Source organism: Bacillus rossius, chromosome 3 (genome assembly GCF_032445375.1).
Source record: "Bacillus rossius redtenbacheri isolate Brsri chromosome 3, Brsri_v3, whole genome shotgun sequence".
Taxonomy (NCBI): Eukaryota; Metazoa; Arthropoda; class Insecta; order Phasmatodea; family Bacillidae; genus Bacillus; species Bacillus rossius.
Genome location: NC_086332.1, coordinates 114,700,539 through 114,844,717, shown reverse-complemented (window position 1 = coordinate 114,844,717; position 144,179 = coordinate 114,700,539). Strand labels below are relative to the sequence as shown.

At 39.3% G+C, this 144,179-nt stretch overlaps 2 protein-coding genes across 3 annotated transcripts; both read right to left on the bottom strand.

Moving 5' to 3' along the window:
- Window positions 1–2,384: 2,384 nt before the first annotated feature.
- Window positions 2,385–8,950, bottom strand: LOC134531170 (uncharacterized). The gene is made up of 2 exons (XM_063366794.1): window positions 8,758–8,950; window positions 2,385–4,698 (listed from the first exon to the last, which is right to left on the bottom strand). The coding sequence occupies exon 2, from the start codon at window positions 4,690–4,692 to the stop codon at window positions 2,575–2,577; it is 2,118 nt and encodes a 705-aa protein (XP_063222864.1). The 5' UTR covers window positions 4,693–4,698; window positions 8,758–8,950; the 3' UTR covers window positions 2,385–2,574.
- A 16,672-nt stretch (window positions 8,951–25,622) lies between these two features.
- Window positions 25,623–92,745, bottom strand: LOC134531172 (probable alpha-glucosidase). 2 transcript variants are annotated; one of them, XM_063366799.1, is made up of 9 exons: window positions 92,391–92,745; window positions 89,269–89,453; window positions 86,551–86,694; window positions 81,690–81,847; window positions 67,691–67,924; window positions 58,675–59,592; window positions 43,318–43,559; window positions 40,118–40,276; window positions 25,623–28,806 (listed from the first exon to the last, which is right to left on the bottom strand). In XM_063366799.1, the coding sequence occupies exons 2-9, from the start codon at window positions 89,432–89,434 to the stop codon at window positions 28,797–28,799; spliced, it is 2,031 nt and encodes a 676-aa protein (XP_063222869.1). In that variant the 5' UTR covers window positions 89,435–89,453; window positions 92,391–92,745; the 3' UTR covers window positions 25,623–28,796. The 2 variants fall into 2 exon arrangements, with proteins under 2 accessions (XP_063222869.1, XP_063222868.1); XM_063366798.1 differs by having other exon boundaries at window positions 25,623–40,276.
- Window positions 92,746–144,179: the final 51,434 nt, after the last annotated feature.

Sequence of the window (144,179 nt, the reverse complement as noted above, 5' to 3'; positions counted from 1 at the left end):
GTGTAAAATATACGAAACATAAATACAAAAATTTATTATCTTAAAATATCGGTAATTTGGTGTTGCTGAAGCTCGGGAAAGTGTTTCCTTGCTGACACTCGGTTTTTGGTAGGTGATACACTGGCATGCTTTGATTGCAAATTTAATTTTTTTTCTTGTTTATTAGTGTGAAAATTAGTTTTTATCTTGTGTAAGATATACGAAACATAAATACAAAAATTTATTATATTAAAATATCGGTAATTTGGTGTTGCTGAAGCTCGGGAAAGTGTTTCCTTGCTGACACTCGGTTTTTGGTAGGTGATACACAGGCATGCTTTGATTGCAAATTTAATTTTTTTTTTCTTGTTTATTAGTGTGAAAATGTAATTTTATCTTGTGTAAAATATACAAAACATAAATACAAAAATTTATTATCTTAAAAATATCAGTAGTTAGGTGTTGGTGACCTTCGGGAAAGTGTTTCCTTGCTGACACTCGGTTTTTGGTAGGTGATACACAGGAATGCTTTGAATCAAAATTTAATTTTTTTTTCTTGTTTATTAGTGTGAAAATTAATTTTTATCTTGTGTAAAATATACGAAACATAAATACAAAAATTTATTATCTTAAAATATCGGTAATTTGGTGTTGCTGAAGCTCGGGAAAGTGTTTCCTTGCTGACACTCGGTTTTTGGTAGGTGATACACAGGCATGCTTTAAATCCAAATTTAATTTTTTTTCTTGTTAATTAATGTGAAAATGTAATTTTATCTTGTGTAAAATATACAAAACATAAATACAAAAATTTATTATCTTAAAAATATCAGTAGTTAGGTGTTGGTGACCTTCGGGAAAGTGTTTCCTTGCTGACACTCGGTTTTTGGTAGGTGATACACAGGAATGCTTTGAATCAAAATTTAATTTTTTTTCTTGTTTATTAGTGTGAAAATTAATTTTTATCTTGTGTAAAACATACGAAACATAAATACAAAAATTTATTATCTTAAAATATCGGTAATTTGGTGTTGCTGAAGCTCGGGAAAGTGTTTCCTTGCTGACACTCGGTTTTTGGTAGGTGATACACAGGCATGCTTTAAATTCAAATTTAATTTTTTTTCTTGTTAATTAATGTGAAAATGTAATTTTATCTTGTGTAAAATATACAAAACATAAATACAAAAATTTATTATCTTAAAAATTTCAGTAGTTAGGTGTTGGTGATCCTCGGGAAAGTGTTTCCTTGCTGACACTCGGTTTTTGGTAGGTGATACACAGGCATGCTTTGATTGCAAATTTAATTTTTTTTCTTGTTTATTAGTGTGAAAATGTAATTTTATCGTGTGTAAAATATACAAAACATAAAAACAATAATTTATTATCATAAAAATATCAGTAGTTAGGTATTGGTGACCTTCGGGAAAGTGTTTCCTTGCTGACACTCGGTTTTTGGTAGGTGATACACAGGCATGCTTTAAATCCAAATTTAATTTTTTTTCTTGTTAATTAATGTGAAAATGTAATTTTATCTTGTGTAAAATATACAAAACATAAATACAAAAATTTTTTATCTTAAAAATTTCAGTAGTTAAGTGTTGGTGATCCTCGGGAAACTGTTTCCTTGCTGACACTCGGTTTTTGGTAGGTGATACACAGGCATGCTTTGATTAAAAATTTAATTTTTTTGCTGCTACTCCACTAATTTTTTTTTTTTTTTGCAAAAATGAGTCTGAATTCTAAATAACCAAGTAATACGATTAATGAGGTAGGTTCAATTAAATAAATAATTTTTGAAGGCTTGATTAATGTTACCTTTCGGGAAGCATGTTCCTTGCAGACACTCAGTGTTTGGTAGGTGATACACAAATTTGATTGCCAATTTAAATTTTTTTTTCATGTAGTGTGAAATCGTACCTTTTTCGTGTGTGTAAATATCCCATACATTATACAAAAATTTATTATCTTAAAAATATAAGTATTATGGAGCTGGATATCCTCAGGAAGGTGTTACCTTGCTGCCACCCCACTTTTGAGATTGTGTAAAAAAATATGCTTTATTGCTTAAAAAGTCTGTATTCTAAATAACTAAGTAGTTACGATTAATGGGGTAGGTTCAATTAAATAAATAACTTTTTGTAGGCAAGATTAACTACCTTTCAGGAAGCATTTTCCTTGCCGACACTTGTTTTGTGGTAATACATGATTTGATTCCAAATTAATTTCTTGTGTTTTAGTGTGAATTTTTTTTTGTGTTAAATATCACATACATAATTTATTTTCTTAAATTTAATTGCTTTAGATTTAATATGTATGTACAAAATATAAATGATTTGCATGTATCAATGACAAGAATAATTTTGGTCTATAAGTTCCTTCTACTTCTGGTAGTTGAATAAAACAATCACTCACTATTTAATGATCATTTTTATTATGCAAGAATATCATTAAATCACATATTTTTTTTTAACAAGCCATACTGGTCTGGGTGCTCTCACTGGTGCTCGCTGCAGGAATGTTGGCTTGGGTGGTGATAAGTCAACCGAGGCAACCAGGTCAGGGGAGGGACTCTGCGCCTAGGGTCCCCTAGTAGCTAACTTACACTCCATGATTGCTTTGGGGGAGCATTTTTGACACTATATTCATTTCTACCCTGTCTTTGTCCATTATCATTACTTTGCAATTTAACATGTTAGGATTCAGGTCCAAAACTTTGACAAAAGCTTTACTAAGAACTACTTCTGTTTCATTTCTGACAAACACATAACTAATAGGTTTTCCATGCCCTTTCCCATCCTCACACAAAACGCAATATAATGGATAACCTTCAGCATTAACCTTGTAAGTACCATCTATCATCAAAACATCACTGTATTTACTAGCTAAATTTTTCATAAAACTAGTTTGCATTACAAGAAAAAGTAATTCATTATTTTCATCAGTTTCTATATGAACTGAACAGCCAATTTCCTCTTGCAGTTTCGTTAGCTCATCTACCAACAAAGCTGCCTGACTGCGCCCATCAACAATATTCTCTTTTGCCCGCTGACGTAAATTGTGAACATCCTTACTCTGTAACATTTTCCCACTTTCATCCCCAATAAACTGTCTCAATTCTTTCGTGCCCATGTTATATTTGATTAAAGGGGCAATTGCCTCTTGTTCCCCCTTATCAAGTAATCTTTGATCAGGATAATGCATAATGACATCTGGACCAGTTTCATGATTATGGCAATCAATCATACTACGCACAACATAACATTTCAGCTTATTATTATAAATAATTTTTACATGTACAGGGCAACCTTTGGCATTATACTTTTGATTTGGCCGAACATCATTACCTCTAATCCTAGGCTTACCAAAATGTTTACACACATATTTTACCTGCACATAAGGAATATTATCACCACCACCAGGACTTCTTACAGAATGGTTCACTCTCATTGGATGATGTCCTTCTTCTAACCACTGTTCATAAACCTCTGTAAATTCCTTATAACTACTGAACGATACACCTTCTGATAATGAAGTGGCTCCCCCTCCAACCAGACGGCTCCGAACTTTCCTTGGATTTACACTATTCTTAAACCTACAATCTTTCATCTTTTTACTGCACTTTTTACCACCAAAACTACTTTCAAACATGCTGGCATCTTCGTTCTCTGTTACAGAATTCAAAACATTAAACTTGTTTTCATGGACAAATGATTCAATACATGGCAGAACTGGGCGAAAAAACCTTTTTGAAGCACTGTGCTGAAAATATGGCAGTGGTGAATGAGGTGCAGAAGATACGTTGTGTAGTGGCCCAGACACTTTAGCCTGAGATGATGACTGTCCAGAAGATGGGGTACACACAGGAACCTGAAAATTGCTTTTAAGAGACTCAACAGCTGATGGCACAACAGGATTTACTGGGGCAAAGGAATTCTGGACTACACAAGGTACACAAGAAATTGAAGTAAACTGGCTAGGCAAAACCTTCAAACGCTGAGACATTCTCTGAAAAGCAGGTAGTTTTTTGACTTTTGGAACCTGAGAGAGTACAAAACGCTTCTGTGTACAAGATTCTTCCAGGGAAGGAAAGTCTTCATTAGAAGGTAAAGATGCCGCGACCCCTTGCTGCTTACTAGAAATTGTAGTAATCCTGGAAACAACAGCAACATTTTGTTCTGTAGGAACAGACAATTTGATGGGCACCTTACTCTTGCAAAACTTCCCATAGGATCTGCACAGCAACTTGCAACCTTGAGCCGTGATGTGAAGTCCATCAAAAGAAATCATTCCAGGCTGCAAAAAGAAATCCCACAGTTCAATGAACATTACCTCCATGTTTGGCAAACACTGTCGCAGCATATCGTTTACGCAAGCTGACTTGGCATTCATCCCAGCAACACGCTGGCCAGATGTTTCACAGCGGTAGCCATTCATTTTCCTTGGTAGGATGCCTGACACCATCAGTGTAGCATACGAATTTACCCTCTTCAAGGTCTCTGCAAAATTCAAAATATGGTCGACGATGGTCTCTGCATCCTCGCTCAGCACATTGTTGGTTCCGCAATGGAGGACTACTTTATTGAAGTAAGGTCCAACCTCTTCAATAATCGGCACAAGATCCTGAACCTTGTACCCTGGTTTAGGAATGCAAGTAATTCCATCCCAAAGATACTGGTTCAGGTACTTGACCTGAGAATCCCCAATGATCAGCGCCATCTGAAACTGAAAAAGAAAATAGGTCAGTAAATATTCCTATACAACCTATGAACCATTTACTTTTTTAACTGGTTCAACTAGCTATATTTTGCTACAAATGAGGCAACTAAAATAAGACTAGTAATTAGCAGTTCAATTGAAAAAAAGGTAAAGTTCTTGTGCCGTGACTTTTCCGTAGTTAAATACGTAATAAAATAAATAAAAAAAATTTTTTTTTCGAGGTCTAAAGACATTTCTAAATTCAGTAGAAATTCCTGTTTACAGCATACAATACAATACCTGTCCAATGATACCGCCGCCACCATTTTTTGCTTCCACTACTAACCTAAACTAAATGATCAATCTCACAACAGAATGTTGTGAATCTTAGGTCTACGATCCTGTAGTTCTACATAAATTATAGTGTTTTATATATATAATTGTTAATTATCTCGACTAGTCCTCTTCCTTAAAAAAATATTAAAAATTTGGGAATACTTTTATATTATATTACAATATTTCCTCCATTTAACACAACTTGCGGAGATACGAAATTCCAACTCGTTTAGTAGATATTGCCGTTTATACATTAACATACCTGTACATTGGTGCGGCCGTCGCCATATTTTTTTCCCGCCATGTGGGTCCTTGTATGTTTGTTTTAAACTCAAAATAACTAATGGTCGATTAGGTTAGGTTAGCTACATTATAAATACTTTAAAACATTGAGGACGGATGATTAGGTAAGATTAGCGAAATTGAAAATACTCTCAAATCATTATAAATGGTTGATTACGAATTAACAATATAATATATAGGTATCCAGACCTAGCAAACCATTCACACAATTTCACATTATTTTAATGTAGCTCTAATAATCTAACAGTCTACAATGGTTTTAAGTATATTAAAGTAGGTACTGTAATTTCATATAAAGGTTTATTCTTACGATGTTGTTTGTAATATGAATTGTGATCATGACGTACAAAATGAATTGTACGTACTTTTACTTGCTTACTAAAAACGGTGTATGAATGCAATAGGTAATTTACCTTACAAGTGACAAAATAGCACAGTGTTGTCTAATCACCTTGGATGTAGCAGTCAATTGTTTTTTATAGAAAGGTTTCCATTGGATAATTCAAAATATGTACTATTTAGTCTCGTCTGAGGAAACGTTAAAGAGAATGCGCCGTTTAAACATTTCAATACCGGTACATTGTTGCGGCCGTTGCCATATTTTTTGTTTGCCGCACGGGTTCGTGTTTATTTTACAGTACTTTAAATGTAGCTATACTAACCAAATCAACCGTCCACAATGTTTTAAAGTATTTATAATGTAGCTAACTGTACCTAATCGACCATTAATCATGAGTTGTCCAAAATAAACATACAAGAACCCACGCAGCAAACAAAAAATATGGCGATTGCCGCAGCAAAGTACAGGTATGTTAATAAATAAACGGCGACTTCTCCTAAACGTGTTGGAATTTTGTATCTCCGCAAGTAGGGTTAAATAGAGGAAATTTTGTAGCACAAAATAAAAGTATTTCCAAATTTTTAATATTTTTTTAAAGAGGGACTAGTCGAGATAATTACCATATAATTATATTAACAGCTACGGCACTGTTTATGTATTGTAATTTAAGATATATACAGTGATTTCCAAGAAAAAAGTGAATACAAAGATGCTGTTTTCAGGGAAATACAATACATTTCTAGTACTCGAAAAAAGTATTTTCAGATATTTATTATTAAGTTCATTTCCAGAAAAGTCTTGATGTAAGAAAATTACAGAAATCAATTTTATTTTAAACAAGCACACTAAAAAAATTTATGTGTCACTGTATTCATTAGTTTAGAAAATGTAATTTTCTGTTTATTTAGGCCCGTTATACAATGACATGGAAACAGAGATGGTTCACACAATCAGATCTCACAGAATAGTAGCACGCAGATTGAAAATGACCCGCAAGGATTAACTCGGCAATCTGAGTTCTGTTTACGTTGCTCCACGCACCCAATAGAACATGAGTACTTGGCTGCTGTCATAAACATGTTAAAAAATTATCCGAAGTACAAGACTATCTAGTGTTCAATTAATAGTCATTTATTTTAAATATGTATGTAAACTTTGCCCATGCAATGGTTTGGAAGAATTTTTTTCAATTAAAATATTTGGTAAGGTTGAAGAGCAATCTTATAAGTTAAGTTTTCATAAATTGTGGAAGCAGAAGATGACAGTGAAAAGTTCTGAGACATCTGTCTCCATTTCAGCGCCATTGTAGAATGGGTCTAGGGCCTATATCTTATTTGATGTAATTTATTTATTCTATCTGTTCCATGAGTTGCAGAAATGATAGCTTTTAATACATTTATGCAGTTGATTAAATTGTTACATTAAAAGATGTCTCAGTATGTATGGTTGACATGCTAACAATGTTATGCACTGTTTTAAGCAAATGTGAGCTATTTCTTATTAAAATTTGTAACATACCCACCAACAATAATTGTAAGACTTAAATGTTGGACACAACAAGAAAGTACACGTTTATCACTGTAAATTTATGGATTCCTGCCACCATATGTACCGCAGCAGGCAGAACCACAGATGGCCAACACACAGGGCAAGAGTTCCGCACATCAGCATTGGCATATCTATGACTTATATAACGATAAATATTGCCATTGTGGTTATCTCCGAGGTTAGACAATAGAGTTTCAGGGTAAATTTTATATTCTAGGTTAGCTAAATCAATAAATATTACAGGTTAGTCTAAAAATGAATTATTGAGGTTAGTTGGATTAATATGATCATTTTAAAAATCACTAACCTTAAATGGTGGGCTTCATTTTAATTGGCCCTTTATTCTTTTTTAATATGTAACTTATAGGAACCACATAAATACATTATTACACAAGGAAATTTTTTTTTGTTTCCTTATTATGTTCAGTTACAAAACATTTATTGAAACTAGTTTGCAGATAGCTAACATTTACAGTTTTAAATATTATTTACATTAGGTTAGATAAGAAAAACTGTAAAATAGTTCTATCAGTTGAATAGGCTGGGTTAGCAAGATTCAAAATAGGTACTGAAAAATAGTCTGGGCAGTTTGCTAGGTTAGGTCAGCTACATGCACTACCTAAAATACTGTTGCACACCCAACGGTAATAATTTCGGTAATAAAATTGGGACGGCCGCATCAATGTACAGGTATCTTAATTAATAAACGGCAATAACGAGTTGGAATTTTGTATCTCTGCAAGTTGTGTTAAATAGAGGAATTTTGTATCATAAAATAAAAGTATTCCCGAAATTTTAATATTTTTTAAAGGAAGAGGGACTAGTCGCAATGAATATGATAGTACCTATTATCAGATCAAATAAAAATCCAAAAGTGATTGTTTACTTCCTAACATTATTTGTAATTTTTTTTTTCTGGATCTTTTGATGTTCCTACTAAATTAAAACAGCAGGCATCATGTACAACAGGATCATGCCATCAGGGTCAATGGATAAACTACCTACGTGATACGGAACAATTACCGAACTAATTTTTAATAAAACTGAACTAATACAATCCATCCTTGAAACTAGAAATTTAAAGTAAAATGATTTGAATATTCACGATGTTCCTATCCACAATGACCAAAAATATTCACGGAAATCGGTATATCCACTGTGATTATTGAATCCCGGTCATTGCCAGCCACGTGGATAACGAATGGACAACACACTATACGCAAATCAATATTTATAAGAATAAAACCTATATTAAGTACTTACGAACAAATACAAAAAAAAACTAAGCGTAATGCTCAATACCAGCTTAAACATTCAAAATACGACACACACACACCAAGCACAAAGATCGGAGCGAAATCAATATGGCGATGCAGTTATGGATTCGTTTCCATTGTTATTAAGTAATATTGAAATAATTACAATAAGTTAAAAGAACAGTATTTAAGAAATATGTTTATGAAAAATTACGATCGAGTCCAACCATGTGGATAACATATGGTCAACACACTGTACGCAAATCAATATTTAAAAGAATAAAACCTATATTAAGTACTTACGAACAAAAACAGCAAAACAAATTAACTCAGAGGTCAATATAAGTTAACAAATTCAAATACAGCAGCAACCACACGGCAAGCACAAAGCACAGAGCGAAATCAACCAAGCAGCAAGCACAAAGCACAGAGCGAAATCAATATGGCGATGTGATGTGGTTAGGAGATCTTCCAGTTGTGAAAAAATTGATTTCCGGTCACGTGTAAATCATTTCCGGAGTGGCAGCAGTGAAATCCGATACGGAATTGACTGCTGCCACTCGAGTGTCAGCAGACACTCCGTTTCATTATACAATCTGTCCCGTACGCAACGAATCGATACGTTTCGACTTGACTTTATATTTTATGGCCACCAGAGATTTTGTGGAGGCCATCATCCTTGAATGGCTCACAACTAAAATAGTGATGGGCAGAACGGTTCTTTTGACCGAACCGGTACTTTCGGATCAGTTCCGTGAAAGATTCGTTCAGAACGATTCGTTCATCTCGGTCATTTCGTTCTTTTCTGTGAATAGGATCTGGCTCTTTTATCAGGTGTCGTAACTCGTTCATCCTTTAGAGTATTGGCTACGTGTTTGCTTCCAGCCTCCCCTCGTTATCGCGTGACCCGATAACGAGAGGAGGCTGGATCGCGTGGGTGGTTATCTTTATCTACTCTGCATGGGTAAATGAAATTTCAAACGTCTAGTTGTATACTGACTGTTATAAAATTATTGACTGTTGATCGCTGCAAATGCTTCATGCAGTGATTCTATATAATACGGGAGCATTAAATCTAAGAATGTTAGGTACGAAAGTGATCTTTCTTAACTTTAATTTGTAATCGCACTATTATAGCTAGTACTTGAACATTGCTTTTCGTAGCCAGTGAATCACAGTTGCGTATATGAAACAAGATTATTTATATTGTATTACTTTTTAAGTTACAAATATTAATATACAGGCTATTTACACTCTAGAGAGAGTAAAGTGTTTACATGTAGACCAACACATTTAGAGAAAAAAAGACAAAAAATGAATACTACTACTGCGATTCAGTATGAAGAGAGAAAAATGAAGTAGGTACATTAATTAACACCTAAATGGTAAGTGTGAACATTTGTAGTTACTTTCCCTGTTATTTTTAATTCATGTTTTTTTCCCCCCCAAATTTGTGTATGTGAATGTGAAAACGCAATTTTAAACCACTACTTAACAGTTGACATTTTCAGGTATAGATACTTTTCATGTTACCCTAGGTATTTTATTTGATCAGTTATCGTTTGCTCTTATGAACATGCTCACGCTGTGATTACTAATTCTTCAGACTCCTGACGTCATGAATCATTTCACGAACGAATCAGACCGGGCGCGTGGCCGGTTCTCTCATCTCGTTCTCTCGTTCTCTCCGCGTTTTCGTTCTTCCGAATCTTTCAAGGTACCGGCTCTCAAAGAGCCGGTTGGTTCTCTCGTTCTCTCCGCATTTTCGTTCTACCGAATCTTTCAAGGTACCGGCTCTCAAAGAGCCGGTTCTTTACATCGCGAACGAATCGCAAGATTTCGTTCTCTCAAAGATTCGTTCTTTTTGAACGAATCGTTAACGAACGACCCATCACTAAACTAAAATGGTGACGACACGTGATGTGATCTCGTTTCATAACCGTCACTTTCTTCACAAAAAACAATGGACTTTTCTTAACTGCAAATAAAATTAATAAGTCTTTTTACAATTTATTTACGTCTAATACATGAGTGAGGAATAATGTTCTTCGATCGTGGAGTTTTAATTAGAGGTTAAACATGCCCGGTAACATTGTTTTTATTTATTTTTATTCGTATAAAATTAATATTTAATAATAATGAGGATTATTAGGAATTTAATGCGCATACGGCAGGTAAGATATATTAAAATAAGTAAGTAAAGTTCAGACGAAAATATATTACTACTGTATTTTCTTAACTTAACCGATTCCTAACCTACCTTGCCCTTTTTTAGTACCCAAATTTTTTAATAATCGGTGGTATCGAGGAATCGGAGAATCGAATCGACCCATCCCTACTTTTTTTTCAACCGTTATAATCCCCGAGTTCTGTTGCGTGATTGTGTATAAAAAAATATGCATAACTGAACATGTTTTTCCCCAGAATCGTTAGTTAACATTGTAAGATTGTAAGAGTATTGCATGTTGTAATGCTGCTATTGTAATTCTCTAAGTAGGCCCGTTATATTGCTAGGTGTGAATTTGTAATAGTTTTTGTATTTGTGTAGTTATATTTTTTTAAGAATTCATATACAATAATGTTTTAACCTAACCTGAAAATATTAATATGTACTTTTTTTTTAGCTTAGAGATGTCGAAGAAAACTACTTTTAAGGAGAATTGCCTAAAGAAGCCACAGTTACAGCATATCAAACCCTCTGCTAAAAATATAAATTCTGCGTACTGCATTTTGTGCTACAAAAGTATTCAACTCAGCAATATGGGTCGAAGAGCTCTCACCAGCCATGTCGAAGGAAAAAAAAACATTCGCAATTCTGCCGTCAAAATAACACAAAAAAACAACCTTATTTTACCTCATGTTGAAATTTTTATACTACATTTAATCATATGCACGTTAATATTTATGGTATGTACTTCAAAAGAAAGTCAGGGAATTTTCCTCTTAAATTTCTGGAAAACAGGGAAAATTCAGGGAATTCTAAGATTCTATTTCTGTAGCAACCATGTTGTCAAGGACTGATGACAATTCAATATTTTAAACAGTTAGACCCTTTATCCTTACTATGATGATCAGGATTAGCGATTTTTTGTTTTCCTAAACTGGTAGTGTCTTTGCGCCAAGACCAAGAAGGGAAACTACCAGGCGCGCCGATCACCTATTTCTCAGCAGGGTGGCCACTCACCGGGAAAACCGCGAAAACCGGGATTTATCAGGGAAATTACGTTGATCTGGAATAATCGGGGAAATGTCAGGGAATTTTTTGTGTCATGTATATTTCCGCATAGCTGCTAACCATTACGGATTTTCCGTAATTATTACGGATTTAACATGGAATTACGGAACATCACTGGTTCATTACGGAAACGAGGCTTTGTGCTGCTGGGTAACGGAAAAAAAATTCAGTTTCTGGTGTGTTTCGTGAACGCAGTTCGAATACATCACGTGGTTGCGCAGATAACGGAACTAATAAATGTGCGCATGTACTGTCAAAATAAGTAGATTAATTCTTGTGTTTTGTAATAGAAATGGTACGGTATTACGTCCGTTGTACGATACAACTAGTACATATTCTCGGAATTTTTGTTTGTTAGCTACTTACATCACGATAATTTTTGTACGGTACTTTGGCTAACCTGTGTTTTGTTAATTACTTTCTTGAAATCCATTTTTTTCATCAAAGTGTTTTTGTCGTGTCTACAGACGTGAAACCATTTTATGTTGTTCGATAATGTTGTGTTCTTCAGTGCCGGTTGTAGAAACGAAGCGTGTGACAGAACAATGTGTACCTATCTGGGGCAAAAAAAAAAAGAACGTTAATCTTCAGAACTTTCGACCAAACTAGTCAAAAGAATGGCCATGCTTGTCATCTTCAAATGTTTTGGAACGCCACGCGTTTTGTAATGTATGCACGTGTAACTTTTCAATTGCACATGGTGGAAGGGATGACTGTAGACGGCATATTGAATCAAAGAAACATGCAGAACATTTTAAAGCCGTGACGAGCAATAAATCTATATCGACGTTTTTCGCTACATCTGAAGAAACGAAAGTAACAAACGCAGAGTTATTGTTTACAAGTTTTTTGGTAGAATACAATTTACCGATAGCAGTAGCCGATCATTCGCGTAATTTGTATAGAGCTATGTTTCCGGACTCAAAAATTGCACAGAAATACAGCTGTGCGAGAACAAAACATCTGCCTTAGTGGAGTACCTATATGGCTGGTGAAACTAAATTGTAACTGTTGAATTTTTAGTAAGTGGACCATTTGCTTTAGCTACAGATGGGAGTACTGATTGTAATGCAGTGAAGATTTATCCATTAGTTGTTTCATTTTTAAATCAAATACAAGGTAAAATTTGCACGGTACTGTTATCCCTTGTTGAGAGTACTAAGACTAAGAATATTTCACAACTAGAAATGTTACACTTCAAAAATGAATGTAAGAACAGTTATCAAAAGTTGTGTGAAAAAATGTTTGAGCGCTCGCCGCTGAAATACCCCATTACTAGGGACAGGAAAAATTCGCGGGTTCAATGACCTGTAGGATGAACTCCATAGTTCTGCGTTCTCTCGGTCAAATGCCACCCACTCATTGGCTGCTGTCTTGTGAGACGTCCCAATGTAGCAGCCTGAGATTCGATAAAGCTTTGGTCGGGTGTTTCTCATTGGCCCAGAGTCATCCAGGTGAGTAGTGAGCCAATAGCAGAGGCAGCACTGAGGTATAACTATTTGTATTTTAGCCTATCGCGAAATGAATTCGCGAATTTTTCCGGTCTCTAGACATAAAACAAAACAGACTGCAGGTCATTGAAAGGAACGCTATAATGTAAAGTGACATATTTAAAATGTATTATGTTATTTAACGAACTTCCATATGTATATAATGAATAAAATACAGCAGGGTGCTAAAATGTGAGCAATCTTTTTCTATAATATTATATTATTTCATTAAGAGTATGTTTTTTTGTAATTGTAAATATCAGGGAAATCAGGGAATATTTTTGGTGACTGTGAGTGGCCACCATGCTCAGATAAGTTACCGACTTTGAATAAAATGAAATTTTCGGAGAGGGAACCTAAAAACCGGCTATCTTATTCAAGGGAGGCAGCAGGCGCCCAAATTGCTCATTTCTCGAATAAGTTACCAACTTTGAATAAACATCAATGACTTCCTGATTTGATTGAAAATCATTGTTATTTTTAGTAGGATATTAAAAATATTGTGTATTATAGTTCTTCAACATGCAATATCGAATATATATTTTAAAACCAGCCAATATCTAGTAAACTCACTTTAATTAATAGTAAATTGATGTAATAAAAAAAACCAACTAAAAAATGAAAAATAAATAATATTTTAAAAAACTATAAACACACTTTTATAGAAAATCCAACTAAAAATAGAAAATAAATTTTAATAAGTATAAATTAATAATAGTGTAAATAAGAAAAAATTTATTTTATTATAAAAAAAGTGTGGGGTGCTTTTTAAGATAATGTCAAAATTATAATCCGTCTACTCATGAAGGTCCATAAAATATTTATAACTATTGACACCATGCACCCCACGCTTTTTTTATAATAAAATACATTTTTTCTTATTTACACTATTATTAATTTATACTTATTAAAATTTATTTTCTATTTTTTAGTTGGATTTTCTATAAAAGCATGTTTTTAGTTTTTTAAACTATTATTTATTAGTTTTAAAAATGTAGTGCTATCCTTTGCGAGTTTTTCACTTTAGGTAAAAAACTTATGTGCTTTAATAATATATATATATATATATATATATATATATATATATATATTGCACTGTGTGGTTGAATATGTGTGCAGATAACTAACCTATGTTTGTTTTTAATAAATATAACTTCATGAGTAATTATAATAAGTTAATCAAAACATCTCGGTAGAAGTGTGAAGCTCCACAAGCAGTGTACGTATGCAATGCTGCACTGGCGAGGTGAGGAGGGGAAACTGTGTGAAACAAGAAGAGGGTGAATATCAGTGTGTAGAGCACAGACAATGCAATGAACATTGTTTTGCCTTACTTTCATTCAAGATCTTATTTCGGACATATGCCATTGCTGGTTAGACCAAGTCAAAAGAAACTTCAATATAGTTAAACCTGATTATAAAGTACCTCACTATAGAGGATTTTTCACTTAAAAAATTTATTTTCAATTCCCAACAAGATGTTTTACATTTAGTAACAGTTCAGTATAAAGTACTTTCTTTATTAAATATTGATATGGTGTTTCAGGTACGTTGTAATGAGATTTCATTATAATAAACAAACAAATGTGAATATAAAAAAAAGAACATGCAAACATAGAGAAAACAAGCAAAACATCAGCTAATATCAAAACATTAAAAACATAAGCAGCACAGAAATTTCCATGGAAGGAATTAGTCTGTTTGTACCTGAGAATGGAAACAGATTTCAGTTCCTGTTGTCTTAGGATGCCTTCTGTGTTCATCTCTGCTCTCGTCATGATGTCCAGAATATCTGTTTAGTATCATCTTTGGGTGTCGTCTGTTTGTCGCTGGGTTGTACAAGCTATTTTTTGTCTCTGTTTACTGTCCTTGCTACTTTCTTATCATTGTTAGCAAATTGTGTTCGTCTAACAGATTTTAGCTTATTTTCTGTGTGTTTGCATTTCATATTTTTTTTGTCTGTTATTGAGGTTCCTTATGACACACCAGTAATTGTGTTACGTTCAAAGTAACATCTGGAATCAATCTTACCCATTACAAGAATCACTCAAAGAACGTTATACTTTCAATGACACAATTGAAATCACATTTGGCTGACATGATTCCACATAATTGTCAAAACTACATGATAGTATGTTTGTGACCAATAATTTTGCAGTATAACTACTATTCTTAAAACATTTTATATGTACAAAGAAATTGAATTGGATGTAATTTTAAATGGAAACAATTTTTTACAACGGCTTTAGATTTTACTTGCAATAAGAAGAATGAATGCTAATATTAAGCATTTGCAGTGAAATTAAATAATTTACAAGTTTATCCTTGGCTGAATAATTTAACTGATGATATTTCTGTAATATTTATGAAATGCTTTCTATAATGTAATTTAAGTACCGTCAGTTGGGGTAACATTGGCCCTTTGAGGGTAACTTTGGCCCAAGACAAAAAAATGTTAAACCATGTTAAAACTCTTCAAAATATATATTAGATGTGATGATACATATGTAACATATGTATATATATATATATTAGATGTAATGATATATATACATATGTTACATATGTATTAGATGTGATCAGTGTTGTTAAGTAACGAATTACAAGTAATCGGATTACTTGTAACGATTACTTTTCAAGTAATTTATACTTGTAACGAATTACATTTAAAAAATGTAATTCGTACTTGTAATCGGAATACATAACATTAATTGTAATCGTTACATTAAGGTAATCGATACTTTATATTTACTTACCGTTACTTTTATTCTCGGAACGTATAATGAATACAGTTAAGAACAAGAACAACATACATTTTTGTATTAGTAAAGTTTATAATTTTACGCTTGTAGTGCTAGTGACTTGCAGTGTATCCAACATTACCCTATCCTAAAATCTGCATTTTTAAAATTTAACACATCACTACCGTCAAGTGCTCCCGTTGAGCGTCTTTTTACTGTTGGTAAAGATGTTTTTGCCATCAAGAGAGGGAATATATTTGATGAGAACTTTAAAATGCAATTGTTTTGTAAGGTCAATTCCAGAATTTAAAGAGTGTTACTTTTATTACAGGTAGCTACTTGTATGAAGTCTTTTGATGTTATTCAAGCATGTTTGTCCTCAAATATTATTCATTTAATTAAAGATAATATATTTAATCATTACATGAAATAATTTTTTTTAACAAAACATATATGTATGTTTATTAATTTAACAGTGTGTAAAAAAATTGAATCGTAAGTCAGTTTTAAAATGGTAGTGGAAAGTAATTGTAATTTTACTGATTACTTTTATGTAAAGTAATTTTTACTTGTAATTAGTTACATTGTCACCACAGTAATTGTAATTGAGCCCAATTACTTTTTCCGAGTACTTCTAACAACACTGGATGTGATGATACATATGTAACATATGTATCATCACATCTAATATATATTTTGAAGAGTTGTAACATGGTTTAACATTTTTTTTGTCTTGGGCCAAAGTTATCCTCAAAGGGCCAATGTTACCCCAACTGACGGTACCTACTTGTACCTTCCCTATAAATATTAATTTTTTAAAAATATGTAGATTTTTTTCTGAAACAAAGTTATACTTTATATTGTATTTAAAATAATTGATTTTATTTTTTACTTTAAACTTTATTAAAACTTATGTAAGATTTCTTAAGTTTTATTTATTTGTCAATTGTTACAATTTTTAAAATTAGTGACTAATGCACTTGTATACAGCTTGCTTTTGCGAGTGCTAAATTTTTCTGCTTAATTTAGTGAATTGTAATCAAAGTTTGGGGGGGGGGGGGGGGGGGGGGGAAGTAATATATTGCAAAAATATCCTGTGAAACGGTTGGGATCATGTTGGAGGTAGTTGGGCCAGTTGCATGAGGCAGGTGCTGTGTAATGACTCCCATTTGTAGAATATATTTGCAGTATGTCATCCCAGCTCGTGGCTGAACCGGTCAGGAACACGGAATGCATTGCAAGACACCTTCTGGTCAAGATGTGTTGAGACTTTGACATGTGCTTCTGTGACCATTGACAGAAAAAAATCTAAAAAATTTACTTGAATTTCTGGAAAAGTTGTGGAAATGCCCTAGTGTGGTATATTGTGCGCTGCCAGGTTGGCAACGCACGTCCGGACAGACAGTTCCGGCATGGAGGCTAGTGACACATGGCCAAACAAAGACTAGTGTTTAGTTTGTAAATTGTAATCCCAAGTTACTACAGTGGCGACGAGGATGGGATTGGTTTCTTTGCGTGCATTACGGCTCGTGTAATGTTCAGAAAGAATGTCGGGGTTTAAAGTTGAAAGTTTTACGCCCGGCGAGGACACGTGGGACTTGTATGTCGAAAGGCTGAAACAGCTTTTCATCGCAAACGGCGTGGGAGACAAGCCAGAGGATCAAGTTAAACGACGTGCAATCCTTATTTCGTCTGTAGGGAAACAAACGTATGAAGTGCTACGCAATCTGTGAGAGCCTAAGAAGCCATCGGAGCGCACCTACAGCAAGCTAGTCACTTTGTAGACGAGCCATTTTTCTCCACGGCCGTCTGTGATTGCCGAGCGTCACAACTTCCACAAGTGTGTCCAACAAGAACAGGACACAGTTTCAGATTTTGTGGTGAATTTACGGAAATTAACGCGCTCTTGCAATTTCGGTACCTTCTTAGACACCGCCTTGCGTGACCAGTTTGTGGTAGGGTTAAGGGACAGAAACATTACCCAGCGGTTTTACCTGAAAACCGATGACCTCACCTTCGAAAAGGCAGTAGGCATAGCAGTTCAGCATGAAGCGGCCATGGGAAACGCAGCCCTTCATGTAAATATGCCGAAAGTAGAAATTTCACACAGTTCGGCGGAACAGGCCGAGGGACCAGTAAATGTACACGTGGTGAAAACACGTTCGCGGGAAGATGGCGTCAAAAACCAGGGCGGGCACGGGTGTTTGTGCTGTGGAAATGTTAATCATTATGTGTGTGACTGCAAGTTCTGTAAGTACAAGTGTAATAATTGTACACGTTTAGGACATCTTAAACGAATGTGCCTGAACTTCAGGTCGACTAATACGAAGGACCAGACCCGTCATAATTATGTTGTGCGTGAAGACCCTGATCGCCAAAGTGTACACACGTCGGACGAGGATTTTGCGTCTGTGTTCCAGTTGTGTGGGTTGGCAGCCAGGTCACGACCTTGGGTTATGGAGGTGTCGGTGGGGGACGTGGTGCTGGATATGGAAATCAACAGTGGCGCGTCTATATCCGCTATTTCAGAAAGGCTGTATAGGACGCAGTTTTCAAAATACCCCTTGTCTCCGACACGGGTTAGTCTCAAGTCTTACACGAACGGTGTAATACACCCGTGCGGGACAATTACAGTACTGGTGCAAGTGAAGTCGAGCAAGCCCAAGGAGCTAGATTTGTTTGTAGTTCCAAATGGAGGCCCTCCACTTCTTGGCAGGGATTGGTACGATGCTTTAGAGCTGCCAAAACCGAGTCTCAACCATATCAGGGCCACTTCAGATGAGGACAGGTCAGTGCTGAGTGTCATTACCAAACAGTACCCTACCTTGTTCGATGACGGTTTGGGTACGTTCATTGGAAGTAAGGTGTCATTGCATGTACGTGAAGGGACAGCACCAGTCTTTTTACCTGCTAGGCCCCTGGCCTTTGCGCTTAAGAGTAAGGTTGATAAATAGCTAGACAGGCTTCCGGGGTTAGGTGTACTTCATCCGGTGTCATTTAGTGAGTGGGCCACCCCAATTGTTCCGGTTGCAAAACGTGATGGTACGTTCCGTATTTGTGCTGATTTTAAGATCACAGTCAACCCTAACCTCATTGTGGAACTTTATCCTTTACCGCGAGTTGATGAATTGTTTTTCAAGCTGCAGGGGGGGGGGGGGGGGGTAGAGTTTTCTCAAATTGATCTTTCCCAGGCATTCCAGCAGTTTTCTCAAATTGATCTTTCCCAGGCATTCCAGCAGTTGCAGGTCAATGAGAAGTCGCAGGAGCTGTGCACTATCAACACGCATAGGGGATTGTTTCAGTTTAGCAGACTTCCTTTTGGAATAGTGTCTTGCCCTGCTATTTTTCAACGCACAATGGAGCAAGTCCTACAGGGGTTAGAAGGTGTTGTGTGTTTTCAAGATGATATTTTGGTAACAGGCGCTACCAAGGAAATTCACTGGCAAAATCTTCATGGACTGTTACAACGTCTGCAGGACTCTGTCTTTTCTGGGGCATAGGGTAGATAAGGAGGGGTTGCATACGAGTGATGAAAAAGTCAAAGCGGTAGTGGATGCGCCGCCACCTTGTAGGGTCAGCCAGTTGATGGCGTGGCTAGGTCTGGTTAATTACTATGCCCGTTTTCTGCCTAACCTAGCCATGGTGTTGGCACCTTTACATGAGCTTTTGAAAAAGGGTCAAAAGTGGGTTTGGGCACAAAGCTGTGATTCTGCCTTCAAAAATTTAAAACAGCTGATTGTCTCTTCACGTGTTGTATACACTACAACCTGGATTTGCCAGTTCGTTTGGCATGCGATGCATCCCCATATGGTGTGGGAGCAGTCCTAAGCCACATCCTACCCAGCGGAGAAGAGAAGCCAGTTGCATTTGCTTCTCGCACCTTGTCGTCTGCAGAGAGAGGGTATTCTTAGCTAGATAGAGAAGCCTTAGCAATTATATTTGGAGTTAAAAAGTTCTTCCAGTACTTGTACGGCCGAAGCTTTACCCTGATTACCGATCATCAACCATTAACACACATTCTAGGTAGCCATTGTGGTATTCTGCAGCTCGCTGCCAATGGGCTGCAGCGTTGGGCAGTGCTTCTTCAGGGTTTCGACTACACAGTTCAGTACGCCAAAGGTGACGCTAATTCGAATGCTGATGGCCTCTCTAGGTTGCCACTTCCAAATGTTGAGCCTTCTTCAACCCAATTTTCATATTTGGATGTTGGAGTGTCAGAGTTTTTGCCAGTGACGCCTCAGGAAATCAGGCGAGAATCTGAAAGGGATGGAGTGTTAGGTAAAGTCATTAGGTGCCTTAGAGATGGTTGGGCCACGCAACTGTCTGACACGCTCAAACCGTTCTATGACAAAAGAAACGAACTTGCACTAGAAGGGGGCTGCGTTTTGTGGGGGCACCGGGTCGTCATTCCCCAAGTCTTGCAGGGTCGAGTGTTGCAGGAGTTGCACACCAGCCACTTTGGTACAGTAGAGCACCCTGTATCCGGAATGGTCGGGACTTAGACTATTCCGGATAGTAGAAAATTCCGGAAAGTAGAAATTCACTTTAAGGCCCCCTAATTGAAAAAAAAAAAATTGCTCCCGAAGTTTGTGAACATTCTGTAGCTGTAGATGAGGACGGCAAGAGGGGTGGGGGTAGGGTGATGACAGCTACATCCGGTGGTGTGACCTTGCCATGGGCACGCTTATCAGACCTTGCCTAGAAGCACGCTACAGCTACGTGACTGTACCATGATGTCCGCGCGAAGCAAGCAGACGTAGGCGAGACGTTTGACATTCAATGAATTGTGTTACAATTACGTAATTTACATACAGTTTGTACAGTGATTTGGTGTATCCACATGTTGCATAAATAAAATATAAAATAATAACACATGGTACAGTTAGGTACGGTACATTACAAATAAAAAAACACTTACCATGACTCACTGTAGGCTACACATGTCCCGCGAATAAAAAATAATGTCCTAGAACTTGGATAAACTGCATTGAAATAATCACTGTATACGGCCCCACTTGTCTGTGTGTAAGAAACATTGTTTAACAGTCGCATTAATGTAAATTTAAAAAGCTAAACAACAAATTACCTAAATCGTCACACATTGTGAAAGACAGGAGAAGTCACTGTCACTCTGAACGTAACTGTTTACGTTTGTGCCACTGGTGCCAGGTGTTGGATCGTCAATGTTCTCACTCGTAGTTGAAGCAGGTGTGGAAACAGGAGGTTTTTTGAACATGTCACTAATGCGCTGTTGCCGCACACGTCAGCTGTTTTTGAAGCATATACAAATGCATAATTTGCTGGTCGTTGATATAACTTCGTTGCTCTAGGCCAGCTATTAATCGTTCAATGTGGTGAAGGCACTCATCTTGCGAGATTTTCTCCTGTGGTTCATCTTCATCGCTACTGCTTTAATTGTTTCCGTCGTCTTTGTTACACTTAACAGAGTCTAATATCTCCATATCTGAAAAGTGATGCACAACGGGAACATTATCATCAACACAAAACCATTCCACAATGTTTTGTTCTTGCAATTGTAAGTCTTCTAGTTCTGGATTTGTTATGTTCTTGGCATACTCCAGCAGTTCGTTCATGTTTTTTTGTTCAAAACCTTTGAAGTCGGCTTCATTTCCCTTGTCATGAACCTCGTCACGATAAACCAAAGTCGGCCACAATTTAAACCATGCCTTGTGAAATGTTGACGCAGGCATACCTTCCCATGCACGAGCTAGTGACCATATGACATCCTTTATGGTGTATTCATTTTTAATTTCTGAGATAGTTTTGCCGCCATTCAGATCAGATAAAAAGTGCTTCATGAACTACGTGCGATAACGACATTTTAGGGAGCGTAATATTCCCTGATCTTGCGGTTGGATTAGTGCAGTGCAGTTAGGGGGCAGATACATGACAGAAACATTATCCCTGTCTAGTGTTTCAGCTGCAGGATGCGCGGAGCAGTTGTCTAGCACAAGGACAATCTTGCAGTGCGGGTCTAAGCCTATCTTGTTACAGTGTTGCCGGCTCTGGCGCACAAAACTGTCAAACCATTCTGTGGTTATTGCAGATGTTATCCACGCGGTTTTTGTAGCTCGGTATTCAACGAGTAACACTAACACCTTTTAGCGCCCTTGGGCGCAAGCTTTTGCCAATTACGAGTAGCTTCAGCTTGTGGGTACCGGCAGCATTTGAACAACCAAGCACGGTCAATCTGTCTTTAGAATCTTTCATCCCGCTGTGAGGATTATCTGCAGTGCACAGCGTGCTTCGAGGCATACAACGCCAGTACAAAGCAGTTTCGTCCGCATTGTAAACTTGGTCTGCTGTTAAGTTGTTGTCCAACACATATTCTGCGAACTCGTCCAACACATATTCTGCGAACTCAACAACAAACTTTTCCGCCGCCGCTGTATCTGCAGAAAGCTTTTCACCGCTAACTTTGAAAAAAGAAATTCCATGGCATTTTTTGAATTTATGAAGCCACCCTAATGAATAGTCACAATCGTATGTTAGATTCAGTTCGGCATGAAACATTTTTTGCCTGTTCTATCAGCATCTGTCCAGAAATGCTAACACCTTCACTTAGCCGCAAACGAAACCATTGATAAAGAGCATTATCAAGGTCGCTACATGTACTACCCTGCATTGTTTTTCTGTTTTCAATTTCTCTCTTCGTATCACTGCCCGAATAAAATTTACACAGTTCATTCTTTTGTTTCTTTATGTCGTAAATCGTCGAAATGCCGACATCATACGATTGGCTGAGATTTTTAACAGAAGTCCCAGCATCTAGTTTCTTGAGAATCTCAACCTTTTCTTTAATGGTAAGAACTTTTTTCCTTCGTTTACTACTCTTGTCCTCATCACCAGGAAGTTTATGTTTTGAAAACATCACGTGTCTGCAGGAACGTACATACTAGCGATCGCGCACCACAAGCAAGACTGACATTGAATGCACACAATACACCACTCCCCCTCCCCGACAACGCGTTATCACGGCGCGCTCACGTGTAGGCGCGCTCACGTGTAGGCGGGGCCGCTGCTGCCAATTCCTGATATGCGCTCGACGCCCGTGCACTGCAGTCGCGAGACCGGAAGCCTTGGCTTCCATCATAACTCGCTGAGTGTTTATAAAATCAAGTGCACCCTGACTGACTAGAGGGGGCGTGAACTGCGCAAACAATCAGTATTTACTTCCGCGGGAATAATATATATTAATATATATTATAATTCATTAAAAAATATATATATATTTTTAAATTTTGTAAATTTTTTTTTAACTCTCGGAAAACATCCGGATAGTAGAAATTCCGGTAAGTAGAATTACGGATACAGGATGCTTTACTGTATATTCAAAATGAAAGCCTTGGCACTTTCGTATGTACGGTGGCATCGGATAGAAGAGGATTTGGAGAGGGTAGTTTCTTCTTGTACCCCATGCTTCCAGAACAAGTCCTTGCCAGACAAGTCAATCCTGCTGCTGTGGGCGTGGCCCAGACGACCTTGGCAAAGAATTCATGTGGATATCGCCGGTCCATTCATGGGAAAGCATTTCCTAGTCCTTGTGGATAGCCATTCAAAATGGCCAGAAATCAGTGTGCTTCCCAGTATTACGTCGGATGCAGTCACAGTTGCGTTGGTGGTTCGCTGTATACGGGTTTCCAGAACAGCTAGTTTCAGATAATGGTGTCCAGTTCTCATCGGAAGAGTTGTCGTTTTTGTAAACACAATGCCATAAGGCATACGTTTTCACCTCCGTATCACCCTTCCTCAAACGGTCTGGCGGAAAACATGGTTAGAACCTTTAAAAACAAACTCAAGTCATTGGTTCCGCTCAACACAGCCTTACCCCGCTTCTTGTTGAGCTACAGAATCACCCCCCATACGGTCACGGGGGAGTCACCTAGCAGTTTAATGTTCGGTAGGGTTGTTCGTAACCGTTTGTCATTGCTAGCCCCGTCTGTAGCTAACACTGTTGCAACTCGCCAAATGGGTTCGGTGGTCTCACGTTCCGCCTTCAGGAACAGAGCTTTTGATGTGAATGACAGTGTTGGGTTTTCCGTTTATGCACGTGGAAAACAGAGTTGGGAGAAGGGGGTGGTCGTTGGCAAGTTGGGTCCACTCACGTACAGTGTGCAAGGGGCCAGCGGAGTCACCCATCGCCGCCACCTAGATCAGCTGCGCCCCCTTCCGCCGTTGTCGCGGGTCAGTGGTAGAGAAGCACAGCTGCCACCCTGCCACCAAACGTCCTCAACTGCGGAGCCTACAGGCGGCAGAGCAGCACTTACAGAAAAGGAGCCACAGGAAAACGTGATGGAAAGTGCAACTGGCAGTGTCCAAGATGAAGAAAGGAGTAGGTGTAGTGATGCGGAAAACTGGTTTAAGGGGTTTGTGCAAGGGAAAGACAGTGTATTCGTGAGTGGTTATGCCAGTAGTCAACGATACCCCAAAAGGAACAGGGTCCCCAAAAAAATGATGAACCTGTGATGTGTGCGAACATACATTTCTAGTAGTACTCCTCTTTGTCTGTGTGTCGTTGTTTGTTTGTTCGCTACTATGGGTAGGAGAGGAGTGTGGTATATTGTGCGCTGCCAGGTTGGCAAGGCACGTCTGGACAGACAGTTCCGGCATGGAGGCTTGTGATACATGGCCAAACAAAGACTAGTGTTTAGTTTGTAAATTGTAATCCCAAGTTACTACACCTAGTGATAGTAATTGGGGGGGAAATGTCATGCTCCAGTCGGCCATCATCCATATCATGAAAGCGTTTTTTTTAATGGTGTTTTATCAGAGTTATGCTCTCTACAAACTGGCATATGCAAGGTTCTGTTTCAGCTAGGCCAACTATGGGGATAGTGGAGACGGATTTTCTTTCAGTAAATTTTAAATCGTAAATTATTATATATATTTTTTTAAAAAATAAGTCTGGGAAAATTTGTAATTTTGGTCATTGAAAGTCATGGAAATTCTTCATAAAGATTTGTGTGTACCCTCTGCCAATGCTACGTGAATCTCTGTTTATTTTGTTTACTACGACACAATACCTAGCTGTCACCTTTGAAGGGCACGGTTGCTGAGGTAGTGCACATGCACAAACACCAGCTATCTTCATGGTCTGGTTGGTTTGGCAAGGAGACATGGACCTAGTAGGGGCTTGTGTGTAGGAAATCTGATTGAATTAGTTTCATGTCTCATTGACAGATTTGGTCGTCCAGTTACACAAAATTATGGAGCTCAAGGCAATGTCTGGAAACCACTATGACATGTTTGTTTACAGGGCTTTACGTATCACAGTTTCGCACAGAGCTAAAGCCGATGGGACGGTGAACTCTGAACCAGGGCCGTGGAGAGAAACTAAGGTAACATTATCATGGCCGTAACTGTAAATGTGATATGCACATAACACATTACTTGTAAGGTTTCCTACAAATTGTGTTAACAACAGACTTGTGACTTTTGTCCTATTGGGGTAAACCCAAGCATTCAAAATAATATTGAAAACTTAACCAGGCCTTGGGAATTTTGGCACCCCCTTCCGTTCCTCTCTTCGGCCCTGCTCTGGTACTGACTGTATGCTCATAAACTTGAGTCTGTCTGGGTGTTGGATGAATCCACAACTCACGTTCGTGAGTGACAGGCTCCTGGGGACCCATCGTGGCAGCGATCTGAGGTAGCGGGATTATTGCTTCATGTCTGACAGTATTTGCATTCACGTTCACATCACTGTGCTTTATTACAGATTTTCCTAGCACATTACAAGTTCATTCAGCTTCCAGTATCCATTACCAAAATACATATTTTTTTCCCCTTTGGAGCAACATTTCTCAAGGCTAAAAATGGAATTTTATGATAAATATATTCTTTTCAAGTCAAGCTACATTGGTTTTAGCATAAATTTGCTGAATATCCCAACGTAGAAAGGGTGCTGAACTTCAAAGAAAATCCTCATATTGCTAATTAATATTTTTTATCTAATCATTTATTAAGTGTTTACAACCCCTATTACGTTTGGCATAGTTATGGCATTCAACTCATCGGAAGACTTATGTTCCAGTGTTTTTTGTTCAGCAGACTTTACATTTGTATCGTAAAATATAATTCAGTTGATTATACACAAGTATATTTTGAATCCACATTTCAAAATGTCCATAATTCTCAACTTTCATGTTGTATTTCAAGTTTCATTATAAGCTTAATATAAATTGTCATGACCATGTTGGCAACTTTAGTTGTTACAAGATAAGGAAAGCTATATTTTAAACAAATTTATTTTAAAAATTTACTGTAACAAAAATAAATTTATTTTTAGCCTCATTATGAAGAAAAAGTTAAGGTTTATTTTTACAATTTTCTAGACAAGAAATATATGTGTCCTTGGCTTAACATGACATAGTTTTATAACAATTTTAGCATTTTGTAATTAAAATACTTAATGTTGAACTATTACTAAATATAAAGCATCTTACAGGAATCTGAGAATATATACTTGATTGTGAGAAATTCTTTAAAGTAAGGAGCTTTGTAAAGAGGTTCCATTAGTACTATCACAAGACAAGAATAATAAAAAAAATATTTCATACATCAGAATAACTTAAAGACTCTGTTAATGATGTTTCATTGTATGTGATCTATCCACTTTTCATAAATGAGATTAGTGTTCCAAAGCATTTTCCAGTCTCAAAACATTATAATTTTTACTTAAATACTGCAGTTGTTCTGAAAACGTTTTGGGTCAATTCCAAAAAAAAAATGGTCATTTAAATTACAGTTTTCATTCTCATAATTGGTATTTGATTTTGATTCAGATACTGTCCAATTCTATACTGGTCATACTAATCTGATTTGCATACTCAGAAACATAAACCTATTGTTATTTACATTTGTGATGAGTAATAAATAATATTTTTTGTTAACTTACTACTATTTCAATTAATGAACAACTGAAGAAGACTTGTCATTATAATTTCACATACATATATGTTCTGTATTTCTATACTGTGACAATATTGTAATTTATTGCAGAATTGAAAATAGGGTAAATACTTGTTAAAGTATCAACAGAATTGTGGTATTCTATCGTTAAGAGACTTGTAATGCAAAAAAAAAAATTATGTAATAACACTCGATACTACTAAATTTGGTCATATTTATGAAAAAAAAAAAAAATCATTGTTGCTCTGTTAACAACTAATATCCTATTGAATCAAAGAAGATTTGTAGTAAATCAGCTCGATACTTTCATCAATACTTGAAAACTATGATGAATCAAGAAACAAATGTAGAATCCTGATTAATGAAACTAGTCTGATTATTCACAAATTGCCTGTCAGAAAGACTATTCGTCAGAATAATTCATATTACCTGATTAATAAGGTATTCCCGATTAGTAGGGTATCTCCCAATTAGTAAGGTATTAGTGGGGTATCAGCCAATTAGAGGACTATCGGCTGATTAGTGTGGTATCGGCTGAGACATGCTGTATCATACAAATCAACCAATGTATGGTAAATTTCCTGATTAGTCAGACAAAAATCCTTATTTGAAGTATTATGAAATCAAGTTTGATGCCCATATCAAAGAAAACAACAAAATAAAATATTCAAATTTCCAGATGGTGCTATTGGGAAAGAATCGACCAGCTTCAATGACAAAATCATTGGACACTGAAACCTTCAATAGCATTGAAATTGGTGGAATGGGCTGTATCCAGAATCAACCAAACACTATTGTTAACAGTTTTACTAAGGCCCATTCCACAATGACATGACAATGTAAAATACAGACACAGTTCACACAAGTGCGAGGTATTTAAGCTTCTCTGTCTGCAGATTCTATAGTGCATTGAAATGTAACAAATGGCAACCAATGAAATTGGAAATTTTGTGACGAACACTACCAATATGAAGATACATACATGTGTTCAATCAAAGTTTATTTGCTAACACATTAATGTAATGAAAAGTTTAGAAATAAAAAAAACTGAAAGCAAAAATTAGTTAATCCAGTTAAAACTAAGTTTACTGTCACAGTTAATTACTTGGCATGAATACAACTGAAAAAGTTTTGAGACACAAGAAAATAACCCCATCTGGATTTACATATGTAACAAATATAAACCACAAAGTAATATAGAATATTGGTTTTGTTCAGATATTATTGTATATGAAACAATTAAAATATACATAAAATGTAAAAATCATGACCATCACCATGGCCAAATAATATGCATATGCATTCGCATACATGCAATTATAAATACACTATACTCTATACCATAATTTATGAATCTTCATGTAATTTCACCCCAGTTGTGTACATGTTAGAATGAAATCAAGATGTTGAGTCTGTATGTTTAGACAGGAAATAATGGCTCAGCAGTTAAACTTGCTCAAGAAGATTGTGCGACAGTTTCATTAGCTAATGATAATCTTGTTAATACAGATTGGCATAATGATTGTTGTAGGTTCTAAGTAAGCCAGCACAGTAATACTGATATTCAGTGCACCACGCTACAGTGACACATGCGTAGCCGTTCACTTGCAGGTCTCTAGCGCTTGGTTCTCAACGGTGCACGGGTATGTGGAGAAATGTGTGTCTAGATATAACAAAAAAGTGTGCGTGAATTCTATGCATGACAGAAGAGAAACTTCTTGTTTATTAGGTATAGATACCTGAACAAAATATAATAATTAAAAAAAAGTAAATATGTAGGTAGGATCTCAAATGAAAAAAAAATGCCTTTTTACGCACCCTGTACTCTCGTATCCATTCACTGGCACTTTTTGGCACCTCTTTTGGCCGTTTATTCAACTTGCGTTTGATAAAACGTCTTATCTGCTTCTGCCTTTTTATTATTTTTAGGAATGATGTTAATTATCATCTCCACCTGAATAAAATGAAAGAAGAAAAAAACACTCCAATTGAACATAAATTACACTTATAAAGTCTGTCGATAAGTCCTTTTGACAATTTAATTCACAGTGTTCGCATACCAAAAATAAATTACTCTTATAAAGCTAACCTCTTAAATCTATACATCTTTTTTTACATTTTCAATCACACTATTCACATAAAAATGAGTGATAGGGGAAGGTGCTCAACCTAGGGACACTGTGTACCTAGGGACAATAGCTAAAACATGTATAGAGATAGTTAATACATTTAATTTTCCTACTGTATATTGTTGGTTACAATGGGCCTACTGGTTACAGTCTAAATTTATTCAATATGGTGACGAATTGTGGCATAAGGAACAGCTGATTGTTTTACATGGTAATGCTGTGATAATTTATTTTATAAGGTGACAGTTAAATTGTAATTTGGGTTTGCTTTCAGCAAAAGTAGTTTTATTTTCAAAGCTACCCAAATTTTTTTTATTAATTTTTAGGTTAAGAGTTATGTACATATGTACCTAGGGACACTTAGTGCTGATGTACCTGGGGACGTCCCCTGGTTCATCATTTGTGTCCTTAGGTACATTATCCTTTCTTTTAATTGTTAATAATTTACAAATGTTATTTTTAACTGTTAAATATATGTATTAAATGTACTTTATTATATTTCAGGATAATGGCTCGCAGCAAGAGTGGTAAGAAGAGACCGACACCTTCAAAAGAAGTCATGGAGGCAGCTGTGAATGATGTCCTTGATAATAAATTGACCATCAGAAGATCTGCAGATAAGTACGGTGTTGCGAAGTCTGCAGTAGCTCGTTATATAGTTAAATGTAGGGAGCAAAACTATGAATCATTCAAATACAAACCTAGGTTTGATGTTCATAAAGTGTTTTCCTCTGAAGAAGAGAAAGAACTTGCCAGTTATTTGCTACTTTCTGCAAAGCTTCATTATGGCCTCACAACAGTAGAGACCAGGAAAGTGGCATATCAGTATGCTAAACATAATAACAATGTTGTGCCAGAGTGGCAAGAACATCAAATCGCAGGTGAGGGTTGGTTACGCATGTTTCGGAAGCGCAATACACAGTTATCTCTCCGCAAACCAGAATCAACAAGCTTGTTCCGCTCTATATCATTCAATAGGACCACAGTCTCGGAGTTCTTCAAGAACTACCAAGATGTTCTAGATAAACACAACTTTGAACCTCACCAGATATGGAATGTTGATGAGACAGGCCCAGAGCTGCCAACCTCAAATCACACCCATCAGTAATGGCAATTAGGTATATGAAAAAAGTACGCGTAAATCATGCACGATAAATTTTTCCTGGGGCATTATAACACACTCACAAGATAAAACAAGGACAATGATATGCAAAAGAAAAAATATGAATACAATGCAAATTAATGAATAAAAAAAATCTATTTGAACAATACAATCATCTGAATATGTAAGAAATAATAATTTTACTGGATATTTTGAATCATCAATTCAAAGTATTCAAAGTTAAAGTTTAAAACAACTGTCTTTTTATTTGCTTATTTTATCCTGGTTGGATAAGAAATGTCATGTAAACAAACAACAAGACAAACACAAGGACTTGTAAACAATAACTGCGTTCGTTACTTTCGTTTCTTCAGATGTAGCGAAAAAACAAAGGTATAGATTTATTGCTCGTCACGGCTTTAAAATGTTCTGCATGTTTCTTTGATTTAATATGCCGTCTACAGTCATCCCTTCCACCATGTGCAATCGAAAAGTCACACGTGCATACATTACAAAACCGTGGCGTTCCAAACATTTGAAAACGACAAGCATGGGCATTCTTTTGAATATTTAAGTCGAAAGTTCTGAAGACTTGCGTGTTTTTTTTTTCCCCAGATACACATTATTCTGTCACACGCTTCATTTCTACAACCGGCACTGAAGAACACAACACTATCAAAAAACATAAAAAAAAATTCACGTCTGTAGACACGACAAAAACACTATGATGAAAAAAATGGCTTTCAAGAAATAAATTAACACAACACAAGTTAGCCAAAGTACCGTACAAAAATTATCGTGATGTAAGTAGCCTTCAAACGATAAGTCCGAGAATATGTACTAGTTGTATCGTACAACGGACGTAATACCATCCCATTATTGTTTGAAAACACGAGAATTAATTTACTTATTTCGACAGTACATCGTACATGCGCACACTTACTAGTTCCGTTATTTGAGCAACCAAGCTATGTATTCAAACTGCGTTCACGAAACACGCACAGCAGAAACGGAATTTTCTCCGTTACCATGCAGCACAAAGCCTCGTTTCCGTAATAAACCAGCGATGTTCCGTAATTCCGTAATTCGGGGTTAAAATCCGTAATAATTACGGAAAATCCGTAATGGTTGGCAGCTCTGCAGGCCTAACGACTGTTCATGTACCTCCTAAAGTATTTGCTGAGAAAGGTTTAAAGCAAGTAGGAGGAATGACATCTGCTGAACGTGGCCAGAATATCACAATGATTTCGTGCATCAATGGTGTTGGAAATAGTATTCCACCATTTTTCATTTTTCCACGGGTAAACTTTAAACAGCATATGCTCAAAGGAGCACCAGTTGGATCAGTGGGAACTGTATTCATTAGCAAATGAATACGTTGACAATTCGGAGAGATTGTTTGCAATTAATTTATTCGACTACTGACTACAATATGCATACAATAACACGAGCGACTACTTGACTGTGTTTACATAGGCCGGCCATCTTGACATTACTGGTCTATATTCATGACATCCTCCCTTTTCCAACGAGTCTATTCCAGTGCTATCTTGACAGTCTGACAATTACTAATTCTACTTCTAAATACACAGTACCCTAGGCTGGTATTACTTTACATTACAGGTTCATTTTGGATGGAGGAATCACGTATCTTCCGCTGCGAGTCTGCTTAGGGATATGTGTATCCATGCTTGTGTTCCTTTGGCTAAACTGGTGTTCGTGGCAGGGTTCCTATGCTGGAGGTTTTCCTTGAACCCCAGCAAGTTCGGAGAAGTGCTCCTTGAGAGTGTCCTATCAGACGTGGGTGGTTGTGCTGCTTCGCCCGCTGGGTGTGGTGTCACTTCCTCTTCGTCCTTTCTATTTTCCCCTGGAATGTGCGGCATTCTCCGATGTACGTGGTTGCTGAGAGTCACGGAGGAGGGACCCGAGGGTTTGATAACCACGAGTTTCTCCTATATCTACCAGTGGGTGTGTCGATGATGTACGAGCGTGCCTCTGGTACTGGTTGAACAATTTTTGCAGGAACCCAATTCCTGTGTGCTTCCCGGTAAAGAACTTCGTCTTCTGGTAAAAGAGAAGTGGCTTTGATTTGTTTTTGTTGAACGTTTGTGTTTCCGCTTGTCGTAAAAATTTGAGGTTATTTGCAACACCTTTTACTAGTGCTGGTAGCAGCAACTTCTCACTGATTGGAAGCAGCATTTTTGTCCTGCGGCCCATGAGGCTTTGGGCTGGAGAGCCAAGCCTTCCTCGAGGGGTATTCCTGTGGTGCAAGAGGGCAAGCATTGTGTCTGTCTTGTCTATGCTGCATTTGCGCAATAAATTTTTAGCCGCTTGGACGTATCGCTCCGCTAACCCATTTGAGCGGGGAAAATGGGGGCTAGAGATGCGGTGTGAGAAGTTCCACTCTTTTTGGAATTTTCCAAATTCAAAGGAGGTGAACTGTGGGCCTCCATCTGTCCTAAGTTCGTCTGGAATCCCCTGTTGAGCAAACCATCGTTTCATTTCTTTGATAACTGCATCACTCGTAGTTGATCGCAACTGTATAAAATCAAAGTAGCCTGAATAACTATCTGCTATGACGAGGAAGTTGTCACCCTTTATCTGAAATTGATCCGATGCCATGTACATCCACGGACGAGATGGGATGAGTTCTGCACTGAGGCATTCATGAGGAGGGTCCCGTTGTGACCGGTTGCAGGTAGCACACTTTAGGACAAATTCTGTGATGTCCTGCGTCATTCCTGGCCAGAACACATGGTCCCGTGCGAGCTGTAAGGTACCTAGGATGCTCTTATGTGGACGATGTAAATGTGACAGCACCAGTGGTTTCATGCTACTTGGGATGAGGGTGCGCATCCCTTTGAAAATTATGTCCTTGTACACTGCTAAATCTTCTCGATAAGTCCAATATTTACGCAGGCATTCTGGTAGGAGTTCCTGTTTGGACGGCCATCCCTTCAGTATAGTTGCCCGTAAGGTGAATAGTTCGTCACAATTGTTAATGGCTTCTAGCAACTCCATAGTGCGCTCCTTTGACAATGGCATTAAGACGTGGATTTCAAAAGTGTTTTGACTGTCTGTTTCTGGAATGTTGTGGCAGTCTCTGCTTAATGCATCGGCTATGTACAATTGTGCTCCCCTTTTGTACGTTACTGTGGGGTGATATGGCAATACCTCGAACAGGATCCTTTGCAGTCTGGCAGGCGCGTCCAGGAGTGGCTTTTTGAAAATGGCCTCCAGAGGTTTATGGTCAGTCTCAATTAGTAGGTTTGTGTTTCCCCAAATATACTGGTGAAATTTTTTACATGCTGTTAATATGGCCAGGGCTTCCTTTTCCATTTGGCTATAATTTAGCTGAGCCTTTGTCAGTGCCTTTGATGCATAGGCAATGGGCTGATCTTCTTGCATCAGAACTGATGCTACTGAGTGGCTGCTTGCATCTACTGATAAGGTAACTGGTTTTTGGGGGATTCTTGAGGCAGATTTTTAGTGTGTCGAAGGCTTTATCCTGCTCTTGTCCCCAGTGCCAAGCGAAATTTTTCTCCAAGAGCTGTCGCAGGGGTGTCGATATTTCTGACACCTTTGGTATGAACTTGGACAAGTACCGTATTTACTCGCGTAAAGGCCCCCCTTTTTTCCCCAAATTTTGACTCCAAAAAAGGGGAGGGGGCCTATACGCGAATTTGGAGGAAAAAATTGATTTTTCTTTTCAAGTTGTGCGTCTTTGTTCGAATGAGGAAGGCGGGGGAGGCAGCGACGCGGCAGGAGGGAGAGAGAGAGGCAACGACTCCGCAGGGGGGAGAGGCAGAGGCAGCGCTGTGTCAGGAGGGGAGAGAGGCAGAGGCAGCGCTGTGTCAGGAGGGGAGAGAGGCAGAGGCGTGGCTTAACCTCCCTCCTGCCAGCTAGCCAGCCAACCAGACAAAGGAGTGTTAGAATCCTTGACCCACTTCCCTTCCTCCTTCACTTCCCCTCTTCTTCTCCGACAACACTGCACATCAACACAGCGCGCGAGTCCAGCTTTCTTTATCTTTATGTCGTTTGAGATAGGACTAACTGCTTACGTCTGGCATGCTTCACGACGGTCCTACTGAGAACGGACAAACTATAATACCAGTCTCTGTATCACTGCCGCTTACAAGATCACCTCCCGCCGGTCACAATACATGGCTTGTTGTTTGATGCATGCCAAGCTGCCCTGCCCTCAGATAAACCCAGAAAAACACGTTTTTAAATTTTTTCTCAAAAATGTTTACAAAACAAGGAGGGGGGCTTATACGCGGGCGGGGCCTTTACGCGAGTAAATACGGTAGTTCACCATGCCAAGAAATCTCTGTAACTCTTGCACTGTTGTGGGTTTCTTCATTTGCTCGATTGCTTCCACTTTTTCGGGGTCTGGCGAGAGTCCTTGGCTGCTTATGATGTCACCCAGGAATTTGACTTGCTCTCTATTGAAACAGCATTTACTGGCATTTAGCTTCAGCCCCGCGTCTTTAAGTTTGGCTATCACGGTCGTTGTAAGGGATTCCATGAATCAGGATATCATCCATCGAGCATTCTGCCTTCAATGTCTTGCAAGAGATGAGTCATTACTTGCTGAAATACCTCTGGAGCTGAGGCTAGGCCAAACGGCATGCGTTTGCAAGCATATCGGCCCCAGGGTGTTGCAAAGGTCAAGTATTTAGAGGTCCTTTCTGATGCTTTTTTTGCCAGAATCCTTTTCTACAATCTAATAGTGTAAAGTATTTGGATTTATTTAAGCGAGTCGCAATTTCCTCCAGCGTCTGAAGTGGGAAATGCCGTCTTTTTAGGTTTTTGTTTATGTCAGAGGGATCATTGCATATTCTAACTTGAACTTCCTTGCGTACAACAACCATGGGCGAGACTGCCGGGGTGGGTTCAGTAATGGGTGTGATAATGTTGCTATTTACCATACTGTCAAGCTCTTCTTTGACCTTGTCCCTTATAGGATAGGGTACTTTCCGAGGTGGGTGTACTTTGAGGTTAGGTTGGTCTACTAAGTCTATATCGTAAACAAAACCCTTCAAGTGCCCTATACCCTCAAATAATTCATCACATGTGTCCACAACTTCCATGCGTTTAACAAACTGTAAGCTTTCACATGTTTTCCTTCCAAGTACACATTGGTGTCCCTTCTCGACAACTGTGCGCCAGTGTCTAGCTTGAAGTTTACCTTGTATTTATTTTGTAGGGTCAATGTTTCCATCCAGTCAAACTCTGCTTCGGACCTGGCCAAACATGACACTAGAAACACTTCCTCCGAGTCTTCTAAGTGGCCGGTGTTTTGCTGCTTCTACTTGTGAATTCACACTTGTGAGTGTTGTAACTTGCCTGGACTTGCACATGTGTGCAAAGAGCCCTGGTTTCTCGCATTTTCTACAAGACTTCCCAAACGCCGGACATGATCTCCTTTGATGGGAAGTGCCGCACCTGGAACACTCAAACGGTGGTGACCGATTCCTTTCTGTTCCTCTTGATGAAGGCCTTCCTTTTCTATTTCTGTCCATGCGGATGGCTTCAACTGCTGGTGCATTATCCGTCTTCATCGTTAGTAATTGCTGTTTAGTTAGTTCTGCAGCTCTGCAAATTTTTACTGCCTGGTCAAAGGTTAGCTTTTCTTCAGCTAGCAGTCGTTCACGTACGGAATCCCTGTAAATGCCCACCACTATTTTATCCCTCAAAAGGCTATTTGTCAATTCCTGGAAGTCACATTTTTTCCCTTGATTTATGACAGAAGTCAGAAAATCGTCAAAGAGCTGGTTGTCCATTTGCACAATCTTGTTGAAGATATACCGTTCGTAGGTTATGTTCGATTTAGGAGAGAAACATGCATCAAATTTTGTTTTTATCTCTGTTAAATTTCTTTCTTCTGCCTGTGTGAGTGAGAAGGTATTATATATATTAGCTGCATCCGAGCCTATTATTGTCATGAAGGTGGCAACTTGTACTTCCGGACTTTTTTTCATGAGGTTAGTTGCGACAGAATACCATTCAAACTTTTGACTCCATAATTTCCACGCATTCGCCATACCTTGTTCTGTAATTACTAATGGTTTGGGTGGTTTTAAGCTTACCCCCGACTCCGTGGCCATGACGATTTCTTATTAACTGTCCACGTTAGTTGTATGTTCGTTTAACTCTTCATAACACAGTCCCGGGTTTCGGCACCATGTATTCATTAGCAAATGAATACGTTGACAATTCGGAGAGATTGTTTGCAATTAATTTATTCGACTACTGACTACAATATGCATACAATAACACTAGCGACTACTTGACTGTGTTTACATAGGCCGGCCATCTTGACATCACTGGTCTATATTCATGACAGGAACTGCAAATGTAAGTGGCTGGTCAAACGAAGATTTATTTTTGCAATATTTTGACCATTTCTTAGTTCATGCTAAGCCAAGCGTGTCTCTGAAACACCTACTAATACTTGATAACCACGAGTCTCACATTTCTGTAAGACTTATTGATAGGGCTAGGGAATGTGGAGTTGTTCTCCTTACCATACCACCTCACTCTAGTCACAAGTTGCAACCTCTTGACCGGACTGTTTTTGGGCCATTTAAGACACATTACAACACTGCTATGTATGATTGGATGAACTCTCCTGGAAATGTAGGAAAGCCAGTGAAAATATATGACATTGGTGAGCTCGCAGGAAAGGCTTACGAGTTAGCATTTACTCCTAAAAATGTTACCAGTGGGTTCAGGGTAACTGGGATCATCCCTCTGATTAATGCAATTTTTGATGATGAGGAATTTCTGTCCTCTAATGTCACTGACAGACCAGATAGCGCAATGTGTAACCTGAAGACTTCATTGCCTTCAAGTAGTGTCACTGAAGACTTCATTGCCTTCAAGTAGTGTCACTGAAGACTTCATTGCCTTCAAGTAGTGTCACTGAAGACTTCATTGCCTTCAAGTAGTGTCACTGAAGACCTCATTGCCTTCAAGTAGTGTCACTGAAGACTTCATTGCCTTCAAGTAGTGTCATTGAAGACTTCATTACCTTCAAGTAGTGTCACTGAAGACTTAATTGCCTTAAAGTAGTGTCACTGAAGACTTCATTGCCTTCAAGTAGTGTCACTGAAGACTTCATTGCCTTCAAGTAGTGTCACCATAGTGACACTCCATTCTTCAGCCACCCCAAGTACAAGTCTTCAAACAGCCGCTTCACCAACATCTAATTGAACAACAAACAATGCTGTGTTACGAGTAACGCCTGAAGCCATACGTCCTTTTCCAAAGGCCGGTCAACGAAAACAAGGTCTGCAGGGACGAAGAAAGGGGAAAACCAGAATTCTTACAGATACGCCTCAAAAATTAGAAATAGAAAAGAAACAAAAGAAAAAACAGAAACCTGAGAAGGTAGATAAAATTAGACCTAAAATTGCTTCATCAAAAAGGCTCTATGAATCAAGTAGTGAAGAGGACACAGAAGAGTTGAGACTTCCAGATACTGATGATGATTTTGATTCCGAAAGGGAAATCAGAGCAGCTGACTTACAAGAACAATTAGAATTGGATAGTGTCGAAGTAGGTGATTTTATTTTGGTCCTGTGCAAAGGCAAAAAGACAAAAATGCATTTTTGTGGGTAAGGTGTGCTCGGTAGATGACATTGCTAGCCTTAAACATTTTGAAGTGACATATCTGAAAAAAATGATGAAATCAGATAACTGTTTTATTTTCGATGAACGTGCTGACATTTATGAAATTCTTCCAGATGAAATTGCGTGTATACTACCTCCACCAAAAATAGAACTAGCAAAGTCAAAAAGAAAGAAGTCTCAGTTAAGATTTCCTGTCAATTTCAGCAGCTTTAATTTGGGTTGAAGTGAAATTACAAATTGATTGTATTCTGATATAGCTAGGCTAAGTATTTTCAACAAATTTTGAAAATGTTTAAGTGAATTATCTTCATATTGTTATGTAAAATGTTGTTAATGACTAAAGCTGGTGGTAAAATATAGCCTAATTATGTTATGTAAAAATACTGCAGTCAAGTTTAAATTTTAAAAAAATACTTATAGATTTTCCATTATTTGTGCACGGAGTAATATCTTATAGGAAGTCAAATTATGTATATTTACAATCCTATTCACTTTAAATTAAAAACATGTAGCATGTGCTCAATAATTGCAAAACTGTTCTTGTACTGTTGACATAAAACAGAATGTCCCTTGGTACATCCACCAATATCCCTAGGTACATCAGGGTGCTGTACCAAGGGACAGAAAACATTGTTTATAAAAACATGAAATTAATTTATAAGCTTTACTAATATCACATTCAATTTAACATCAAAACACAGCATAATGTGTAGTTATACTATTATATAGTTCTATCAAATTGAGTGTTTTTAAAAAGCAAAAAAATTAAATTAATAAAATTGTAAATAGTGTCCCTAGGTTGAGCACCTTCCCTACTTATAAGTTAATTGCATAAACAAATAACTCTTTTCTACATAAATAAATAAATAAATTGTACATACTTTAAATAAAATAAAAGAAATACCTATGTTAGCATCAATCGTCAGCCTTTACGAAAACTGAGTAAACAAGCACAAGCAGCATTACGAAGATTCCGTAGCATCGCTGCTGCGTCATTTGCACCTCTCCCCTGCCATCTCCCCTTCCGATCGTTACAACTAGCATATAGCATGTTACACTACGTACCTCACCCCCCTGCCTTGTTGTCTTCCCAATAGTGCATGCGTTGGAGTGGCGTCGCTGCTGACGCACTCTCCTCCTCTCTACCAGTTCTTTGCTGAGGGAGCTACCATTTTATAGCATTTTGAAAATTCCTATCACATGAGGAGAATAGTTACGTATGTGATGGGCAAATCTGTAGAGGAGGGGATGGCAGGGGAGGGGTATAAATCACTCTGCACACTTGTACACTGGTACACTTGTACACTTGCATATTTGCACACTAGCATACTTGCATATTTTTACACTTGCACACTTACTTGAATACTTGCATAGTTCACACTCTCATACTTGCGCAATAACATAAGTAATTTAACACTCACATACTTGCATATATTTTTTTGATCTGCACCCTCAGCCAAAGGGAGTTTCCAACACGTAATAATATAATAAGCAAGAAGTTTTACTTTTGCATGCACGGACTCCACAAACACATTTTTTTCTTATCCACAGGAAAAAACCTTGGCTATCCTGGAACTTTTCCCCAATTTTGAGATCCCACACAACCCTTCTTTCTACTTATTTTACACAAATCAGAAGGCCTTATACTATATTTCAAATATGTGCAGGTTGTCAACAACTGTTAACAAAATAATTTTAAAGCATAACCGAATCAGAGTAAAAAAAAAAACCAGTAATCAAAGCCAAGAGAGATCCATAATTGTGCAAATCTAAGTTATGAAAACAGTAGCAAACTGAGAGGGAAGTGTATTATCACAGTGGTTGGCCGACAGGTGCTGGCCGGTGCACAGACTGGTAGGAGGGAGGACAGGATCAGCAAGGTGGTCTTAAGTACAGTTCAGTGCTCGCCAAGAGAAATGCTGTGCAACACGTTCCAAACGAATGTTCTGCAGGCTTCCTTCCAATTTAGACTTTATTAACAAAACTTTTTCCTGGTTCCTAGAAAAGGGGTCATTACAGAGAGGTGGTCATAATAAAAGGGGTCATAACAACAGGGTTTTACTGTATGTGTTATTTGAATAACTCTACAGGTTTTGATATAACTGTGATTTAGTTCAGTACGGCTCTGTGGTCACTCTTTACTGTTTGTGAACAATCTGAATAACTTACGGTGTGTTTCAGTTTATTTTTTGTAATGTATAATTTTTTTCTGTAATAAAACTCTTAATTAATAACATATTTCCCAGAAAGTTGTATATGGTGCACCTACAATTATTAGTAGGACAAAAATGTTTGAGAACCACTGGGGCAGTAGTTGTGAGAGACACTCCTACTTGTCGAGCTTCACGACCACGGCCTCGCCCGGGAACAGCCGGAGCGACTTGAAAGTGACGTACCGGCCCACTCGGCCCTGCAGGTCTGCCACCACCTCCCCGCCGTAGTAGCGCGAGGACAGATCGCACTGCCGCACTGCAGGGCCCAGGTTGGCGACCACTACATAGCTGTTGCGGCGCGGGTACCAGCGCTCCAGCACCAACAGGTCGCGCCCCACGTTCCTGCATGCCACAGAGACAGCACTGTCGGTAATCCAGGTGTTACACAGAGTGTGTGCCAATTAAATTATTTTTCAAGCCTTTTCTGAAACAAAAGAGTTACCGTATTTACTCGCATATAGGTCGCCATCACAGATAGGTCGCACCCATAATTTGAGGTCTTGAATTTGGTATTTCAGATTCCCCCCATATAGGTCGCACCGGTAATTCATTACACATGCGCATTACACCACAGTAAAAAAAATTAAAAAAAGGGCCGCAAATTGATGGAAATTTACCGTCAATAGCGCGCCGTGCGCGGAGAAAGGTCATTGTACTCGATCAGCTGCTGTTACGGCGCGCCGGCTGGCTCTCTTTGTTCACTGAGCTGCGCATGCGCAGTATAACTCACTCAACGCTCCACCCACGTGACCTTGCATCAGCAGCTAGCCAATAGATGCGAGCTTAGCGGAAAAAAATATAAGCTCCACCTCCCGTGTACCAGTTTTGTCCAGTTCTAATACCAGTTTATTGGTATACGCACCAGTTTTCTCGCTGCCGTGACATGTTCAAGTTTACGTTCATCTTGATGTCTTGATACCAATAATTAATAATTTATTATTAATTACGATCCCCAGAAATAAATTGTGAGTTTAAAAAATATGCGTCAACTGTACAATACTTCCGAAATTATAAAATACGTATAAAACAGTTACCAAGAATCCGCTCATTTTATCTTGTGAAGTTTGTCTCATACCAGTATTTCGGCTAAGTTGTGACATAAATACAGTATCAGAACTTAACAATCGGCCACGTTTATACATTCGTGATTTTACGTTTTTCCCTTGTGCATTTTAGATTGTGTCCTGCTATAATTACCGGACTTTTACACGCCTAGGCTTAAATTATTACATGTTTAGAAATAAAAGCAACTTTTCATGTTATAAAATATGTATATTTTGCGATTTAAAATGTTCATTGCTGACTATAAACATTAAGTTTTTCACTATGTTTTTAGGCCTACTAGCTAATCTTATCTACTCTTAAAGTACCCACGGTATTTTCTGGTTGTTTATGGTTGTTACGTGACGTAAATAGCGGGATGGATTCGATTTTTGAGACATAATTTGCGTGAAAGTATTGTATTGGACTAAATGGAAATTAAACGGGACCTGAAGAATATAGTGCAAATAACGGGAAAACGTAAATAACGGTAACGTAAATAAGGGGTTTCGCTGTATGTGTAAATTGTAAATAAATTTGCCTATACCTATATAAACTTCTTTTTTGCATTTTAAAGCAAAATATTGCAAAAAAAAATTCTTCAAAAAGTTTTAAAATTTTTCTACACATATAGGTCGCACTTCATTTTCCCCCCATCAAATCTGTTAAAATTGCCTTGACCTATATGCGAGTAAATACAGTATACCTGTTATAGTGTTTGCAATTAAATAATTTTTTAAATTATTTTTATACAAGATAAATGTAGTAAAACTTGTTTTTACAAAAACTGTCCCTTCAATAATTAAGTATTTTGACCTAGTCATGGCAACCTTATCTCTTAAGGGTTTAAACTTTCATTTTAAGACTTTACATCTGGCATATAATCAAAAGAACTTAATCTCATCTCATTATAAGAAGTATGTCTTCCAGGGGCTGAGCATCTGTCTCTCTGCCCCCCAAATTCACAGTTCACACCTCCAGCCATCGACGTGTGTGTGAGCATGCCAGTGACATGTATTTGAACAGCACACCAGATGGTGCAGTATGCAGTAGAGTCAGTGTCTCAAACTCATTAAATGTAATTATTTAGTGTTAACTGTTTTATTTCTTTGTTCTTTTTGTATTAGCAACATTCAAAGAGAACTTCTAGTTAGTCATTTGTCTCTCTGCAGACTCTGACATTCAGAACACAACCCAGAGAAAGAAGACATTCTCATACTTTTATAATCTTAAATACAATCAATTCAATATTATGTCGTAATTTTTGTAAGTCTTCTGCATTCATTATCTGTGTCACAGGTTTTTAATGACCCAACAGTTTTTTATGTCTTGCTGTTCAGCGACCATTGCTCATCTTCGTTTACCATCATACTCTCATGAGACTTGACGTGCCCCCAACCCAAGGACTTCAGAGTAAACTGATTTGTGCAGTAGAACTTCTGATCCATTTTAGTCATCTATTCTTGTAATGTGTGTGCATTACTGTAAAGCGTTCAATAAAAGGTTGGAATTCACTTATGTATATATCTTCCACCATGTGGCCATGTGGGAGTGCGTGGAGGTCTAGAGATATGTGGGTCACCCTAAGAGCCTACTAAGTGTTGATATCTAGCATGTCCGATGCTGAGAGCAGACCAGGTTATTTGTACAAGGCACTACTAAAAGGGCCTGTCTCATTTTTCCCCACTTGGCCATGTCATGCCCTAAGCGGAGCATGCTAGCTGGGTCCATGTGCCCTTAAACATACAGTAGCACCTATTGTAATTGTTACGTCAACGCACTCTCTCCAATCAACACCTGGCCCCACATCAAAACCTTACCCTTGTCTGTGCAACTTGTAGAACTGAATCATGTTCTGATTTTACCCTGTTTTAAATTAGATACCCAATATCACTACCTGAGCAGTTGGTTTTTATTTTCCTGAAAATTTGGAATGTTTATTAACAATTGTCACACTTTCCTGCCTGAAACATGAAAATATATTACTTGAATTCACCTAAGTACCAAAATAAGGTAACACACAGTACAAAATATTCATGTTTCAAAAAAAATTAATAACATTACATAAAACTGAACCTCCAGGATCGCATTAGATTCAAACCCACTTGGGATAACAATTTTGGTACATCACAGTTTAAAACTTGAACAATTCTAAATAATTCTGTCAACCAGTTGGCAGTATAACTATTTTCCAAAGTTTCCTAACCCTGACAACATTACTACATTTATATTTAAATTTTTCAATTGCATAGTCCAGGTGTACCTTAATTTTTTTTAAAAATTTTTCTTATTACTATGCTGTAATTGGAGACACGGTGGGAGTGGTGCCTCGGATGGCGCACCTGAGCTCGTAGTTGGGAACACTGCGGTGCTCCTTCCACACGCCATCCATGAAGATGCAGGGAGTGGACTGGCGCAGCCGGGCCACGTCGCGCAGTGCGCTCTGCCGGCCCGCCCCGATGTAGGACCAGGACTCCGAGCGCGGCAGCCAGGGCAGGATGCCGTGCCGCGTGAAGCCCACGTCCGGCCCCGGCTGTGTCCAGTGCATGGGCGCGAGGTGGTACAGGTGGCCCATGTCACTCCGCTGCAAGCACACGCTCACAGCTCCACACTGCACACATCCACTCGCCACTCGCTCGTAGTGCGGTGAAACCACCAACTTTAGTTCATAACGATGGAATCGTGAAAATATAAAAGCAGAACTTGACAACCGAAGACAACTTAAAAAATACAGGAAAACCATTTAGGTTTGTTATGCTGTGTACATTTTAGTTGTTTAGAGAAAATACTTTCCATTAATTTTTTAATTAGTTTATGAACTAGTCAATTTGTACTTACTTATATTATTGGCCATACCCACTTTTGGCAGATCAGATTGAATGACTTGTGTAAATCCTTACATTTGCCAAATGCCATCAATGGATCATTAAGGATTAAACAATTGCCTTGTGCAACATGATATATCTCATAGGGTTCAGCCAGCATTTGGAATGTAAGCGCAAAAAAATGTGTTTATTTACGACATCACATTAGAAACCTCTAAAATTATCAGTGTTTCTCTACTATATTATGCATGTATTATACATATTAACCTTCCTCTTGAATCACTCTATCTATTGAAAAAAAAACCGCATCAAAATCTGTTGCGTAGTTTTAAAGATCTAAGCATACATAGGGACAGACAGACAGCAGGAAGCGACTTTGTTTTATACTATGTAGTGATTTCTTATTCCAAAACCTTAACTATGTTACATTCAACAACCTCTGAAATTTTCTAATTTATTTTTGTCTAAAGACTTAGTAAACATATCTGTAACATTTTCCTCACAATTAACGTTTACAATATCAACTTCACCCTTTACATAACTTTCATTAACAAAGTGAAAGTGAGTTTCTCTATACTTTGATTTCTTCATAAAATTACCAACTTCACTATATTGATTATACCAGAATTATCTTCATATATTTTTATAGGATTACAAACTGTTATGTCCCTCAACACATATTTAGGTTGCAGTCCTCACTCCCGTATACAATCACCATGAACAACGACCGACACGCTGGCCGCCATTATTACAACTGGCCTCTATTTACACTGCAGGCCTACCAACCTAACTACCCCACATTTCCTACATAACACTTCCCCCCTTAAGATTTCTACACATAGTCTTGCAGCTTCCCCGGTACCATCCTCGCCCTGGTGGATCTCCTGGGCGGTTGTGCGCGTATCAGCTCCATCTGCAGTCCCTCCCATGGCTCTGGCCCATGGTCACGATGATGTGCAAACCCTCTGAAAGGGCTGCTGCTGTGGTCCGGTGTTGATGCTCCCACTGGTGATGTCCCCGGCAGCTGTTGCTCCTTCCAATTCTCTGCCGGTTGCTCCTGTACGGTCAATGGTACCTGTGCCGGCTCCATCGGAATAGGGTGCCGCTGTATGGTCGCTGGGACCTGCGTTGGCTCTGTCAGAGCCATCCCGTCAGTCGGCATGAGCTGACGCCAGGCCCGGACTGGTCAGGTCGGCTAGTCGGCGATCGCCGAGGGCCCCCGGTCCAAGGGGGCCCCCAATGGGGCCCCGCAAATAATTTTTTTTTTCTACGAAATATTTAATAGATTTACAAAATTGCCTCTGTGTATTTTTCATTTTGGGTCACATATTTTACGTTTTACGTTGGTGGTACTTTACGTCATATACACCTAAAACCTCCCTAGCACATATTCAGCTAGCGACAGGTGAGGGACGTTGTAGAGTCTTATCAGTATGACTCATGTTGCTCTTCCCCCTCGCTGCGCGTGCATTTCGGTCCAGGAGGGGGGGGGGGGAGTGCTGGCGGTAGGGGAAGTAACAAGCTGAGTCAATACTGTATCAGCTCAGTTACTGCGTTGCATTGCATGTCGCAATTGCAGCACATTTATTCTGCATGTAATCGGCTAAATTGTGTTAAGTTTATGTTTACAATTAACAGCAACTAATGTGTGCGTGAAAAGTGGTTTGGATTCGAACAAACCCGCATCATTAAGCTCAAAACATATGAAACGTGTGTATCCAAGTGGCGCTAGTAAAATAAAAGGAATGAAAAATAAAATTTCAGAAAATGTTAAAAGCTCGCAAAGTTTGAACAGTTGGTTAGCTAGTTCTAATTCCAGTTCTCAGGTACTTAGTCATCATTCAGGACACAATGAAAATTCAAATACAGGTAAGTTGAATTAGTTATCAATCGTAGGGACCTGAAAAAATCACGATCGCCAAAAACTCGAAAAATAATGCGAATTGTGATGTTTGGATGTTAAAACGCGATTTTCTAATTCTTTCAGTCTTTTTCACGAATTTATACTTAAATAAAACTACTTTTAATGTTTTCACGTTTTTTCAGACACAAACGCCTTATCTTCACGTGCCAGGCGGAAGGATGGGATAGCTTAGTTGAAAAACATGCTCTGCCTCGAAACTGCGTCACTTATGCCTGTTTTAACAGCAGTTGTTTATTGCCTCTAGAATGTCATCTAGATTTGACAGAAGACACGTTGATAACACTACGGAATTTCCGTGGGAAGCGACAATGCAGCTGTCTCGTTCTCCATTCGTCATCTCTGTTTAAGTTGTGAACCCAGCCCCCCCCCCCCCCCCCCCCCCCCCCCGGCCGCCACCATTCGTTCACGGCACTTTTAATACCTCTTTCCGAAAGAATTTTTTGCTACAGCGACAAACTATTTATTTTTGTAACTGCCTGCTTTTGGTTTTAATATAAGTCGTGTTAATAACACTGTTATCAATTTTTCCGTTTCTTAAATGTTAATTGCTTCACAAAGGGAAATAATAAAAATTGTATTTACTGCAAGGCACCAAGCTGACATATTGAAGTGTACACTATGATGTCTTTTTATGACTAAATTAAACACTTACAGTAGAAGATTTAATAATTTCTAAAAAAACTAAACTGTTAACGTAATATTTTAGCTATAGTGCGACTAGGTATGTATTTGTTATCAGAGACTGAAGATCCAGTGTCACCTCCTTCATTTCAGCCTGCGTCTACTCCTAGTACTTCGTCTTGTAGTGTTAAGAAGGAAAAAACTACGCCTGCTTGCGATCATCCTGTTTTAGACAGTCCATCATTAACATCTTTTCATCTCGGCAGCGGTTCATCAAGAAATAGTTTGAGCTCCGACTCAGAAAACACCGATGAAGGAGATGACCAGGAGACACCTGATGCTGCTGTAGAACAACTTGGTTGTTTCATCTGCCCAAACGAAAATGACCCGATCGGAGTCAAAAAACCTTTTATGGAGAAGCACCCAATTCAAGCGAAAGAAGGAAAAGGAACTAAATTACCATTTGAGCCTTCAAAGATGTAAAATCGACTTCTGCCAAATGGTGATACTTAAAGTTCACAGAAAATTGTTATCATACTCAGTTCAGCTTAACAAAGTGTACTGCTCTTGTTGTATGGCGTTTGGAGGTAAAGGTCATAGAGATTCTACCTTTATTATTGGTCACAACGTTTCTCCCAAACATGTTTACAAAGCTATTGAGATTCATTAAGACTCTCATTACTATGAACTTGCGGTGACAGCAGCTTTCCAAAGCCAAAACGGTTTTGACATCTCAATTCTTTTAGCTACCAACCAAACAAAAAAGCGAGAAAAATAAGTTCAGACCAGGAGATTGGTTGTGCAACGTTTGATTGACATTGTTTTGTTTATTGGAAGGCAAGGAATCACCTATAGAGGTGATAAAGCAGAAGGAGCGTATACGCTTGGCTCTGTGGAAAACCATGGAAATTTTCTGGAACTTGTGATGTTGGTTCCAAATTATGATGTTATTTTGCAAAATCACATCACAATGTGTATTGAAGAAAGCAAAAAGCTTCGAAAGAAAATAATAAAGAAGAGAATAGCCAAAACTTTTAGATATGACAGTAGTAGATGATTCAAGTGGACTTGCTTTGTATGAACTTGTGAAATCTACTCTAGCAAAATGTGGCATAGCTACATCAAATATTATTGCTTGTTCTTTTGACGGAGCTAGTAACATGGAAGGATGCTACAAAGGCCTGCAAGCCAATCTCAAGAAGGACAACGGAGATCTTATGTATACCCATTGTATGGCACATGTGCTAAACTTAGTAGTTGCTGATACGCTGTTAAAATACTACAAGCAGAAAACATATTTGGTTTGGTTGAAGAGACGGCGGTTTTTCTAAATTTGTCGCACAAAAGAATGGCAGTGTGGGAAGAAGAAACAAAAAAAAACACACTGCACATGACAAGTTATATAGGTTACAAAAAATAGGAGCGACGCGATGGTGGAGCAAACACAAAGTTCTTTCATCAATTGTTGATGAAGAGTTTTTTGAATTGTGAAGAAAATTCAAACACTGCAAAATTGTTTAATCTTACGTCGGTTTTACAAAAAATATTAGATGGAAGTTTTGGCTGTAAATCAAAATTCACAGCAAGGAATTTGATAAGTCATTGGTCTTAATTTGAGAACCTATTCATGTATTTTGTATTGCTTGATTTATTTTTAGTTACTTCCCCTGTTACCAAGTACTTGCAAAGTAAAAATATTTACTACTCTATCGCTTGGGACCTGGTTCAAACACTACTCCAGCAAGTGAAAAATAAAAGAAATTATGTACACTTTGAGGCTTTGTACTTAAAAACAAAAACATATGCCAGTGCTCTCAATGAAAAGTTAGAACATAACGAAGTTGACATTGAAATTGAATTAGACTTTCATAATAAAAGAACGTCAAAGAAGAAGATGATGCCTAGGGAAAAATCTAAAGCTTCTGAACTGTCAACTACTCAAAGCTACAGTCTGATTTTTTTCACTGTTTTAGACTGTGCTAGGATAAGTATCGAAGAGAGATTTTGCCCGAACAAAGAAATTTTACAAGACTGTTCCTGGTTGCATCCAAAGAAATTTAATAATATTTTGAAGCTTGATTAATTTCCTGCAGAAGCCCTTTCAAGCGTCTCTAAACTGTGTAAAGTTGACAGAAGCAGGGTACTGATAGAGTTGAAACAGTTTGCAGCTCAGTACAGCAATTTCATATAGGAAAATCAAATTGAAGAAAAACAAATTGTGGGTGAAGAAAACATAGACAGTGAAGATCAAGATTACGATTTTGAGTCAGCATCAGAAAAAGAAAAAGCACCAGAAAAACCTATACGTGTCAACTTCTCCGAAAAGAAACGATGTTGTCGATGTTTGTCATGTGCTTTTTCTGTTCTTTTTGATCTCACATAATCTGGGATCTATATAAATCTGTATGTAGTTTATAAATTTGTGCAAACTATTCCTTGCACACAAGTTACATGTGAAAGAAAGAGTTTTTTCTAAACTTAAAATTGTTAAGAACCGACTAAGGTCAGCTTTAAGCCAAGAGCTCTTGTCAAGCTTACATTTTATATTAATGTTGAGAGAGACTTATTTTACGGATTAGATAAAGACTAAATTATAGATGGAGTAGCTGCAGCCAGTAAAGAACTTACGAAAAAGCTGTTGGGTTAGTTATAATAGTTATTTTAAAAAATTATTTTATTATTTTATTTGTGTTATTCTTAAAATAATTATTTATATTTATCTTTATAGATTGCTTTCTTATTGCAATTAAATAGCGTTTCATGGACAAATAGAGAAACTTAGTAATATTTTATTTTAATTTGAAAAATATTTTTGTTTGTTGAAATTTAAAAAATGCTCATTTTTAAAAATTGTTATTCAAAGTGTAACAAACGTAGCCTATTTATATTATTCTATTAATTTAGCTTGCATATAATACAGTATACAGTAGTAAAATACGGCTTGGTTTCCTTGTTGATAATTTTCTTATCATATTTTATTTTTATTTTTATAACTTATTGTGAGTTTTGCCAATTTATGTTTTATAAAGACATACTTTAAAAAATATTAAGTTTTGTTTTAATTAATCAGTGGAAACAATACAATTACTTAAAAATTTATTTTCTTCAAAAATTTTGATCTAAATTCATTTACTTTTAAAGCCTTAAAATAGAGTAAAATGCTGTTTCCGGGCGCATAATTTCTAAACATTTTCCGGAGGGAACGCCCCTGCTTCCCACCACCCCCCGCCACACTCCCCCCCCGCCCCGCCCCTGTTTGCTGGGTGGTATTCCATAACCCACAGACTTCCCGGTAGGGGCCCCCTTTCAGTTCCTGGCCGAGGGCCCCAGAAGGAGCCAGTCCGGGCCTGGCTGACGCAAGCTGGTACTGCCACGATTGGTCGCAGCACAGCCATCAGTACATGTAACTGACACCGCCTGGCTTGATGGATGTGCCACTTTGTTGCTCAGCAATTGGTCCACGTGACGTCTATACACGTTGCCGTTCTTATCTTGGGTTGTGTATGTCACGGGCCCTTGTTTGGATACAATGGTTCCTGGTATCCACTTACGAGTCCCTCTATAGTCACGAAGAAGCACCTGCTGCCCAACTAAAAAAAACCTGCCCCTGTGGTGGTTTGTGACCCCTTGGGTCTCCTCGCCTTGAAAACTTGGTTTGGGGCGTATCTGGTCCAGCACCGTTCTTAATGGTCTCCCCATTAGGAGTTCTGCCGGTGTCTTATGAGATTCTCCCAGTGGTGTTGTGCGCAACGCCAACAACATTCGAGCGACTCGTGTGTGCCAGTCTCCCGCTCCCATTTTCCGCAGTTTATACTTCACCGTCTGCACCATGCGCTCCGCTTGACCGTTTGTGGCTGGATGGAATGGTGGTGTGCGCATTAGTACAACCCCATTCTTCGTTAGGAATTCTTCCATCTCTCGGGACACGAAAGCTGTTCCGTTGTCTGAGACCAGGTACCGGGGAATACCATGGCAACTGAAGATCTCTCGTAGTGCCTGGATAACTGCACCTGATGACATGTTATGCATTGCCTTCACTTCTGGCCATTTTGAGTGCGCATCCACCACAATGAGGAAAACCTTCCCCTGGAAAGGAACCAGGAAATCCATGTGTAGCCTAACCCATGGCTCACTCTCCGGTGCCCATTTCACCTCCTTCACTTTGGGCGGGTTGGCTCGCTGCTGCTGGCAGATTGCGCACTGACCTACCATTTGCTCGATGTCCCTGTCCATTCCGGGCCACCACATATAGCTCCGGGCAACCATCTTAGACTTGACAATTCCGTCATGTGCGGCATGAAGGACCATCAACAGTTCCCTGCGACGCCCCTCTGGAATAACCACCCTATTGCCCCACAAGAGACAGCCCTTGTGAAGGGATAACGCCTCTCTCCTGTTCCAATATGGCCGCAACTCCTCAGAGTCTGCCTTCCTGCCCTGCCAACCTTGGCTTGAGTGCTGCTTTACTTGACGGAGGACAGGGTCCCTGTCGGTCAACTGTGCCAGTGTCTCAGCATCGATTGGTGGCTCTGGCATGGCTTCAAGCATGAGCACATCACCAACAGTTGGTACCTGTATGTTTCCAGTGGCCATGGGTAGCCGGCTGAGGGCATCGGCATTGGGTATCTTGGTTCCCGGCAAATACACTATCTGGAAGTCGAACATCGAGAGCCATAAGCTCCATCGTAAGAGGCGTGGTGACAGAATATCTGGTGTTTGCCGCTTGGGGTCCAGCAGTCATAACAGGGGTTTGTGATCTGTCACGATAGTAAAATGCAGGGCTGTCACATACTGTCGAAATTTGGTCACACCAAACATCACAGCCAGTGCCTCTTTATCGAGCTGGGAGTAGTTCCTCTCATGCCGGGTCAGAGTGCGCGATCCAAAGGCCAAGGGCACGTCTTTGCCATCATCGGTAACGTGCGCCAACACTGCACCTACTCCATAATCTGATGCATCACATGTCAGCGTTAAAGGCTTATTTAAGTCATAATGAGTGAGCACCTGATCAGACTGTAATAGGTTCTTCGCTTTGCAGAACGCCTCAGTATGCTCCGACCTCCATACCCACTTCGCTCCTTTGTCCAAGAGACGATGTAAAGGCTCCAGGACTGATGCCTTATTCGGCAGGAATCTTTCGTAAAAATTCAGAAAGCCTAAAAATGCCTGCAGTTCCTTCTTACATGTAGGTACTGGTGCCTCACGGATGGCTTCCACTTTCGCATCTGTAGGGCGCACTCCTACCCGATCGATTCTGTACCCCAAGAATATGACAGACTCTGCCGCAAATACACACTTTGCCTTCTTGAGTCGCAATCCTGCTTTGTCTATTCTCGCCAACACTCCCTGAACTCTGTCCCAGTGTTCCTCCATGTCCTTCCCAGTGACCAAAATGTCATCCAACATGACCACCACACCTGGAATACCTGATAGCAGGGTTTCCATAAGCCGCTGAAAGATCGCTGGGCACCCGCTTACTCCAAAAGGTAAGCGCCTAACCCGAAACAACCCTTTCATCGTATTAACTGTTAAAATTTCAGCTGTCGCGTCATCCACCGCCACCTGCAGGTATGCATCTGCTAAATCTAGCTTCGTAAAAACTGTCCCTCCCGCCAAACTTGCAAAAGCCTCATTAATGGTTGGTAATGGATAGACATTTGCTCTGCATACTTTATTCACTGTAATTTTATAGTCACCGCAAAGCCTGACCATCCCATTCGCCTTCCGAATGGGTACAATAGGCGTCGCCCAATCTGAAAATTCCACTGGCTCGTATACACCCTGATCAACCAGTCTGTCAATCTCTGCACTCACCATGTCCCGCAATGCGAATGGTACTCCCCGGCTCCTCCGGAAGATTGGCGTTGCTCCAGGTTCCAGCTCCATTGTCACTGGGGGCCCTACGTATTTGCCCAGCTCTACACTGTCGAACACCCGTGCATGGTGTTACACTGCAGGGGGTACTTCCTGATGTGATATTTGGTAAATGCCTGCTACTTGTATATCCAGTGGTTCTAACCAATTCCTGCCCACCAGACTAGGCCCCTTCCCTTCCGCCACCAACACTGGTAGTCTACATTCACTAGTCTTTGTCTGTACCAATACTTCAAGAGTCCCCCTAACCCCCAACTTTTCCTGCGACCACGTGTGTAGAACCAGGTTTGCATCTGTTAGGGCTGGTCGATCGGGCCACAGTTTCTTGTATGTCTCCAAACTGATGATCGAGAAACTTGCGCCAGTGTCAATTTCCATAGGAAGTCTCTGACCATTCAGCCACACATCTAAAACAATTGGTGGTTCACTCGTACAATTGCTCGCCGATGTCTGAAATACCTTGTAAACTGCTCCATCCTCTTCATCACTGTCTGGTTGGTTTGCAAGGTTGTAGGTGCCGGCAGTGTCACTCTTACTAGGCCTGCCCATCTCCTTTCGGTCTTGGGACCCCCCATTCACTCCTGTATTACCTTTCCTCCTCTTGGTGATACACGCCCTTTCCAGGTGCCCTCTTTTAGCACAAAAATTGCACACTGTCTGGATGTGTCGGCATTGGGTTGGGCTGTGGTCTCCATTGCACCTCCAACACGCGCGCCTGTCAGCTGCAAGTTGTTGGTCCACCTGGACTTGACTCCGCTTCTGGTCGTTCTTAACCACCTTTTTGTCGTACCTGATGCGTCCCACTTTCAGCACTGCCCCAGCGTCTGTGCCCTGCTGCACCTGTAGATCGTGGACATTGCGGCCTGTGGCTTTAGCCGCTGTGGCCAACTCAACCGCTTCCTTAAATGTTAAGTTGTCTTTTGTCAAAAGTGTATGTTGCACCTTTGTGTCCCGCGCACCACACACCACCCGATCCCGCAACATACGATCCAAATCCGCAAAATTGCAGTGTATGCTGAGCCGTCGCAAGTCCGCCACGAATTCCACCACCGATTCACCTTCGCGCTGGTTCCTATTATGGAATTTGAACGATTCCACGATCTCACTCGGTTTGGGTTCACAGTGTTGCATGAGGACTGCCAAAATATCCGGAAATGCCACCTCGGATGTTGACTTTGGGGCCACTAATGAGGTCACAAGGTTATAAAGCTCTGCCCCACAAATGGTGAAAAATATCGCCCGTTTTTCATCACTGTCTTTTATTTTGTTCGCCACAAAGTAGTATTCCAATCGTTCCGAATATGTGTGCCACGTGTCACGCCCTGGAACAAATTCACCGAACGCGGGAAACATCGCCATCGCGGTAGTTGTTTACGTTTCCCACACGCACGCCCGGGAAAGAATAATTTTTCTCGTCGCCACTGTTATGTCCCTCAACACATATTTAGGTTGCAGTCCTCACTCCCGTATACAATCACCATGAACAACGACCGACACGCTGGCCGCCATTATTACAACTGGCCTCTATTTACACTGCAGGCCTACCAACCTAACTACCCCACATTTCCTACATAACACAAACTTTTACATTATAGTCAAGTAAAATATCTTTTATAACTTTTATTTCACCCACACATTCAGACAACACTACATATTAAGCTGATGTGGAAGATTTTGTTATGCTATTCTGCTTTCTAGATTTCTAATAAATTACACTTTAGTAAATTTTAATAACATAACCAGTCTATTTTAGACGTGATAACGTCTTATAAATCAAAGAACTCCGGCTGCACGCACGAAAAAGCATGACTCATTGTCACGTTCCGCCTGAGCTGAGCGTGCAAGAACCGGCCAACCACCGTGCAAGAAAATCTTCTATAATATCAAACAGGTTAAGGCAGGCTTTTTAAAAGCAGCAATTTAAAAAATTTGATTTATTTGTCCAATTTCGTCATTTCAAATTAACAATTTATTGACATTGATTTGATTTCAGTTTATTTCTATAACTAATTGTTCGTGATTATATTTTAAAAAAATAATTTAAATTAAATTTGCAAAACTGTAAATAATATTTGAAAATTAAAAAGTATGCAATTTTTCATCAATGTTTTCTTATGACATTATCACGTAAAATTATCGTCCATAAATCGACTTTACAAACAACCCCCTTTTTTTATCATTAGTATCTCCATCCCAATCAGCATCCAAATAACAGTCTAAAATTTAAGAATTGAAATTTATATTAAAGCTTAACTTCAGATTTATTGTGAAAACAAATATTTTAAAACTCATAAAGCATACTTAAAATGTGTATCATTATAGAAATTTTGAAATCTACTTAAATAATTTACACTAAAACTTACATCTGGTCTTGTCCCTGAGCTTATATTTATATACAAAAAAGCTCATTTTCCCTTTGTCTTTCATCTGAAAACTTGCAAATAGTACATTTTTAACAAATTTTAACTTTGTTTTATCTTTACAACATATAATTAAATCAGATTAACATTGTTAATATTCTTCTTATCATTTAATTAATATAAGCAACAGTTTTTTTAACTCTTTTCAAAGCCTAATTATTTTAAATAAGTATAAAAACATTTATACCAAGCTCTCAGGCTTTCTCTTAATCCATACAACACTTTGGTACTTTATCAGTACCATCCTCATAACCTTGTGGCTGTTTTTCATGGACTTCAGATTTTACTTTTCCATTAAAAAGACTGTTTCTACATACATTTTTTCCAATAATTAAACTATTCTGACAACAATAAGATAATAAAAATTTTAACATTTGCATTCTCGCTACTGGACCTGACATCCAAGTTTCATTTTTATCTAAATAATACATTTCCTTATCCATTGCTTTTTTCCAATATTTCAGAATCGTTATAGTTAACCAGATCTTCATAAGAAATAGGATTTTCAGCTTCAACATAGTTTACATAAACAATATTAATGTAGAAAAAAAAAATTTAATCTAGCAGGTTTTTTTTTTTCTCTAAATGATTTTCTTATTTCTAAATACATAATTTAATCAATTAAATTTTAATTTTTTTTTTTTAAATGTTGATTATTTTCTCCTTTATTTAAAATACCATTTTGAACAGTAAACTTATTTCCACTCAAATGAATTCTTATCTGTTCACCTTTTGTTCCTAAACCAATGCACTCAGTACAGTCTTTAATAATATCAACATGTCTAGCTACTATTATTTTGTTATTTATTAAAACTCTATAACCATCATTTTCATAACCTAACAAAATACCTAAGTTGCTTTTCTATCCCATTTAGAATTTCTATTTTGTTCGGGGATTCTTAAACAAACTCTACTTATATAGTTTACACTAGGTTTTCCACCAAATATAATCTCATACAGTGTTTTATTTTCCTCTTAAGTATTCAGTATTAATTCTGTTTTATTTACTTTACTTTGCCCATAAACATAAATTTATGTATAAACTGTTACTACTTCAATTGCCTTTAAAGAATGACCATCATCGACTTTTACCTACATTAATCGGTTCTACAAATTAATCAAAATATTTAATGTTATTCACAACATAAACTGAGCAACCACTATCAAGCAACCATTCAATGTTACCCACACAACTATTAACTTTGACATGGTCCCAGGTTGCGACCTTCTGAGCCCGATGTGCCACCACCTCTCCCCTTACACGCTGCGAGCCCCTCCTCCTTCCACCACCACCCTCTACGACCGCCCGCCGAAGTGTGTGTGTGCGTGCGTGCATGTGTCGGCAGTGACGTCAGTGCTCCGCTCCCGAGAGTTGCAGAGCGAGGACGAACGGTCAGTGAGTCGCGAGCGCTGCGAGAGTAAGGAGCTTCATGCACTTGTCATCGTATTTCGGAGATTTTGAGTGACACAGGGGGAAACGGGCCTCGCCACACATGGGCTACGTCACGGCCCTGAGAACAGAGTAGCTGGGATCACATGCCCATTATACATGTGGTGACGCCCTAAACTTGGACGAACACTTCAACCCCCATTGCGGTAGCAACATGAACATGTGATTAATCTCAATCGGATCCAACCTCAATTTACATATTAAAATTAGTGTTTTTTCGCATAATCGTCACAATTTTATTCTAAAATCAAGTTTGAAAAGTAGGGGTACAACAATTATGCGCGAAAAAAAATTTTGTTAGGTAAAGTTATTCATAAAAACAAAACCCGTTCATGGAAAGTACGTTTATTTAAAAAAAGGTGGAGTATACAAGAGCACCCCAAACAATTTATATTAATAATTAATTATACAAAAACCTTTCTTCAACTTTAAATAGAAAAACCAAACTATGACGTGAACGCAAGCCACTTGAATCTGTGACGTGAACTAACGCGTAACTTGCCATGAAAGAGTGCGGGCCGTCAAATGTAGTTAACTCGGCACCAGACAGAGAGTGCGCGATGCATGCAATCGGCGAGATATCAATATTCAACTACGTGCGCGCGCTCTATACGGGAAACAACATAACGAAACACGAATGATGCCAACTAGAGCTGGCTACATGTTTACAAAGCGGTACACCGCGGCGACACAGACAATCAGAAAAAGGAAATAACTTTTAAAAACGTCATTAAAAGAAAATTTACATGTTAGACAACTTCGTATTTCCGTTAATTAAATAAGTAAGTGGTAATGTCCGAATAAATATTAGATTTCTACTTTAAAATACATTGTTTTATAAAGAAAAGATATATACACCGGTACACCGCGGCGAAGCAGACGATCAGATAAAGATAATAACGTTTAAAAAGTCTTTAAAAGAAAATTTACACGTCAGAGAACTTCGTATTTCCATTAATTAAATAAGTGGTAATTTCCGAATAAACATTAGATTTCGACTTTAAAATACATTGTTTTATACGGAACAGATACCTACACAAAGCGCTCGGCATCTAATAGCGGGACCAAAAACATCATTCGACGTTTGCGCGAGAAGTTATTTTTATACCAATTTTGACGGCCAAAAATATAGGTGCGACGATTATGCGAGTGCGACGATCACGCGATAAAAGAGGGTATTCACGTCTACATCTTCATTTCACTGGCAACCGCCTCCTCAGCGATGTTGCCTGGAACCTCTACCAGCTCCCGGCCACCGCCGCCACGCTGCTGCAAGCCACCTCCAGGCTTCCATGCGTCGTGCCATGTCCATACCCACTGCACTTGAAACACGCTCTGTCCTTCTTTCTTTCAGTACTGAATGCACTTTAATCATTTTTCCTTCCTTTTTTTTAATTTTACTTTTCACATATTCAACTGTTTGATCAGATTCTTTTAACACATAAATTAAATAACCAACATAACTTAGCATTTTAATCATGTAACTTAACTTTTCCTTTTCACTCACATTTGCACCTGCACTTTACAAATAATTAAATAATTTTTCAAACTCAGTAAAAAAAAAAAAGTACTTGACTTCTGAAAGTCCTTTAACCTTAACTTTTCCAACTTATTTCGTACACAAATTTGCAATGCAGTAGACTCCTTCAAATGCATCTCGTCGAACCTTTAGTTCATTATTTCATACGCTGTCTCTTTACCCTTAATAAACTGTAATTGATTCTTTAAAATTCCACTGTAAATCACATTTATTGCTATTAAAACATTTTTGATCCATTCCACTACTCTATCTTGTGGCTATGTCGCATTACTTCAAATGCAGAATCATCGTGATTCTCTTTTTCCAGCATTGTAATCTTTACAACTAAAAACAGGAATTTTTACTTCCTCCGCCATCTTGATCTTTTCTCTTCTTGATTCTTCTTTAACAGCAACCACCGGCTCTGCTACCATGTTAAATATAATGATTCATAGATCCAGTGTTGAATGATCTACTAAAATAAGTAACAAAATCCATTTATTAAGAAAATAGAACAATGATTATATCGTATTACAAAACTCTTCATCTTACACAGAGAGACCTGATGAGAGCGTACTCGCTTGGCAACAACCATAGTAAAAACTGAAGTCGCACACATAACAGTGCCTCTCCTATAAATATACACATAAGCATAATACACTCGTCCACCTTTACTAGAACATCTCTCACTAGTCATATCCCAATAATATACCTAAATTCACTCACATTCCAACACAACTAATGTGAAAATGTTAGATAGGTTTCGCCTATTTGCAAAAACAATTGATTATGAGGATTTTGTTTAAAAAGTGTGATTCTGTGCTACAAAGTAAAACGTGTGAATGCGACACAGGAGAATGTTACCAGGAAATTTTAACATTTTGAAATTCACTTCTGCCTGTCATTCCTGTCAACATTTTCTGAAAACTTACGCTTAAATATAACCTGTGATATACTTGTCACAAATGACATCAGTATGGGCCTTCGTGACTGGAAGAATAGAAAACAATAATTCAAAAGTATCGACTGGAATGCACTGTAACATGAATATTTCTAAGATACTCACATCTCCCTCAGGGTCAGAGCTGTCCATGAGGCCTATCTCGTCCCCGTAGAAGACAGACGGGGTTCCCGGGAGCAGCGAGAACAGCAGCAGGGCAGCCAGACTGCCGTTCGCGGTCGGCAGTCGGGACGACAGGCGCTGCACCCCCTCCCCACCGACTCGCCAATGCACCCACGGGTGCACGGGCTCAGAGTACAGTGGCCCGCTCATGACATCATTCACCTGTTGCTTCACGCCGCGCGCCGTGCCGTTGCCTGCCGCTAGCTCTATCAGCACGTCGACCAGATCGATGGTGCCGAGGACCGAGCGGAGGCCGACCGCATCACCGCTCTTCGCCAGGACGTCCACCACGTGAACACTGCACATGAGGATCTTCTCACGGCCAGAGCCGTCCAGGATCCTCCGCCACCTCCTCAGTTCCGCCGGGAAGTCCGGCTCTTCCGTGAAGTTCTCCAGGCCCTTGAGGTAGAAGCCATCCACGTCTCGCCTCAACCAGTACTCTAGGGTCTTCACGACCGACTCCTGCTCCTGGACCTGCACGAGGGGCGGGATCAGGAGTGACGAGGGTGAGCTCCCGGTGAAATTATCGTCGTCCGTGGCATTCTCGCTGGACGAGACGGCGATGCCCCGTTCTCCCTCGTCGTCTGCCCGGAGACGGTGGAAGTGTGGGTGTAGCGGCAGGTCCAGCACCACGGATATGTTGTGTCGGTGCAGCGTGCCCACGAGTGCTTCGAAGTCGCGCTCCGTCCCGAGAGCACGCTCGATGCCGGAGAGCGTGCGTGGGGTGTCGTAACCCTCGGGGTAGTGGTCGGCAGCAGGGAAGATCGAGTTGAGTCTCACAGCTCGCACCCCGAGAGACTTCAGGTACTGAACCCGACTTCTTATTCCTTGGAAATCACCTATTGTGTCAGCATTGGAATCCTAGAGCACATATAGCAATCACAATAATTAATGACACTGGGACATTTCTTGTAAGTGTGTGGAGGTTTGCAAAACCATTCCCTATGAATTTGAATGAATGGCAAATGAGGCATAAGGGGAATTTAGGAAATACTGGTATAAAGAGCCTTAAACTAGTGCAGTCAACTGACTATGGCCCAGATAAAAGGAATGAAGGTTTCATGACATTAAGGTGATAATAAGGGGTTTAACAGTAAAATGGAGCAGCAACAGAATGCATTGTTAAAAGAAACATAAGTACTGTACTCAGGTAAAGTCCATTGATTCACTGCAATGTTTGTCTCATTTTCCACAAGTTAAAAGTACAGGTAAGATTTGACCCCACCAGAAATATAACCTAAACGCCTTGGTTGGAGGTGAGTGATTTGATTCTCAACTACAAATAGAAAATCAAGCTATTATGTAAAATAAAATAACATAAAAAAAATTTAAAATTTATTTGAAATTCACATTATACCTACTGATTAAGATAGTTCTTAACTCACAGCAGGCTGAAAGCTTGATTCAAACATATTTTTCACGCAAAAATACCTGCCAAATACAATGTATAGCATGTACACCCAACAATGAAATCTTTTTTTTTTTAAGACCTGATATCTGCTTTGTATTCTTCCACGACATGGTAACAATGCTATTTACTTAATGCCATGCAGCAACTAAAAATTGAATAGAGTTTGAGCTGGTGGCAGGGGAGCTGGCTCAGCAACTCCAAACTGCATGCGCTGGCCCTGAAGACGTCTGCCGGAGGAGGGACTATTCTGTGGTCTGTACTGCCCACGAGTTGTGTGTTCCCCTACTTTCCCTTTGCGCACGGGCAGGCCATTTTCTCTCGTGTTACTGTTTCAGGAGACCTTCTTCACGGAATCTGGATGTACAAACATGTAGGGTTGTGTCGTTCTTTTATTTACAGTTTTTGCTTCAGTTTTACCACAGTGAGTACGACAGTACGAGGGTGTCGCATCATGACATCATTACCTCGAGCTTCCTTAATTAACTTGTTATTTTTAAATTGCTACATTTCTTTTTGGTATAACTTCTTGCTTGTGGGTGTAGCTTAAGTTTCTTCTATGTTGAGATTTTTGCATTTGTATTGAAGCTGCGTGGCTTTTGTAAAAAGTTTTCTTGCCCAGGCATTTTGCTGTTAGACTAGGTTAGCCCTTTAATGTATGTTTGGCCACTCGCTCGGTCGTGTTGCACTCTTTGAGAAGCGAGTTACTAATGTTTCATATTGACATGCACCGTAAGTTAGGGTACCTTAATGTATGTTAGTTGGTATGCCCATGCCCTTGTTGGTTTCGCCCTCAGGCATGCAATTATTGCTTTGGATTTGTAATTTGTTGTCTCTCCATGTTTGTGAGGACTTGTACTTAAAATTTATCTGCCTTAAACGGAGAGTTAATTGCTTTAGGGTGTTAAATAACTTTTCAGCATAGACCTCATTAAAATCTTTGTCAATGCCTTTAAATTTTTATTTAAAGATTTTTCGTGACTCCAGATCATGTACTTTTGTGACTCTTGAGGAAACTGTATTAAATTTTTTAATGACACAACTCTGAACTCTATAAAAGAAAAAAAATTAGAACATTAATTTCAAGAAATTAAAAACCATGGTATATATTTTAAGCTTGGTTTTTTATTTTTTATTTTAGTTGTTTCTGGGTGGTGTAAAATTAACTTGGTAAGGCTGATGACTTTGTGCAAAGGTTGGTAGAGCCTAGTGCTCCAAGATTCTTAGAAAAGATTCTTGTATTTTTTATTGTAATTTTTATACATAGTTTTTTAGTGTAGATAGTATTTTTAATAAGGTATTTAGTCTTTATACTTTACACATGGGTTATTAGGACATTAGATTTCACCTGTGGTGTTATTTTAAAACATATTTTTTTAAGTGTTTGCACATGAGTTGCACAGTGCCCCTCCAGAAGGAGAAGGGAGGTAGCAGCTGAAGGAAACAGCTGTTTGGCACGCAAGGGAAAGGGGTGTGACCGGCCGGACATGATGTCGAGTAGACGTGATTCATGGCACGTTGCGACACTTATAAGTCGAACAAGTGCTATAATTAAACGATGCCAGCAGGACTCATAATTTTGTGTTTGTGCGAGACTGGAACTTTGCCTGCAGTGCTAAGAGAATTTTTTTGCAGTGTTCCACGTGTGCATTCTGCGGCAAGAACTTCATGTTGACAGAGGTATGGTTAATGGTGTGTGCCTTGAGCTGGCATACATTGATCGTGGTGGACGGTTTTAAAAACCGGGACATTGCAAGTAAGTGCACATCAAAGCCCTGACTTTTTAATGAGTCTGCACAAGAAGACTTGTTTAGAAAACACTGTTTCAAACTATCGGTAGAGGTAGTGAAATTTTGTTAATGACAAAATCGTGAAATTAAAAAAATTCACTTGCAAATTATATATAATACAAATTACATTTCTTAGTAGCGATAATAATTTAATATACTGCATTTCGTTTTAACGAAATTTGCTGTGATGCACGAAATCTGTAATTTTTTACTAAATATCACGGAATCGCGATATTTGCATGAAATTAACTTTTTCTGCAAAGATATAGTTTTAATCATTCTGAAACATGCACAAAACGTGTTTACAATACAAAGTGTTATACGCAGGATGTCATCTTGACATTTTGATTTTCTGCAGCACACATAATCGCCACAAGAATGGCGATAATTGACGTCACTTCAGCCACTCTCGGACAAATTGCATATGGCGTTGATAATTATGAACTATCAAACATTAAATTAGTAGTACCGAAATGATCTATGAGTTTATTTAGACGAGTGTGTATCTGTCGACATTAAGATCTTTAACATTTCCAAGTGGATGTAATGTGTTTAGGTATCTTTGGCATTCTATGATCATTTTCCATTAACATTTTGAGGCGTTTTAAGAAGCATATAAAATGCTGAAAGTTGTGAGTGTACGATGAGAGTATGAAGACGAAGGATTTTACATGTTCAATACAGAAAAAGGCATTATGATGTGCAAGTTTTATAATGTGCTCATAGATTGGAAAAGAAAAGACACGTGTGAAAAACATTGTAAATTTTGAGTATCGCATAAGGTGAACAAAGACAGGTGTCAAGCATCGGGTTCTGGAACTAAGCGTCAAGTTACTTCAGAAGAAAACATCCTCTCTTTGCAAGAAAACTAAAAATGATAAAACTAACTATGTTCGCTTTTTTGTTAAAGCAAATATACCACTTCAAAAGAGAATGGCTGAATGAAATTGTGAAAGGTAAGTGAAACTAACATTTTAAAAAACACATAACATGTTTAGAGTAAATAGGGTTTTGAATTTTAGAACATGGTATTGTGACATTTTATTGCACATTACTCACTACTTACCTACAGTCTTTGAAAATAGTACTTATTTCATCTTGTTAAATTTTTTAAACAGCCAGATTTTGATGATGGTGATGCTACTACAGCGTACTTTAGAAAATTGAGAAATGATAGGTTTTCGTTTTGCAATGCGAGGCTTAATTTGTGGTACTTACAGTATTGCAAAAATACTGTTCTCGAAGGGTCATCATATACTTACGTCCACAAATTGTGTGCCAAACTGTCTGATTTAAAGACAGTGTTCAAGCTTGTCAATGACAGGAATTATTTTGCTGGAGGGAGAGCAAAAATGTTGAATTTTGCTACATGTCTAAAAGCTGCAACATAAGCGAAACTTGCTGTGACTGATCAGAAATCTTTTCTGAAACTATTATCTTTGATGGGAGGGGATCCTGGTAAATCATTTCAACAGGTCAAGAAATTGATGCAGTTAACTTACAGGAAGTCCAAGCTGTGCCTTTACTTTGAGATCTGACATCAATTTTTGATCTGACATTTTTGAAGGGCTACGTAGCAACAAAACAAGCAGTTTTTAAGTCTGACATTGGGAAAGTTGACATGCTATGAGGTTTTCAGTTGTTGAAGAATGACTTTTCAGAATTCTCCAACAGTGCAGTCAAGTGTGTCTTGCTGCCAGTGTCCAACGTTGACAGTGAACGTGCCTTCTGTTCTGAACATACAGCAATACAATGAGTGACAAACGCACATCTTTGGGGGCGGAAATCATGGAGATAATGTTAGCAAAGTGTTTTGACTGGGGAGGGGGGGGTGGGGGGGGGGGGGGGGTGGCTAGTTTGCAGCAGGTAAATATAAAGTGATTTTCCGAGATATTGGTCAAAATTAACTTGAGTTACTAATCTTCACCTAAATAAGCATGTGTGTCAGCTCAGTTTATGACTTGTTTTAGAAATGTATATAATGTTGAGAATTTTAATACCTATGTAGCAACACAAACTCTGTATGCCAAATTTAACTGTACGGTGTCATAGTTGAACTATAAACCATTTTTACTGATAAATTCTGACCTAAAAAAAAAAAAAAAAAAAAAAAAAAAAAAAATTGTCATAAAATAAATATATAAGTGTAAAATTATAAGGTAAAATTTTTACATTTTTTAAATGAAACAATTTTTTTTTTCGCAGAAATTTTGCACCCGATCAACTCATTTTAATCACCAAAATTGACCATTTTTAATTACCATTTTAAATTGGCACTAACTATCTGAGGTGTCAGTAATTTGCACAGGTGCTGATTTTAAGACACTTTGTCATAAGTTCATACTGTTTAGAGATTCCCCTATTAGACAGAAAATGGCATTCCAAGCGCAATATAAAAATATTCACTGAATTGTGACAAAAGTGTAGATTATTCTTGGTGTGATATACTGTTTCAAAGTTTCAAAGTGGTAATATTAATTTATAAGATATTCAAACATTTTTTTTCACCACAAAATTCAAACAAAATTCAAAAGCCATATCATTTTGGACTCAAAAATTGAAGGCGTCTTATAACCTCTTTGTGAATATAAATTTTAAACCAAACATTTTAAATAGTAATTTATAAAAAGATATTTTCAAGGTACACCTTAATATGAATTTCCTTTATTTAAAAATATTTTTAAGAAGTAAGTCTTGGTCTACTGTTACAGGTTTTACGTTCAGGTTAATAATATAAATTTAATTTGTAAAGAATATATAACTTTCTCATATGATTTTTAGGGTAAAATGCAAGTTAAACCTATCGCCAAGTATTTAAGTTTCCTAGTGCTTTCCTTATTTTTTTATTATACTTATAGGTCTTGTGACTGTTATGGGAAACCCTTTTTTTTGCAGCTGTTTAATTTTAACTGAGAGTATTTTGATAGCAGTTTGTTTATATTTCTCGTGTTAAATTTTCACGTGATAAGTGCTACTCCTAGTGAAGTGGTACCAGGGACTGGAAGTAACGCGCTACTAGTAACGACGTTATTTGTAACAGTTACTTTTTATGGTAACGATCGTGGTAACGCAATATATCAAGTTTTCAGTAACTGTAACTGTAACTGAATTACATTTTTCCACCTTATAGTAACGATAATTGTCGTTACTTCTTGCGTTACATCTTTTAAATGTATTTCTTATTGAACGAACAACGATTTGTTGATTTTTTCAATCCCAGAACGAAAATCCCGACAAGCGTATTATTTGCGATGGTATTTCTTGTACTTGTAAAAATGCTGTTGGCTGGCCTGCGCTCGTATTCTGATTGTCATTCATTTAATATTTGCGACATGCGGGTTTACTGCTGTGCTGTTTGATAAATTAACCTACCTGTGCATATGTGCGAAAGCAATGACAGAATCTAATGAAGCGAGAAGCCGAGAAAGCAGTCCAGAACTTTCGTTGCCGTGGCCTTCATATTCTAATTTTTTCGAAGTTCGGTCGAGTGATCAAAATAACCTTATTTTTAAGTGCTCAGGCAATTGACATCCTACAAAGTGAAAATGGAATGTATATGTGATACTTATTTCCCACACTTCAGGGAATCAAGAAGAGAACATAAAAATATCGGTTTAAATCTTTGACAGTTTGTGAGCCACTTGTTAAGTCAATAATAGGTAGTGTTCAGAAAAGGTTTGTACAAATGTCTAGTTCAGCTCTTCAATTTTTCATTATTATTGCAAATTTGCTGGAATTTAAAACAAATATTAGTTTTTTTTTTTTTTTTTTTAGATTTCAGAATAATTTCTCCAGTAAAGAGCTTATTGCAGCAGCTTGCCTTCACCCCAGATTCTAACTTGACTGGCTAGAAGAAGGACAAAAGGATGAAGCCAAGCATAATTTGGCCAGTTTTTTTTTTTTACAGAGGACTGCATTGGAATGTCCAGAAGGTCAGAGACACAGTGATGAGGAAGAAGAGGATTTCTTTGGCTTAAATAAGAGGAGCTCAGTGGAAGATTCTGGGGAACAAGAGCTACAAAGGTTTTTGGGGTGTTGGAATAAGGACATTTCTTCAATCGATGACTATCCTCAAATCAAAATCTTTTCATTAAGTTGAACACAGCAATGCCAACAAGTGCTGCAGCTGAAAGGTTATTCAGCTGTGCAAGTTTAGTTTTTCGCCTAAATAGAGGCAATTTAAGCGAATCAAATTTTGAGAAGCAACTGCAACTCAAGATCAATAAGCAGTGGTTAAAAAAGTGGTGATTTGATATCACTGTTATTATTTTGTAGAGTGAACTAATTACTCAATGTAATTTAAGACCTAATTTAAAAATTTTCAGTTTAAGTAAACATATATCTTTACTAAACACAATATATTTTATTAGCTTTTAATTATAACATTATTACGTATCACATTTTTAGTTTTTCAAAAAGTAACTGTTAAAGTAACTTACAGTTACTTTTCTCAGAACTGTAACTGTAACTGGTTTATTTTCAGTAGTGTAACTTGTAGTTGTAACAGGGTTACATTTCCAATGGAGTATTTGTAACTGTAACTGAGTTACTTTTTAAAAGTAACTTTCCGGTCCCTGAGTGGTACCTACTGAACCTTCCAGCCACCACACTGCTGTAAACTTTTTCATGCACCTATGCAATTAACATTGTAAACAAGCTCCATAAGCTTTTATATAGTCATTGTACTGGCATATCATGAAGTTTCATGGCATTATATATTTTGCAAGTGTTTAAAAAAAATTCATATATAATTTTGTAGCCTGCCTCTGTCAATTATTTTGAAAGCTAGCTTATAAGTATTCTGAAACCAAAGTCAGTGAACAGAATGCTCTTCCTCCCCACAGAGGATTTTTCTACTGTTAGTTATTGCATGGTACACAGTGTGCCAGCTGAAGTCCATTTTGGAAGACAAGATAAGAAGAATACTAATGTGCATGTGCTGCTATTTTGTTCAAGGCTAACACATTTTTATGACACGGTACCAGAATCATAAGTTCACGAACACAGTGAAGTTGTGTTAGAAAGAAGGTGATGGATGATAATTTGAGCTTAAATTTTTAACATTATAAAGTTTAGAGATTTTTCATATAAACATTAAAATTTTTTACACTGTTGTGTATGCTACATAGCACATGCCATAAGATAACTCCGATCGAATTGCCATTTTGTTGAAAAATAAATGGATGCCTTAATAACAACTTTAAGGAAAAAATATTTATATAAATTACATTTTTATAGTAAATAACTTGCTGTATATTTTCAGAGTTGTAACATATAAAGTACAAAAAATTATGGCAAATTTAAAAAGTAGCCTATATAATGAGTAAACATTTTTTTTTGAAATAGCAAAGTGATTAAAAGTAATAACTTATCACAGTAAACCCCATTTATGTCTATTCAAAGTCACCACTGTGCTCATTCATGCCTGAATGATTTGTACAGCACTCACAACACCATAAAAATGTTATAATATCTCTAATATCTCACGTTTGGTCCGGTTCACCTTGGTGTTCATGTGGCAGCTGAAGTGAAAAAAACATTTTTGGAAATGCATACCACACCTCTTTTCATGCAGGATTTTACCCAAACATTTGAGTTTATTCTCATTACAAATCATTTATGTGAAGGATTAAGTACAAAAACGAGTTGGTTGCAATGCTGAAGAATGGTACATAAGTTTGGTTCCATAAAGACCCTCTCTGTGGGGGACGGCTGTGCCTGTGCAGTAACGTGAGTGAGGGTTGAGCACGAGCCGACTGACCTGGAAGGAGCCGGGGAATATCTCGTAGAACAGGCTGCCCTGCCACCAGCGGCGAGGCGGGCTGCACTCGCCGGGCAGGCTGGCCATCACCGCGATCACCACGCAAGTGCACGCCACCAGCAGCGACACACAGCCCCAGAAGCTGGCCTTGCGGATCAGCGGCCAGTTCCAGGCCAGGAAGCAGTATTCGCCGGGGGCCCTCCTCGCCGCCAGCGCCGGCTTGCCACCGTTCTCCTGCAGCGGCCGACCCAAACTTACAATCTTGAGAGGGGTGGTAGGCACGGAACACTTCCCAGTTAAATAGGGGGTCAGTAATTTGGGAGCGTAGTACATACCTCATTAATAAAAAACGTTTTAATACAAAACTCTCATTAATAACTTGTTAGTAAAAAGCATTTTCACAGTCCTTAGAAATCACAGAAGAGTTATAGTGCTAAATAATTTGTTTAATACAAATGAATGGTTACTATGTAATACAAAGTTTTGCTTTTCTAAGAGTAAACAACTACATGAAGTAAAGGAGGGTTAATACAAATATACCAGAATAATATAAAGAAAAAAAAATCAAGTATCAACTAAAATTATACTGATGCCATTACTTTGGTTCATTGTAGGTTGAGGAAAAAAATTAGTAATTACATATTTATTTTTCAAAATTGATGGTACCTATGTCTATTGTAGGTAGTTTCAAACCATTGCCCTATTCTTCTGTCTTAAATCCTTTAAAAAGTAATATATGTAGTACAACATTTTTTGGGAGCCACTGATGTAGCCATCCTAAAATTATATTTTACAATCCCTAATAAAAGTACATTTGGTGCTGTATCAATCTGTGAGCAATTGTGGACATATTCTATTATTTTTAAGTGTGGTACACATGCACTAAATGAGAAAAATATTTTTAACTTTATTTTAAGTTGGTCTATAAATTATACAAAAATGGTCATAAAATTTTGTAAGTTTCATTATTGCAAAAAGTGACTGAAATATTTGGTTCCTTTTGGAGTGTATTATTGTGGTTGTAGTTTGACTGTAAGTAGATCCTTAGTTTTACTAATGGTGGTTATTGACAGCGAGAAGGTGCCGAAAAAGGTGGGGGGGGGGGGGGGGGGGGGGGGGTTATCGTAACAAACCAGGTTTCTTTAATTGTATTTTAAGCATGAACAACAAAACATTACTTACATCATATTAGCCAGAGCATGATTAACAAATTAAAATTTAATACGAATGTGTTGTCTTCTTTGATATCAAATTAAGTAGCAGAAGAGTGATGATTCCACTTGGTGTGGCGAGTCACTGGTCTATGCCATATTTGGAATCCACACAAGTCATCAAAGAAGGCAAACCATGTTTTGAAGTGAAATAAACTGAAGACGGCAGTGAACAAACTGGACATGGGCTTGAAATAATAAGGCCGCTAAATTAAATACGACAATAAAAAAATAAATCATTCACAGCATTAAATGTAATTCCAGATACCAGGACTGGATTTACTGCCTGTGGGCCCCTCGGCTCAGTCTGTGGTGCGGGCCCTCTCTGAGGGGAAGGGGGGGTATATTGAGTATCCCCTTCCAGTGAAACAGTGGGTGTCTCTTGCCTGGGTCTGGGTGGGTAAATTATTTTAATTGACCTACAAAACTCATATTTTTGATCAATTTTATATTTTGAAAAAATTAGTTTATTATTAAACTAGAATATTTAACCAAACAGTATTTAGAGGTTAAGGAATTAAGTGATACCAAAACCAACGAAAATAATCAAAAATTATTATTATGCAAGTCAACACAGATTTTTTAACATTCATTTAAAAACTATATTAAAAGCAGAACACAAACACACAAAGTTTAGTTTAATGTTAATGTTGTCAATATACTAATATGTATAAAAATATTTAATGCAATTTACTAATAAATTGTAGTTGTTACGGAAGAATTATCTAGACCATTGAGTACTTAGTGGCTAATTGGTTTGCGTCGACATTTAATACTAACAAAGCTACTTATGATATCGTCAAAACTTAGTTGTCTTAAAATATCACTTTCAATGCTTATCAAAGTCAATAAGCTGAGCCTGTCCTCTAACATGGTGGTTCGAAGTATATTTTTGATCAACTTCAATTTTGAGAATGATCTTTCTCCACTGCTGTTAGAGACCATAAGTGATAGGTACATTCTTAGCGCAACCTCGATGTTAGTAAAACAATCTTTGACGTTTTTCTCTAGTAGTAGAGTATACATCAACATCTCTTGACTAATGACTTTATCTTTTTCCGCTTCATTTTGAAACTCGTGATAAAAAGCTTTAAACTTAAAATCTATCAATTCATTTCCCAATTGTTCGTCTAAGTCGATGTTATATGTTTCTACCAAGGTTTGAACTGATGCAATTAACTCTTCATTTGTAAGTGAATCAAACTTTTTTAGAAATCCAAAACGGGTATCAACTGTTGTAAAGAAGATTCAAATCGATCTATAACGGAAGGAAACTCTGAGATCAAAATTTTTCTGATTGAGTCAGTTCAACTTCTGGTGCTTGTGCTTGGACACAGTCAAGAGGTGTTAAGCGGACGTTTATTTTGTGCTTGCGGTGTGTTTTACTGTCATACTCAGTGCAATCTGCTAACTCAGCAGCTTTCACCTCATATTCTTCTTGATCCTATGAAGCATGTTAGCCATGTCAGTGCTGAGACGGCTGTGTTCAAGTCCAATCTTGGATTCTGCAGAGTTTGACTAGTTTTGTTTACTTGTCCCAAGATATCGTCCCAAAGTACTGTGTACAGACCCGTTTCAATTTTTGACATTTTGTTATGCATACTTAGAGCAGTAACACGTGATTTTCCTGAATCGTCTTCGTTCTCCAATAGCTCAAAAAGTGCTTTTTTCTTTATAGGCTCGCAAGAGAGCTTTTGTAGCATCTGCTCTGCAAGACCAACATGTTGTTGTTGTCCTTTTTGGCACGATAATAGGTTTATCTGTTTCTGCTTTTTTCAAGCAATTTGTTAGAACTTCATATGTGTTAGTTAAAGCTGTAAAATACACATAAAGTTCTTCCAAAAAGTCAAAAAAGCTTACAGGTACCCATATCGCTAAATTATTTTCTGCGAGCACGAGCGCTTGAAGGCCATTGTACTTTCCGCTCATTGAAGACGCATTATCATAAGACTGACCACGACAATTCTTAATGTCTATGTCATTCTCTTTCAAAAACTTGCTCAAGCCTTGAAACATGTCTTTAGCTTTGTGGCCTTGGTTAGGCATGAATGTTACAAATCTTTCCACAGGGATATGTTCTTCTAAATATCTGAAAATCAAAGTGAGCTGATCAACATGACCTTCGTCTGGAGTTGAGTCTAATGATATAGAATAGTACCTTGACTGCTTGATTCATGAGATAACTTCATTGAAAACTCATTTGCCAATTAGCTACACAATTTTCCTCGCAAATTGTCGATGATAGGTACAGTAAAACCTTTTTGTTATGACCCCATTTATTGCGACCACCTCTCTATTACAACCCGATTTTGAGGAACCGAGAAAAAATTGCCGAAAATCAGAGGAAAATTGGACAGAAAAAAAGTTTCTTGTGGTGAGTAGCGTGTTACTGCGTTTCTCTTGCCGAGTGCCGTACTGCCGTAGGCAGCGCATATCTAAAAATAGATACCACTTCCTGTAGACCGCTGTCAGTGCTTAACAACCCCCATTCCACGTCCCTTTGCCGGAAGGGTGCAGATAAAGGTTTTTGGCAACGTGTTTACGTTTAGCTTTTTGCAAGTGTCTAGTGTAGTACGCAGTTACGGCAAAGCTACCTGCTGGATTTCTCTTGATTTTAATTACTATTGGTTGACAATACACAGCGACCGACTGGATGCACGCCCGCCTAGACTTGTTTTAACTGCCGCAGGGATGTTTATTTTGACAGCTCAAACAATTATCTTTTCCCGTGGGTTGATAGAAAAAGGTCGCTTCACCCAGCATAAAAAAAAAAGACTATGCCACTTATTCCCCACACAGGAAACACACTGCCTGCCGTCTGTCTGCCCCGCATTTATCTTTATTCTAACATTCCACGTCTTGCCTCTCGCGCGAGCAATAACGAAGCGACCACGCATTGGGCCGTTTTATGCTTTGTTTGGTGACAGCAGCTTGATTTTATTCGGTATATTCCTTTTCATAGGACCCTTGCTATTAAAATATTTAAGTTTGAAAGCTTGCATATTCCTTGCCAAAGATGACTGAACTCGAACTTAGTGTGAAAAGTGACATATTTTGATCCCTCCCTCACCGCTTTAGTACCCCATCCATAATAGCCCAATTTTACAGGAGAAGGGAGGGTGAAATGAGCATTTTTTCACTGAAGGTTTTTCAAAGGGGAGCGAAGTTAGGGTGTTACAAGGGAGGACACTAGCTGGTTTGTGTTTCTGGGAGGGATGAGCTAGCCTTGAAGAATGTTACCGAGGGGAGGGAGGGGTGAGCTCAAGCGTCATGAAGCCGCTGCCGCCAGCCAGCCGAACGAGCTTCGTGTGCGCCCACTCGCGTTGCAGAACCTACCGCTGCCATATTTTTAAAGGAAATGCCCCATTATTTTTTTGTTATTCTTACATGAACATTATTGGAAGTATTAAAGCCGACACAAAAATACCCTGTGTGTTAAAATTAACAGATTTTAATGATCTTTCATTTTTTTTAAATTTTTTTCTTATTTTCACATTTTGGTCAAAATGTCCCATTTTTTGACGGTTCCCGAGAATGTATTCGTAAAATCACTGCTTCGTTAAATCCGGGGTTCGTGACATCAGGATTCTAGTATATTTAACTACGGCAAGCAGAAAACGTACATGTAAACTAACCAGTAAAAATAAACTGTCTTTTGACATATTTTCTTTAGAGGTGGCCTGTAGGGCGACTGTCTTGTCATGAAGGTTGAAGTGGGTTTAAAGCAAAGCCATCTAGCATTGTGAGTGACAGCATCCTGCCATTGTACGGCTGGTTTCTTAGCGAGTAGCAGTTTGGAAAGGGTGGGGGGGGGGGGGGGGGGGGGGGGTTTGAGATCAACTGAAAATTTCGGAAAACATCTATTACGACCCCCCCTCTATTACGACCCTATTCCTGGGAACCGTGAGGGGTCGTTTCAGAGAGGTTTGACTGTAGTTTCTATGACCACTTCCACGATTACCATGGAGCTTTATGTGATTGCTCAATAAGTCATCATATTCTGCTATAAGCTCCATTAGTCCCAAGTAGTTACCATTTCTTGGTGAACCAAGTATTTCATTTTCCCCTCTAAAAGCTAGACCTCTTTCACTGATAAAAACTATCACACTTATCAATCTCTTAAGAACTTCTCGCCAATATTTTGCTACATCTTCTGCTTGTCGTGTCAGTTCTTGCTCAATACGCCCCAATTATTTAGAGCTTCTTGCAAAATCAAGTGCAGCATTCAAGTGGTTTTTAGAAATTTCATGTTCAACCAGACATGCAGAAGCATTTTTCCTTCGCATGTGCGACTATTGGAACTTAGTAAAGGCACTGGAGCCATTTTACACTCGCATTCGCGTTACAAGCATTATTACTTAATGCTGAAGATCAAAATCTATATTTCGCTGATTGAGAGCAACCATTTAATGTTTGTTTACTGTTCACTCGCCGCTATTGTCAAATGGCTGCAGATTTAAGGTGATTTTTATTACTTATGTATATTATCGTTACTGTTTTTATCACGTTTTCTTTTTAAGATATGAATGAATATTTCTGCAAAATATTTATGATTAAATTATCATCAATTATTATTTATAGTAACGGGATCATATAGTTTGTACGATCAATATGTAAAAACAATAATTTTAACATAGATTTCATCGTTTTAAATTAACACTTCATTAACATTAATTTGATTAAAGTGCAGCACACAACCTACACGTGAACTGTTTTGTTAACTGTTTATAAAGTGAAGTAAAAAGTTAATGTGGTTTCCATTGTTACGTTATCACGTAAAATAATCGTCCATAAACCGACTTTACAGACAACAATTTTTTTAACTGGCTCACGGTCGTCAAAGTCGTGTCAGGAGAACTGTAGTCCAATCGTCATCGTAAAGCAGATGCATAGGTGCTTCCAATTAACTATGCTATGAAAGAAATCCGCGAAATAATCGTTGCTCTAGCTATGGGACATGTTGTGACTCTCGGTCTCGGGCTCATTTCACTCTGATCGACCCCTCGTTTCCAGGCAGTGAAAACGCTAAATTGATCTAACCAGATGGTGACCTTAAGCACTTGACAACATTTTAAAATCAATTTTTATTGAACTTACCACTTCGGTGTCTTTATAGTTCTGAGGTTGACTCCGTATAGCAGGTGAACAAGTAACATTGTCATTATTTGAAGCAGTAGATGAACTTGGCTTAAACATCATATAATCGGTCATACGACGTGACTTGGCTATAACTTCTTCGTTCTTCTTTTCTTGCTCTTTTGCAATCTTTCGTTTGGCGCTTCCGCTTTTAAATACCTCTTTATTTTATGGCGATTACTTTGTATTTTATGGCGATCCATAATACTGTTATTTATAAAACCTGTTGCAGTGATAGCTTTACTTTGTTGTTATGAAAATGTTTAATTAAAGGCTAAAGTTACATATTAAGATAAAACAAATAATAAATGATGCACACAATCACTGAAACACCGAAACAAACACTACAGAATGGGTCATAAATCCACACAAATTTAATTTATGCATGCCGAAAAAAAAAGACGCCAGTCGCCAGGTCAACATGAAAACAGTGTCTACTGACTTGGAGTTTGTGCTATTGATCTTTGTACGCCGCAGGGCTCACTGGACTCAGCTTACAGAGCCTCCTCCTCTTATCTCGCTTTGCTCCCCCTACCCCGCACATGGAGTTTAGAATGCTACACCAGTCGCCAATGCCAAGTGTTTCAGATTTCTAAATGCTGACACAACTCATATATCAGCTTTCCACAGAAGAATTTAGTTCGGCGCAATAATCCACACAAAACAACTGGACACTATGTCGACGTGTATTTTAAGAATATAAGAAGATCCACAGCGCAGTATAATTTTTTTTTGGTGTCGTGTGGTGCGGGCCCCCATTTGTGGTGCGGGCCCGTAGGCTACAGCCTAGATAGCCTGCGCGTAAATACGGCCCTGCCAGATACATAAGAAAGAAAGGAATAGGTTGTAGAATGCTTTGCGACTGACCCTATTCAAGATACTTAGGTTCAACCTTTATTTTTTAAATGTAGTGTTACTTTACAGGAAATACGTATTATGTGACAGTTCTTTAACTAACAAATTTTAATTGCCAATAATTAAATGTGCTTTAAATGTTAATATATAGAATAAGGAATTCATTATGATGCAGCAAAAAAAATTAAAGTCTTTTGTAATATTGTGTAGAGAGATCACATAGCAAGATTTAAAATTGTTAAGTATACATCTCTGTATAGTTAAAATGCAAAGTGATTGAGGATGGTGTTTACAGTTAAGTGAACATCATTAGCTCTTTATCTTACAGTTTAGTAGGTGTTCAACAATCGCTTACAACAGTTTTTATCATCGACACATCCCATGGTTTCCCAGCTTGCCTTTTCCAGCGACACTTACATATGTGTTTAGCAGGGCAACAGTAAATAATATCCAGATGTTATTCACTAGTGAGTTCTTGTTTTCTGCTAACGTATCAACTTAGTTGAGCTTAGCCTCACCACACGGACACCTGCACACTTCTGCACTGAGGAGAGAGCCTGGTCGCACCAGCCTGGAGAGAAGAATGTGGAGAGGTTGGAGCAGCAGATTAACAGCCGGAGATGAAATCCAGCACCGGACTGCATTTGCCATAACGAACACACAGGTATGACAAACTGGAAAGTTCAAAGTAAGTGCTAGAGAAAGTCTTGGAAGTTACCACTATTTCCACTCGAGGCAGGATAAAATTGGATAAGATGGGAATACTCTTAAAGGAATTGTGTGTTATTGAGGATTTTTTTTTCATAACCTTGACATCGTCCCGGGCTGCGCCCTTCTGAGCCCGATGTGCCACCATCTCCCTCCTCCCCCTTCCGCCACCCCCTCTGTGACCCCGGCGTTTCAAACCACCTGCCACAGTGTATGTGTGTGTGCCTGTGTCGGCCCGCGCCCACCGGTGTGACATCAGTGCTTCTCTCCCATATCGATGCCAGCCTAATTTATTGTAACTTGCTTATTTCTTCCCTACAGTGTTTTATGTCCTAGCAGATGGCGTAATTGCTTCAAGATGGGCTTTCTTTAAAGTGCAACGTAAATAATATTCCGTGGCTCCTACGATGCCGAGCGAGAACGAACATTCCGGAGGCAGACTATATGTAAATATTAAATTAGTTTAAACCAATTAGTTATGTATTGTTATTGTTTGCAGACAGTAGGCTAATTTAATTAAGGGTTTATGTGTGTTCATTCCTTTTCCCGGTGGCACACTTTATTTAAATATATGTAATGGATGTTAGCTGGATGTGAGTTGCGGGCCCGACTTGAGGATGCGCTGGGAGGAGCAGTCTGTCGCCGCGGGTGCCCGAGGTAAAGAGCTTCATGCACACGTCGTCTGCAACTTTGTACTATCAATGATCCACGTCCATCTTCCTACTTAATTCATATAAATCATTTTCTTTTAACATCAAAGCTTACCTCGGGCAATAGGCTGTTTAACATAAGTTTTATTTAATTCGCTAGATGGATTCTGGTCATGTTATACGAGCTCTAACGCAGTCCAATACACATGTCTGGACCACCCTTATACATGATTTGTGCCACTGGCTCTTATTAACAGTGATAACGTGTAAAATGTACAGATGAGCAATGCCAATGAAAGTATTGAATGAACGTCTCGGTTTCTTCTTGTGCGGGTGACCACGTGGAGAGACAACATACAGACTGAGGCGTGTGGGCCGCCTTCGAGAGCCTACCTTGTTTTGTTGTCTCTACATATAGCATGACCCCCCCTGAGAGGGGACGTAATTCCATGAATTTTATTTATACTGGGGGAAATGAGCCTTGCTGCACACAGGAATAAAACGCAAACTAATTACACTAAACAGCAGTTCAAGACCCAGCCTCAAATTTTGGGGAGGGCCGATAACTGAAGAGTTTTTGGGTTGGGTATGTAATACCTCCTGGTTTAAAAATTTCTTAGCTCTTTAAAGGACTTCTTAAACACATTTATGATGCCTTGAAAATTTACTATCAAAAATGTGGTTTTAGCCGATTTAAAAAAAATTGCAAACAGTATAGAAGCACTAAAAATTGTTTTGATTAAATACCTTTAAAACAGTTAATTCAAAGGCTATGTGTGGTATGAAGTAGATTATTTTTTGTTATTTCTTCAAATTTTTTCAATCTCAAGAGAGATTGTGTTGGGGAGGGGAGCAATCCTCCTAACACCACTCCCATAAGACCGCCACTGCTACATGCTTACACTGAGAGGCCAAGGCAAAAAGATCTCCCAGATTACACTGATATCTCGACCATTTGGATGTCTAATTGGTACTCATTAATTTTAACCATGCTAGGGTAGCCACATGAGTCTGATTATAGCCGTCTTTAGTGCGAGGCAGGTGTTGAAATGGAGTAATGCTGCACTAAGGCCAGCCTTACCCCTTCCCAACAAGACTTACTCCATTCACTGGTTCGTGAGTTTGTCATGCATTTACTCAGCATGTAACAATTACAATAAAAAATATATTTATTTTATGTTAATTGATGAATCAAGATATTCCTTACATTTTCATAAGAAAGCTAGATTGGTCATCTAAAAGCCTTATGAAGCAAACAGTATATTCCGTGAGCTAAATTATTTGCAGTCTTGTCATCATAACTGTTCTGGTCAAAATTTGATAACTTGATTAATAATCTGTTAAGCAATGTTCTCCTAAACAATGAAAACGCACTTAAGGGATCAAATATCAAAGGCAAGGTGGGGTCCACAACAAGCAGGTATGTTGGCAAGACTAGTGTCAATAACTGACAGAGTATGTTTTGTTTATTTTATGTATGTCAAGTGATTTTGTTGTGTTGGTTCCTTTTGTTGGTTTTATAAATGGTGTTTTGAATATTTTTTTTACATCTAGGCTTTATCATTGCGAAGTAAAAGTTCCATACTTTATTTAGGTACTAACTAATGTGACTAGGTTTTTTCATATAAGGTATAATTTACCCTTAAATTTATTATAAATGCACCAAAGCATTATTTTGGTAATAAAATAAAGTTTTCTTGTATGCTATTCTTACATCATGATTAAGAAACTACAGCTATAGCAAAGTTATGTCCAGAAAGAGACACAGTTTATGACAACATAAATATGTTATCATTTTAGACACAATTACTACAATAAACAAATAAAAATCTACACAAACCATGTTATTATAAAAGCATTAAACTCATTTTGTGATGTTCTTTTCTCGCTTTGGCAAAAAAAAGTTCATTTGCTCACTTTTATTAACTGATCCTCAAATTATAAAATGACCTTCAAATTTTTTTTGATACTTCCTAACAACTAACAAATACTATAGTTATTCGTGACTGGGTAATAAACCTGAAAATAACTTATATTTCCTTTATGCATTGAAACTAATTTTGAGAATTACTGGCAAGGAATCTTCTTCGAAAAAACGCATTCCTATCAAAATAAAATCAGATGTTACAATCTGTGCTTCATTTAACTCTCCAACTCCATAGATCTTTTTTTTTTTTTTCCATTTTCTCATCCAGGCTATGATTTAAGGACTGAAACTAAAAACTTAACTCTATTCCTCCAGTGCATTTGTTGTTCTGTAACAAATATTTACAACAGATAGTGTAATAATGGGTAGAATAAGCTGCGCTAGTGATAGAAACTACAAAAAACTGCATGACTTTTTACAAATATTTTATAAGAATTAGTGAATATCAGTCGAAAATATTTGTGAGAGTAAAACAAATGGACGGAAGGTATTGAATTAAAATTTTAGATTTAGTTCTTGAATAATAGTAATGATAAGAAAATGAAAAAAAAATATTCTACCTGGAATGTGAGACCAGACTAAGCCTTAAGGGTGTATGTCCTGTTCCAGGTCATTACTGTGTTTTATCGCATAATCGTCGCACATTTAATGCCAAAATAAGGTTTGAAAAGTAGGGGTGCGATTTTTATGAGAGAAATTTTTTTTTTGGTATTTATTTTTGGAGGTTAGGTTTTTCATAACAAAATACGTTGCAAATCAAGTACATTTAATTCAAAATTAGATTATTCACAAACGCACGCCTAACAATTAAAATGATTTACTTAATCTATTTAAAAAATCTTCGGAAATGCATCTGTTATACACGAGTCGTTTTTACATTGTAACCTGCAAAAGAGAACAATTTTACAATCAAGCAATAAGTTGTTTAAAGTAAAACACCGTACCCGTAAATTAAATAATTTAACTCACCAGAATTACTCTGCATCGCTTATTTCCGTACTTGAACCATTGCTTCCGCCGAGGTTGTTGTCAGAATCGTCGCCGTCACCATCGCTGTCACTATGCCAGATATCTTCATCTTCACTTCCGTCAATGGCGTTTGAGATACCAGTTTTCTTGAAACTTTTGACGACAAGTTCGAAAGATATCTCGTTCCAGCTTGCCAGAATCCACTGGCACACTTTTTCCAACGATGGCCGTTTCAATCTTCCTGTAGGTGTTTAGGCATGTTCGCCAGTCGATATCCAATTTGCGTGTCTTTGAAAGGCTTATTCAAGCACACGTCAAGTGGTTGTAAAACAGACGTCAGGCCACCTGGAATTATGACAAGATCTGTTTTGCCTTCTGTGATAATATTTTTCACTGGTTCCACAAGATAACCTCGAAAACTGTCCAACACAAGCATAGATGGCCGTTTCAATAACGCTCCCGGACGATTGTTCCACACACATTTTATTTACCCAGTCCAACATTAACTTTTCATCCATCCACCCTTTTCCCTGAACACGTACTAGTATTCCACGCAGAAATACTAAACCCTTCAGCAATGTTTTGCGTTTAAAAATAACGTATGGCTGTAATTTTCTTCCGTCTGCTGACACTGCCAGCATTACCGTGCAACGCATCTTCTCGTTTCCTGTAGTTCTGATTGTAACACTAGCTGCATTTTTCTCATGAATTGTCGTGTTCCTCGGCATATCAAAATATACAGGTGTCTGGTCTGCATTGCCAATTTGAGAAAGCATGTATGCATTTACTTTACGCTTTTGGATTACGAAGCTGTGAAATCTCGCAATTTTTTCATTGTAATCTGCAGGAAGCCTTTGGCACAAGGAAGTTCTTCTGTGCACACTCAAATTATTGTGCCGCATGAAACGCACAACCCAGCCTGCAGATGCCTTGAACAGATTGTTAGGAATATTGTTTGCTCTTGCAATTTCCCGGGCCTTCGCCTGAATCATTTCGTAAGAAATAGCACAACCATTATTTCGAAGTTCACGCACATATTCAAGCACGCTTGCAGCAACTTCCGGATATTTCCCATGTTTCGCCCCACGAAAAGCTTTCCGTCCAACATTGGTTGCACTTAATTCTGTTTTTTGTTTCCTCCAATCTCGCACTAATTTACCGTTAATGGAAAATTCACGGCCTGCCGCTATGTTCCCATGTTGTTCAGCATGAAGAATTACTTTCAGTTTGAAGCCCGCACAATAATTACTGTATTTTCCCATTATAGCAACTACACTGCCTGACTGCAACTTGAAAACTGATTATGTTATGTTGTCGCTCAGTGCTTCATCCAGTAACCTTGGCACGGTCATGTTTACTACCTACACAAAGCGCTCGGAATCTAAAAGCGGAACCAAAAACATCACATGACTGTAATGCAGCGGCCGGACCAAAAACATCATGCGACTTATATGCGCGAATTGTTTTTGTCCCAATTTGGACGTCTTAAAATCACAGTGCGACGATTATGTGATAAAACACAGTATTTTATGTTGACATTTCACAGGATTAAATATGCCAATACTTTGAGATGCTGAACTTTCACAAAACGAAAAAATAAATATACATCTCATACTTTTTTCATAATTAGTTAGCAAAGCTGCATTTTTTTTATATACAATTTGTGCAGTATGGATAAGGAGAATGAAATGGAACATAAAACTAGAACTTTTAAGGTTTGAAGTCAATTTTACTGGCTACTAAGTGATATGATTTAATTTATTTTAGAAAAAACATTATTTAATTTTGCCCAGCCTTTTAAAATGCTTAAAATTATAATTTTTCAATAAATAAATATTTTTGAAAGAAATTTATACCATTTCACGCAGTAGTAACAAGCATTGTATTTAAAAGGAAAAAATTTCCGTTATTTATTCTGTTTGGTTCTCCTTATCCATGCTGCACAAAAATGTTAAAAATTTTAATCTGATAACAAATCATACAAAAAAGTATGCATTACATAATTTATTTATTTTGTTTAAGTTTGGCCACTCAAATTTCTACAAGTTTAACAGTGTTACATGTAAATATAAAATAATGACCTGGGACAGCGCATACCTCCTTTAAGGGGCCCGCCTAGTCAGGGGTGCATTTGTATTAGTGAGGCGACGCTCGCTGGTGCTTCTAGCGCGTTATCGCTTCTGAGCGGCGCAAGACTGTGGATTGGCGTGTAGTCTTCCCATAGTGCATACGACAACTATTATATTTGAGTGGAAACCATAATGAAAGTTCCTTGAGTGCTTTCAAGAAACTGTACCGTGCATTTTATGCCTAAGAATTACTCCAAAAACACGAATGTTAAGCCATTTTTCACTCTTCTGAAAATACGGTTTAAAATGAAATGTGGACATGGATCTATGCATCTGCCATCAGGGTATTCTTAATACTTTTTGCCAACAAACGACTCCGATATGTTAAGCAGTTTTAAAATAGTGGGGTTTCTTCTGAAGCTCTGCTCGCCATGTGTGCTGCTAGAGAAAGGCGTGAGAGTGCGGTGGGCGCACCTGGCAGGCGAAGGCGTCCCCGTGGGCGCCCGTGGCGAGGTGCTGGTAGTGGCGTGCCCCGAGCAGCTGTGCGCAGGCCGTGGGCTCGTGCAGCGCGGAGCTGCTGGAGGACGACGAGCCCACCACGCTGCTGCCGGCGTCCGACAGCCGGGGCTCTCCTGCGGCCAGCACCGCCCTTTCTCTTACATTTCAATCTCGTTATTCATCAATATCTAGTATCTTACAATATAATTTACTAAACTTACAGACAGTGCCAAAAAAAATTCACGCTGAAAAAAATTAAATTAAAGAGCGTAATAAACATACCTACCGTAAATATGATGGAGAGGTGAAAATTTTAAGACGATAACGACCTGGCAATGCATTTTCTCAAACTGGTACAATTTTAAGTTAAGAGTATTGTTTTGTAAAACCAACTGATATAAATATCTTAGCTTCATACATGCTAAACTTTATTCATTACTTTCTTTTGCAAATGAGTTCCGCTATTGGTAATGAATACTCTAAAAAATTATTTGATTTGAAATGTTGGATTGAATATCCAATTACATATTCACAAATATGAAACATTTGTCAACACTTGCATACCCAGGCCCGCCCAGGGGTGAACAACGGCGATGGGTTGTCCTCTTTGAGGCACTGCACCTATGGCTAAATCTCAAGACATGGACGGTACGAATGCATTTATATTTCTCGCATGTTCTGAACGACAGTCTACTTCTTGGATGTATTTAGCATGTGTCAACATTGTTATTTAACAAAACCCAAGTGGTTGTGAATAATTAAAATAAAGGCACATTTCATTGCATTTTAAAAATTTGTTTCTAGGAACTCACTGGCCTGAGAAAAGATCAATTACCAAATGACTACAGCATGCAGAAGTTTTTGAAACACTGGGAGTTAATCATGATGCACACATAGACATGACCTGGGTGGGGATTCCAAGTTTTGGAGACAGAAGGAAAATACATATAATAATAATCTCTTCTCATGATCATCAATATAACTCAATCACTTGGGAGGGAAATAACTCTGAGAAATTCAAGTCATCTGTAAATACAATGGAATTATGGGTTTAAAAGTTCCTGCTGTCTAGAGAATGTTTATGGTGGGTGAAAACCAACCTAACAGCTTGAATTATTATACCTAACCTAACATTATATGCTATAAATGTATTTAATCATTTACTGCTGATTCAAACAAATACTGAAAAATTACAACTAATCGGTCTTTTACATTAGAAACAAAGCTTTTCTAAAAAAAAAAATCCTAGAAATTAACTTTGATACTTAACTGGAGAATGTCATTCACTAGAGTTTAGGCATTACACTTAAAATAATACTAGCTACAATAACTGGTAGTCTAACCTAGTCAGAAACCTCCTTATGACATAAAACTCTCCTGTGAAGGACAAAGAGGTACAACTTACATGGTGATGTACTATGTGACCAACAATTGTGCTGAGACTACCGCGACTAAGTCATACAATGGACAGCACAGTCGCTAGACCCTCTCAAACTCACTGAGTCCTTCTGGAAAACCTCCCACTAGTTCCCCTAGAAGCTTCCAGTGCCACCAAACACAATCTCCCTTCAGCTGCCCAGGTCAGCTAAGTTGGCTACACTGGCAAGTCTACTGTGTGACCCAAGAGAGTGGCGAAGCCTACAAAGGCACGCTGTGTAAGGGCAGACAAGAGTTACAACTCCTGGCACAGCACTAGCCAGGAGCACGAACTGGCAACCCAACCCAATGTCCGAATAGTGAATAGCATGAAAAATTTAAATTCAATGGCACTGGAAAATTTACAGCTTCCATATTTTAACGCTTACCTACTTGTATATCTTTGAAACTATAATAGTATACTGCTGTCAACACATTTAAAAATGCCAAAATTATGAAAACCTACTCCAAATCTGAAAAACTGAAAACCATGAGCAAAAGGATACACTCTCGCAGCAGCGCTCAATAGAGCTAGGTTCATGAAAATGGATGATAAAAAATTTGGCATTAAATCAAAAGTAGGTAACAGATATAAAGTTATTAATGTATATTTTGTACTAATAAATGCAGTTCCTGTTTACACTGGCAACACCAGCATCTGATTATTTGAAAAAAGAGGGGAGGGGAGGGAGATATTAAAATTTCTTTAAAGGCTTTGTAAAAAAAACTTTTCAGAACACTATACAATTTTAGTTTTGAGTACTTTCATCATAACTGAATGCTTTTTTGATCAGGAATATAGTTAATTAAGTTTATTGTACTAATAAAAAAACAGCACAAATAATTTTTATGATACTAATTTATAAAAAAAAGTATTGAGATGCATTCTAAGATGTCCATCTTGCTTAAAAAATTTCCTTGAATATAGGTACATATGACTGTGTATTTTTTTGCCCCTCGAAAAATTTTATAATAGGATTCTACTGTATTTACTTATAGGAATAGTAAGTGGAATATTAATTTAACACTGAGACATAGGAAGGCTTTAGCCTCCCAGGATCTGCTCGCTTTGATTTTTATTTCTTATTTGACGTCACACGTAGTAACATGAGAAGCTTGCAACTCAGGAGGGATGAGAAAATATGTGAGGTCTCTGTGAAGGCACTATGTTATTTGATGATGCAAGGTGAATTGTTTCAACACTTAGAATCACAAACCACACAGAAGTGATGCATGTTAAAAATTATAATATTGATAATGTAATTATCAAAACGCCTTGTTACTGATGTAAGTTTTTTTTAAAGCAAAATCTTAGCTCTTTGTATACAACACTTGGTGGGAGGAATTTAGTGAATGTGACTAAAGTAATGGGACGGAAATGTGTAACAACGGTGTTGAAATCTGTTGCGGATGGCGCAAACCAGGTTTACAAAGCCAAAAGGAAACTTTATAGTATTAATTTTTTTGTGAATTTTAAGAAGATGGGCAGTGTTTTGATAAAACTCCTTGTTGAAAATCAGGTGTAAAGCTGAGGTTTAGCAATTTTTCAAGTCTTTTTTTGCTTTTTACAGGTCTTTTCCACTTTTTTGGATCCGTTTCTAATAATTTAAAGTTTGTCTTCTAAGTGAATGTTTCGATGGTCAACACAGCAAACGTACTGCTACCTATGTGTGATAGTGGCAATCCACATTAACAATTCCAGGACCAAATTCTAGTGGTGAGTGCAGAGTGTATGTGTGTGATTTCACAACTGGAAATGTATTTGGAAAATATATGTATTTTGTGTACATTTATCATGCTTGGTATTGAACACCATTATGCATTGTGATGTAGCTTTTCTATTACGTTATAAATACGTTGTGAAATAATAATTTATAATATATAATAAAATTATATTAAAAAAATTAAAAAAAAAAAAAAACATTTTCTTTGATGTATAAACGAAAAGTAAAAAAAAATTTTAACATTAAATAATTTGTTCAACAGCGACCGAATGAACTCTATATCACATGATTTTTTAATAAGCTTATAATAAGAATTAATTAACAAACAAAATAATTCACTTTAATGAAATAAAAGTTGGGGTGCTCGATATAAGTTGTCTTAAATTTTCTGTCACTAATGTTTATTGATTATGTCAGAGTCATTACGAAAATGAAAAACGAGAGCACCGAATTTTTTATTTCATTAAAAGTATTGATATTCTATTTCTTGATTTTTATTTCAAGCTTATTAAAAAAATTACATTATACAAAGTTGTAGTTCATTCTTTTGCTGTTAAACCAATTACTTAATTTTAAATAGTTCTTACCTAGTTCATACAACAAAAAAGCATGTTTTTAAAATTTTTTTTTAGATAAATTTTACTTTTTAATTTTTAGTTCATACTGAATTAAATATTTTTATAAATTCTTCAAAATGCACCACAAAATTTACATAGACCCGAAAATTTTGGGGGAAACTGAACCCCCCCCCCCCCCCCCCCCCCCCAACAAACCGAGGCCCAACATGACGGGGTCCGATGGTGCCAGAAGATCTCGGGAGCACGTCAAAATCAATGTACTTCCATTTTTCTGACTTTCGAAGAATCAGGGGCAAATTTTACACCATGTCCCTGCCTCTTGGATCGGAAACACTCCAAATTGAAAGAGAATCATTTTTGAAATTTCCGAAATTTTGGGGGTTGACCTCCTGAGGGGGGGATGGGGGCAGTCAAACCCGGGCCAATTTCCCACCATGCCCCAGCCTTATGGATACACAAAAAACATGGTTATTGCCCATAGCTCGAAAGTAGTAGTTTTTTGCACCTATGACCCTCCGCCATTCTCTCTTCAGATTATAGTCATTAAATTATTGTATTGTCATCAGGATTACGTATAACTACTTGCAAAGTTTCAAATCGATACAACAATTAGAAGTAGGTTAAAATTGACTTTCAAGATTTGATTGCATAGTTACAAGTGAAGCTAATAAAAGTGTGTTTATATCAATTCAATAAATGTATAAATGTTTTATTCAAATATTCCTAGGGAAGGGTACCCATTGGTCGTCGAAACGCCTCCATTTATCTCAACAATAATCAAACCATCACTGCTAAAAGAAACAATTTTCCTCTTATGTCTGCTTGTGCTATGTCCCTCCACATGTCACAGGATGGAACATTTGATTTGATAATATTGTTTACTCTTATGAAAAAATACATACATAACAACTTGTATACGTCGCTGTCTCACGAGTTACAAGCCTTGAAGGCTTGTTATTGATATTAGATATAACACATCACTGAGGATTACTATAAGATTTTATATTTTTTAAATCTTCTCTCAAAATAAATTCTTGTATCCGCAAAAGTGTGCCAAGGTCATTAAATAAAAAATATTGGCAGAACTTTACCTCGCTTCTAAGAATATGCAATTATTACCTTCAGTGTTCCCCTGAGAGTGTTCGCTACGAGCTGCAGTCAAGCCCACGTATCCCAAAGCAGCGTTGCCACTCAGAGCTGCCAAAGTCGGGATCTCCATGTTGTCAATGCTTGTGGGGCTGATTTTTTGGCCATAGGACATTCCTAAAAGAAGCATTCCAAGTCAATGCTAATTAAGTAATTAGCTGTCATATACAATTAGACACAGTTAAACCTACGAAAATGTTTATTGCCAACACAACACCTATTAATTAGGTCCCACAGTGGAGGTACCTAAGATAGTATAACCATTATTTTTAACATTTCTAAATTACATATTCATTTTTAAATAAGTACAATTTCCTATTATGCTAATAAGGATTGCAGGCTTCCGTGGCCATAGTTTGAAGTTGCTTGGCTTGTTGCCTAGCTGCATCGACGTTTCGGTCGACATTGCAGTCAGCATTTTCACAGTAGCAGTAGGTAATTGCTACCCTGAAGATGGGGACCACAATGTCAACCGAAATGTCTGTGAAATCTTCGCCCCTGACGTGGCTGGACCCCCCACAAGCCAAGCAACTTCCTTTAATGCTTGCTAATGTCAACAAAATGCTTAAAAATACTTTATGCATGTATGCACAGTCAAATATATAAATTCATACATAACTACAGCTCTGAAGACAGCAATAAGATTTTATAACATTTTAAAAATTAATTATTACTTTTACCAAAATACCAGAGTTACATTTACCAATGCTATGTGTCCAAGAAAAATAATTAGTTGATTAACTTTCATGCATTTTCTTAATTTTTTAAGTTGCTTAGTTTTTGGCATAGTTACAATGCAGTTTACTCTACTTTCGATAACACATATTTTTAACAATTTTACAGATTTTAATGATATCAATAGAATACATAGTACAATTTTTGTAAACAACTGTGTAAATTGTGATTATAATATATAATAAATAGTTTTTAGGTATTCTTATTCACCTATGAATATTTATGTGTATGCATACACCATACACATAAACATGTACATAAGGGTACACTTTTTCTTCTTATAAACCGTTGAATCCTACTAATATTATAAATGTGAAAGTTTGTAAGTATGGTTGGATGGATGTTTGTTACTCTTTCACGTAAAAACTACTGAATGGATTTGAATGAAATTTGGCCTACAGCTAGTTTATAACCTGGATTAACACATAGACCCCATATTAATATGAAATTCCATCCCTAAGGGAGTGAAAAAGTGATAATTTCATTTTATAACAGAAAATATCATAGGCCAAAGACATACAAATAGTGAGTGTCATTTCTCTATGTCTGACACACGATCATACACGTAAGGTCTGGCAAATTAATATTATTCTCCTTGGTGAGACCAGTCTGCTTAGTGGAGCTCGCAGCGGCTAGCAAAATAAAGGCGCTAAGAACAGTTTTGTTCTTAACTTCGTCAATAGATAGAGTTGCCTTGAATTTTAAACGCACCATCGTTTGATGCGTCTTTAATTTTCGTTTGTTTGTGCCGTATGTGTTCCTATACCAATCATCCGAATGCGATGAAATTTTGGTGATTTGTTATGCGCATGCCCATGAAGATTACTCAGATGGTATAACTATTTATCAATAGTTGGAGCACCAATCGTGTTAAAAAAATGTGTTTATTTCATTTTATATAGTGGCACTTCGTCTGTCTTTGTTGTAAAAGTGCGCACGCATGACACAATTTATTTAAATATAAAAGAGAGACAGAGATAGAGTGTGATATATATATATATATATATATATATATATATATATATATATATATAGAGAGAGAGAGAGAGAGAGAGAGTGAGATAGAGACAGAGAGATAAGTTGAGATAGAGCGAGGTATAGAGAATGAAATGGGTTAGATAAAGAGATATACCTATAGAGTAAAGAGCTATATAGAGACTTATATATGTATATAGAAGATATAGAGATAGTGGGAAGTATATGTATATAAAGATATAAAGAGATAAATAGAGATAGAGAGATACATAGATGTATATAGATGCAGATAGAAATAAATATATATAGAGAGATTACAAAACAAAACTGAATGAGGCATTGCAATGCAGGCCGAGCATTAGCTAGATAATGGAATCTTTTCAATATTAGTAATCTCTTATTTTTCAGCTTTTTTCTATATTGCTTTATAAAGTCTAAATTACATACAGACCAAGTAAATAACTATAAACTGGCAGAAAAACGTCTGTCGGGATCTGAAAGTGATATAAATTAAATTTCACACTTGACATTCAAATTAAGAAGACAATTACTAACTACACCATGTGTTCAGCCTGGGCAACGCCGGGTATTGCAGCTAGTTGGTGATAAAAATACAGGGCTCTAATTTAAAAAAAAGTAGTTTTAGTCAATTTTTTAAAATCAAATAAATATATATTTATAATTCTGATAAATAAAGAACACAGGTGGAAAAATCTTTGTTTCCTTATATCCACAGAAAAAAGACTCGCTAAGAATTGTATTCACAAACTTGGTACACATTTTCGTAAAATTTACACAGATATTTTACATATTAAACTCTACTTAATGTATTTATAATTTATATAATATTATTACTTATGTATAAGTGTGTTCAGTTCAAGTGCATATTGGAAAGAAAGGCTTTATTTTAATACACCTGTTCTTATTTTAAATGGATTGCGATCCAAGCTAGATCATCACTTATGAATGGTGTTTGCGTACCACCGGCCGCCTGGCTGATGATGGCCAGGGGATGGTCGAAGCCCGAGGAGGGAGAGGGCGTGAGCAGCGGGCAGATGGAGGCCACCTCCTCGTCGTCGCACCGGTCTGCCCCCATCGGGCCGGGAAGCCCCGCAGCCAGCATGCTGGGGCTGGGCGCCAGGTTCATCCCGTCCTCGCAAGCAGACCTGGCACACTCCTCACACTGCAGTGGGACTATACACATACTTACCCTACAACACAGTGAACAGTAACAGCAGGGTTAACTGTCCAAAGATTCGTTATGTATGATATCTTAAGTTTAAATTTTTATTTTTTGTAGGATATTTAACAATATTATTTAAAGTGAATTTCATTGAAAAATTTGTACTGAATGAATCCTTTAGTGGACTGTTTCTACGCATGTCTCTAATCTCTTTGCCGAAAGGGTCATTTGAGATGATGGGTTTTGAGAGAGAATGGAGGACTGATGGAATGCATGGGGGAGGTCAACTGGAGCAGCCAGAGAAAATCCACTGGCTCACTTCAATGTCTGCTATGATTTCCTCTTGCGCAAAATCAAAGCTCGACCCTACTGGAAGTCGAACCCGGATCGCCTTAACGACAGGCAAGTTATTCGACCACATAACCACAATTTTATATTACAAAGGTTTATTATAAATACTATTAAATTATGAAAGGAAAAAAACTACATTCAAACAAAAAATTAAGTATGCTTGTTAGTTTGTTAAAACATTATACAAAAATTATCAAATAGGTTTTTCTGAAATTATGCACAATTATAATATAAATCATAAAGTAATATAAGTTACATTGATCCTGCAATATGCACACCTTTGTTTTTGCACTAATAGTTCTAAAACAAAATCTGCACAATGGGATTACTAAATTCAATGTGAACAAAGTCACAGGCAGAGCCCGCACTGAATAAAGAGGCAGTATAACTTGATGGCCACCACATAATACTTCTGCACTGCACGTGAAACTTCACATGCTGCGTCTAACCTGTCCAACACACAGCACATGAAGAGGGAGTGATCGTAATTTCAAAATGTGCAAATGCAGTGCAGCTCACTTTGTTTTGCACTGGACTAGCAACGTATGCAGAATTCCATTTCAGGGGGACAGGGGACAAAACCACTTTACCATCTGTTTGCTTTCAAATTCTTTCTTTTGTTAGTGGGAATAATATATTTTGAAAGTTTTTTTTAAATTTTTTTATTTTTTTTAAAAGGATTTTGGGGTAAAGAGGAGAGGAACAGAATATATACCCCCCCCCTCTCCCCTCCCCCTGAGTAAGCCCCTCCACTGTACTGATCTTTAAGCAGGGGCAGAAACTTAATTTTGCCCCCACACACTTTTCCAAAAATCATGGTATACAATCTAGCAAAGTAAAATATGATAATACTATTAAGAACAGATAACATGTAAAGATCTCACATAACTCATGGTGATATTAAGATTTTTTACAATCATTAGCCATTATGAATTTAGTTTTTTTAAAGCTTGAATTAGGTGTGAACAAAAAAATGTTACTGAAGCAGTTGTAAACTCTGAAAGCTGATGTATAACGCTGTAAAGAATTTTATTCTTTCGCTTTGGCCGCCATACTTCTGTAATTATTCTCATATTCCTGGACAGGGGCGCAAATCTGTAGGATTCGGAAAGGGTAGGGGAGGTGCTGGTTTGCCCAAAGGGTTTGCACGTGGGTTTAACCAACACAAGTCATTAGCAATGGCTTTATAATTCCATGAGAAGGGGGGGGGGGGGGGGGTAGGTCAGACCCTAAGGCCCCCCCCCATTTTACCCAAGATCCACGCCCACAAGAAATGGGAAATTATCGTGCTCTGCCTGCAAATGGTGAAACAGATGATTGTAGTTAAGCCCAGCTATTCCAGCCACTTTGGAATACCTTCACTCTAGAAGCCATTCAAATATGGAAACATAGTTGCCTCTGCGTGTTGTCAGTCGAAATTGGTTCGAAAATGTTTGGCATACTTTGAATCTGGTACAGTTGATTAAAAGAATGCATGTAAGAAGCAGATTCCAAAAAGTCCAGATTAGCCGCGCTGCATTACGACAATGGAGGCCAACACACGGGCCCACAACGCTTGGACTGTGCCCGACCAACACAAACAGGTAATTACTACTCCAGTGTAGAATAAATTGAAGTCATACATGTTAAAATATGCTCGATGAATTTTTATTCATAAATTACACTTTCCAACTGTTTATATTGAAGTACTGATATTTCTGATATCATTTTCAATTGCTTGTATTTATGTTATATCCTAAACTTAGGCTGTATATCAGTAAAAAATTGCAGGGGGAGGGGTAGATGTACTCTTTCTCTTTGTTGATACTAAGAAACCCATGCAAGTTGAGCGCAGTGGTGGATCCAGATGTTCAAACTGGATGGATCACTCAATCTGGTGGAGGACGGGTGGAAGATATATAATTTAAATTTTACGTTATTCACACTTAGCCTGCATTTATGATACTAATGCGGTTGCTGTATTTCTCTTTTCGACTGTAACTGGGTTTCCGTTTTATTATCACAAGCCACTCTTGTAAAAATAACTAGACCTAAACCATTGAACATAAACAACCAACAATGATTGAGAATGGGATATTGCTCTTGTCGTTGGCCACACATTCAAGGGTGCATGGTGAATTTAAAAAGCTATATTTTGACGTTGCTGCTTCAATACAGTTTATCAAGAGCACAAATTCATACAAGGGCCCTCAGCAGGTATAGTGGAACACAGCTTATGCCAAAAAATATCTCTCCTCTCCTTCAAAATAAAGTTCAGATTTTATCACTGCCTATAATATGCTATAAAAAAGGTTTAAAAATATATTACCTTTAATATTTGTAAATTTAATTTTCTTATCTAAGCACACTTCATGTGTACATGATATACTTATAGGCTATGCCTTCAAATATTGGTGCTTAAAACAATCAAAATAACTAGCAGAATTTAGGTTAGCTTGCAATTTTACAATATTTACGTTTTAACTTACGAGAGGCCTTCATAAGCAATGCGATTAAATATCACTTCTTGCCTGTTAATACACAATTTTAAATTTACTTATGTAGAGTTGATAGGTACTTGTTTACTTACCGTCAATTTAAAGTTGGGGAAAAAAACTCACTAAGTTTAACACTAAGGGGCATTCATCTTGCCGTGGCCTCATCTCAGCTGTGCCAAGCCAATTCTAGTGTTATTTATAGCACCCGTCGGACAGCTGGGCCAGATCAATAAACACACCCACCGGTACGCCTGCGTGACTCTGTCGATAAACATGCTGTACTCGGTGTATTGTTCGGAAGGTGGAGTAAATACAGCGGACGGATTATTTTATAGGTTTACGATAATCAACAAAACCCTTGCCGTTATTGCCGTCCAAATAATAACCTGCACCAAAGCTCGTCTGTGTTTCAACTAGCCGCCTGTCGCCATCTTGAAATGAAACCACCAATAAGCGGTTCGGTGCGCTGCGAAATCAAATAGGTTATTCAAAATATTATTCGCAGTATGCTTGCTATAGTACTATTATCATAATAATGGTATAGCATTATTTTAAATTTTTATCAATAATATATTGCTATAAAAACCTTGGTACTATTTTATGGATCATTATTTCGGTAAAAAAAAAAAAAAAAAAGAGTGCGTTTGCGTTGTTATGCCGTTATTCAAAATGTCAGCTATTATGTATATAACATACACAAACAAAAAAATTCATTACTTTGGGCGCGGATACACGGGAGTCTGAACTACTTCAGTTCAGGTTAGAGGTGGGTCGAAAAGTATCAACATGATACTTTGGCACTGATACGCGCCTGTATCAGGAACGGCAAACGAGTACACTTGAAAAGTATCAGGTACTTTGGTATCAGTTCAGAATTCGCATGGAACAACACCACGGCCAATGTGCGCAGAACCCGATCGCAGATGACGGTCACTTGGGCGGAGCTTGTGAAAGGGGAGGGAGCAGGAACGACGAATAAGGGATAAAGAAGGGAAATAATGTAGGGGAGGAAGCGCAGGGGAAGGCGTTGAAGGAGAGGCGCAAAGCGAAATTGTTACGAGTCGTTTGGTTATTGTCCCACATCAAAGTACGCTCAGAGCGCAGTACGTGCACAGACTCGTTCAATAATAAAACTAATAATATTTTAATATTAAAAAGTACATTAATACAAGATATAATATTTATATTTGTGCACCTAACAGCTATGAAAATGCAAATAAATTCTCAGTTGACACTAATAACAGATGCAATCAACATTAGGACTTTTTTTCCCGAAAACAATTAGTAACTAGTGTTTTCATACATTAAAAGATTACGATTTTATAAAAAATTAAAAAAAACAGATACGTACATTAGTGAGCATACTATATCAATGTTTACGTTTCAAATGTTTCTTCAGATTAGTCGATGATGATTTATAACTCAGTTTTTGTTTACACAAATTACAATTAGCAAACTCATTATTTTCCGTAAAAAAATTCCACACAAATGAAGTCTTTTTCGTGCACTCATCCATTCCTGTATCAGTATCAGGTTGGAACAGATACGAAAATTGCTGTAACAACCCACCTCTAGTTCAGGTGAACATGTTCAGCTGTTGAGTGCGGTTACAGTCTAGAGGTGGGTCGAAAAGTATCAACCTGATACTTTGGCACTGATACGCGCCTGTATCAGGAACGGCAAACGAGTACACTTGAAAAGTATCAGAGATTTTAGTATCAGTTCAGAATTCACCTGGAACAACACCACGGCCAATGAGCGCAGTACCCGCTCGCAGATGACAGTCACTTGGGCATTTGTTTTTTTTTTTTTTTTTTCCTAACCTAAGTTAAAACTAAGTGTGTAAGGGAGGGGTCTAGGTAGGGAAGACTCTAAGTGCGTCTCAGGGCAAGCCCTATACGCTCTAAACATGCGGGTTTTTAACCATGCAGAAAAGGTCACGTGCATCATGTGCTAGGAGGGGATTGGCCAGCCATGGCAGACGTTTTCGCCATGACTTACTCCCCTCACTCTTAATTCTAGACTAAAACTAGATAAGTTGGGCCCAGGTAAAACCTCCATAGACAGAGGGAAAACCCTGGGCACATACATGCGGGATACAAAATTGACGTCGTCTGGCCGACGACCACCCCAGAGCCCGACCTGCAACCGCCAGTATACGCTCCCGCTAACGGAACACACCCCTGGCCATGGCCCACCCGAGTCAGGCGAGCCGAACAGCAATTAAAGACAAAACCGCGAAAACCTGAGTAGACAAGAGAAGAACCGTACCCATTCCTCCTGGAACATTAAATTAGGATTTTAGCGACAGTAAAATCTCTTCCAGACACACCCGTTTGGAGTCTAGCGTAATGAGGTCACGCCTGGCGCGAGAGAGGCCGAGCCTCCCTCGGACGTCATGCCAGTTCGGCAGTTCAGCGCAGCTCACGGACCGGGGCGGACCTACGTCCCACGGAGAGGCAACATCCTTTGTCTTCATCGAAAGTAACGTCCGGTAAATATAGTCACTAATTAACAGAACCCCTTTTATTACTTAACCTCTCCGTGAGTACCCGGTCCCTTTTTTCGGTCCAGGACCTAATCCGACCGCATCAATTTAAAGACACCCCGCACCACACTTGGTCAGCGGGGCTGATCTTCAGTATACGGCACGGGCCGCCTCCCGCAACTTACAGAACTTTATTTAAGGTCACGCGCACGGCGCTGACCACAAACCCGCAAGGGAACTTGGACAAACTTAATTGCGGTGTGTGTTTCACCACAGTGGGCACAACACCCGCGCCGAGACATTTGCATACGGGATTGGCCGTCTCCAATCGTCCGCCCCCTTAATTCAGTGTATTTTTGTGTCCCGTATTTTGTATTGCTAACTTACGTTACCCGAGTAACGAGTGCCACGTAACTTGTGCGCGCCCCCTTAATTCAGTGTATTTTTGTGTCCCGTATTTTGTATTACTAACTTATGTTACCCGAGTAACGAGTGCCACGTAGCTTGTGCGCACCCCCTTAATTCAGTGTATTTTTGTATCCCATACTTTGTATTGCTAACTTACGTTACCCGAGTAACGAGTGCCACGTAACCTGTGCGCGCCCCCTTAATTCAGTGTATTTTGTGTCCCGCCTTTGTGTTACGAAATAACGTTACCTGCGTACCCAGTGAGACGTCTGAGACGTAACAGCGTCCGAGGCCACGTAACGCGGAACACAAACAATACGGCGCCACGGAATAACGAGTAAACCCCCCCCCCCCCCCGGGGACCTCTGTAGAGTGTTGTATTGTGTACGACTCGCTCCTCTGAATAAAAGGTACGACACCGCCACCTCAACTCCACGTCTCTTATTTAAAATCACCTCACGCAACACCGCCGCCGGCCCTAGTGGGCCACATACACCCACGACCCCAAATTCACGACTAGAGACGAGCTAGTCTGGCGCCCACCCGGACAACACAGATCAAAACCGCCTTTTCCCACTAGGAGCCACACCGGGACTCGAGCCCGAGACCCCGGACGACGGCATTGTTCATGCATTATTACAAGCAGGTGGATTACAGGAATAGATGGATGGTCCTGGAAGAAGAGTGGGGCGTGGTAGAAGTTCTACTATGCAAGGGGTGGGGCACTTGGACTTTTAGTCCGCATTGGTTTGGTCAGGTCTGGTCATTTTGGGGGCGGCTTATGCCGTTTCCCGTCGTGCTGCCAGTTAGCACTCATTGTGGCTGTGTAATATGTCACTTGGGCGGAGCTTGTGAAAGGGGAGGGAGCAGGAACGACGAATAAGGGATAAAGAAGGGAAAGAATGTAGGGGAGGAAGCGCAGGGGAAGGCGTTGAAGCCTTGAAGGAGAGGCGCAAAGCGATATTGTTACAAGCAGGGCTGCCACTCATGGGGTTTTCCACCCAGATCTGGGTTTTTCCAATGGTGTTTGGGTTTCTGGGTTTTTAAATAATGAATTCCAACAATTCTAGGTTTTTTATAATTTTAATTATTTTTATACCTAAAACAATAATAAAGGTAGTAGCTACTGTATCTGTTGCAATATCTGTTTGATAAATGCAAACAAGTCTATGTGTTTCACACACAAAAATACATATAAACACAAAACTAGTTTTCAAGAAGCTAAGTCGAATATTAAATTAGACACATTCTTCAAAGAGGCTTGCAGAACACAAAACCAATGCAACAATTAACCTTCAAACCAATCTTGTAGAATCAGACTCTGAATAAAGACTAACATACATGATGCAGTTTTATAAAAACAATTACCGGTTTAAAGAATGCAGTGATGGTGTTTGTTTTGTCATGTATATATTTGTAGGTTTTTTTATGATATGTGCTGGTCCAAGAATTACTTATACAGCCATTTTGCTGCAGTGTAATTTTCTTGTATTGGTTGTATTTAACCGTTTTCAGTCTTGAAAGGTAATTAATTGTTTTATATTAAAACCAGTTATGTTTATATTTTTGAATTAGTACGCAAACATTTTCAACGATAGCATTTTAGACGCATCTGGGTTTTTTACCCATGTGTCTGGGTTTTTTTGTAGGTTATCTAGGTTTTTCATGAATATCAGAGTGGCAGCCCTGGTTACAAGTCGTTTTGTTTATTGTCCTACTTCAAAGTACGCTCAGTGCGCAGTGCGTGCACCGTCTCGTTCAATAATAAAACTAATGAAATTTTAATATTAAAAAGTACATTAATACAAGATATAATATTTATATTTGTGCACCTAACAGCTATGAAAATGCAAATAAATTCTCAGTTGACACTAATAACAGATGTAATCAACATATGGACTTTATTTTTTTTTTCGAAAACAATTAGTAACTAGTGTTTTCATACATTAAAAGATTACGATTTTATCAAAAATTAAAAATATAAAAAAAACAGATACGTACATTAGTGAGCATACTGTATCAATGTTTACGTTTCAAATGTTTCTTCAGATTAGTCGATGATGATTTATAACTCAGTTTTTGTTTACACAAATTACAATTAGCAAACTCATTATTTTCCGTAAAAAAATTCCACACAAATGAAGTCTTTTTCCTGCACTTATCCATTCCTTATTTCACTATAAATATACTAACTACAAAGCATGACAGCCCGCAACAATGTACATGGTGATACACGGCAAGGACGAACTGCAGTGAATGTTTAACTGATTGATACTGGCTGTATCAGGCGGGCATGAGAGTAACAGAGGTAGAGAATTACCGGGCGTGATAAATAATAAATTAGATTCTCCTTCCGGTCGCACGGTCTGCGTACGCGGAGCTTTGTTGCTTCCTGGGACCGTCTGATACAGAAGTATCAGAGACATGTAACTAGGTACATTACTGTATCAGTAACAGGTTGGAACAGATACCGAAAATTGCTGTAACAACCCACCTCTAGGTTACACACAGTCTGAACATGTTTCGTTCGAGGCCATTTCCCATTTAACTTAAACAGGTTGGCAAAGTAGTTCAGATCGACATATCTTCTACATTAGCCTCTGATTGGCTGTTTAGAATATAAACAGTCCTTTGCAGAAATTCAAGATGGAAAGTGTTTCCTGGGGAAGCCTACGATTCACTCATCCTTCTGGACATACCCGAATACTCAAGTTGGCAAGCCTTCTTTCAACAGACGAGAGGCAAACGCCCGATCGTGCATCTTCGGTTTTTTTTTGTTTATTGTAAATAAATATGCAACTCATGAAAACTAATGGTCAATGAGGTTATGTTAGCTAATTATAAATACTTCAAAACATTGTGGATTGTTGATTTGGTTAGGATAGCTACATTAAAAATACTGTGAAATCATGTAAACGGTTTCCTAGCGCTGGATAGCTACATATTAAAAAGTTATTTGCTAAGCAACCATAAAATGATTTTACAGTTTTTTTAATGTAGCTATACTTACCTAATATAACCAACCATCCACAGTGTTTTAAAGTATTTTTAATTACTTCTTGCTAATTTTAAGAAAAGAAGGCTTGCCAACGTGAGTATTCGGGTATGTCCAGAAGGATGTGTGAATCGTAGGCTTCCCGTGTTCCTGGCACAAGTTCGAGTAATATTTTACAGAATGCAACAAAAAAAATCAACATGTAATTATATAAACATATATTTTTTTTTTTTAAATTGATCCTGACCTTAATTTTCTTAAAACTGTGATAGGTACTCTTGCTCAAAAAATAATAAAAAATAAGTTTAAGAAATTTTACTGTGCATATTATTTGAATTCCCGATTTGTAAAAATATATTGAGCAATATGAAAACACATTCCATTTCTTCTGATAATACTGTATAAACAAGTGAGGAAATCCCGCGTTTTCTGGATACAAAATAGAGATCAACAACAGTCATTCGTTGACAGTAGACAATCGGTTTTAGAGCTGAACACACTTTTCAGCAACTACCATGTAACCGTACACTTTCGCGTTTGTAACCGTGTTTACTTAAACATGTTCACCTGAAGTAGTCCGTCAGACCAGTATTTTTTTTTAGGTAGGTACCTATTTTCCTAGGTACTTTAAAATATTTATGTGAAATACCAGATTTTTAAAGAAACATTTACAGCTGAATGTATTTTCTTGTGCAACTCATATATATGTATATATTTCACGATATTTTATGAAGTAAGTCAGGAACATATTTATAAAATAAAATTAAACAGAAAAAACTTTTCTAATTATAAACATATAAAATATACAAACAATTTAGACGACAAATTCATGTCACAAAAATACACAAAGTAAATGAATGTTTAAATACAAATGTGACACACATCTCTTGCATATTATCATTGAGCATTCCAAGCAATTAGGAGTGTTGCACACTGCACGCACTTGTAATTAGTATTCCTCTCCCTCTGGTATGGGCAATAACGGCACGTTTTTCTTTTTTTAAGACAATCCGTCGATTGATTCTATGAAGAAGCATCGGCATCTTCAGGATGGATGGTTGTCAGGCAATTTTTTATTAATGTTGTTAGACCAGATGACAAGTTCTGAATGGTAAACCATCGATGAAGATGGTTTGTTGTCAGTGACAACCCTAATTTGGATATAAAGTCAAATCAACGTAGGTTTGTGGTTTCGTAATATTTTTTGTAGATGACGTAGCCGTTGCTGCAGCTAATGGATATCAGATGATAAAAATTGCCAAAGGCCATCTCCTGGTTTTTCGGTTGGCCGAATACACGCTGCACTTCATATCCAATGTGTCGACTCCAGATTTGGTGCAATTATAAAATGAAATTATCTCCGGATTGTTACTCTTACTGTCGACATAATTGTCGTGATGCAATGATGACAGGAGAATGACAGCCTTATGTTTTTTTGGCACATACAATAAAAGTGTAAATACTTTGGTATAATGATGACTCAACAGGCCGGCTCTAATTTGGCCGAAATTCAGGAGGAATTTCTGGCTTGTTTCTCGTTTGCGTCCCCACGACTGTCAAAGACCTGTCACAAATATTGTGCCAGCTCCATACTCAAAAACCAATTATCTACAGTTATGTTCCTATTGAAACCGTACAAAGGCATGGCTAATCGTACTACTGCTAGTGTCGGCTTGACGTCGATCCAAGTGTCTCCTCGGCTCCTTCAAGCCGTTATGCCTCGTCAACTTCCTCCCTTGCGATACGAGTACACCATCTGGATTGTGCGACGGTCAGGGACGCACCCGCAGGCGCCCTAGTATGCCAGTGGCCTTCTTTGTGTGTGTAAATAAGTATGGTTTTTATGTATTTATAAACGATCACGGACCTCGATAATTGTGTATATTTTGTAATCGTAACTAATTAACTGATGTGTAAGTTCGCTTTTTGATTAATGTCTCGCTAAGTTGTGTAAATAATCCTGTAATTTCTCTCAAATGTTTAGCAGTGCTAGTATTGTAAACGCAGTCTGGCGCGTCGTGGGGTGGGGCCTCTCCCACGCCGGCCGATTTCTCCCCCCCCCTCCTCCGCGGCCCGCTGGTGGGCGGGGAAGGGCAGTGGTGTTCAGGGCGCGATCGAAAACAGATGTGCTCGCCGCTCCGCGCTGCTCGCGAGGCGCGTCTTCTGAGCTCGTGGTCCAACGACAGTGTAACTTCACGGGTTGTCGTGGCAGCAGAGCTGCATCCGTTGAATCGCTCATCCTGTTGAGTTTTACGAATTTTCCGGGACGTCACTAGACGACCATCATAGGTTGTGTACGCGCGGTTACGGGCCGCCGAACCTTACAGTCCGTACAAGACTTTTACGTGACGGAACGCGCACGCGTTGCGCTTCATCGTGGAGCAATCTTAATCGGGGCCATTGTTACGGGAATAACTTCCTAGTTTGTGTCGGGACGTGTTAACGGACGAGACTTTCTTCCGGGAGTCCGGAACGTAGCGGGGAGGGCGCTCGTTCCGCGACAGATCCGCCAGGCTGCGGCAGGCTCTCTAAGCGACAATAAAAGAGGCTCGTGGAACATTCAACACCGAGTTATCCTTGGAACTGCCCACCATTCTTCCTTCTCACCTAACACTCCCTCCAGGTCCTGTATTTCCCGGTCCCGGCCACGTTGGCCTGGACCCACACCTTACCGACGAGAGCTGCACGGGCAAGACAGGGCAATTATGCAAATGGGGAATCAGGGACCTAAAGCCGTGGGACGTCATTTGGCTCCCAACGTGGGGCCGTAAGCACACACAAACGCACGTAAGCGCACGTAAGCGCACGCAGACAGGAGGAGGCAGGTGCGGCCGCGCGGTGTGAGAGCGACGCGAACCCAAGACGTCACGCCGGCGCGCCGGCGAGAGATAACGCGGTGTGAGAGCTACGCGAACTCGAGACGTCGGCGCGAGATTACGCGACGTGGGAGCGATGGGAACCCAATACGTCGGCGAGAGTTATCAAGGCGCGGGAACGTCGCGAACCGTGACGTTCGGCGCAAGATAACGTGACGTGGGAGCGGTGTGAATCGGAGACGGCGGGCGACGCGACAAGGATCGTTGGCGCGACAGATAATGCGACGTGGGAGCGCCACGAACCTGAGATCGCGACGCAGCAAGTATCTTCGGTGCAAGATAACGCCGCAAGAAGACACAGACTGTATTACCGATCAGCGAGACACTCCCGATAAGCATGGACGATTTCCAGGAAGCGTACCAGACATGGGCGGAAGCGGATTTTCCATAGCCCGGCGATAGCTGCGAGCACTTCGCAGATTATGAGTGCGGATTTTGCTTTGAATACCGGGCGTATGGTAGGACAATGTGCGGTGCGGATTCATGCCCCGGCGGGACATCTGATGGACGGATCTGCGTGACGTGCGGGAATCTATGGCACAGGGAGTGTTCACAACTGGTCGCGCGAGAAGAGGAATGGATGTCCGGCTTTACGTGTAACCAGTGCCGAGCGAAGCTGTGTGTGGGTGTTGCCGCAAGTGTCTCGACCACGAGGATCGAGTGGTCACACTGGGCGGACGCCGACACGCTGCAGGAGTCGGCGATACTCCCGATGCCACTGCAACCGACGCCGCCTCCGACGCCGCCTCCAACACAGCCTTGCCCTATGGGGTTGAAACGCCGAGCAGAAGGACATCGCTGCAGATGGAGGAAGCTGCACCCGTCCAGCCCCTGTGGTACGACTGGCACGCGACATCCGGGTGGATACGGCAGGCCGACTCAGACATGCCGAACCCTGATGCCGCCGCCCCCAACTGCCGTAGGGGCTCACGAGGGGCCTACGCTGTGCGAACCGGCCGTGCTGGCACAACTGCTCAGCACGCACGTCAATGAGGGCGCTCGCCGCTGAAGGTGCCACGCCCCTTCCACCTGTCACGTGGGCCACCTTGGAAGAGACGCCGGTTGCTGCCGCGCGCGCCGCTGAAGGTGCAACGCCCCTTCCGCCTGTCACGCGGGCCACCTTGGAAGCGACGCCGCTGCCTGCTGCCGCGCGCGCCGCTGAAGGTGCCACGCCTCTTTCACCTGTCACGTGGGCCACCTTGAACGCGACGCCTCCGCCTGCTGGCGCGCTCGCCGCTGAAGGTGCCACGCCCCTTCCATCTGTCACGCGGGCCACTTGGATGCGATGCCGGTTGCTGCCGCGCGCGCCGCTGAAGGTGCCACGCCCCTTCCGCCTGTCACGCGGGCCACCTTGGGTGCGACGCCGCCGCCTGCTGCCGCGCGCGCCGCTGAAGGTGCAACGCCCCTTCCGCCTGTCACGCGGGCCACCTTGGAAGCGACGCCGCTGCCTGCTGCCGCGCGCGCCGCTGAAGGTGCCACGCCCCTTCCGTCTGTCACGCAGGCCACCTTGGACGCGACGCCGTCGCCTGCTGCCGCGCGCGCCGCTGAAGGTGCCACGCCCCTTCCACCTGACATGCGGGCCACCTTAGAAGCGACGCCAGTTGCTGCCGCGCTCGCCGCTGAAGGTGCCACGCCCCTTCCGCCTGTCACGCAGACCACCTTGGACGCGACGCCACCGCCTTCTGCCGCGCACGCTGCTGAAGGTGCCACGCCCCTTTCGCCTGTCACGTGGGCCACCTTGGACGCGACGCCTCCGCCTGCTGCCGCGCTCGCCGCTGAAGGTGCCACGCCCCTTCCATCTGTCACGCGGGCCACTTGGATGCGACGCCGCCCGCCGCCTGCTGTCGAGTGCGCCGCTGAAGGTGCCATGCCCCTTCCGCCTGTCATGCGGGCCACCTTGGACGCGACGCTGCCGCCTGACGCTGAAGGCGCCGCGACGCTGTCGCCGACGCCCACCTCGGCCGGCCCCATGGCGACAGGTACGGGCTGCACCGACACAACGAGGGTGCCGGACTCAGCAGGACAGTGCTCCAGTGCCACGGCCTGGTGTATCACGTCCATGTGAGTAAATGAGAGGCGTTGACGAACATAACGGCCTCGTCGGAGGGGGGCATTTGATGTCGACCCAAGTGTCTCCTCGGCTCCTTCAGGCTGTTATGCCTCGTCAACGTCCTCCCTTGAGATACGAGTGCACCATCTGGGTAGTGCGACGGTCAGGGACGCACCCGCGTGCGCCCTAGTATGCCAGTGGGCTTCTTTGTGTTTGTAAATAAGTATGGTTTTTATGTATTTTTAAACGATCATGGGCCTCGATAATTGTGTATATTTTGTAATCGTAACTAATTAACTGATGTGTAAATTCGCTTTTTGATTAATGTCTCGCTAAGTTGTGTAAATAATCCTGTAATTTCTCTCAAGTGTTTCGCAGTGCTAGTAATGTAATCGCAGTCTGGCGCGTCGTGGGGTGGGGTCTCTCCCATGCCGGCCGATTTCTCCCCCCTTCCTCCGCGGCTCGCGGGCCTCGGCCCGCTGGCGGGCCGGGAAGGGCAGTGGTGTTCAGGGCGCGATCGAAGACAGACGTGCTCGCCGCTCCGCGCTGCTCGCGAGGCGCGTCTTCTGAGCTCGTGGTCCGACGACAGTGTAACTTCACAGGTTGTAGTGGCAGCAGAGCTGCATCCGTTGAATCGCTCACCCTGTTGAGTTTTACGAATTTTCCGGGACGTCACCAGACGACCGTCATAGGCCGTGTACGCGCGGTTACGGGCTGCCGAACCTTACAGTCGGTACAAGACTTTTACGTGACAGAACGCGCACGCGTTGCGCATCATCGCTGAGCAAACTTAATCGGGGCCATTGTTACGGGAATAACTTCCCAGTTTGTGTCGGGACGTGTTAACGGACGAGACTTTCTTCCGGGAGTCCAGGTCGTAGCGGGGAGGGCGCTCGTTCCGCGACGGATCCGCCAGGCTGCGGCAGGCTCTCTAAGCGACAATAAAAGGGGCTCGTGGAACATTCAACACCGAGTTATCCTTGGAACTGCCCACCATTCTTCCTCCTCACCTAACACTCCCTCCAGGTCCCGTAATTCCTGGTCCCGGCCACGTTGGCCTGGACCCACATCTCACCGACGAGAGCTGCACGGGCAAGACAGGGCAATTACGCAAACGGGGAATCAGGGACCTAAAGCCGAGGGACGTCAGGCTTCTTCAGCTTTCTTTCTTCAGCACTGAGAGTCATCCCGTCACTATCTTTACCGACGAAAATGTAGGCATTAGAAAGGTAAAAATTTTTGAGTGTCAGCTAGGCAAACTAATTTTATGCCATATTTGGCAGGTTTGTTAGGCATGTACATCCTAAATTTGCATCTTCCCCGGAATGGGACAAGAGTCTCGTCGACACAGGCAAAGGCTCCAATTTCTAAATCTCCTGGCAGTTGTTTATGAACCTGTTGAATATTCCAGAAATCGCAGCAGCCGGATCCTTTTCTTCCCTGGTATGTCGGGTACTAGAGTCATCAAATCGTAATGATCTGATTAGGAAATTTCAGCGTTTTTCGGACATCACAGCGCGATATATTGGCCTGCCTGTAGGCCCTGTGGATAAAAGTGATGAAAGTGACTCTCTAGTCGATTTGTAAATGCAGCTCAAAATCAACAATCCTAATAATGCTTTTATTTCCTCTATGTCTGTCGGGCGATATGAGTTATCATTGAGTTTAGTATTCTCTAGCATTGAATTCAATTTCATATTAGTCCATGTAACAATGTCCTCGAGAATATCAGGAGTAAAAAGAAGTCCCCAAACGTCTTCGGGGCTGGAATGAAGTACATTTTTCGCGGTGCCTTTGAGTGTGGATGATTTAATTTGTATAATATTTTGTCTGGAACGGTTGTTTAAAGTTTGGGCTGGATCTTTATTCCGAATAAAATTATTCCTTCCCCTAAAACTCCCTGAAGGAATGCCACTGTTTTGGTTGGCAGGAGACTTCGCCTCTTCTGCTCTCACTGTTTTGGCAGGTTCGTCTTCATCACACGAGAGCTCACTGTCAGAGCTGTGCTGTGACACTTCCTCATCATCTTCCGAAGGAACATAAGAGTCTTCTGAGCCGAGGTCGACATCGGACTCCTCATCCGAACGTGCAGCTGAAGCAAGTTCTAAAAATTTTTTGGTCCGTGCAGAAATGTTGCTCGGTGCTCTGCACATGTCTGTGCTCTGCTCATGTCAGCCAACCAAAACAATTGATACATATTCTATGAATATGATAGAAAAACTGAGTATGAACAAAACAAAATCTAAAAAGTTGTAAAGAGGAATACCGGTCTTATAGACTGGCTCTACGATAAAGGGAACACTGGTATCTGAGACCGGGTGAATAATAAACATAAAGAGGAATAACGGTCTGTCTGACCGGGAAGAAACTTACCTTATAGGGAACACTGGTCCAGGAGACCCTGTAGGTTTCAGGAAAGCATTACTGGGCGACCACGAGGTTGAAAGATCCGGACGCTGATAACAACTACCTGCTGTCCGAGGATGCTTTGAGACCCTCTTAGAAGAAGGGCGAGGAGGGTGACACCCTGCACACTCTACAGCTCAAATGCGAAACTATACCGGCCCCACAGGCCAGTGTTCCATGCAGAGGGTTGCCGTCCGGGTTCTCGTGTTCGAGACCGGGCGTGTATCCTAGGTGGAAATTGGCTCTTATTGAAATTACGTTCCGGGAGGGCGACAGGTTAGATCAGCATCTAACCAAATTTGGGTCTCGTGGGTGCGTTTCTCGTGCGTGGCCTGCTAGGACCGTCGGCGAAGTTCGTGGTTGGAGAGGCCCCTAGCTGGTATTACATCACAGGCCCTGTGCAACATAACGCACTGATACCTAGCTGGAATAGGGAGGCGCAATCCAATGACAACACAAACTCGAGGTTTATATGGTCGTAGGCACAACGTGCATGGAGGGTGCAGAGTGGCCGTTTATTTAGATGAATGCTTACAGTCGCAAATTACACTTACATTACACTTGCACGTCGCACAAAGAATTACCCTACAAAGTTACAATTAGTCTAATATGAGTGCTCTGACGCACTGTCACTATGTTAAGCCCTCAGGCCAGTCTAGGTTAAGGGGGAAGTTGATTGGAGGCGACCAATCCCGAAAATTGTTAACTTTGCGGCATCTGGATTCACTTGTGGGAATCGCGGCCCGCAGTTAAATTAGACACAAAGTTTACTCGTTGTTGTCGTCGGTGTCTGTGCTCTCGACCTTAACGAAAGTTCATTGTTAGCGGGAGTCAGCCTATGCCGTAAAGTGGACTACCCCGTGAAATGTCTCTTGTGGGAAGTTTAAAAGTTAAGCGGCTGGGTTAGGCCCTACACTGTAAAAAGACTGGGGATGCACGGGGAGTTAACGTAACCAATAAAATAGGTTTGGGTTGTATGACTATAATTACCAGAAGTACTGTTCAGTGTGGACAAAGGATTATGGCTCCCCATGGAATGCACGTCCGCCCCTGTCGGCGAGTTGCTTGGTACTGGCGTTTGTCCTTGGCGCGAGGGAAGGTCTCAGTGTTCCCTCGCGCCAAATTTGCTAAAGTTCCGTTATTCGGAAATTATTTTAATAACAAGAAGCTGAGAGCAGCTCTTAATTCACACATTAATTATTAATAATTAATCTGATTGGCAGATACTCTTTAAGAATTATGGTTACCAAATTTACATAAATTAAGTTTAAATATTAAGAGTCACACCAGAGACTGTTCGTCACTGCTGACTGTTCCAGTGGCTAGTCACACATAAAAAACAGGGAGGTAATATTTACGTTAACACAACACTATAATTAATTAAGGCTGAAGGCCGCAAAGGAGGCACTCACAAACTTATTAAGGTAAGTTCACACGTGAGTGACTCGGGCACTCCTGCGTCGCACTTTCCTTAGGCGGGGGTTTTAATTAATAGTGGAGTTACTATTAATTTATGTTTGATTGTTAATGAACTGGGGTCGAGGTGTTTGATTAATTAGACACGGCCCTTGGTTATACCTTGTCATCAGGGGCTCGCCTGACTCGGGTGGGGTATGGCTAGGGGTGCGTTCCGTTAGCGGGTTCAGATACTGGTGGGTGCAGTTCGGGCTTTGGGGTGGCCTTCGGCCGGACGATGTCAGGGTTAACATTGCAGAGTTTTGTGCAGAGGCTATAGGCGACGTGATTTCATAAATTTTTAATTATTTCAGAGTATTGGGATGGAACCGACGACCCTCGCCACATGTAGGGTTATGTTAGGGCATGGTTCAGTGGATGCACCTACACACCAGAAATGAACATTTTGTGTTCGTATTTAGCCCAATGACGGTATGTATTGCCATCACCTGGCCTCTGTAGAAGTTCCAGAAAGTACCTGACAGGCACTATGGGTGTCGCGGTGCTGTTGTCCGTGGGGGGGGGGGGGGGGGGGGCGCCAGGCTAGTGGGACACTAGGCCATTGGTGATGGGTCGCGGGTACACTACCCCCGCGTGCCCCGCCAGGTACGCGGCTGGAAGTATACCCTGAAACTCCCTACTTGGCTGTAAGGCCGCTCGGCCGTGTGGACGGAATGGTGCGGAATAATCGTAGACAACACAGTTTATATTAAATTGGCTTTAATCCACGGACTTATCCGTTGGTGCGCAAGGGTACACTGTACTCCTACACATACACTACGCGGTGGCGGAACCGCTACAAAAGCTATGTTAATGCGCTATGCGGCATCTGAGCCATTGTACAATTACACTAACACATGCTGATTACAAAACAAAACACAACACTAACATAACACTGAATTTGCCGCGGCATGCTCACAGGGACGTGATTACTAGTTCGCCGGAGACGGCCAGCGCTGAAAGTTAATTGTCTTAGGAGGGCTCAATGAGCGTGATCCTAAATTCTGTTCTATACTTACGTGAGGTTGTAGCCGGCAGGCTTATGCGCAGTGATCTTAACGAAAATGAGTTGGCTGGAGTCGGCCAGTGCTTAAATTGCATGGTCCGCGACGCGGTGCAGAATCACCAAGGGAACGGTCGAGATAAGCCCGGATCCGCAAAATACACGCCGAGTCTACGTGAGCAGCAATGAATTAAAAAGTATTGGTTATTAAATCAAGTGCAGAGTGAACGATCGGTGGAACAAAATTGAAGGCTGCTCATGGACACACGTCTTGACCCGGCGCGTAGTGGTTGAACACTGCCGAACATGGCCGCCTCGCAAGGGAAGGAAACTTTCACCTCCTTTGTGAGTCGGCACCAAAAACTTATATCAACTTAATTTGCTCTATTATAAGCTAAAAAAATGTTCCAGGTGCTCAATTAAAGGGTAGCACCTGGTAATTGGGTGCTTAAGGCTTATCAACTGTTTTATAGTATTTAATTATTTGAATTGTGGCATCAAGTTGGCGACTGTAAATTTATTTACATATTGTCTCACTGTGAACTGTTCTAGTTGGATTTCTCCCAATCTGACTCGATCATTGTCACGGGCACTTTAATTAAGGCCAGTGGCTGTGGTGACTGGTAATGAGGTTCGTTATCTACTCCGTACGTGCGGTGCTCGCACGGAGTAGCTACGATGCACTTGTTTAATGCCAGTGAATTAATTCTGTCCTAATGTATTGTTCCTTGATTGTTTTATGTAGTCGAGCCCCCGGGGTTTCGTGTTCTGATGTTTATTTGAGTCTAGTGGGGTCACGCCCGAGGCGCTCGCCTAACTCATTCCCGCTGGGCTAGGGGTGCGCTCCGAAAACAGAATCTGGTATTAGCGGTTCGGCGCATGAGCTTAGAGGCCATGGTCGGAAAGACGTCAAATGCCACCCCCCCCCCCCCCCCAGCGGAAGCCCGTATCCGCCATGTGTTCCCGATCCTGTGGCTCGACGAGCCCCTAGCACAGCCGGCACCCTTCGTGGCGCGATCCCATGGCTCGCGGCGTCTTGACGGGGACGGACGCCGCCTCGGATGCTGCGGGGGCAGCTCAGCTGGGCCGGGAGGTGGTGCCGCGGCGTGAAGTGTTGGCGCTGGCGGACGCCGCCTCAGATGCTGCGGAAGCAGCTGGACCAGGAGGCGGTGCCGTGGCACGTGAAGTGTTGGCACTGGCGGACACCACCTCGGATGCTGCGGGGTCAGCTGGGCCAGGAGGCGGTGCCGCGGCATTTGAAGTGTTGGCACTGGCAGACGCCACCTCGGATGCTGCGGCGGCAGCTAGGCCGGGAGGTGGCGCCACGGCATGTGAAGTGTTGGCGATGGCAGACACTGCCTCGGATGCTGCAGAGGCAGCTGGGCCGCGGCGCATGAAGTGGGAGGCAATGTGACGAGACTGCCCAGGACATACTCGGCCAGGCGGGTCGGAGTCCGATGCTCCAGTCGGGTGCGCTCTCGCTGGCTACTCCCCTCGGGGCTCGTCGATTGTTGTCGCCCGTAGGGTGTGCATTCCGGTTCGAATATCAGCGTCGGGCTGGGTGAGCTCCGCCCCTGGGTGGTGTCTAGGATTAACCCCCGCAACCTCGCTGGTCTGCGCCGCGTCCGTCGCGGACGGCGGGTCCCTTCCTCGTGCTGGTACGTGACGGTGATGCGGAAAGAGGCATCGGCAAGGGAGGCTGGGTGTACCCAACCACACCTCATTGGGCTCAGGGGCGATTATGCCTCGGCCTCATCTGGGTCGGAGATAATGGGCTTCTGACTAGGGGGCGCTCTGGCAGTGTCCTCGGAGTCTTCTCCCGCGACCTCCATTACCCGGTACCGGGCATGGCAGGGTCGGCCCCTTCGCCGGCGCGGCATGGTGTATGTCCCCGCGGGCTCCTCTTGCCTCGGGGGGGGGGGAGAGGGGGCTCGCTCTTGGGGGCCTCCCCTCGTGTTGGGGTTGCTGCGGGACAGGGTGCCTCGCAGGGGTCATGTGGGGTGTCCGCTTCTAGTCCTCCGTCGGCGAGGTGTTCCTGCCCTTCCGGAGTGGCATCCTCCGCTGTCTCTCGCGGTCGCTCGAGTCCTCCGGGAGGACGTGCGTCTGCAGGAGTGTCTGGCCCGCCGGAGAGTCCCACTAGTCTTTCTTTTTTCATAGAAGAGCGGATATATGTTTTTATCAACTTTAACTTTGAAAAACTGCGCTCACCATTAGCCACAGTTATAGGCAGTGTCAACCAAATTCTTAATGCAATAAACAAATTCGGCACACTATCTTGTAAGCTGGAACTACAAATGAAATCCAAGATATCTTGAGGTGTTGATTTCTTTGGCACCATTCTTGCAATAGACTGTATTTGACTACACAGCTCTGTACCATCAATATCCTTTGAGTCTTCGTGAGTCAATGCTCTTTCTAGCTTCAAACATTCATCTAGAACAAAGTGGATAGTTTTTTCCTCTAAAGCACTGATGTTGTTAAGAAGCCCAAATAGTAATGTGATTTCTTGATGCTGGCTAAACGTTCATTTATTGAGTTTATTGAAATATCAATAATTGCAAAATAAAAATTCACCTTGAACTAGTCTTTTGCATTTTGTATTGGTTCATCTTCTGCCTCATACGAAAGTTGTTTTTTCTTTCTTCTCAAGCGAGCAGGGCTGGACTCCGATGCAAATGAAGCTGGAATTTCAAGTTTTTCTGCAATTTCTGTTGCATCGACTAACATTTTTTCGAATCCTTCATTACTTCTGCAGTTTTCAAGGAACAACTGATTTATATGGAGTTGTTTTGTGGCAGCAGATAAATCGAAGTTTTTAGACTGCAATAGTTTGCTGGTTATGTCGATTTCGTACAGTAAATTGTACCAAACAACAAGGGACACCACAAATTTAAAATTCCCTATACTTTTTGCCAGTCCTTCAGCCTCAACTCGTGAAATGTTTCCAAGAGATCCTGTGAGGTTGGTGTCTTCAGCAATGTCGGTAAGGGCATCATACACTTCCCCTAGCTGTTAATGGAGTGGTATTAAAGCGTCGATCCGACTTTCCCATTGTTTATCGCTCAGAGGTTTCAATGTAAGAGAAGGCAGGTGGCACATCAGTACTTCCGAGCGTTGAGTTGAAGAAGAGAAAAACACGTACAAGCTCTGAACCAAACAAAAGAAAGAAGTCGCAGCCAGACAACATTTAGCAGCATCGTTTATCACGAGATTTAGTGAATAAGCACTACAGGGTACAAAAAGGGCTCGTGGATTCATGTCTAATATCCGTCGCTGAAGACCAATGTTTTTGCCCTTCATATTACTTCCATTGTCATATCCTTGACCACACATATTTTCTATTAGTAGGTTCATATTCGCAAACTTCTCAAGAATTTTTGTGGTCAAACCAGCACCAGTAGTATCTGAAACAGGCACGAATCCCAAAAAGTGTTATTTTATTTCAGACTGTTTGGCATCTGTTATCAAAACAAATCGAACAATGATTGTCATATGCTCAATATGGCTCACGTCGGGTGTACGGTCAAGCAAAATAGAAAAGTATTTAGCACCTTGGACAGCAGATAGGATTTTTTCCTGGACATCATTACTCAAAATTTGGATAAATTCATTTTGTATATCTTTTCCCAGGTAATGAATGTGAGTCTCCTTATCACGAACTTTTCGGAGGTGCTCATGCATTATAGGATCAAACAAAGCCAGGTATTCCACAAATTTGAGAAAGTTTCCATTCCCACAGGAAAACAACTTTTCTTGTGTACCTCGAAAGGCTAAGTTTTGTGCTCCAAGCACCCTTGCTAATGCAATGAGTCTTTCTAAGACTGATGTCAGAACTTTTCTTCTTGTGTTCACAGGCGCAAATATTCTTCATCAATAGTTTTCCTTCTCTTCAATCTGGTTTATAGTTTTTCCATTCTTGAAAGTTTGTCATATGATCATCTTTTCGTGTCTTGCCAAGATAGCAGACAAATTTTTCCAATCATTTACACCGGTACCGGTTAAAGCTGATAGCCCTGTTTTCAAAAAATATTACGCAGCAGAAGTAGAACACTTCATCCTTGAAGGCGAGTATTGAAGCCATGTACGATGAAGAGATTCGCCATTGATTAGTCGCTTTTTGTAGTGAACAACTGAAAACCTTCTTCTGTTGCCATCTAGCGGAAATGTGAACTGTTTAACTTGTTCGGGTCCATGTTCTACCAGAATTTGACGCAACCGATCATCACACTTTCCCCATGTGGCAGGATCACAAAAGTCTATTGAAAAACTGGTAGGTATGGTATTCTATCATTTTTTCTTTACTCTGTTCATCATGAACTGCGTGACAAATTTCTTCATTTTCATTTTCAAATGTCGTAGTTTCTTTGGTTTCTAAGACAGCAGCCTCATTTCCTACATTAATACTACTACTTCCTCCAGTGTTATCACTAGGTTTCTTCGTATATTCCACAATGGGTTTGTCCGAATTTTCAGAACATTTGTCTAAATGCTCACTATGTTTATCTGAATATTGACAGTCTTTATCTGAATTTTCATGCTCTTTGTCTGAAATTTCACGATGTAAGTACCTATTTCAGAAATGAGCCTTCTTGCTTCAGTGCTGATTTTTCTTTCTCGGCCTTTCTTTTACGAAACTGTGCTCCAGAAATTTTTTTTCTGTCAGCTATTTCTTGGTATGCACCTATAAAAAAATTAAAAAACTACTTATTTAGGTAATTGTTACAAAGCTCAAAAGTTAATACAATAAATCCTACATATCAATCACCATCATAGGCTCTAGAAATAATAGTTGTCAGCCCAAATCTCTCCATTCTCCACTACAATGCATGGACCTTAAATAGATTAGTCTAAAGTGATTTTATAAACAATGGAAAACTCAAAACAGCAGGCCCGGGTCCAAAATTCATACCCCTGCCGGCCCCACCCCCCGCACACGAGTTATATAAATAAATATTTTTTACTCTTTTAAATATGTTCCTGATGGAAGAGCGTTTCACGTCCCATTTAAATCCATATCTTGAGAGCCTGTGAGGGTAAAAATATGTTCAGGACAACACAAACATTGATGCCTGGGTTCAGATTTGAACCGGGGACCCTTGGCAACCCAGACCAACGAGCCATGGATTGCGCCACAGAGGTCGGCATCTATTCCTTATGAATAGATGGCCACACACAGACAAGCTCTACATAGCCTTTAAATATTGTGAATATGATAACAAAGTCATACTGAAAAAAAATGTTAAGTACTTTTACCTACTCTGTAAAGGTTATCCTTTTCTTGTGCAAGAAAGTAGTTCTATAAAACTTTTAAATAGGGGCCTAATAATGTAGAACGAAGTGAGAAAAAACTTACATTGAGAGAAATTAGGAGGGATCCTTTATTTTTATCGTAAAGGCATGTCAAAGTTTAAATGTGTACCTTAATGACTTAATCCCCCCCCCCTTTTCCTAAATAAAATCAATTGGTTTGTAATAATTTGCACTTAAATAATGACACAGGCTATTTGATAAAAGTAATAAAAACAAGATGCTACATGATTTTGCATTTGCAAAAATTTGCTAAATTTAAATATTTTTACTTGTTTTTCAGACATTTTTTTAAGAGTTACAAAAACATATTCTTTTGAGTTTTTTAAAAATTTAAGCGTACAGTCCATAACATTTAATACTAGTTAAAATTATTTAATGTCATGAAGCCAATGGGTTTGGTGGAGGTGCATCGCTGTAATGGGCGAATTTAGATTTTGACATATGCCTTTTTAGGGGAATAATATGCAAGCTAAAAATTTTCGAAGTATCGCAGTCACTAGCAACGACTGCAAAACTAACACGATTACGTGCAAAATTAAAATGAATCATTTTTCATGTTCCAACAATCTTAACGTTAGTTTAAAACTGTATAAAATCACAATATTATATCGACTCTCCCTCTTAGTAACAGAAAATGAAAATAAAATAAATGTGTTATTTAAAAAATATTATACTAGGAAACATTAAGTCTATTTAAGAATGTGAGTGAATGACAGATTTTGGTCAGTGCCTAAGTGGCCCGCCTCCCTTGCTTTTGAACTGCGTTGCAGTTGGTTAGGAATATCAGTTTATTTGGAGAGTTGCTATACGTTTTTTCAATGTACCTGTATATAAAAAGGAAACACATTCCAGAGAAGGGTTATTAAGTACATTGAAAAAACTTAATGGGCATTGGAAATGCTATTTCCGAGCCCTCCAACATGACTAAAAATTACCTTTCGCACAGCTATATCACAAAATCTCTCATTCAGGTTGTAACGCCCCTCGTGCCTCAAAATTAGATTATTTTAAATTAATTAAAAGGAGCCTTGGAAACTGCTGGGTAAAAAAAAGTAAGAAAAATTAAGTTATTGACCAGAGGTGGCACGAGGTGGAGAACAAGATAATTTGGATCTCCCTGACACAAGCAACAGGGGAGCTGGTGGATCGTTTAAGGGACGAAGGTATATCATAAATAAATTAACACTACACAAGTAGCTTGGTCTATAGGTTCCCTGGTTTATTATTAAGGAATTTTGTGTTCGTATTATTCAAACCTGACAATAAAAATCTTAGTAATTAACAAAGTTAAAAGGGGGCGCCCCAGGATTATTTAAAATAATACATATTACACCTTAACAAAAATTATTACATAATCAAAAATTTAAAAATTGCACCAAATTTGAATGTCCCAACAATTACATATATATATGAGTTTCCGCGATTTTACAGATTCTTGAGGGAAGCACTGTTCGCTGGTAGGCTATTCATTCAATTGATGTAGTTCGTAGCTAGAAGGTGGGGGGGGGGGGATGTTGATTTTACATTACCACCCGGGTCTTCAACAGATAACCTTGGGTCGCGGAAACATTTCTTCTGACGTGACCCGCAGTGGAGGTGCAGGACCACGAGCTGGGAGCAATTTGTCTCTCCAGCACTTCGACCCTGTCTGAAACCCAAATCAAATTCAAAACAAATTAGACTTGCTTCCAGACAGTCCTACACCGTCGGCGCAAAAGGCCAACAAACGGGAATGGGGGGGAAAAGGCCGGATTGTCACTCACCAGACAGGGAAGTTGACTTCTATTTACAGATGCGTCGCCAGCCAGGAACTGGATCCCGCGAATACGCGGCTGGGCGCGGTCGTTTTCTAATTTCACAAAAAAATTAAAAGATAAAAAATAACTATTACATTTTATACTACGCAGACGGACTAAACTACTTGAAAAAGATTATAGGGATAGCATCCCTCATTTAGGCGACTACATAGTCGGTTGCGGCCGGATGGAAGTTTTGCAGAGTCTCGTCGACTCGCCGATAATCAAACGGTCCGTCTGCAGTCGCGGCGCGAAGTGTCCCGCGGAGAAACGCGTCTCGTAATTAAAAGTAAAACTTGAATCAAAAGTGGAGGGGAGGACTGGGAGTCCGGACCGAAAGGTCCCGAAGTTCCCCGAGTGAGGGCCATAAAAAAAAACTCTGATTGAAGTCTCGAAGCTGGTAGCATTGCGTCGACTTTAGCGCTACCTGTTGGGGGCTGTCTGAAATAAAAAAGAATCGACTCGCCCAAGGCGTCTGCTTAAACCAAGGGTTAAAGGGCGCAGTCTAGTGCTACACTCTGGCGGCCTACAGGGTAAGTTGGCTGGGTGGTTAGCGAGTTTGCCGCTAGGTGTCGCGGGGTGGTCCATCTTGGCACACACATTTTTTTTTATGCAAGGCATCCTGGGAGACGGTCGCTGTCTGCTGGGGTTTCTGACCTGTCATTGGCCTTAGGCAAATTCTTAGAACCGAAAGAGGAGGGGGGGAGCAAAAGTGCAACGACGCTGAGAACAAGCGTCCATGACGTGCTTTTCGAGGAGAGAACCTAATACGTATTCGTGACCAGACTTACTTCTCTCAGCAGCTCTCTGAGAAGTAGCAGCTTGCAGCCCAGAAGCTGCTCTATGCAGTTTTGGTCGTGCAGGGAATTAAAATTACAAACTCGGGACGTGACTGCAGGCGAGAGAAATTTCAACCGGGCTGACCATGTCCACATTAGACAGCAAAATATCAGAATGGCCCCCTGGGAAGGGGCGTCGGTCCACTGGCACAAAGTTTAAATCCGTGGCGTACACCGGCCTAACAAAAAGTAAATAACCCCCATTAACAACCAGATAAATTAAAAAAAATAGAAACCCCAAAAAAATTTAAAATTATAGAAAAAATTAAAAAAAGTGACGAAATGCCTAATTTCCGGCACAAGGTTGATACGAAATAACTTAAACCTACAGTGAACTTTAGTACATCCTTTTTTTCCAGCAATAAAATTATAGTATGACCGCTTTTCCAGCTATACAATGGCAACACTGCGTGCCAGTTTAGCACCTTGCGCATAGGGGCGAAATGACACTAGGCGCGCGCGTCTGGTGGTTCTTATTGCTGCCTCGCATCCGAGCCTCCAACGTGTAAAACAGCACGAGGGAGGCAGGCCTTAGGCCTGTAGCGTTGGTGTGATGTGACATGAGATTAAGTATGGAGCAGCACTGGAATGAAAGGGTTGGGGGAAATGGGGATATCCCCCAGAAAACCAGCACGACCAACGGCACACCATTATGTTATAAATTAATAAATTCATGTGCAACAATAAATTGACAATGTTTTAACCAACCATGCATAATGAGTAAAATTTAAACCAACCATACCTGTTCCACTGTACTAAAATGTCACGTCTTCAGAGCTACTTCCATCTTGGCTTAATACACACTAAAATACGAAAACAGCCTAAACAAAAACATTGTGGATGTCAAAATTGCCTTAGGTTAACCAGTGGCACCTAAATGTACATTTTAGGAAGAATAAAGCTCATCGGAAACTGAGAAAACTGGATACGCATTCACTTCAAAATACAGACTGAGTCTTGTGTAGGAGCCACATCTGGCAGCCTGGCAGTGATGATAACACGTATACAATTACTGTTTGAAGGGTGTTATTCAAGATTCTGATAAAAATATGTGATACTCTATCACGAGAAACACGAGAAAAAGAAAGGTAGTGGGGTGCCTCGCCGGTACACCTGCTCCTGCGACAAAGGACAGCACATTTAAAGTCAAACCGATGAGGGGGTGGAGGTTGGAGGCTGGAGGTATTGCCCTCCTTGGCGCCCATCCTCTAAGTTACACCATGCCCCAGTCAATTGATACCTACCACGATAAATGAGTAAAATAAGCAACAAGAGTTCATAGTTTCCCCCATCCTTGCTTTCCGGCGCCGCTTCCTGCTCGAATTACTACCCTCATCGTCTTTCAAGCATATTGCTATTCATAGCCACCCAAATCACTCTCAACTTTATTATTTTACTTATTACAAAATATAAACAGGTCACCGTGGACTTTAAATAATTACTTATATCAATATAAACATTCCAAACTGTAACAAAATTCCATTTTCATCTAGTTTCAATAATCGTTGAACATATTATATGAGCTGTTATGTGTCGTGCTGCGCCGCCCCCAGCTACTTAGCGCCCTAGGCGGTTGCCTAGTTCGCCTATATGGACGCGCCGGCCCTGGTTGCTTGTCATTAGTTCCGTCACTAAATTAGCCACCAAAAACTCTTTGGCGTTATTTTTAGGAGGAAATTCATCGGAAAATGCGCCAGGTGCTCGGCTAAGGAAGTCAGCGACAACGTTTTCTTTTTCTTTTATATGACTTATCTCGATGTCAAACTCTTGTATTAGCAGGCACCATCGGTTCAGTCTACTTCCAAAAACGTTACCGGTTTTTAAGCACATTAACGTTTGATGATCGGTAAGGAGTTTTATATGATCTCCTAGGAGCAAATCTCGGAATTTTTGTAAAGCCCATACTATTGCTAAAAGCTTCTTTTTCCGTGAAAGTATAATTTTTCTCTACGTTATTTAGAGTCCTAATCGCCATCGCTACTGTTCTTTCAATATAATCGTCGTCATTTTGAGCCAATTTAGCGCCTAGTGCATAAGCAGAAGCATCTGTGTATAACAGAAACTCTTTACCTAAGATAGGGTGATATATAAACTGTTCTTCTAGAAAAATTTTCTTCAAGTTTTCAAAAGCTGATTTCTCTTCTTCACACCATTTCCAAACCTGGTCCTTCTTCAATAGCCTGAACAAAGGTAAAGCTATTTTTGCTACTTTATCACTATAATTGCGATAGAAACCTATAACTCCTAGAAACGTTTTTCGGCATTGGAAAGTTTGTAATGGTATGCATTTTTTCTGGCGAAGTGCGTATACCGGTCGGTGTCAATATGTGACCCAAGAATGGTAGTTCTTGACGGCAGAATATGGATTTTCTTAACTTCACTGTCATGCCGGCATCATGTAACTTAGTCAGTACTATACTAATATGTTCCAACGTGCTCTTCATAGGTGGATGAAGTAATTAAGATGCCATCGACATACGCACGGGCGAATTGTTTACATTCAGGTCCTAGGGTCTCGTCTAAACACCTAGTAAATTCGGCAACGGCGTTACATAGGCCGAAAGGCATGACTTGGAAAACATACTGGTAATTTTTAAATAAAAATGACGTGTATTTTCGGGAGTTTTCTTTGAGTGGATTTGTCGCCGACAAGTCTAGCAAGGTTAAGAATTTAACACCATGATACAAACGAAGGATGTCATTAGTTGGCCTTGGACTTTCTCGATCTCTGACAGTGATTTTTTTTATTTCGAGAGCATCTAGGCATAATCGCACCGACCCATCTTTTTTTTTCTTACGCAGAGAATGGCGTTAATAAAAGGACTAGGCGATCGTTTGATAACATTCCAGTCCAACATTAAATTCAAATATTCTTCTGCTTCGCTTAAAAACTTGGCAGGAATCGGATATGATTTCTTATGAAATGGTTCGCCGGGCTTGATCTCGATACTAGCTTGATATAGGTTGTTTAGACCTGGTTTGTCTGAGAATACATTTTGGTAATTTTTTAAAACCTGGAAAAGTATATTCTTACTTTCGTCACCAACCATTATGATCCCGCTCACGGCATCATTCAAATCAGTTTCAGTCCCTATCAAATTTTCCAAATTGTTAGTTCATATATACGGGTACGGGTTTTCCTTGTGGATAAGAGAAACGCGTTTTCGTTACGGCCACAATCATGAAAAGCCGTATCGAACCACGTACAGGAACTGATTGAATTTCCAAAATGACACCCAAAAGAAAAGATGGCAGGCGTCAGAGTAATAAGTGATGACTGCAATCTAGTGGGTGAAAATTGAACTAATATGGCAGTAGCACATTCAAGCAGACGGAAACAAGATGGCGGCCTTCAGCAAATGAAACCAAGATGGCGGACATGATGTCATACTGGCTGGTGATACAGGTATATGTACCTTTGGCATGAGTGTTGAGTGGTCATTCTGTCGGTAGCTTCCGTGGAGGAAGGATATGTCATAATTTTTTTTTTTTTGCCCTCGCCGGGTTTGAACCGAGGACTCTGAGATCCATGATGTAAATGAGTTATTTGAATAACATTTTATTAAAATTTTATAATAATTTTTAAAATTAAAATTTTTGATCCGAAATTTTTGTAGGCCTTTAATAATTTAGGAGTTTTCAATATGGTGGCTGTGTCTTTATAATCCAATATGGCAAATAGTTTTTATTAAAATTATAATTAATTAATTTTTTATACGTTTAAATTTTTTCCCGATTTTCTAACATAAAAATACTGATTTTCAAGATGGCGATCGTAACAATAATTTTACGGTTATGTCATAATTTAAGATGGCGGCCATGGCATCCTAATTGTCAAGGTTGTGACCTCGGTGACTTAGAGCGGCTTATCGCCGGGAAATTTAAGCCACTTTGGGGTATTTTCAAGCCATTGACATTTTTGAGGACAAAAACCTGCACCCTTGGGTACAACATGCGTATTAAGATGCACTACTTACACAGCCACCTGAACAATTTTCCTGAAAATTTAGGAGACAGCAGTGAGGAGCAAGGTGAAAGATTTCATGAAGATATTAAAATTCCCCTCAAAACGGGAATATTTCCCTCGAAATAGAGAAATGTTTTATTTTTACAATTTTTTGATATTTTTTGGAGGAATTAAAAAAAAACTGTAATTTTGGTGGATTTTGACGATTTTTGGGCAAATTTTGTATAATTTTTTGCCAAATTTGAAGGTCAAGGTCAAACGCAAAATTCATTCAAGTTGGTCACCCTGACGTCACAATGCAAGATGGCGGACATCGGCTACGGCTTCACAGTATGCAGCCGGCTATTATATACTACTACTGCAGTTATAAAATAGTATAAAATATTGTATGAATACAAACTTGTAACGTCAACTATGATTGATCATTTTCAGCTAGGATATTACCTAGCAGTTTTAGACAGCTTATTTTTTTAAAATTTGAATTAGAATGTTAATAAGTATCTGACGTGATGTACGCTAGTCGTGTTTCTGAGAATGTCTAGTTTGGAAATTCATTACGAGATGTAAAGATTGTCATTTAAATCGACGTACGAATTTAAACTGAGAATCAATACTACGAATTTAAGAAATTAGAGTTGATCTCAAATATTGAAGAATTTGAGTGAGGAATTTCATAGTGTCAATAATTTTAAAATCTGAAACATAGATAAATCATTTACTGATTCAACGGCTTCACGATTGTGATAATTTAGAAAGAAGAGATAATATATTAATATCTGGAAAATTGAAACAACTTGTCTAAAAATTATAAGAGTTGTTTATCGACGGGTCTTCGATTGAGGACCATTAACCAAACGAATGGAGACATCAGAGGTTCGCTGGTCACATCGCGTGGAATTGCAGGAAGACTCTGCGAGATCCAGATGGAGTGCCGTGTCAAAGAGGCCAGAGGTTGCCCAGATTCCCAAGACCGAGTTCCTGGAGAAAGTGGAGATACTTGCAGCGCTACATCAGACTTCGAAGTTGAACGCGATTCCATAAAGATCATCATGAAGAGGTTGGTTCGTGTCGAGAAGACGTGTGTGATGAGATTACACACATTCTAATCAAGTGACACAGCTAGTGAAGTCCGTGTAACCTAACTTAACAGAGACCTTAACATAATTATAGTGCATCTACAAATTCGTGTCTTACTTGTTGATATTTGTGTTAAAATTTGATTTTTATGTATATAACGCTAGTTTGAGAATTTTGTTGTTATAATTCTATATCTACTAATGAATGATTTTGGAACTATTCTTTTAAGTTTTGAAGAAATTAATTGATATTTCAAGTTGCTTAGTGTGTATCCATTATCACAACTTGTAACTTTATTTAACTTTAACTTTTAATTTTTACTATCAAGTTACGATGTTCATATATCTCAATTATTTTTTAAAATATAAGTACCGTTTAAGGTAATTTATCTGGATACTATTTTAAATACTGTATTCAACTGTGGCATCTTACTTTACCGCTAAATAATTTATTACACTATATATAAATTATTATATTGTTATTACAATTAATATAACTTTGAGTTTGAACTGCTAGTGTATTACTGTTTTATTGATTTGGTCAATAGTTTCATATCATATACATAGTACACATAGAAAGTCACAATTGCAGCGCTGAACTTGAAATTAAATTCACCCAGAGATTTTCCACGCTTATGGGGAAACTTCCAAGGTTTATCGTGCCTCGACCTTTAAACATGAAGCAACAGGAACGCTACAAGAGATCACAGCTGACAAACAACATAACATGCTTCCCCCTCCACCGTTCCCTTCCAAGTGCCAATCGCCTACTCTTAAGTGCTTTCCACTTAAAAATTATAATTTTAAGCCTTTTTGAAATATATTTTTAAACTTTAATTTGATGCATAGTCGTTTGTCTTTCATTCAAAGGCCAAGAGCATAAATATTCCCATAAATCTTTTTTTTAAATAAATAATAAGTATGTTTATTCTTTTACTCATGGTTTTTATCGCAAGATCAGCAATAGAACAGTCGTCTGATTCGATCACCTGACCTGGCCAAACCAATGCCATAACGAGACTTACCACAGGTTCCGTGAAAAGGCGCAGGTGCAAACACTCACTCACACACCAGAGACCCTCGCTTTCAGCGTTCCTTGTTTTCCCAAGATCTCCTTACTACAGGAAGGATAATTGACAAAAATCCATAACCAATTATTCACATTAAATAATTTTAAAGGTTTTGTCAACTACAATTTAACATTCGATATTTATCTAGCTATTTGTGCGTAGGTATATAAAATATGTAAAACTGAAAGGGTTGCTATGTATATGAGATATTTGATTTATTATATAATACTTTATGGCGATTTTTTATAATAAATAAATAAACATCGTTTTAAGGGGGAAAATATTGGTTTGCTTCTATATTTGTTCTGCAACAAATGTTTTTAAATATGAATTGTTACTGGCATTGACGAAGCGGGGCCTTGGGGCAGGCCAGTGGGCCTTCTATTGTTCGGCTGGCAGTTGGTCTCCAGGTAGATCGCTCTAACTCGTGGCACATTCATCGGAGCATTAGAGGACCGATCTCGCTACCCTACATCCGCGGCGCCTCTTCATCAACCCTGAACCGTCCGTCTGGAGGGTTTAGGTGCTCCCAGAGGCCGCCGTGTGGTGTAGCGATGCTAGGGGATCCTGATGACGCGACACCTCAAAGGGGCGCGAGACCATTCCAGAAATGAGGCGTGTGGAATAAAAGTGGTGACGCCAGTGGAGTGGCGAGTCGAGCAAAGCGGGCGAGCGACCCCTTGGGGATCGATAACCGGACGACAAGCGATGGGTTTCTTATGTGGAGAATGGTATATCGGCGAATGTGTCGCGGCGCGGACGAGTGAGTAGCGTGAGACAATGTGTTGTGACATAGAGGTGTGTAGTAAGAGACAAACAGTTGAGAGAGCCACTGTCGAGCCCAAGATACAGCGGAGAGAGTGAACTGTGAACTGGACATTGGAGTTATTAATTTGTGGACAGATAATTTAGTGTTTTAATTTAATTAATTGGGCTTAGTACTAGTTATGTGGTTTTCAGTGACACCAGCTTTCCAGTGGTGGTAGAAATTTCTTCAATTAATACTTTTCCAAACCTTGAGTAAGCCATCGTAAATATTTTCACTGTTTTTTTGCAATAAACTGGTCCTTCAACTTCAAATTAAGGAAAAATACTAGCCTTGAGAAATACTTTAGTCCGTGATTCACATGATGTGTTTTTAAAATATACAAAAATTTTTCGTTTTGAACCTACAACTAAAGTTTGTTATTTTGATCAATTTTCACTATGTATAATGTGATTAGGCCTCTGATATGTAAACACACTAACCAGCTTAAGACCATTTTCAATTAAACGTTAGTGCTACCTCAACGTTTGGCATTTCTCTTGATACGCCGTCGTCTCTTGATACGTGGCATAATAGCCATCTGAATTTCTATAATAGATGTGTACTGGTGCGTCTATTGCGTAAAAATGAACACTTACAAGAACGTAATGCTAAGAATTCTGTCCACTATTAAATGACTTAAGGAACTCAACAACCCTTGAAGTTAATTTACCAAATATTTCTTTCTTATAATTGGACACTGGAAAAAATTTAAATGCGGCTTAAATGGTTATTTCCTGTTTATAAAATGAAACAACGAAATAATAATAATAAAAAAACATAAAAACACACAAATTAGCAGTTTCAACTTGATTGGTACATGCATGCTAGTGTTCATGAGACAGAGTGCATTTTTATCAGTATTCCTCAAAATGTTATTTTAGATGTAAATCATACTTACAGGATACAAAAGTTTTACATGTAACATGTGTGAATTACCGATTTGCGCACACAACATAACCACAGTATGTACAGGACCAGCCATTAGGTCTACAATTACTACAGAGTTCCCACAACAGAATAAGTAGGGGTGTGTATTTTTCGTGAAAAAGTCTGATCAATCAATAAACTGCAATAAAGATAGTATGCCTGCGATAAGTATTGTTCCCTTTGTTATTGATAGCTATCTGCAAAGGAAGCCATTCATATTTGGCTGAACCATACATGACACGTTTGCTTCCGCACTGGATGACTATGATTAGTGTGCTGACAGTAGACATGTACCTGAAATTAACCAAGCCAACAAAGAAATACAGACATTGCTACAAAGTTTTAACATACAGCTGGTCTGACAGTAATTTTGCAAAAAATTACATGGCCCTAGGAAAAGGCATATAACCATAAAAAAACGATGGCTATGCTGTTAGGAAAATTTTCTGCAAAAGCCGCAAAAGTTAGCCTGGATCCTAGTTCGTTGTTTGCACCTGTATCCGAACGATACCGCTTTAGATACTGCAGCAAGGAATTTGTCATGAGAAAGAATGCTAGACAACACGAGAAGAATGACTGTGTTAAATAACCCACTACACAAAATTATAAGTTGTGTTTAGTGTAGCAAATCGTTTATGCAAAGAGAGAGCTTAAAATACATGGCAGAACTTGTAAAGCTAAGCCCACTTACAAGATACAGGACAATGATGAAGCTACTTTTATAAAGAATAATGTACTGCATGACGACAATAATTTTTCTTATCTTGAACATGATTATGTTTATAACTCTCCTGATCTCGAAAAAGAACTTAAATTGAAGGATTAAGGAAGACTTAAACCAATGGAAGTATAATCAACGAGAAAAGTGAGGATAAATTCAAGCCTATCTCAAGTATAACCCCTCATTTTGGAAAAAAATGATGGACACTTAATATGTAAACTTTTAAACGAAAATGAAGCTTCGATGTCAACGATTTAGAATTCTTACAGTAATCTAGGTGAAGATTCTGACTTCTATGCTGCTGGTTACAGTGACTCTAAAGCTGGTGGCAAGACAAAAAACTGTAATAAATCACCTAAAGCTGGCAAGATCGAATACTCTGATGAAGCCATGAGACAAAATCCATGAACACGATATGATAAAATGAATTATTAGGATCAAGCTTACAATGATCTCTAGGACGATATTAGTAGTATAGGAAAGTATTTCCGGGCGCAGGGTTCAGGGTGTGGAGCCGAGAGCCGAGCCACATCTCTGACGTCACGTCCATCTCTGACGTCACGGCCACCATCTTAAATAAGCGTAATGGGACACAGCGTAACGGGACACAGTGTAACGGGACACAACGTAACGGGACAAGTATATCACGGCGGCCATCTTGATTACGCCATTTTGGATGACGTAATTGTGTGTTCTCGAACTTTCCGGTGATGTGTTTTCCGCCATTTTGAATTATGACGTCACCGTTGCAGTTTCCGTTACGGCCGCCATCTTTAACTTTTTTATTTATTTTCCGATTTTAATGAATTTTTTAAAAATTATAAAAAAATTAAATAATAAAATTTAATAAAGTTTTTATAAAAAACAAACATTTACTACACAGAGCTCGGAGTCCTCGGTTCGAACCCATGAGGGTAAAAAAAAATAAAAATGGCGACCGATCCTTCCCTCGTGGTGGATGCTGGCAGACTGACTCCCACCACTTTTTTTCAAAGCATATATATCGCCAGTGATCATGACGCCACGTCCGCCATCATGAATTTGGACGCCATCTTGAAAATCAGCAATTTTTATGTTAGAAAATCGGGATGAATTCCAAAATTCATCAAACAATTAACTTATACGAATTCTGATTGATTATATCGATCACCGACCTCGGTTCGAACCCGGTGAGTGCAAAAAAACTAAAAATGGCGACAGGCTCCTTCCTCAATGGTGGATGCAGGCAGACTGACTCCTACCACTTTTTTTCAAAGCATATATATCGTCAGCTGGTATGACGACACGTCCGCCATCTTGTCTTCGTCAACTGGAGATCACCATCTTGTTTTCGTCCGTTAGAGTGTGCTTATACCATGTTAGTACAATTATCTGATCACCACACCTTTGACCTTGACCTTGAACTTTGACCTTGACATTGAAATTTGACCTTGACCTTGAAATTTGACCTTGACCTTGAAATTTGACTTTGACCTTGACCTTGAAATTTGACCTTGGCCTTGAAATTTGACCTTGACCTTGAACTTTGACCTTGACCTTGAACTTTGACCTTGACCTCGAAATTTGACCTTGACCTTGAAATTTGACCTTGACCTTGAAATTTGACTTTGTCCTTGAAATTTGACTTTGTCCTTGTCGACCATCATGGATCCGACATTTTATGTTCAGTACATGCTACCAGGAGCCACCACCTGCCGGAGTACGCCATCCTGTGTGTGTGTACTTGTATTATAGAGTACATTTCCATCTGGATAATTTTATTCTAACCCGCTACAGTGCAGTAATCATTTATTATGGAGGTGCCCCCCCGCCATCTTGAAATTCGGCTGCCATCTTGAAATCATGTAATAATGTAGCTAGAAAAGCGGGAAAAAATCCAAAATTCATTAAATAAATTTTTAATCCATATAATGATTGATTGGATCGACTAAGGTCCTTGGTTCGATCCCTGGCCGATACAAAACAACTTTAATTAAAAAAATACTAAAAATTGTTAGGTTTGAGAAAATAAAAACACCACAAGTTCTTTTAAAAAAATTTTATTACATAAATTCAATACACTACTACAAGTACAAAAAAAAAACAATGACAAATAACCAAAGCCTTTTGGATTCCTCGTTTCAAACAGTCTTCTTATTGTACGGACTAAGCCTTTTACATGACTTTAAATGTCTATCCGATCCGTTCATTACCGCAGCCAGAGACGGACTGAAGTCCATATCACCAGGGTCTCACTTATATAGACTCATCAGTCGGTACAACACATGAGTCAAAACAAGAACCATGTTCATTATACTCACACTTAACTTTCTCTGAGCATTTTTTATAATGAAGATGTAAGCTATCAAGACGTGAAATTAGTTTTTTGCACTTATTGCACTGAAATTGTATTCTTTTAACATTATTAGAACAACTGCTTCTTTCATGTCTGCGAGCATTTGAGGTGATAGTAAATGATGCGTCACAGTATTTGCACTGACGCAATGTACGCTCTTCATTAGTTGAAGAATCCATTGCTGACGATGAAACTTCGGATGATGGTGGTATCACATCTGTTGAAATCTCCTCCAATGTTGACGCCGTCGTTGCCAACGGGATCTGCACCTTCTCCATCGTAGCTGTCGTCAAGGTTCCCGTAGACGATGGTACAACCTCCGAGTTCGACGTTAAAGACGGTAAAGATGCCATCGAGGTCTCAAGAACAGCTAATTGACACGACTTATGCACTAGAAGAAACAAACTAGGTGATCCTTACACCGCCGATGTCAGTAACAAACTGAGCGTCCTGCTGTCTAGGACTCGCTTATATACATCCACCGTATGGAATAATACGCTTGTCAAATCAAGAACAATTTACAATAATACTAGAGTCAAATCTACAAATTAAAAAAGAGGATCATTTGATCGAAAAAAAATTCGATCTCTCCAATATACGCCAGGCTCCAAGAGCTACAATTCACGTCTTCAGATCCATCTACATTTTGCTCCTATGCTTCAATTGACCATTAGATGCAAGTGCTCCAACAGCTCCATCAGCTCCAACACGTAATGTACGCAATGTACGCGCAATACATGCAATTTACACGCAATAAATGTAATGATTTCACAGTACCCACAGGAAACGGAACGTACACACAGTACACACACACAGGAAACGGAATGTACACACAGTACACACAGGAAACGGAATGTGCACACAGTACACACAGGAAACTAAACGGACACACAGTACACACAGGAAACTAAACGTACACACAGTACACACAGGAAACGGAACGTACACACAGTACACACAGGAAACTAAACGTACACACAGTACACACAGGAAACGGAACGTACACACAGTACACACAGGAAACGTAATGATCACACATACAGTAGCGGAAACACACAGGCTTAGTTGGAAATCAGAATACAAGAAATAAAAACATAAAATTTTTACTTTCAATATTTTATTACTTCTCAACATTACACAAATACAAGTAAAAGAAGCCATTATTGTATGTAGCCAGCTTTCCTCAGTTCTTTGAGTATGAAGGATATTTCTTTGATGCACGGATAGTTTCCTGCACAAAGCGAGCCATGTAGAAGTCTTAGCCGGTCAACCAATATGTTTGGATCTTTCCATGATGTGTAATCATTCTCTTCTACCACCATCTTACTTGCTTGTTTATTATAAATATTTTTAATATCACAATCGTCCCAGTGATCATAATAAGCATTATCAGATTTATTTATTATAACACGACGTTTCCATCGTTTCGGTCTCAGGACATCGCCACATTCTTCGATCTTGTCAGCTCTAGGTGCTTCATCACAGTCTATGCCTTTGTCAACAGCCTCAGAGTCACTGTAACAATCACTCTAGAAGACATCCTCTTCACCCAGATTACCGTATGAATTCGCTATCGATGATGTCGAAGTGTCATCATCGTCTTCATGCTTCCTTTTTAGGAGTCCATAATTTTTACAAAGAATGGAGGATCTACTGAATATAGGCTTGAATGTATTCTCACTTTTCACGGTGTTGATACTTCCATTAGTTTCAGTCTTCCCGAAGCCATTAGCATCCTTCAATTTATGTTCTTCCTCACGATCGGGTGAGCTAATACCATCACGCTCAAGACAAGGAAAAATATTGTCATAATGCAGATCACTTTTATTTAGTCTAGTGGATCCATCGGTGTCCTCTATGCCGTAAGTAGTCTTGACTTTACATGTTCTACCATGTCTTTTTAAGCTGTCAATTCGTGTTAACAACCTGCTACAACGATTACAGCTTAACATGTTGCGTAGTGGGTTTCTATCACAATCATTCTTCTCATGACGTCTAGCATTCCTTCTCATGACAAAATCCTTGCCACAGTATCTACAGCGGCTTCCTTCCGATTCAGCTATAGATAACAAACCACGATCCATGGTAGCTTCTGTGACTAATGTTAGATACAAACTGTGAGTTTTCTCCAATTGGAACCATTTCTTAAATAGAGTTTTTGAAATATTTCATCAGCGAGAGTTAAGTTATCTAATGCAAAGCAAATTGATGCAAGTAGTTCCGGCTGTCGTCAACAGATGACGCCACGTGTTGCTTGCAGGTAAATAATATATATTTCATTAATGTGGGATACGGAACGCTCACTATCGATCGCAAAGGGAGGTTGGCTTCGATAGTATCCAAGGAGAAAAAAGTTCGTTTTTCCTGCTAGTGCTTCTCAGTTTTTTCACGGTCCGCCATCTTGGATTACGACGTCACGGCGGCCACCTTGGATAGGTGTGACCTTGACCTTTGACCGAAACCGCAGGAATGATCGCAAGCACACGGATTAACCATCAAAACATTGATAAGAATAATCAGGAGAACACGGAGAAAACCATCATAAAATTGGCAAGAATAATCAGGAGCACACGGAGAAAACCGCTAAAAGTTTTCTTTGAAATCATTAAAATACAAAAAAAAAAATTAATAAAAAATTAAAAATAAAACCAAAAAAAATCAATCATTTTGGCTTGTACTAGAACTCTATCTTTGCTCAACAATGAGAAGTTTACCTCCCTTTGCGATCGATAGTGAGCGTTCCGCATCCCACATTAATGAAATATATATTATTTACCTGCAAGCAACACGTGGCGTCATCTGTTGACGACAGCCGGAACTACTTGCATCAATTTGCTTTGCATTAGATAACTTAACTCTCGCTGATGAAATATTTCAAAAACTCTATTTAAGAAATGGTTCCAATTGGAGAAAACTCACAGTTTGTATCTAACATTAGTCACAGAAGCTACCATGGATCGTGGTTTGTTATCTATAGCTGAATCGGAAGGAAGCCGCTGTAGATACTGTGGCAAGGATTTTGTCATGAGAAGGAATGCTAGACGTCATGAGAAGAATGATTGTGATAGAAACCCACTACGCAACATGTTAAGCTGTAATCGTTGTAGCAGGTTGTTAACACGAATTGACAGCTTAAAAAGACATGGTAGAACATGTAAAGTCAAGACTACTTACGGCATAGAGGACACCGATGGATCCACTAGACTAAAGAAGAGTGATCTGCATTATGACAATAATTTTCCTTGTCTTGAGCGTGATGGTATTAGCTCACCCGATCGTGAGGAAGAACATAAATTGAAGGATGCTAATGGCTTCGGGAAGACTGAAACTAATGGAAGTATCAACACCGTGAAAAGTGAGAATACATTCAAGCCTATATTCAGTAGATCCTCCATTCTTTGTAAAAATTATGGACTCCTAAAAAGGAAGCATGAAGACGATGATGACACTTCGACATCATCGATAGCGAATTCATACGGTAATCTGGGTGAAGAGGATGTCTTCTACAGTGATAGTTACAGTGACTCTGAGGCTGTTGACAAAGGCATAGACTGTGATGAAGCACCTAGAGCTGACAAGATCGAAGAATGTGGCGATGTCCTGAGACCGAAACGATGGAAACGTCGTGTTATAATAAATAAATCTGATAATGCTTATTATGATCACTGGGATGATTGTGATATTAAAAGTATTTATAATAAACAAGCAAGTAAGATGGTGGTAGAAGAGATTGATTACACATCATGGAAAGATCCAAACATATTGGTTGACCGGCTAAGACTTCTACATGGCTCGCTTTGTGCAGGAAACTATCCGTGCATCAAAGAAATATCCTTTCATACTCAAAGAACTGAGGAAAGCTGGCTACATACAATAATGGCTTCTTTTACTTGTATTTGTGTAATGTTGAGAAGTAATAAAATATTGAAAGTAAAAATTTTATGTTTTTATTTCTTGTATTCTGATTTCCAACTAAGCCTGTGTGTTTCCGCTACTGTATGTGTGATCATTACGTTTCCTGTGTGTACTGTGTGTACGTTCCGTTTCCTGTGTGTACTGTGTGTACGTTTAGTTTCCTGTGTACTGTGTGTACGTTCCGTTTTCTGTGTGTACGTTCCGTTTCCTGTGTGTACTGTGTGTACGTTTAGTTTCCTGTGTGTACTGTGTGTACGTTCAGTTTCCTGTGTGTACTGTGTGTACGTTCCGTTTCCTGTGTGTACTGTGTGTACGTTCCGTTTTCTGTGTGTACTGTGTGTACGTTCCGTTTCCTGTGTGTACTGTGTGTACGTTACGTTTCCTGTGTGTACTGTGTGTACGTTCAGTTTCCTGTGTGTACTGTGTGTACGTTCCGTTTCCTGTGTGTACTGTGTGTCCGTTTAGTTTCCTGTGTGTACTGTGTGTCCGTTTAGTTTCCTGTGTGTATTGTGTGTACATTCCGTTTCCTGTGTGTACTGTGTGTACGTTCCGTTTCCTGTGTGTGTGTACTGTGTGTACGTTCCGTTTCCTGTGTGTACTGTGTAATCATTACATTTATTGCGTGTAAATTGCATGTATTGCGCGTACATTGCGTACATTACGTGTTGGAGCTGATGGAGCTGTTGGAGCACTTGCATCTAATGGTCAATTGAAGCATAGGAGCAAAATGTAGATGGATCTGAAGACGTGAATTGTAGCTCTTGGAGCCTGGCGTATTTTGGAGAGATCGAATTATTTTCGATCAAATGATCCTCTTTTTTATTTGTAAATTTGACTCTAGTATTATTGTAAATTGTTCTTGATTTGACTAGCGTATTATTCCATACGGTGGATGTATATAAGCGAGTCCTAGACAGCAGGACGCTCAGTTTGTTACTGACGTCGGCGGTGTAAGGATCACCTAGTTTGTTTCTTCTGGTGCATAAGTTGTGTCAATTAGCTGTTCTTGAGACCTCGATGGCAACTTTACCGTCTTTAACGTCGAACTCGGAGGTTGTACCATCGTCTACGGGAACCTTGACGACAGCTACGATGGAGAAGGTGCAGATCCCGTTGGCAACGACGGCGTCAACATTGGAGGAGATTTCAACAGATGTGATACCACCATCATCCGAAGTTTCATCGTCAGCAATGGATTCTTCAACTAATGAAGAGCGTACATTGCGTCAGTGCAAATACTGTGACGCATCATTTACTATCACCTCAAATGCTCGCAGACATGAAAGAAGCAGTTGTTCTAATAATGTTAAAAGAATACAATTTCAGTGCAATAAGTGCAAAAAACTAATTTCACGTCTTGATAGCTTACATCTTCATTATAAAAAATGCTCAGAGAAAGTTAAGTGTGAGTATAATGAACATGGTTCTTGTTTTGACTCATGTGTTGTACCGACTGATGAGTCTATATAAGTGAGAGCCTGGTGATATGGACTTCAGTCCATCTCTGGCTGCGGTAATGAACGGTTCGGATAGACATTTAAAGTCATGTAAAAGGCTTAGTCCGTACAATAAGAAGACTGTTTGAAACGAGGAATCCAAAAGACTTTGGTAATTTGTCAGTGTTTTTTTGTACTTGTAGTAGTGTATTGAATTTATGTAATAAATTTTTTTTAAAAGAACTTGTGGTGTTTTTATTTTCTCAAACCTAACAATTTTTAGTATTTTTTTAATTAAAGTTGTTTTGTATCGGCCAAGGATCGAACCAAGGACCTTAGTCGATCCAATCAATCATTATATGAATTAAAAATTTATTTAATGAATTTTAGATTTTTTCCCGCTTTTATAGCTAAATTATTACATGATTTCAAGATGGCAGCCAAATTTCAAGATGGCGGGGGGGCACCTCCATAATAAATGATTACTGCACTGTAGCGGGTTAGAATAAAATTATCCAGATGGAAATGTACTCTATATTACTGTAACACCCCTCGTGCCTCAAAATTGAATTAATTTAAAAGGAGCCTTGGAAACTGCTGGGTAAGAAAAATAAGTTAAATAAATTGATTTACCAGAGGCGACACGAGGTGGGGAACAAACAAAATTTAGGAGCTTCCTGTAACAAGCAAGGAGGAAGTTGCTGGATCGTTCAAATTAATAAATAAAAACTACACGATTAACTTGATCTATAGTTTCCCTGTTTAATTTGCCCTTATGAATTATCTTGTTTCCATTATTTTACATACAAAAGGTTTTAACAAGTTTCAAAGATTAAAAAAAGAACAACGAAAAGGGGGCCGGCCTGCGATTATTTAAAACAATTTACATTCTTAGTTTGAAATATACACATTTGCATTACGAGTTTCACACCCAAAATTGGATGGATCCGATGATTACATTGATAATTAGTTCTATTCGTTCTACATGATTTTGAGGAAAACACTGGTCGCTGGTGGGTTGGTCATCCGCTTAAGATAGTTCGTAGCTAGGTAAGGGGGAAATGTTGAATTTACATTACCACCCGAGGTCTTCAAACGATCACGTCGGGTAGTAGAAACATTTCTTCTAATGTGACCCACGGAACAGGAAGAGGAGGGGCCACGAGATGGTAGCAATCAGTGTCTCCCTGTCATCGACCCTGTCTGCAAAAGTCCAAATCAAAACTGATTAGAACTTGTATACAGGCAGTCTATGGGGCAGAAAATGCCCAAAAAAATTTAAGGGAAAAAAATGGGGGGGTCGCGAATTATCACTCACCAAAACAGGGGAGTTGCCCAGCACGCTGCAGTCGTGGAGTCAGCCAGGGTCTGGAGCTCGCGAATTGCGCGGCGGGACGCGGATGATTTCTTCATGATAAAATTTAAAAGGAGCAAAAAAAATTTCGAAGGCAAATAATTAAACTATGCAGACAGATTAATCTACTAGGATTGACTTGAGGGATAGCATCCCTTATACAAAGCGACTACATAGTCGTTAGCGGTCGGATGAAGTCTTGCAGAGTCTGCCGATTCGCCGATACTCGATGGAGATCTGTCTGCAGACGCGACGCGAGTTGATCTGTGTCGCGGCAAACCGCGTCTCGTAATTAAAAGTAGCCGCCGGCGCTTACAGGTGGAGGGGAGGTCTGAGCCGCCGAAAGATTCCGAACTTGCCCGAATGCGGGCGGAAAAAAAACTCTGGCAGGAGTTTTGAAGTTGGCATCACTGGGCGACAGTAGAGAACTCTGTCGGAGGGGTCTGAGTTAAAAACAATCGACTCGCCCACGGCGTCCATATAACTCAAGGGAAAGCAGGTGCTGCTCTCTGGCGCCCTAGAGGGTAGACTAGCGGAGAAGTTCGCGACTTGGTCGCTAGGAAGCGCTTGCGATCAGTTTTGGCGCACTCGTTTTTTGCGAGGAGACCTTGAGGACGCTCACGGTTGACCAGGGCGTTACGACCGGTCATTGGTCTTACTTGGAACTGTGAAGGGGGGGGGGGGTGAATTTAAAATGCAACGCTGCTGGGAATCTACGTCCCGTCGTGGCTGCAGAGGAGCGAACATAACACTAACACGTGATGAAAAAGGCAAATCTCAGCTCGTCTCTGAGAACTGGTCGCCTGCAAGCTACAGGCTTGTCTATGCAGTTAGGGTCACGAAGAGAAATGATATTACAGGCTTGAGGCGTGACTGAAGGCGGGGGAAATGGTAAGCTGTCTGCCAGTCAGGGATTAGGCCAGCAAAATATCCGATACGCCGATGGGAAAGGGGCTTCAGAGCACTGAGACAAAGTTTAACTCAGAGGAGTACACCAGACTAACAAAATAAAATCACACTATAGTAGAGCAAATAAAATTTCCACACAAAAAAAATTTAAAATCATAATAAAAATTTAAAATATATCGTGTCGAAATTACTAATTAACGGCACATACTCCCCCGCTTGAATGCGGAGCATATAGGGAAAATAAAAAAAAACACTTACACTGCTCAGTAAAACTAGTACCAGGTTCGCCTGTATCCTACTACTTATAAAAAAAATTATGTTGATCAAATCGATGGTGTATTATAATTAATTAAATTACCCTTAACGGTGAATGATGTCATGAGGAAAGTTGATCTCAGATGTTGGGAATGGTGTCACGTGACAAATACTCTAAACATGGGCGCTGTGAGGCGGGCCTAAAACACTGGGCCGGAACCGGAACTTGGTCTGTCGGGTGCCAGTTATGAAGTTGGGGATTTGTGTACCTTTGAAAATAATGAAAGTGGGAATGTAAATTCCTGTACAATAGTCTTTCCATAAGAAGCCGATGGCATTGGGACTCAGCCCTGCACAGTCAGGCGATGGAGAAGACGGTCGAATTTGCTGCTTGCTCGAAGGCGAAACAGAGCCTCAGTCCCAGAGTGACACATGGCCTAAGGGTGGTATTCCCTTGGCGGAAATTTAAATGATTGGGGATGAAAACCCCAAAAGATCAACAATCCGTAGGAAAGCATGAATTTAAAAATATTAAGTATTCGATAAATTAAGAAATTTCAGCGCATACCACTCTGATGTTTTTTTATTATTAACTAATATTTATTATTTAAAAGTATTCTACAAACAAAACGATAAATTAACGACTCTTCGCACTCAAATTTAAATTATTTAAAGAAATGTAAAAAGCAATATACCAACAATTATAAATCAAAAAGGGATAAATTATAATGGAGCCGTTAGATCTTCCATGACTGCTGATAGGCTTCGCACTGCCTGAGAGGGGGTTTGAACATAGGCCGTCCAAAGATGAGTGGTGGTAATGTAACCCAAAGAACACTCGAAAATGGTCATGAGATTTTTCACTCAGAGGACCTGGTCATGGCTCGTTGGCTCAGAGGACCCTAACTTTTGCGCTGCTCGTTGGCTAGCTTGACCTAGCTCCTATTTTAGAAAAACACATAAAAGAAACCAGTTTGCCGTCTGGAAGTCACGTAGCTCTTACTTAAATAAACAATCTCATCGATGACGATGTAAAAGAAATACAACTTTGGGGTAGAATGCAAAAAAAAAAAAAAAGAAAAATGGCTAGATGTGACAGCTTCAGTGCTCAGACTCTATGTACGTCACTATACATCACATTTACGTGCAAGGGAAAATAAAGAAATAAACATGTACAAGTATTAACGCAAAATCAGTACAAAAAAACACTACAAACATTATTCTTGCTTACTTTACGAATTATGAATATTAAAAAAAAGGAATGTAATCAGAAATTAAATATATAAAATCGTGGAACAAGATTCATGAAGATTCAAAAAATATCAGAGGGGTATTTCTGAGTAAAAAAAAATAAAACTATTTACGTCAAGTAGCTTGTTAAAGACTGAACATACGTATGTAAAGATTAAAAATTAAAATATCTTAAATTACCTAGAGTGTGCTAGCCTAGAAACGGGGTACGTTAACATATCCAAATTAATTTAGTGGACCTCTCGTTGGGGGTTAAAAGTATTTCACCACTCTCGGTGATTACCTTAAATATTAAAATGAAACTAGTCACCTCGTAGCTGCTTAATTTAGGGGGGAATACATATTTTGATATGCTTGATTTTATTATTATTATTATTGAGCAAAAAAGGATGCCTGTTGCCCTACTGCTTGTAATAGAAGCCGAATTAATTCCATGTTCTTTGACTGTAACATTTCCTGAGTCAAACACAAGGTTGATAATTAAATAGGGTCCATTTAAACTTGGTTTGAATTATTCAAAATAAATCCTTAAAATCATTTAATAAATAAAAAATTAAATTTAAAGCTTAACCTTAAGGTACCTGTATGCTTACAACTATTTATGTCCTTGCTATATTAATGAAATGAAATTCATCCCGTTGATCTCAGATTTTGGATATCGTGTAGGAACACAAAATGGGCGCTGTGAGGGAGGCCGAAAAGCACTGAGGCCGAAACAAGGGAAATGCGTCCTTGAGCACTCAGTGACTAATGGGGACTGTAACCCCTGTAAATGGGTATGGTACCCGTAACTTACAAACTAGATTGGGAATATAACCCCTGTACATAATTGTTTCGCTGTCCATAAGAAGTCGAAGGCATTGAGTCATAGCTCTGCACAATCTGACGATGGATCAGACGAAATGGATGAATTTAATACTTGCTTAAAAAGCGAAGTACACCTCGGTCCCGGATACCTACATTTATTAACTCACATAGGCTCAATATGTTCAAGCTCTGACGGTTGATCAGACCATCAGGCTGAAGCAGAGAGACCTACGAGGGAATTTCACCCCTGAGTTAGTTCGGGTTCGAAACCCGCAAGATCAACAAATTTGGATGAAAAATGGATAATGACAAAAAATTTAGATGTTTTAAATACATAGCTGTACACCACCTTATAAAAGAAATTAAAACCGATCCAAAAAAATATAAAAGTTAAAAATCGTTTACTCAAAATTCATAATTACAAAATTATTATTTATCCTTTACCTTGCATTCTTAGATTAATTGGTAAATTGCTCATAGAAAACTCGAAGTTAAAAAAAAAGGTATAGTACTCTATCTTACAATAAATTCCTCACCTCCTGGCTAGCGTAAAAAGTATTGGGGATTCAACCCATGTATATAAACAATTTAATTCAGTAACCTTTCCTTAAAGGCATGAGTGATTGCACCTCTCATTGGGTGATCACGAAATAAATCTAAACCAAAGCTAGGCACATGGATGTGTATGGTGACACAATGAAATGATACGTCGAAGTATATTCACTTTGCTTGTGAACGACGCAATTGGATTAGAGTACTAGTTAATATTACTTAAGAGCATTTTCTTATTTTATATTACGTAATGAATGGACCCTTTATAAATTTATTTTATGTACTATTAAAATACTTAATCGTTAATTTTAAGATACTTAGAAAATGTAAACAATGGAAGTTTCTTAACATTAGCTAAAACAAAAGGTTTATATTATCATATTATTTGTATTGTTAATATTATTATAAGGTATATATAAAATTATAATGTTATATTTTTATAACCCTAGATTAAGAAAATACTTTGCTGCTAAATTCAAAGTAGTAAAGATTATTTATAGTGCTTGTTTTGTAACATAAAAATTATATTAATAGGACATAAAAGGCATGGGTAGTTTGTTTACAAAACACGTGGTACGTGGGTGGAGTAGAGAAGAGTTCCGCGCGGTTGGCGGCCCTGTCATGTGGAGAGATAACATGTCGGCGCGCGCAAGACGCCGAGAGACAAAACAAAACAATGTCCGAAAGGACTTCGATGATCTGTTGTTTACAAAGATGGCCTGGTTTGCAGGCGGATGTGTTATAAAAAAAACACTGATAAAAGGGAGGAATTTAGAAAAACTCAGGGCACTGTCGGCCGTGAGGACAAACTAGATTGCAACGCATTGTTACGCTGCCGGACACGGGTCAACGACATGACCTTGTCTCCACCAGCCGGTGAGCCGTGAAGGGGCGGGGTGAAGTGGTGACAGGGAGAATTACACGCGCGCCTGATAAGACACGTTGCCTGAGGGTCGTCGCACCGACACGACGCGACGGAGGCTGCGCGGTGTCTGACCGCGCGCAAACACAATCACAGTGGGACGTAAAACTCAAAATAAATTTTAAAATAGAAAAAGCAATATAACTACAGGGTGTACCAGCGATCAGTTTACAATATTATTACAAAATTGCTATTATCAAAAATTAATTTAAAAAAATTTTTTTGTACTTTTATTTTTATTTTAGATATGCTTATATTATTCAGGTATGCCTATAGACCAAGGTAACCACGCTCTGCTACCAAGTTGTAACACCCCCCGTGCCTCAAAATTGAATTAATTTAAAAGGAGCCTTGGAAACTGCTGGGTAAGAAAAATAAGTTAAATAAATTGATTTACCAGAGGTGACACGAGGTGGGGAACAAACAAAATTTAGGAGCTTCCTGTAACAAGCAAGGAGGAAGTTGCTGGATCGTTCAAATTAATAAATAAAAACTACACGATTAACTTGATCTATAGTTTCCCTGTTTAATTTGCCCTTATGAATTATCTTGTTTCCATTATTTTACATACAAAAGCTTTTAACAAGTTTCAAAGATTAAAAAAAGAACAACGAAAAGGGGGCCGGCCCGCGATTATTTAAAACAATTTACATTCTTAGTTTGAAATATACACATTTGCATTATGAGTTTCACACCCAAAATTGGATGGATCCGATGATTACATTGATAATTAGTTCTATTCGTTCTACATGATTTTGAGGAAAACACTGGTCGCTGGTGGGTTGGTCATCCGTTTAAGATAGTTCGTAGCTAGGTAAGGGGGAAATGTTGAATTTACATTACCACCCGAGGTCTTCAAATGATCACGTCGGGTAGTAGAAACGTTTCTTCTAATGTGACCCACGGAACAGGAAGGGGAGGGGCCACGAGATGGTAGCAATCAGTGTCTCCCTGTCATCGACCCTGTCTGCAAAAGTCCAAATCAAAACTGATTAGAACTTGTATACAGGCAGTCTATGGGGCAGAAAATGCCCAAAAAAATTTAAGGGGAAAATAAAGGGGGGGTCGCGAATTATCACTCACCAAAACAGGGGAGTTGCCCAGCACGCTGCAGTCGTGGAGTCAGCCAGGGTCTGGAGCTCGCGAATTGCGCGGCAGGACGCGGATGATTTCTTCATGATAAAATTTAAAAGGAGCAAAAAAAATTTCGAAGGCAAATAATTAAACTATGCAGACAGATTAATCTACTAGGATTGACTTGAGGGATAGCATCCCTTATATAAAGCGACTACATAGTCGTTAGCGGTCGGATGAAGTCTTGCAGAGTCTGCCGATTCGCCGATACTCGATGGAGATCTGTCTGCAGACGCGACGCGAGTTGATCTGTGTCGCGGCAAACCGCGTCTCGTAATTAAAAGTAGCCGCCGGCGCTTACAGGTGGAGGGGAGGTCTGGGCCGCCGAAAGATTCCGAACTTGCCCGAATGCGGGCGGAAAAAAAACTCTGGCAGGAGTTTTGAAGTTGGCATCACTGGGCGACAGTAGAGAACTCTGTCGGAGGGGTCTGAGTTGAAAACAATCGACTCGCCCACGGCGACCATATAACTCAAGGGAAAGCAGGTGCTGCTCTCTGGCCCCCTAGAGGGTAGACTAGCGGAGAAGTTCGCGACTTGGTCGCTAGGAAGCGCTTGCGATCAGTTTTGGCGCACTTGTTTTTTGCGAGGAGACCTTGAGGACGCTCACGGTTGACCAGGGGGTTATGACCGGTCATTGGTCTTATTTGGAACTGTGAAGGGGGGGGGGGGGTGAGGTTAAAATGCAACGCTGCTGGGAATCTACGTCCCGTCGTGGCTGCAGAGGAGCGAACATAACACTAACACGTGATAAAAAAGGCAAATCTCAGCTCGTCTCTGAGAACTGGTCGCCTGCAAGCTACACGCTTGTCTATGCAGTTAGGGTCACGAAGAGAAATGATATTACAGGCTTGAGGCGTGACTGAAGGCGAGGGAAATGGTAAGCTGTCTGCCAGTCAGGGATTAGGCCAGCAAAATATCCGATACGCCGATGGGAAAGGGGCTTCAGAGCACTGAGACAAAGTTTAACTCAGAGGAGTACACCAGACTAACAAAATAAAATCACACTATAGTAGAGCAAATAAAATTTCCACACAAAAAAAATTTAAAATCATAATAAAAATTTAAAATATATCGTGTCGAAATTACTAATTAACGTCACAATACAAGTACACACACACAGGATGGCGTACTCCGGCAGGTGGTGGCTCCTGGTAGCATGTACTGAACATAAAATGTCGGATCCATGATGGTCGACAAGGACAAAGTCAAATTTCAAAGGACAAAGTCAAATTTAAAGTTCAAGGTCAAATTTTTAATGGTCAAGGTCAAATTTCGTGGCAAAGGTCAAAGTTCAAGGTCAAGGTCAAAGTTTAAGTTCAAGGTCAAATTTCAAGGTCAAGGTCAAATTTCAAGGTCAAAATCAAAGTCAAATTTCAAGGTCAAGGTCAAATTTCAAGGTCAAGGTCAAATTTCAATGTCAAGGTCAAAGTTCAAGGTCAAGGTCAAAGGTGTGGTGATCAGATAATTGTACTAACATGGTATCAGCACACTCTAGCGGACGAAAACAAGATGGTGATCTCCAGCGGACGAAGACAAGATGGCGGACGTGTCGTCATACCAGCTGACGATATATATGCTTTGAAAAAAAGTGGTAGGAGTCAGTCTGCCTGCATCCACCATTGAGGAAGGAGCCTGTCGCCATTTTTAGTTTTTTTTTTGCACTCACCGGGTTCTAACCGAGGACGGTGATCGATATAATCAATCAGAATTCGTATAAGTTAATTGTTTGATGAATTTTGGAATCCATCCCGATTTTCTAACATAAAAATTGCTGATTTTCAAGATGGCGTCCAAATTTCATGATGGCGGACGTGGCGTCATGATCACTGGCGATATATATGCTTTGAAAAAAAGTGGTGGGAGTCAGTCTGCCAGCATCCACCACGAGGGAAGGATCGGTCGCCATTTTTTTTTTGCCCTCACTGGGTTCGAACCGAGGACTCCGAGCTCTGTGTCGTAAATGTTTGTTTTTTATAAAAACTTTATTAAATTTTATTATTAAATTTTTTTATAATTTAAAAATATTCATTAAAATCGGATAATAAATAAAAAAGTTAAAGATGGCGGCCGTAACGGAAACTGCAACGGTGACGTCATAATTCAAAATGGCGGGAAACACATCACCGGAAAGTTCGAGAACACACAATTACGTCATCCAAAATGGCGGATCCAAGATGGCCGCCGTGATATACTTGTCCAGTTACGTTATTTCCCGTTACACTGTGTTACGTTACGCTGTGTCCCGTTACGCTCATCCTAGATGGTCGCCGTGACGTCAGAGATGGACGTGACGTCAGAGATGTGGCTCGGCTCTCGGCTCCACACCCTTAACCCTGCGCCCGGAAATACTTTCCTATACTACTGATATTGATCTTAAAAATAAAAATAACAAACAATCCAGGAGGATGAGACTAGCAAAAGAGATCGATTGCACTTCATGGGAAGATCCTAACATAATAGTCGATCGTCTGAGATTAGTGACGGCTTAAATTTGGACAGGAACTACTTGCACCTCAACAAAGTAGCCTTCATACTCAAAAAACTGAGATAAGCTGGCTATGTACAATAGTAACATTTTTACCTGCAATTAAATAAAATTAAAAAAGTTAATAATTTCATAAAATGTTTTATTTCTCGAAACTGATTTGTACCTAACTGAGTTCTCAAAATACAGCTTTCTTTTTTTGAATGAGGACCTTTTTTCTGAATGTGCTTCCAAATGTGTTCCTTTTTTGTTTAATGTGCTTCCTTTTAGTCGAATGTGCTTCCTTTTTGTCGAATGTACTTCGTATTTGACGAATATGCTTTCTTTTTAAGAATGTGCTTCCTATTTGATTATTTGATGAAGTTGAAGAATAAGCATCGATTAGTCTGTACTTAGGACTAATTTGCTTCGTGGTTCGGAGACGACTGGTATACAGGTATATGCAAGACATTGAACATGACCTGTTTAAAATTTTGGTTACATATTGGTGAATAATAATTGTTGGTTTGGAGACACTAGTCTTATGCGCATGATTTTGTAGATTAAATGTTTAAAATGCTCGCTGAGTATCGAAGAAAAATATCTTTTGGATATTGACTGGATGTGTTTGACCACTTACTGGAAATGCCTGGCTACCAACTGGATGTACATATCTGGCCAACCTATTTGATGTTCCTAGACAACCAACTATATGTGACTGGTCAAACTGCTAGATGTGTCTAGCCAGCATCTGGACGTGCCTGGTTAATCTTCTGACTTCTAGATATTGCCTCAAAACACATGTCAAGGCATGCAAAGGACTTGCTTAGTACTCTAAGAATATTGCAGGAATCGGGAAGGGGTAGTAATGAGCTTTTTTTTCTCGCGGAAATTATGTGATAAATTTTTATTTTTAATTTTGTGGTGTTTTTAATTATCTAACCTGACATTTATTTTGTCAATATTTGATTAAATTTTTTTTTTGCATTTATCAAGGATCGAACTGAGGTGATGAGTCAATAATTATTTTAACAGCGAATTTTTTGATAATTTTTGGAATTTTTCCCGAATTTACAGCTTAATATTTACAGATTTTCAAGATGGTGGACACATTCCAAGATGGCGGACAAATTTCAAGATGGCGGTTATCCTGGCAGTAAATGAACACTGCACTTAAGCAAGTAAAAATTTAACTAATATGGTGACAATGCCATCTAGCAGACATTGTGTATGCTAGCATTCCTTGTATAGATTACTGAAAACATTTCTACAGGCGATGTGTGTTAACTACAGCTCCTTGTAGTAGGTATTGGAAAAATATATGGCAGCTTGGTATCGAACTTATGATGATATTTATTATTCTTTCAAATGAAAAAATACAAGTCCGAATATGTGTTATTTTTTTATGTATCTCATTTAATCCTTGGCATAGTAAATTTTTTAATGGCCGTGCGGTCAAAGGTATTCTAATACAGAAGTTAAAACTATCATGTTTCGAACCACATCACTGCCAATGTATTTTCAATATATATATATATATATAGTGTCGAAAAGGACCAAAAAAACATTGGCAGGTAATAGAACATCGACCTTAATTTCATGAGATAGAGCAAAGTTGGTGCTTTCTAGTAACAAACAGCAGAAACAAAGATGTCGGTATACAATATGGCAGCCTGCAGCTAACAGAAAAACTAAGATAGCATTTGTGTCATCACCCAAGATGGCGGCTTTCAGCAGATGACAATAATATGGTGGCTGTGTAATCAGAATATAAAAAAGTGGCTGAGACATCAGATCCATGATAGCGGACATATTAGAATTCAAGATATAGACCATAATGAAATTATCTTTGAAAGATTTGTGCAATGGGAATGCATGACTTCATGTAAGATTTTTGACATACGCCATTGCTAAGCACATGTATGTCTGTAGAAGAAAACTACAAAAACACAAAAGATAAAAACACAAATTAAGAAAAAAATTGCTGTTGTCAACAGGATATAAACATCACATAATATTCCATAACAGGAATATGGCCAAAAAACAAAGAAAAAACAAAGAAAAATGGACTAACAGAACGAAAAAAAACCCACAAAAGATGACAACACAATAATATTGAACCCAAAAAAAAATTCAGCACAACAGTTGAAACAAGACAAAAACACGACAAAACGAAAAGACAAAACAAACACAATAGTTTTCCAAAAACAGAAGAGAACGAAAAAAAAACACAAATGATGACAGCACAAAAATATTGAACCCCCCAAAAAAAACCAATTCAGCACATTTGAAACGAGACAAAAAACACGACAAAACGAAAAGACTAAACAAACACAATGGTTTTCTAAAACT

Excerpts from the sequence above, each read along its gene's own strand:
- LOC134531170 (XM_063366794.1), bottom strand. The coding sequence starts at position 4,692 with ATGGCGCTGATCATTGGGGATTCTCAGGTCAAGTACCTGAACCAGTAT.
- LOC134531172 (XM_063366798.1), bottom strand. The coding sequence starts at position 89,434 with ATGAACCTGGCGCCCAGCCCCAGCATGCTGGCTGCGGGGCTTCCCGGC. Across the intron at positions 59,593-67,690 it reads TATTCCCCGGCTCCTTCCAG|GATTCCAATGCTGACACAAT; the intron begins GTCAGTCGGCTC and ends TATGTGCTCTAG. Across the intron at positions 43,560-58,674 it reads GCTCTGACCCTGAGGGAGAT|CGGAGTGACATGGGCCACCT; the intron begins GTGAGTATCTTA and ends GTGTGCTTGCAG.